Below are 131,445 nucleotides of genomic sequence, written 5' to 3'. Positions count from 1 at the left end.
GACCACGTCTTACCACCTTCACTGCTACCATCCAGGCCAAACCACTATCTTCTATCATGTGGATTTTTGCTGTAACCTCCTAATTGGTCTCACTGTCCACACCCCACCTCCATTCCATCTATTCTCAGTAGAGCAGCCGGAGAGTCTACTCTGAGGTCAGACCAGGTCCGTGTCTGCTCAAACACCTGCAGTGGCCCCTCCTCATATGAAATAAAAGCCAAAGCCTTGTAGGGATCAGCAAGGACCCCCTCTAATTTGGCCTTGGCTACCTTCCTGATCTCAACTTCTTCCACTCCTCCCCTTGCTCCTCTGCCCCAGCCCCCAGCATGTGAGCTGCTCTGTGAGGACTCAGACTCAGGCCCTTCAGTTCTCCTGTGCTACTCGGCTAACACCTGCTTCTAGCCAGCTAAGAGGACTTATTTATTGGAGATCAAGCTTCCCTAGTTTGGGCACTGTTAGCATATGGGCTGGATAATTCTTTGTTGTGGGGGCTGTCCTGTGCATTGTAGGATGTTTAGCAGCATCCCTGGCCTCTACTCACTAGATGCCAGAAGCATACCTCCCCCATTTTGACAACCAAAAATGCCTCACCAGACATTGCCAAATGTCCCCTGGGGAGCAGAATATCCCCCTCCTGGCATTGAGAACCACTGTTCTAGATTATACCTGGTCCCTGGGCTGCGTGAGAAACAGTTAAGCACATAGTTGTTTCATCAGGTAAACTGGATTTGATTGGATATGTCTTCACATATTACCTGTATTCCCTTGGCAAGTCACTTAATCTGACTGTACCTCATTTTGTTCAACTATAAAATGGGAATAACAATAATAACTACCTTATCGGGCTGTTGTGAGGCTTGAGTATGGTCATATTTGGCAAGGGTTTAGTACAGTATCTGACACATAAATCAGGAATATATTATTATAATTCAACGCAAAGCATTGGTGTAAGTAAGTCACCACCAAGTAGTTTTGTCAGCATTTGATTCCAAATAGTGAATTGGTATTTTATTGTTCTCCTTCTTTTGTTTTGTCACTGAACGATTTTGGTGACGGCCTCAGAGCAGTGGGCAGTGATCATGTCCCTGAACTCTGTAGAAATGTCATAAGAATGACTGCCAGACACTGGAATCTCGGTAACTGATGAAGAGGCATGCCTGCAACTGAGATCGATTCAAATACAATTAGTATATTGAATACAACTATGCAACACTGCTGAGAAATAACAAACACTTGTCAAGTAGCTAATTTCACTGCAATGCTTTGAGTCAGCTGGCTGCCTGATTGATCTAATTGATTTACTCCTCCAAATGGCACTGAAAGGAATCAAAGTATCAAATACTCTTGCCTTGTCTTTCAGGCTGGGAGGGGTTCGCTAATCTTGGCCAGACTTCGCTAGTGATGAACACAGAACTGTCCGTGCTAGAGGGGGTTTAGGATAATGGGGTACAGCTTGAGGTGGTACATAGGATTCATTTTCATAAGTTCCCAAAAGCCCCAGACTCGGAGGAAAGAAACCTGGATTCTAGGCCATGCTCTGTCACTCACTGTGTAACCCTAGGCCTGCCATTTTCCCCACCTTTAAAATGAGCAATCTGGGCTAGGATGCAGCTCTTTGGTCTCGCCTATCTATGAAGTACCTCCTCATTCCTGCTCCATGCCCGCTTCTACCTCCCCATGCTCTCTGAAGCAGGCAGTGAAAGAAACTCAAGAATGGAGGGAATGTTCTCTTTGGTGCATTTGAAGGATGCCTGCTGGATTCTCATACCTGCTTTGCTTCCTTCCTAGGTACACAGTTCTGCACACTGGACATCACCAGGAACTTGAGAAGCTGCCCATACACAATGACCCAGAATCCCTGGAATCATGCTTTTGATGATGGACATGGCACACAACTAAGCCATTCATTCCCACTCATGTTTGCATGAACAGGACACCCTGACATCACTCCTGACCCTCATCATCACCAGTGAGGCACGAGGCAGGGGGCACCAAAGGCCCAGGGAACGTACAGAAGGACAGTGCTGGGCAGGAACCAAGGCCAGAGCACAAGAGGCTTTCAGAATTGTGAAGGTACCTCAGGCATCTGCAGATCCAGCTTCCCACTGAATGCAGGATTAGCATCCTTCTACAACATCCCCGGGAGCTGGACAATCTCTGCTTGTATACTTCCGGGGACAGGAGCTCACTGTCTCCTGATACATTTCCTTCTATTGTAGGGAAGCTTTGATTAGAAGGAAGTTCTTTCCTTTGTTGGAACAGAAGTCTTTGGCTACTCCAGCTTCCATCTGGAACCATGCAGTTTGCTCCCTCCGCCCCTTCAAAGCCCTTAGCTATTTGAAGAAAATGATCTGCCCCCCACCTACCTCTTGAAGTACTCTCTCTAAACTAAACATCTCAAATTCCTCTCTACTCTGGCCATCTTTTTGGATATGCTTCAGTTGGTGAATTCATCAAGTCTTTCTTAATGAAATTAGGCTGATGTACATGCCAAGACATCTGTTCAGAAGCGCTGCAGTACTGACAAGATTTTGACTTATACCCTTGTTTATGGCCATTGATCAGTTTTCTTTTCTTGGAGAGAGTCTATGCTTAGGTTTCGGTTTTGAATCCGTTACCAAAAGGCATCTTTATGGCTGGCATTTGATCTGGTGTGTGTGTTTAAAGATGACATTTTCTCATTGGCATATTGGCCACGAGACCATTGGAATGAATCTTGATTCACTTCCCTTCCATGGCAATGGAAAATGAACCTACACGTTTCCAGAGAATGTTGATTGGGAATTGTCTTAAAACTCATATTTTGTGGCAGAAACTAAGTTGCTCCCATGGGCACTTTTTAGGGGCACCTGGTCTCAGTGCTTGGTCTCAGGCAAGGCAGTTCGTTCCCTTGGGCAAAGACATCACCACAATCCAATTTACTGGCTCTCTTGGGAAGCTTCATCAGACCCCTGCCTATGAAGCTCCTGGGGCTACTGTTTTTCCATCCAGACAGTTTTTACCAGCATCTCATTCCCTCCAAACTCCTAAGGAGATGCTTCCCTTTCAATGCCAAAGCCAACACTGTCCCAGTTTCCTAATTTATCTGGCAGTGGCTTATCGTCCCAGGATGAGATTCACAATGAGAACAAAATTTTTCAGCCACCTTTCTTTCAGCTTCTGATAAAATTGCTATTGGAAGGACTTACTGCTGGTCCTTACAGTGAAACAAAGGGAACAGAGAGTGTGGCAGTGGTGGGATACATATGTATCACCCACTACAAGATAAACATGTGACAGAAATGTCAAACCCCATAGAGTTCTCCTCACCCTGATACTTGGTCTGTTGACCCTGCTCTCTTCCTAAGTGGTCCCAGAAGCCACAGCTGCCTCTCCTCACCTGTTTCATTCCTGAGGGCGAAACCCACTAGCCCTCCCTCTTCTCTCTGTCCTTAGATATGGTGAGAAGGGATGAGCAGATCCAACGTAGGACTTGGGGGACCAACTGTCTTGCTTTTAGCATCAAAAGTCCCACATCACAGGAAACTCTTCAGTTCCGGGCAAACTGGGATGGTTGGATACCCTATGATAGGACCATCCCCGTGCTGAGAACAACAGGCCCCCTCACAGTTACATTTCCCTTCTCCACTTTTGCATGAGAAGGGCAGAGATGAGCGAATTTGGAGGTCCAGAGTTCTCCACATGCTGTGTGAACAGTCTCTGTTCTCCAAGGAAAAAGAACTTGTTAGTGAAGGACTAAGGCAGAGATCCTACGAACCAGATTACAGGGAGGAGGAATATGTTTAGTGCAGCAGGTCAACTTTGTTTTATGTCCCCAAAGTTGATAGGATCTACTATTTAATATGTTCATGCATACATATATACATACATAAATACCAGTGGGATTTTTTTCCCTATGAAATGCTTCTCTCCCCAGGAGCTTAACAAGCGTATCTGCTTATGTAAAATATTATTTCTCAGTGGCAGGCCTCCTATATTAAATGGCAGCTTGGATTCAACAGGGATCCACAGATGGCAACAGAGGTGGGAAAACGAGATCCTACCATATCATGGCCCTCTTCCCAACACACGCTCCTGTGTGCCAGCCCATATTGATGTCTGTAGAGGTCACAGCCACTGCAGACCAGGGAAAGGACAGCAACTGTGGGAACAGTAGCCCTGCTATTGCCAAGAAGGTGGTCCCCTTTGCAGAGGAGGCTTCTCTAGCATGCCTTACTCTGTTTGGACCAAGGCTGGAGATGACGTGCGTAATGCATCAGATACCCTCATTGAAGGCTCACAGAACAGGAGCAGATCTGTCCAACCAGCTGCTGGTCTGGCATTACTTAAGCCTGTGACTTCCAGGAGTCCAGGCAATATAGTGTGTGTATGGAAGACTCAGAAGGAGGACACTTAACTGTGCCTGAAGAATGGGCCCTTCTTTTCTGAGAAGGCCAGACTCATCCATGAAGCCTACAGTGTCCAGAAGGAAACGCTCCAGGGGAAGAGGGAGATGTGTGGCCCTAGCCATGGATGCCAGATGGGCCTTGATCAATGGGGCGATGGATGCTGCGATCCGACTGTCCCATGCCTGGGCTTGAAGAGATTCTCCTCTGTTTCCTTTCAACTCACTATCCCAGCAAGAGGACTGTCCAGGAAGGGGCCCTGAAACATCCAGGCCAGCTCTCACCATGAGCAACTAGACAGCAAGAGACAAAAAACAAATTCTTCAACTGACACTCAAGTATGTGCTTGTAGAAAAACCTTTGCTTTCTGAGATTTCCCCTGGTCTCACCAACATTTCCACTCTACGCTGCTAACTTGCCCTGTCCTAAAGTGAATTGCTGTTCAGCTGAGGAATGGGGGGGCTTGGGAGGGGGTGGGGGGTGGGCAGGGGAGGGGACCCCGAGAGGGGCTGGGGGGTGGATATAACTCAATAGCCTTTAATGTTGTCTTTAAGTTGGAACAAAAATGATGTCTTCTTGGTGATGTGCTGTTTGCCCTTTTAGTGTTGTATTTGTTTGGTGAGACGTCAGTGTTGCTCTTTTCTTTTTCCTATTACTCTGCTGTAGTCAAAATCCTTCCTGTAACAGCTGTTTTGGGGGGGTGGGGCAAGACAAAGGCACTTACCTCTTCTAAGGATAATTTGCAGTCCTTTTTACACCCAGTCTAGAAAATTGAGGCCGAATACTTGGTTTGGATTTAAACAAATCAGGAATGGATTCAAACGCCTGAGTTTGTTTAGGCCTTAAGGAGCACTTGCGTCACTTGTCTCACCTACACAATGGGGGTGATCTCCAAGCTTGTAGGATTATTGTGAGCGTTCAAATGCGGGTCATCCAAGGACCATCACCAGGACTTTTACCAAATAGTGTTTTGCCTGCACTGTTATTTACTTAATATTCTTATGTAGATCAAGTTTTCACTTCTATTGATTTATTTTAGAAAGGAAAATTATATCAGTTCCCAAAAAAGAAAATGAGTATGGCTTGCATGGCTTGCCATAAATAGAAAGCAACCACAGAGATAAATAAATGAAATCCAAACAAGGTTATTATGTTCTAACTCAATGCCAGAGCTCAGGCCTTGTCCTCTGCTTCCATGTTTCAAAAGGAAATGAGTGAGTGTTGGAGAGCTAGTAGAGGCCCCCTCCTCCCATCAGGGGATTCTTTCAGCTAGTTGGGAGGGTTGAAAGAGAATTTATAAGAGATGAACTTCCAAACGTCAGGAGTCAGTGATTTAATGCTGTAGCTGTGTTCCCCCGACATCCTTTTGTCATTTCGCATCCCAGCAAAGACAAGTCGCATTCCACACTTTGGGAAACATGGAGATAAGGGAGTGAAATGATGTATATATTTTTTTCTTTTTAATTTATTTTGTTGTTGTTTTTTGGGCATATACACAGCAAAACATACGCAGCAAAACATACACCTATTCAACATGTACATTTCTACATGTACAATTTAGTGACATTGTATTCTTCCAGTTGTGCAACCATCCTCACCCACCTTTTCTGAGTTGTTCCTCTCTAATTAACATAAACTCACTAAGGTTCCTATCTAATGTTTCCAGTTGCTGTTGTTAATTTGATCCCATATAGATAGTTCTTTAAAAAAGCATAATGCTCAAGCAGGCCTTTTTTACTAGTTAAGCTAAACTATTGTTCAATTTGAAGATGACATCAGGGTATATTTTTGGTTTAAGGTTTTAAGGTTATCTCAGGGTGATAGTTTCAGGGGTTCATCCACTTTCCATGGCTCCAGAAAGTCCATGAGAATTAGAGAATTTGAAATTCTATTCTGCATTTCCCCCTTTTGGTCAGGATTCCTCTATGGAATCTTTGATCAAAATGTTCAGTAATGGTAGCAGGGCACCATTCATTTTTCTGATCTCATGGAAAAGAAGGCAGTTGTTCATGGAGGCAATTAGCCACACATTCCATATCCTCCTCCTGTTCCTGACTCTCCTTCTTCCTCTGTTGCTCCAGACGAATAGAGACTAAAGGTTGTGCCCTGGATGGCTGCTTGCAAGCTTTTAAGACCCCAGGCACTATACAGCAAACTAGGAGGTAGAATTGAAGCCTTGAGCACATTACTAGGCCTGTTAACTGGGATGTCCCATGAAACCAAGACCCTAAACTTCCAAACCAAGGAATCAAATCCCATGAGGTGTTTGTACCCAAGCAGCCTCAGCTTCTTCTTTTTTTTTTTTTTTTTGCTATAGTTGTAAATACTACTTATATGTTTAACTACTGCTTTATTTGGTTCAGATTACGTTTCTCCTTCCCTTTAACTCTTCTTTGAGACTACCCAGAACGTATCTTAAAGTTAATAATGATGATGATAATATAAATACAGTGGTAATAATGAGAGCAGCTAACAGTTCAGAAGCTTCTTTCTGCTGTGCACTGTGCTCAATCTTCATGGATTGCCTTGAGAAATCCTCATAAAATCCTTACAAGATGGTACCAGAAATATCCCCATTTTACAAATGAGACAACCTCAGCTGAGAGATCTGGTGACTCGCCCAAGGCCGTAGACATGGGAAGCGTGGATTTGGGATGCAAACCCAGGCAGTCTGATGCTAATGTACACAGTTGTAAACGTGCAACACTGCTTTAGGGGCTCATTTACCCCACAAGCATTCACATGTTGGACCCTGTGGCAGGAGACAACAGTGAACAAATCAGGAGTGGCCCCTTCCCTCGTGTTGCTCAGAATTTCTTCCTCCACTTCAGCTTGGGTGCCGGAGAGGATCTTGGACCCTCCTATTCTAGTCTGAGCTCAGCCAGTCACTTGCTCTATTGTTTTCTTCTGTTTGTTTCCATTTACTGAGCCTCCATTTCCATCTTTAAGTAATAGAGGATTCTGGTAGGTGATTGATCAGTGGCAAAGGCCCTTGTGTGTTGATTTTTCAGTCTTCCCCATAATCAGCAGCCTGGGGGTTTACTGAGCAACCACAACAGACCCTGGGAATCAGATGTGGAGCCCAGAGAGCATTAGTCCTGTATTGTTCAGGCCTTCACTGGGGCTACTCCTCCCAGGAATGGCTCCTGTGGAACTCCATTTGATTTCATTTGGAACCTGGAACACAATTGGATAAGCTGTCATTGATCCCAGTAAGCAGAAACACTCTTTGCTCGCCACTCCAGCACTTTGCAGTTTTCTCTGCATTTTCACAGTAAGACCTCTGAGCTCCTCACGACAGCTTCGGGGGAGGGATTATGAACTTCATTTTATAGAACAGGAAACAGACTTTATCAAAAAAAGTGATTTGTCAAAGGACACAGCTTATATGGGAAAGAAGCCAGGTTCTAAAGTGCTTTCTTCCTATAATTTCTATAAATATACAAATTATACATTTTTGGACTATATAGATTGTGTTACACAAATAATGTATTGATATAATTCATTCCAACAATATGTTGTTAGGTGCCGTGGAGTCAGTTCCGACTCATAACAACCTCATATACAACAGAACAAAACATTTTCCAGTCTTGTGCCACCATCACAATTGTTGCTATGTTTGAGCCCATTGTTGGCAGCCACTGTGTCAATTCATCTCATTGAGGGTCTTCCCTCAATATATATAGATACATCCAAACACCCCAAATTAATCACACTCCCCTCCCCAGCAGGAATTGCTCTTATCACTTGGCTCATTCGAGAACTTTTTCTTTGCTTTTGCAACTGTATACACGTAGAAAAATATGTAGTTTTGTTCTTTTATGTAAATGAGATTATGCCGTATGTAATAATGTGCGACTTGCCTTTTTTCAACAGCAATTTCCTAAACATCATTTCACATCAACACATAGCATTTTCATTCTTTTTAGTTGCTATGTACAATGTCTATATTATGAAATGCATGGATATTGTACAGTTTTCAGGGTTGTTCTAAGTTCTAGCTGCATCTCGTGTCTAAGTGGGGCAGTTGAGGTCTGCACTGGAAAATCAGCAGCCTTTTTTCTGGGACTGTGCTAACTGTGGAGCCGTGGTGGCACAGTGGTTAAGAGCTCAGCTGCTAACCAAAAGATTAGCAGTTTGAACCCACCAGCCACTTCTTGGAAACCCTGTGGGCCAATTCTACTCTGTCTTATAGAGTTGCTATGAGTTGGAATTGACTTGACGGAAACAGGTTTGGTTTTGCTTTTTGGTGCTAACTGTATGAAAGTCAGCTGGAGTGGTTTCAAATTTAAGCAGCAGCAGCAACTCTGACTTGGCAGAGTTCCTGTTGAGGAAGGCCTCTGCTCAGATGCCCCTCGCTTGGCCTCTTCCCTCCTCCATTCCAGAGACTGAGAAACTTCACCTGGGTACACAGGCTGGAGTTAGACTGAGGTTATCCTCCTCCAGCCCTTTCCTAGACGTGTGTCTTTGAGCAAGTCATTTTACCTGCTAAGACCTAGTTTCCTCAACAGGAAAATAAAGACATAATGGCCCTACATACTTTAAAAGTATTACTATAAGGATATATGGAAACCACTTGCTAAACATTTCTGTTTACTGGCTTTCATTCATGGTCTGAGGAACAGAAAGCTATGGAAAGATGAATCTAAATAAATCCTTTCTTTCATAAGGGGAATTATAGTGGAAGCAATACTACCTCCATTTGCCTCCCATTATCTAGTTTACTGAAGGCTTTGATGTACCTCTTCCCATTGGACCATCCCAGCTGCCCTATCAGGTAGATACATTATTTGCTGTTATCATTCTACAGATGAGAAAACTGAGGCTCAAGGGTAGGCGTTGTGATCATCTCCAAGTCACCCAGCAGTTGCTTGGGGGAGTCAGAATCTGAACCCCGGCCTTCTGATTCCAAACGTGAAGTCCCTGTAAGGACTGCAACACCAGCTATCATTTATAGAATTTAGGACCCACACACCTGGCAGCACAAGGAGAGACAATTCCTAGACATCTGACAGTGAAGCATGTCTTGTGGCTTATAAAACACGTGCCAGGTGCTGTACAAGTGGCATGTCACTGAACGGACAAACACAACAACCCAGTTCTCTATGGCAGAGGTAAGCAAACTACAGACTGTGAGCCAAATCCAACCCATGAACTAAGCATAGGTTTTACTTTTTTGAATGGCTGGAAAAAATACTTTGTGACATGTGAAAATTATGTGAAACTCAAGCTTCTGTGTCCAAAAATAAAGTTTTATTGCAACCCAGCCACGCCCATTTGTTTATGTATTGTCTATGGCTGCTTTCAGGGAGCCCTGGTGGCACAGTGGTTAAAGCGCTCAGCTGCTAACTGAAAGGTCGGTGGTTTGAGCCCACAGCCACTCTGCGGGACAAAGATGTGGCAGACTGCTTCCGTAAATATTTACAGCTTTGGAAACCCTATGGTGCAGGGTCACTATGAGTCAGGATTGAGTTGACAGCAGTTAAGTTTGGTTTTGGTTTAAGGCTGCTTTCACACTTCAATAGTAGAGCTGACGGAGAATGCCTGTAGTCTGCAAAACCTAGTTACTATCTGACCCCTATGGGAAAAAAAGTTTGCTGACCCTTGCCGTAGGGCAATTACTGTCCATCCATCATATTGATCTACTATACTAGGCATCTTCCAAGGTTTTTGTTTTTCCCAGTTTGGGCACCCTTAGTGTTTTAGCGCTCTCTGCTGTTCCTCTACTTAATCTAGACAATAAATTAACCCATCAAGTTATAAAGCAGTGGCCTCTTGTGGCTGATCTAAGTATTACCTAGATAATTCAGTGTGGTCACAATGAAAAACCAGGGTTAGATTGGGTTTTGGTTGAGGGTTGGGAATTCCAGGTTATTCTGAAATATCTGGCATACTCTGTAGTTTCTTTCCTGCCACTTAACTACCGGTTCTAACCTGGAGAGTGGAGCACACTCTTCTGGTTAAGGGAGCTTAGCAGAGTTAAAAACCAAGTATTAAAGACATGACAGAATGAAGTCCAGGCAGTCCCCAGATTACGAATGAGTTCCGTTCCTAAATCCGTCCTTAAGTCGAATTTGTACATAAATAAGTCAGAGCAGTTAGGTACGGTTTGTATCTAACATCAGCCAAATGGCTGTCTTAGTATATAGTGTACCTTCCTATGCATAAAAAACATTAAATGCTTCCAGATATGCTAAAACATCTTTAATAATGCAGTGATAATGTTTTGATGCACGTCACATAGTAGCATCCGTTCTTATGAACCACTGTGTATGTACCTCGAATTTTTAATAGGCTTTACGGGGGGTTGGTTTGGACCTGCAGGTTGTATGTAAGTCGGACGTTTGTAACCCAGGACTGCCTCTGCTTAATTGAACTATTCTTCCTAATGTAACAGAAAGAATTTTCAAAGCCTTGGGAAAGAGAACTTCGAAGAAAGACATTGGTTGTCATTCAGAATATTTTAGTGTTATCGAACTTGCCAGCACCCTGGGATTTCTGTGGTCCTTACAAAAGGCAGCCTAGTGAGAATTAAGCACTTGGATACTTGTCCTAGCTGGCCTTAACCAGATCCTGACCATGAGTAAGCAATTTTCTCCCTTAATAAAAAATTTTCTCTAAGGTCGCTTACACCTCAAACACATCATAATGTCTATTTGCAGAAAAACTGTGTAAGGTGGAAATGTTAGAGAAAGGAAGCTCAAATATTTTCCACTAAAACAAGCAATAGAGAAGTGGTAAGACTGCACCCTGTCAAAGGTGGAAAACTTGCGAGACAGAAAAAACAAGGCAGTCCCATCACGTTCTGGCTCTCAGAGGTTTCAAAAAATTCTTTCACGGACCTTCAGTTTAAGTCATTTGCAAGGTCACTCAGCTACCAAGTGGCAAAACCATGACTCAAACTAGGTGTTACTCTCAAAGCTTGTGCTCAACCTCTGAAATTTACTACCCATATACAGTCCTGTGTTGCTCAATGTCCATGATAGTCTGTGAAATAGGATGTTATGTGATTTGGACATGGTGTGAACACTATAAAGTCATGCGCCGCATAACATCCATTTGGGGCAACATCTGCCGGCATACGGCATATACTTTCATCCCCCCATCAAGTTATATGCGGAAATTAGCAGCTTGTTTACAGCATTTGCAACCTCAGGGCTCCTTGGCAGCCTTCTGCCCCAGTACCTGCGTCTCCCATGCTGAGAGGTGCAAGACCAACAAAGGAGGCTGGCAATTGGAATAACAAATGAGACACATGCAAACTCCCTGCCAAGCTACTGTTTAGAGCCACAGGGCACCTCCCAGCATGGGAGGCCCATCAACTTCCAGAGCTGGCCAGCTGGCACTTAGGTGGCAAACACCATAAACGCACTGCTGCTTTTCCCATATAACCTTATGGGATCACTGACATATATGCAGTCAGACGTTGGATGTTGCCCTAACAGACAATATACAGCACATGACCGAGCATATCAGAGCAATTTGTCTCCTCCAGAGACCTGATGACCAGCGATTTTGGGAAATTCTGTTCTCAGTGTTCCATCACTTAAGAGTTGTGAGTTGTACATTTGCAGCCACAGAACTTTAAAAAGAGAGACAGAACTTAAAAAAAAGAGAGCTTTAAAAAAAGGGGAAAGATCAAACTTTAGCTTAACAGGAATCTAGAACTGACTGAACACAACTCTACACATTCCCTTTTGTGACATATTTGCAACCCTTCTTTAAAAACAGGGATTCAGGTTCAAGACAAGAAAAAAGTTTTTAATAAACTTTTATTTTTATATGCAAGTTAAAGCAGATACACAATTGAATGTGGAAATAAATAACTAAATGCTTTGGAAACTTTTGCATTTCCCCCTCAAACTTCATTTTTTTTTTTTTTTTAGCTCATGAGACTTTTTACTTGATTTTAAGAAACATGGCAAGTATAATCCTAAAAAAAAGAAAAATTCACAAATTTGTACAGAAACATATAGCCTTCTCTGACTATAGGGTTTAGTTTGGCGTTTTAATAATAATTTTTTTAAAAAAAGCACACAAGACACACTCGTCAACAGGTTTACTCAAATAGCTTCGCTCAAGAAGGCACAGACTTAAGGGGATGACAGTGATTAAGAATACAGTAAGAGGGGAGTTAGCCAAAAATGATACTTTATGAACTAAGTCGAGAAACATGAACAAAATGAACTCTCTGAAATTATTGGCCTTCATTAAAATGAATTTTTAAATTAAATTGTATAAACATATGATATAAAGTTGGTACTTTAGGAAGCGTCTTCTTTTTGTATAGTTCCTCTATGTACAAATCTCTGTATACAATTTCAATGTTCCTTATACATTTCCTATATACCAAGTTGAGCCAGGGTCTCCAAACTGCATGCCTGAGCCTCTGTGGTGCACTCCTACAGCTGGAGGAGCTTTCTGCAGGAACAGCTAGAAAGTAGGAGGAGCCACTTAAATGTAGTCATCTTCAACTGGCTCTCCATTGACATCGCAATAGTGGATAAAAATTGCCACTACTCGCTGAAATACGCCTTTCTTCATCTGACGCATCTCTGAAATTTCCTCTCCTATTGTTTCCATACAGATGTCTGCAGACAGTTGCCCTTTCCTTCGAGGGGCATAGATGGTGCCTGGGAAATTAGAAAGAAAAGGGGATAAGGTTATCATTATCAGAATCATTTGAAAAAAATCACCCTGATTAAGGTGGTCCCTGATATACGCCTATATAAAATAATCCAGTGCAACGGATGGATGTACACCTCCTCGTGGATAGGTTTCAGCGGAGCTGCCAGGCTAAGACAGACTAAGAAGAAGGACCTGGTGAACTACTTCTGAAAAACCTGGCCAGAGAAAATCTCATGAAATAGTGGAACACTGTCTGACACACTGCTGGAAGATGAGCCCCTCAGGTTGGAAGGCACTCAAAATATGACTGGGGAAGAGTTGCCTCCTCAAAGCAGAGTCAACCTTAATGACATGGATGGAATCAAGCTTCAAGGACCTTCATTTGCTGATGTGGCACAACTCAAAATGACAAGAAACAGCTGCAAACATCCATTAATAATCGGAATGTGGAATGTATGAAGTATGAATCTAGGAAAACTGAAAGTTGTCAAAATGAAATGGAACGCTTGAAGATTGATATCCTAAACATTAGTAAGTTCAAACTGACTGGCGTTGTCTATTTTGAATCAGAAAATCATACGGTCTACTACGCTGGGACTGACAAATTAAAGAGGAATGGCATCCCATTCATTGTCAAAAATAACATTTCAAGATCTACCCTGAAGTACAACACTGTCACCGACAGGAAAACATCCATGTCTACAAAGAAGATCAGTTAATACGACTATTATTCAAATTTACGTACTAATCACTCATGAAAAAGACAAAGAAATTGAAGATTTTTACCAACTTTTGCAGTCATAAATTGACCAAATGCAATCAAGATGTACTGCTAATTACTGGTGATTGGAATGAGAAAGTTGGAAACAAATAAGAATCGGTAATTAGAAAATACAGCATTGATGACAGAAACCATGACAGATTTGCATGACAGAATGTTGGAAGACCAATGACCTATTCACTGGAAATACTTTTTTTCAACAACATAAATGGCAGTTATACACATGGACCTCACTGGATGGAATACACAGGAATCGAATCGACAACATCTGTGGAAACATACTGTGGAGAAGGGCAATATCACCAGTCAGAACAAGGCTAGGGGCTGACTGTGGAACAGACCTTCAATTGCTCATGTTCAAGTTTAAGTTGAAGCTGAAGAAAATTAAAACAAGTCTATGACAGCCAAAGCACAAACTTGTGTATATCCCACCTGGATTTAGACACCATCCCAATAATAGATTTGACGTACTGAACAATAATGACTGAAGACCAGACAAGTTGTGGAATGACATCAAGGACATCATACCTGAAGAAAGCAAAAGGTCATTAAAAAGACAGGAAAGAAAGACAAGGCCAAAATGAATGTCAGAAGAGACTCTGAAACTTGCTCTTGAATGTTGAGTAGCTAAAGTGAATTGGAAGAAATGATGAAGTCAAAGAGCTGAACGGAAGATTTCAAAGGGTGGTTCGAGAAGAAAAAGTAAAGTATTATGATGAAATATGTAAGAAAATCAAAAGGGAAGAACACGTTTGGCATTTCACAAGCTGAAAGAACTGAAGGAAAAATTCAAGCTTCAAGGTGCAATTCTGAAGGATTCTACAAGGAAAATATCGAACAATGCAAAAAGCAGACGGAAGGAGTACAGAGTTACTAGACCAAAAAGAATTGGTCAACGTACAACCATTTCAGGAGGGAGCATATGATCAAGAACCAATGGTATTGAAGGAAGAAGTCCAAGCTGCATTGAAGGTGTCAACGAAAAACAAGCCTCCAGGAATTGACAGGAATACCGATTGATGTGTTTCTGTAAACTGATGCAGTGCTGGAAGCACTCACTTGTTCATGCCAAGAAATTTGGAATGCAGCTACCTGATCAACCAACTGGAAGAGATCCATATACATGCCCATTCCAAAGAAAGATGATTCAATAGAATGTAGAAATTATCAAACAACATCATTTTTTAACATCACAAACAAGGAAAATTTTTCTGAAGATAATTCAAAAACGGTTGTAGAGGTACATCGACATGGAACTGTCAGAAATTCAAGCCAGATTCAGAAGAGGACGTAGAACAAGGGATAGATAACATTGCTGATGTCAGATGGATCTTGGCTGAAAGCAGGGAATACCAGAAAGATGTTTACCTGTGTTTTACTGTCTACACAAAGGCATTCGACTGTGTGGATCGTAACAAATAATGGATAACACTGCAAAGAATGGGAATTCCAGAATAGTCAGTGTGCTCATGTAGAACCTGTACACGTATCAAGAGGCGGCTGTTTGAATAAACAAATGGATATTACATGGTTTAAAAATCTGGAAAGGTATGCATCAGGGCTACATCCTTTCCCCATACTTACTCCATGTGTATGCTGAGCAAATAATCTGAGAAGCTGCATTATATGAGGAAGGTAGTATCAGGACTGGAGAAAGACACATTAATGACCTACAGTATGCAAATGACACAGCGTTGCTTGTTGAAAGTGAAGAGAACTTGAAGCACTTCATGAAGAAGATCAAAGAGTACAGCCTTCAGTATAGATTACACCTCAACATAAAGAAAACAAAAATCCTTACAAGTGGACCAGTAACTAGCATCACGACAAATGGAGAAAAGACTGAAGTTGTCAGGGATTTATTTACTTGGATCCATAATCAAAACCTATGGAAGCAGCAATCAAGAAATCATATGATGTTACTACATTGGGCAAATCTGCTATACAAGACCTCTTTAAAGTGTTAAAAAGCAAAGATGTCACCTTGAGGACTAAGGTGCGCTTGACCCAAGCCATGGTATTTTCAATTGCCTCATATGCATGCAAAAGCTGGACAATGAATAAGGAAGGCCGAAGAAGAACTGATGCCTTTGAATTATGGTGCTGGTGAAGAATAATGAATGTATCATTGACAGCCAGAGGGACAAACAAATCTGTTTTGGAAGTTTAGCCAGAATGCTCCTTAGAAGAGGGGGTGGTGAGATTTTGTCTTATGTACTTTGGACATGTTATCAGGAGGGACCAGTCCCTGGAGAAATACATCATGCTTGGTAAAGTAGAGGGTCAGTGAAAAAGAGGTAGGCCCTCAACTAGATGGACTGACAGTGGCTACCACAACTGGGCTCAAACATAGCAACCACTGTGAGGATGGCAGAGGATTTGGCAGTGTTTCACTCTGTTGTACACAGGATCCCTACGAGTTGGAACTGACTTGACAGTACCTAATAACACCAACAACGGGTGATGTACACCTCATGGGATGGGTCTCTATCAGTTTAGTTATGTACCATGCTGGAGGCTTAAGACAGCATGCATGAATAAAAGTTCCACAGTGAAAATACGACACCAAAGAGGTAAGTCATATACATGTAGTCCATGAAATTCACCTTCTTATAATTTTTTTTTTTTAACTCTGATTACAAAGGGATATTCAAGTATGCTTACACATAGAGAAACTATATTCAAAAGCCCCTTCAAGTTTTCCTGGATATTTCCACAGCTGTATCAATTTTTGTGGTAAATTTCCACTTACCCCCAACAACAAGCAGTTCGTAAGTGACAGAAGAATAGAAGTTAGTATAACTGGGATATGTCTGAAAGTATATAGCTGACAAACTCTTCAATGAAGAGTAACAAACATGCAAACACGCAGGCAATACCAAAATGTAGTAGAAAAATCTGTCTGAAGGATCGTCCCTACCAATCTTCATAGAGTCCTAGTAAATCCACTGTCTACAGTACAAATTTAGAGCTTTTTATGGGGGAAATAAAACAATAACAAAAAGCAAAAAAAAAAAAAATTTTACATGGGCAACCATTTAAAAGCTTCAGTGCTCCTAAACCTCAAATCCTAGATCTAACAAAATAGGATATACTCAAACTTGAGAAAACAAGTCGAGTAAGGTCATAATTACTTTCTTCATCATCTTCAAAATCGTATCGTGCAAAGCTGTTGGGTTCTGCCGCCCGTAGTGACCTCAGCCAAGGGAAGTCAGATATCATGGAATATGGGGCGCCATCCACAACACCTGAAACAAAAAGACAGCTGTAACAGTGCTGCTGGTGCGCAAGTGCTGACAGGGACAAACTTTACAGTATTTTGTAAACAAAGCTTAAATTGTACTTTTATAGCCTCAGGGCTAAAAAAGGTCTGGACCAGGAGATGTAGAATTACAATTCCAGCTCGGCCATTATTTGGTTATAGGATCTCAGTCATTCTTTGCTGCCATTAAGCATATAAACACATACATATCTGAAATATTTATAAGTAAATATATATACTTACACATTTATACGCATGTAGAAGAACAGAGATTGAGTCAACTGCCCTCAAGCCACTTCCAAATCTCAAAAACCAGTGATTTTCAATTTTCTTCTATTTTTCATTTTTAATGCAGGCTCTTATTCAAAGGATGGTAAAGACATATACAACCAGAGCGATATTCATCTGGTCCCTGCTGCCTACACGTAGTCAAATGACCCACTGTTTTGACAAAGTATAAGGTTCCCATTCATATCTTCCCTAAGGCATGTCCCTTCATCTAGTTAATTAACAGCAATCTAGCTTTCCAACCATTTGTAAGTGCTCACCTTCTAATGTATAGATTTCTCTTCCCCAGGGGTACTTGGGGTACTTTTTTAAGTCTTCTTCACTTCGAGTGGCTTCAGGAAAGAATTCATACTTAATAAGCTCTCTGTAGGCAAGAGAAAATTAATAAAAATTACAAAACTGGAAATAATGTTGGGGTGTGAGACGGAAAGGAATGTCAAGATTGTTTCAGGCCCAGATTCTACTGAATATTTCAAACAATATAGTAAATAGCTAACAGAAGTATGATGCACTCCAACTAGAACACAAGTCCAGATGAGTCAAAATTACTTTCTTCAGTCTCTTCAAAATCGTAGGCAAAGAAAGAAAGCTGTTCTCTAAGCAATTATCTTGGGTGTAGGTGCTTAATATAATGTTTATATAAAAAATACATAGAAAGTTCAATTTTCTGATGATCGAAAACATCAGTCTCAAGATCTTTCTCTTGATCTCTTTTCCATGCCTTAAAGTGAAAGAAATGAAGTCAAATGGTCAAACGTACATGTGCATTCTTCTCCATGTGTGAAAAGAAAAAGTTATAACGAAATCTACACGTACATTTTTTAGTTTTAAGTGCTCATCCCCCTCAGTTTTCCACAAATGTTAATTATTATTACGAGCCTGCCTGGGAAGCCCAGACAGAATCATTTCAAAGTAAGGAGTAACTGGGATTTGCTTCTGGTAGTCCTGGCTATGGGAAATGACTTACTGGTTGATGTTTGCTATAGTGTCCATCCAGCTGCGAATGCGCACCTTGTTCCGGACATTGGGAGGGTTACTGAATTCGTGGATAATACAGATGTGATAGGGGTAAGGACCACTGAACAGCTTCTGCTCCAAAGTTAGCGTGTCCACCTGTGGAAGATAAGAGAGAGAGGGCTTTGGACCCAGGAAAAAAAGTGCCTTAGAATTCTATCTCCTAGAGTTTGAACAATCTTTTCATGGGGCTTCAGTTTTAAAATCCTTAGCTAATTTGAAAATCAAATAGTCACGTTCAGCCCTGAACACAGCTTGCCATGTTGGGAGCAAGGCTTAGTAAATTCTCTGTCCGGCAAAATCTGTGATTTGTATCTCACTGTTATATAAATAAATGCCCATTAAATCAGAGAACCCTGATTCAGGCAACTAGTCTCCAGGAATCCACTTCTAGGTCTAAATATTGATTGCATTACTCTCATAAAGGCCAGCTGCTGTTGAGTCTACTCTCACTCATGGAGATCCCATGTGTGTCAGAGTAGAACTGCGCTCCACAGGGTTTTAAATTGCTGATCTTCGGAAGGAGGTCATCAGGCCTTTCTTCTGAGGCGCCGATGGGTGGACTTAAACCCCACTATTTTGGTTAGCAGCTGAGTGTGTTAACCGTTTGCACTACCTAGGGGCTTCTACAGTACCATATACATTCAAGCTGAACTACTGCTCATTCTTTAAAACAGGTAATTATTTTCTTGCTTTCTTATATTTGTCACATTCTTTCTTCTCATGGACTGTCCTCTTCCTTATCTCTAGTTATGAAATTCCACAATGCCATTTTAGTGGCATAAATGTTTATCTCCTTCACAGGATGGCAAACTTTTTGAGAGAAGGATGATGCCATGTGTACTTTTCAGTATGAAACAAATTACAGACACTCAACAAATGATTGGTTGAACTATTTTGGGCCTAGGCTCAAACACAGACTGCAAGGGTTATTTAATACATCCTTTAAACTCCTTTTTGGCATCAAGTTCAGAGCCTGATATATAATGTTTACTCTAAATAATGATAAAAAGAAGAAGAGCAGCAGCTATTACATGACGGCTTGCTATATAACAGTAACTGTTCTAAGTACTTCATATAAATTTATTTAAATGTCACAATAACCCTACAAAAAACCAAACCAAGCCCGCTGCCATCGAGTCAATTCCAACTTATAGCGACCCTATCCAACAGGGTAGAACTGCCCTACAGGATTTCCAAGGAGCATCTGGTAGATTCGAACTGCCGACCTTTTGGTTTGCAGCCGTAGCTCTTAACCACCATGCCACCAGGGTTTCCAAATAACCCTAGGGGTAATAGTATTCTAGTTTTACAGATGAAAAAAAGTATGACAAAAAGGTTTAAGTAATCTACTCCAAGTCAGAGAGCCAAAATTTGAATCAGGCACCTGGGCTCTTAACCACAGGTGACCATTAATGAGTATAGAAACGTGTTGCATTAACAACTGTCCTCATCATGTAACTTGCTAAAAAACCTTACAAAAATCTAGCAGAGATGTATTAATGAAGAAGACCGGGAAGGTAATCTCAGTTGGTTAAAAAAACTCAGCAGAAACTAAAGAATCATGACTATGGGTGAGACAAATGCCAAGTCCCAAAACGATGAAGACTACAGGGAGAAAGAAAAAAAAGGGCAGTGGGGACTCGTCACAACACGATTTATCGTGAGAAGGCACCGAGCTCATTACCTGCTGCATTGGCCGGAGGTATATGATGCGGTTTCTCTCAGGAGGCATCCTTAGTATCTGGTCTAGTACTTGATCCATATTCAGTTTCTTGCATTGTGCATAGTCAAATCGGTTCACAATTGGTGCGTTTTCTACTTTTAAATGTTTCAGTACCCTGCACCTGGTGGCTACAAAATGAAAACAATGGTAAATCCTATTTAAAAAGTTACACAAAATAATACAGCGGTGTATAACCTATCTGGAATCATCTTTAGAGAACTGGCCCAACTTACGTTAACACAAAATACTGCAGTTGTAAATATCTTTCACTTAAGTCAAGTACTATCATAGAGTGCAGGTGATTCAAAAATGTCATGCTGAAGAAGGTGGTCACCCTCATGCTAAAAGAGGCATTAAAGTATCTTTTTCTAAGATTTTACTGTCAAGGAAACCAAAGAAAATAGCTTGCCCAAACATAGGAATTATTAATATTTATTGAAGGGGAAGAATGATAATAACTATTAACTTAAATAATTTTATGGAAAATGGTCAAATAAACCTGGAACAATTCGCATATATTATCTAACACTCAACCACAGGAAATGAGCTGAGTTGATAATTTTAATTCTTACCTCAAGTACAAAAGCAAAATCTTAAAAAAAATTTTTTTGGATATTTTGGCCTAAAACTGTACAGTCTAATATAATAGCCACTAGCTCCCTGTAGCTATCTGAAGTTAATTAAAATTGAACAAAATTAAAAATTCAGTTCTTAGGCACTAGCCACATTTCGAGTGTTCAACAGTCAGATTCTCAGAGAGCTCAGAGTAGAAAAAGGAACAAAAAGCCAACCAGCAGAGTCTGAAGGGTGAGGATGAGATTCTCAGAGCTCAAAGGCAGGAGGCGGAGTGCTGACAGACAGAAAGCTCCTACAGCGCTGCTGTAAGGCCAGGCTGCGACTCCCCTGCTTTTATGGTGGCTGTGCTTTTACAGAGCCCATGCTTTCCATTTTAAAAGGAAATTCCGATAGGGAGTACTAATTTATTACACGTTTTAGAACAAAGACCTCATTGGATGGGTTGGAGAAAAGTACTGCCTCTTCTGGGTAAATAAACATGGGGACTGGAGTCTTCTAGAATTCAGAGGAGAGGTGGTATGTGAACCTCAGTTTGATCTCTCCTTTCTGGGATTCTCCCAGTTTAGGACAAAATGTTGGGTAAGTACTTTTTTATGGTGTTCTTTACTACTAATATAAGTTAAGTTTCAAAGAAAATCCCTTAATATGTTTTCTGAAAAATTCCTTAATATTTTTTGCAATACTAATATAATTAATATTTACTAGGCTTTTACTAGGAGCCCTGGTGGCACAGTGGTTAAAAGCTCGGCTGCTAACCAAAAGGTTGGCAGTTTAAATCCACCAGCCACTCCTTGGAAACCCCACGAAGCAGTTCTACTCTGTCCTATAGAGTCACTATGAGTTGGAACTGACTTGAAGGCACCTAATAACAACAAAGGCTTTTACTGGAAGTCACACCCTCTACTATGTACTTGTGTGTATGTGTGTACATGTGATATAATACATGTGTGTAAAAGCATGTATACACACATATCAATCATTTAACCTTCATAGTAGCTTTATGAGGTAAGGATTATTACATACATTGTACAGATTGAAGAAAATGAACATGGAGAGTATATAACTTGCTTAAGGCAAAGAACAAGTCAGAGCTTCATAGTTTTATATGGATAGATACAAAGGTAGAAAAAAATTACGAAAAGGGAAAAACAAATCATGTACATTATATGTATCTAAAATTTTAAAAGCTCACACAAAAAATACTCTGTATTTGTTCAGAGACAAACATGTATGTAAGTGAAGGCACGAAAGGTAGCTTGGAAAAATCTACATATATGAGTACAGACAGTGGGAGAGATGGGACTGGTAATGAGGGACAAGTGAGGCTGTAAAGAGAAGTAGGATTTGGACTAATGATAACGTGCCATGAACTGAACGCATGACTGATCATCTCAATCACATACAGAGCAGTTAAACACCCAAGGTCCAGTATGTCACTCCTCTCTACAAGACATTCCAGCATCACACAGATAGCAAATGGCAGAGCCAAGATTCAAGCTGAGTCTCTCTCAGTCCAAAGCCCCACCCGTGCTGTTAAGCCACTCTGCCAAATCAGGTAACAATTATCTTTTGGAGGAGACTGGAGCAAAGGCTATTTCAAAAGATGAACTCAGTGTCTGCACACGAACCCTCATAAATACTATGGAGTAGTCATTTGCAAATTACAGCGTAAGAACAGAATTAGAGAGAATGTAACAGAAGGATGCCTTTAAAACAAGAATATAGTAATGTAACTATAGTATTTACAGGTCCTTAATTTTTCAAACTTTTTCATGATGCTCTTCTATTGCACAGGTCCAATACATACCATGGATGAACATCATCTTGGGGCAGTCTTTTAGCACTAGATCTGTGATTCCACAGTTGGTCATAGTGACTCCAACAAGATTTTTGGATTTTAATACAAGGACCTAAAAGCAGTAAAGTTAAAAAGTTCCATGTGAGTGGCTTTTTTTTTTTTTGAACTTATACAAATGTTTTCACCGACACAACTGAGAAGCAGCTGCTACCAATTTCATTTTCTTATGGCAAACAAACTACATAAAGATGGGAAGTACAGTTCCTTTGTATTATGTGAGAACTTGGTCGGTCTAAGAAAGGTAAGTGAAGGTTTTTCGTTGTTCTACCTGTACATGGTCATCCTCAATCACAGGATCACTGGTACTGGTGGACTTATCTGCCGTGCGCTTCCGCTTCAGGGCATGGCGTGGCTTTGCTTTAGCGACCTCTAGAAAAGGCAAGAGGAAAATCTACATCTTAGCCTTGCTTTCTTTGCTTCAGCAGAGCACATTCAGTGGCATATGTACAGACTCCATCAAGGCAACTCCCAAATCTACGACTCAGTTCCTAAAGGCAAATAACCGGACTGCTATTTCCAGCTGACTGTTCTAAAACAAAGGAGCCCTGATGGTGTAGTGGTTAAAGTGCTTGGCTGTGAAACAAAAGGTCGGTGGTTCAAACCCACCAGCCTCTGTGCAGGAGAAAGGTGTGGCAGACTGCTTCTATAAACATTTACAGCCTTGGAAACTGTGTGGGGGAGTTCTACTCTATCCTACAGGGTCACTATGATTTTTGGTCTGGTTCCAAAACAAGATCTTCCTCCATTTTTTCAAACATACCTATATTACACATAAAATCCCTTTTCATACTTGGACCAAACAATGTAACACTCTTTCCTCTAACCTCCCTGCTTCAATCCATACTAAATACTACTGGTGGATTAAACTCACCAACTTTTCTGTAAACAAACAAAACCTTTAAATAAATTATTGCTCACTGCTTAGTGAATATGTGTCAATCTCTGACATTTGGAGCTATGATTTAGTCCCATTCATTCACAACTTTTTTCCATACTGTATCCTACTCACCTCCCACTGCAACATCTCTGTGGCAATTAATCACTCTACCTCCTTCTGACCAGAACACCTTTCCTGACTTCACTTTTTGAAACACTACCCATTCTGTAAGGTCAGCTCAAATGCCACCCGTTCTAACAACCCACACTGAACCCCCAAATATATCATTCTGTAGCTCCCTGTATACTTGTTTTGTCTCTCCATGTAAACTAAAAGCTCTCTGAAGGCAATAACACTGTCTTATTTCATCTTTGTATCAATGTCAGCCACTATCGATGCGGTAAAATAAACATTTATTGAATGAATTGGCACTCAACATTTACTGATTGAATGAACACATCACGAGCACGTAAATGGAGTAACAACAAATATTTACTGAGCGCTTACTGTGTGTCAGGCACTGTTCTAAGGGTTTAACTTGTAATCCCTTTAACCCTTCTAACAGCCCACTGAGATTTATTACTCTCCTCATTTTACAGATTAGAAAACTGAGACACAGAAAGGTAAAATTGCTTGTCAAGAGGTAAGTAGTGGAACCAGGAGTCAAACCCAGGCAATCTGGTGCCAGTCATTATGCTAGAAAATCCTTGATCTTTTATCTGCTAAACCCTGGTTAGTAAGAGCCGTAAGTCACTGACTAGTACTATTCTAAAACACTATAATCTAATTACAAAATACTGTCTTGATGTTATTAGTTCTAAATTCATCTCTAAAACTTAACAAGTACATACATATTTCATTTTAAGAAAAAACACTAAAGTTAATTGTCCTCATTTTTGATACTTGACCATACTATATAAAAAAAATTTTTTTTTTAATACATACTATAATAGCAGAGCATATATTGTGTGAAATGAGGTTGACCTTCATGGATTGTATCCTCACAATATTATATGGATGTTACACACATATATATGTACATAATATATACTACCACTAAATTACAAACATTTCACATGGCAATTCTGTAATCTCACACGATTATAAAGAAAGAGTAAGGAGGTGCAACTACTGCAGACTCCCAAAGCTTTGGGGCTAGGTGGAACTCTAGAGATTCGGTCATGCTTTTCACACACCAGAGCCATTTTCCCCAACATTTGAAATCTTTGTGAAACCCACTACAAAAAAACAATTGAAAACAGCTGCTTTGGTTGAAGCCTAAAGGGAACCCAAGAGTTCTACCCCTCAAACTTCCTCTGAGGCCCCTGAAACCAAGCAAAATCCTGGCATTCCAAAAACATTAAAAAACTATTGATGTGGTCAACCCAGTGAAGGCCTTTTTTCACAGTATTTCTGAAGGAACTTCATTCAAAATTTGATTATCTTCATTAACAAGGACCATTCTAAAGGTAGTGTATTTCATATGATAGCCAAAATTCAGATGCCGGTTACAACTACTCACAGGTATTGGTTCTCTCTGCCAGCAACAAAAGCAAAAACAAAAAAGGTCTGTTTCCATTCCTCCATGTCAAATAAGTCTTTTAATTAGCATCATTCTTTTATGATCCAATTTTCAAACCTCTCCCCTTCCTTTTAATTGGTCAAAATATGGGGCCGAAAAGTTAAGTTTCCTGCTCTACAAAGTGCCTAAATTGATGGTATATATTTTCCAAGAAAAGTTATAAAACAAACTCATACTTTATATGCAGATGGTCTTGAAAAACAAAGGCTTCCCAATGTAAATGGAAAACTGAGTTCTTAATGTTTATTGCTCTCTTTAGGTCTTCCTTTCTGTTTAGGGACAATTCATCTTGTTTAGGGACTTCACATTAGTGATTTCATATATCCGCTAGCATCAACATACCTCATGTGATGGTATCTACCACTTATTAAGTTTGCAATTATTCACAGGGCCCCTTACCATGTGTAAAACATTGTGCTAGAAGCTGGAAACATAATGGCAGACAAGTAGACACTGTCCTGCCACCATGGAGCTCATAGTCTATTAGAAAGATAGACAGTAACACACAGAATTATGACATAGTGTGGTTAATATCAGTTTAGAAGATGCTGCAGAAACAGAGAAAAGCAGACCCAATCCAGTCTTGGGGTGTCAGAGAAAGAGAAAGAGTTTAGTACTTATGAGAACCATAATAATCTTAAATACTATTCTTTGTTAACCCGATTACTTTTTGCGATATTTATATTATAAACAAACAATGAGAAAAAGAATGATTTATGGGTATTTATTCCCGAAATAGGAATTCACAAAACAAATAACTACCTTAGCTTCTAACACGACTTTAATACTACACAAGGCCATAAATACAAAACCAAATAAAAAATTCAAACTTTATTTTGTCTGAAGTGATTAAAAAAATCCAGAACACTCAATCAAGCTTGTATCTTTATGACTTCAGATTCCTTTCCTTAAAACTTTTAAAGCAGAGTGGCCAACAGGTATTGAAAACATGCTAGATTAAAAAATAACATGTTGTAAACCACCCAAATAACTCTTCCCAAAAGAGATCTGAATAATATTAAAATCAGAACTCTGATATTTCCTCCAAAAAAAAAAAAAAAAACGTTATTCAGTGTCCATTATATGGTGGAAACCCTGGCGGCATAGTGGTTAAGAGCTACAGCTGCAGTTCGAATCCACCGGATGCTCCTTGGAAACCATATGGGGCAGTTCTATTCTGTCCTATGGGGTCGCTATGAGTTGAGATCAACTCAATGGCAACCGGTACTGTATGGTATTTTAAAAACATCAGGAATAAACTTAGCTAGCACAAACATATTAACTACATATATTAGAAGTCTCCTCAAATTTAAAAAAAAAAAATAAATCGTAATAGTTGTAATTTACCTAAAAAAGTAAACAGTACTACATAAATGAGATTTTATTTTTTAAATCCAGGGAATTACTTAACCTAAGAAAAAGTGCTACACTTTATTATGATTAGTGAAACAAGTCAGATGGAGCTGATAAAGGGGACAGCAAAACACAAAGCAAAAAAAGTACCTCAAATCCAAATGGTTAATATGGAAAATCTACCAATACATTTAAAAGCCAAACAAAACAAAAACTATGAAACTTTTCGAAGAGTCAAAAAACATAAAATGAGAAACCCAAGAGTCCTTTTGGTCTCAAAAGAAATAGATTCGATACTGTAAAAATGAAAAGTCTCTTTTCAGTTAATTAAATCAATATAATTTCGAACAAAACCCAAGAAGATGTTTTTGGAACTTGACAAAATTTTTAAAAAAGTACATCTGTAAAAATAAATTGTAACTGTATGACTAACCCAGTGCCATCGAATGTATGACTAAAAAAGCTAGGGAAATTCTGAGAAAGAATAGTGAAGGGCGACAGAAGAACAGAATGCCTAGAGGAAAACCTAAGTATATCTAAGAATTTAGGGCATGATAAAAGAGCACTTCAAAGTAATGGCATGAGAATGAAAGTCAATAAATAGCCTAAGACAACTTGGTGACAATCTGGAATGAAAAAATAAAGTTAGCTCCCATAGATTAAAATAAACTCCTACTAATTAAACTAAAATTAAAAAATAAATGACTAAATAAACATATGAAAAGATGTAAACATTTATGTGACCCAGGAAGGCCTCTCGCAGAATAAAAATATAGAAACCAGAAAGGAAAACACAGAGATTTGACTTCACATAAATGAAAAACCATGCAATGAATGATGTCATAAAACATTTAAAATTCAAACTAGGAAAAATATGTTTACAATATGGCAGGACTAGTGTTTGCACTGCATAATGAAATCTTCAAATAATAGCAAATATTTCAATATGAATGTATGCTACTATGACGATTAGCAATGTAATTAATTTAGGTCTCATATTTATCTTATTTTTGTCAGTTTAACTCCACAGGATTCAATCAGCTCTATTTAGTATATAATAAAGCACTGACTGCCATTATTTAGGGGCTGATTTTAAAATTGACGGATACATGGGAAAAAATCAAAATATATTATTATTCACTGACAGGCATTAATGATTTAATGAAAGGCAGGAGAGATTACTTAAAAGTAAGTTCAGAAATATAAGCAGAATTCTGATTAAGAAATGTGCTTATCCTCCCCTTCTGTTGTACATGGGGTCGCTGTGAGTTGGAGCCAACTTGACGGCACCTATCAACAGCCACCACCAACCCGATGCTTTAGTATACATGTTATATATTATTAATGAAATTATATACATGTTTTGAATATATAATAACTAAAATGATTCTCAAACTAATTACTTACCTGCTTAAAAAAAAAAAAAAAAAGCTTATTTCCTGGCAAACCTAACTGGAAACAAAACTAGATTCAGAAAAAATTAGACGCACTGCAGAGGCAGATACGGGAGTAGACCCAGGAAGGTGCACTGAGATAGGAGGCCCCAGCCCCAAGAGCTTCAAGTCCTTACCTTTTTGGCTAAGGTTTAGGACTTCCACTAAGACATGAGTTCCCTAAGTGTGAGAAGGGACCAGAGTTCATCTACCAGGGCTGAGACATTACAATCAGTGTTGTAACTACAGTAAAAATACACAGATACGTAATTTTCTTAAAAGCTGAACTATTTGGGTTTTTCTGGGCTGGATGTTTGACGTTACAATTCCTCCCCCACCCCCAAACCATTGATGGAAACTAATTCAAATATTTACGATCCAAAGAACCCCCAAACAGAATCAATCCGCCAAACCGGCTTTATGAAAGAAAACTTATGGAACAAGCTAATGCCTCTCTTGAGTCCTAGCCTACAGTTGCTAATCCTGGGAGCATGGTCATACCTGACTCAGATACCAGCGGTACATGGGAGAGTCTGCTCCTGGCCCTTGTTAGGGGCCTCCGAGGGTAGTCTTCATTAGACTGCACGTCACAGCTCTCAGGCTGGGAGCTCCCCCTCCTGTCCTCACCTGTAGCCCCAGAGCCACTCCCATTAGTCCTCTCATCATGTGCTGGGCCTGAAGACCCCCCTTGAGGCAGAGTCCTAAAGGAAAAGGCGGATCTCGTACCATCCGGGCCATTCACAACACAGGCTCGGCTGGTTGAAGGACGTTCCTCATCAGAACACCTGCTAGTTCTCCTTTGGGATTCCTGGGGCCTGTGACAGCAGCATCTGGGGCAGACAGAACTCTCTGCATCTCCCTCCTCCATGGCCTCAGAGTCCTCTGACCCACCGGGGGAGCAGACACACTGCCTGGACACATCCACTTCTGTAGGGCTAGGCTCGGAAGAGCCGCTGCTGTTCACCGTCCTTACAAAGTCGGGGCTTTGAGAAGCAGTGCTGTGTGAGCTGGAGTTTCCCACTGTGCTGGCGGTGGAGCTGCTGCAGCTGGGATAAACATCCTTGTTTTTTTTCTTTTCAGGAATATCCCTAGCTGCTTTCATATCGGCTTTGATCTGCTCACTGGTGACCTGACAGCCTTTCTCACAGCTGCTTTCCTCGAGGGGAAACTGCTTCGACTGGCCCATCTGATGGGAGTTGTACCTCTTTCGAAGTGGAGTCTTGCCTTTTCCACTTACTGCTTACAGAAAAAGAAGAATGGCCCGAGGAAAAGAAAAGATTTCAGTATAAATTCTGGACAAAAGGCAAGAGTAAATTCGGAACAGGAAACAATTTCCTAAAATATAACTGTGATCACATCACTCATCTGCTCAAAAATTCTGACTCCCTTGTGCCTACTAGGTTAAAATCCAAGCTCCTTAGCTCAGTTTTCAAGGTTCTCTATGATGCACTTCCAGGCTATCTTTCCATTCCTGTCCCGTCTATACATTCTACACTCTAGCCCAAACTTTCCTCTGACTATCCCCTGCCTTACTACCTCAGGGTCTTTGTTCCCATCTATTCATCAGCCTTGGGTTTCTTCTGTTCAGTCTCTCTGCACCCCAACCCCAAAGCCATTGTAGAGTATGGCCTGTAATAACATTATCTATGTCTTTGACCTGACATTTCAGTCAGACTGAAATTTCCCTAGAGAGAGAGAGAAACATGCTTTATTCATTTTTAACCTCTTACAGCACCTAACACAGTACCTGGGGCACAGTAAGGCTCAATGAATATATAAAGGACTACTTAAATAAAGTTTTATCTGACCAACAAAAGATGTAGTTTCTAAATTCTGAAATTAAACTTTCTAGGAAATGTTAGGTTAGTCTGCCGGTTACACTAAACTTCCTCAACTTCAGTTCCAATGTGGAACACTAAAAGCTCCTTTCAAAGACAGTGTAAAGATACCTGAATTTCTTAAAAGAAAAAACAAAAATTGAGTATCCACTCAACGGTTAGTAAATTATTCCAAGTCTAAAGAACCAAGCTTTCCACACATGGAAGTGTACGTATGTTTCTGATACAGTGTTAAATGCATACCAAACATTTAAACATTTTAAGGAGTAGGGTACCCAGGGAAATAGGACTGGACATTCTTTGTTAAAAGTGGTAAGCATGTGGTTCTGAGAAACAAAAAAGAAGGAAAGATAAGGAAGAAGTATGAACCTAACAGTTAAGAGAATTATAGTTTCTTGGTGAGGCAAATGGCAGAAGGCTGTTGCCTACATTTACAGGGAGGTAAGGGATTATAAAATATACCATAGGACTCCCTCAAACACCAAACTAGTCACCAGTGTTCATTGAACAGTTGTTTTCATTACTCTGGATTACTCAGTAGTCATTCTCTACATGAGGCACAGGCCTCTTGCTTAACCCTGATATCTGATGCCACAACTTCCTAAATCCTCCACTCAACCTTGTTCCTTTTTCCTGAGCCCTCATTCCACACCTTTCTGCTGTACTACACTTGCCTGGGATATGTCCAGATTTCCCTCTCACTTGGGCTACCATCTTTCTCACCTCCTGTCACATTTCATAAGGGACAGGTAAACTGCACCATAAGATGTAGTAGAGACACATTTCACAAAGGCCAAGTGTCACTTCTCACAGTGACTCTCACTAACAGGTCAGAGTAGGACATAATCTCTCACCTGACAATTCCCTGGACTGAACTGACTCTCCAATCTTCTCTTCGCGCTCGGTGTAACGCCGAGCACCATTCTTAGGAATCCAGACTTCTTGAAGTTCTAGACTATCTTCCTCATCATCACTCTCTGAATCATGAACAGTAATTGGGGTTGGTTTTACTACACGCTGAAGACCACTGGGTCCTAAAATAAGAAGCAGAGGACTAACAGTTACTTTCGGCCTAAGAAAGGCTCTCATTCAAAAGTACTGCTTTCCAGGGATCATCAGATTACAGATTCTTTGGCTCTGTGTAGCCACCTTTATCACTCATTGTAACAGAATATGTGCTTGGATGAGATACTGTGAAACCATTCTTTAACTGTGAAGCATTATATAAACATTAACCAGGGTTAATATGACAACTAACTCCATATATTCCTAAAGGCAAATTAAAATAGAACATATGCCATCTCCCTTCAGGAGCTTCCATATCTCAAAAAGTCTCATAAATCAACCTAAAAACAACCAAAATAAGAGTTACTTAAAAATGGGCTAGGTATTTTACCTATTTTGTAAATACATAAACCAAGGCAAAATAGACGAAGATGAACCTTAAAAATATATGGGACTGGAGAGCATCTCTATGCATTCTCAAATTGAGTATAGGTCTACCTTACTGTATGTAGCAGATATGTTCTTAAAAGGTTGGATGCACATTGTATTTTGGATATTTGAGTACTTTTATTTGTGTAAAAAATACTTCTTCTGTTTGGCAGTACACCTTGTAAACCTGGAGTTTTTAGGATCCAATTCTCTCAGAACGAGTGACTAATATTGGCCCCACCAATAAAATCTAAGCTCCAAGGAACCTGGCCTGCCTTCTTCCTGTCAACTGCACAATGCCTGGCACAGAGTAGGCACTCTATAAATATTTGTTGAATAAGTAAGTGACTGCAGATCTAAGACACTTAAAACAAGGGCAGTTAAAGACCCTTTCAGTTGCAAGACAAAGTGGCATTCCAACGGACCGAAGTTAGAATATTTGAGTTCTAACATCACTTCTCTCACTGGCTGAATGGACTTTAGCAAATAACTCAAACTTTTAAAGGAATATTAGCTTCCCCATTTGTAAAATGAAGGGTTATATTAAGTAATCTTTAAAAGCCTTATGATTCTATAGCCTGCCATAAACCACCCAATGGCAGACTAAATCTTGATCCATTTACTAAACCAAGTCAACCCCTCCACTGCCCCATCCCCCATCAAAAAAAGGGGAGGGTACAAGCAAAATATTTAATCAGATCATTTATTTTCCCATCGGCAATTTCATATTTGAGCGTCTTCTTTCTCCCTCTCTACACACACACACACACACACACACAGAGGCCAGCACACAAAGCGCAGTTGTTGCTACAGTTATAACCAAAAACAAATGAGTAAGATATATATGTACATTAACATCGACAATAAATTATAGGCCTCAATAATAAACAGCACACATCATTAGCTGTATAAGCACAAAAACCAATCATTCTCAGTAATGTTACACTTTCTTCATTAGTCAGGCCCTAGTTCTACAGCAGTGAATGTGGAAAGCATCACATTGATTACCTGCTTGTTCTTCATCAGCATCCACAGGAATAACTGCCTGGCTGTGCGCTGGAGTCACATTCCCACTCTCAGCTACCACCTCTCCATCTTCTTGCACCATGTCTTCCATCTCATTCAATGCTTAAACAAAAATAAGCACAGTCAAAGTAGAAACCAGGAAATGGTTAAAAAACCACACTGGCAGGCACCTCTGAGGACTGGCCAGCCAGTGATTACTGGGCCCAGCTTGGAATAACAGCATATAACTACACTTCACTGCAGAGACATTAACAAGAAGTGTCCAACTACTCTACAGAAAAGGAAATCAGAGATGGGAAAAGGTTACTTGGAAGAGAGAAGTCCAGTGCTGTCACATGGAAAGGTAGGGGGAGACACACAGCTGAGAAAAGAAAGCACTGGATTCATCTCTGGGGATATTACCAGGGATGAGGCTCTTTTCCGTCTTTCTCTAAGCTATTAGCTGGAAGGTGGCGAGAGCCAGTGATCAGGAAACTTTGTGATCATCTTATATGCAATGAGTCCTGTAGTCTCTGCCAACTAAACCAGGATGTACTGGGCAGGTAAGCTCAAACTGTACCTTTCTATTCCTACTTTCTAGAGGCTTTGGTTGTCATTTTTTGATTAATGTGTGGCAAAGGTTATGAGCAAATGCACCAAGTAAATTTTTAACATTTTAATACCACTCACATACTTTATCTGTTATCAGTCTTCACTTATTAGTGCCTATCAGTGAATGAGAACATGTGATTTTATTCTTACATTACTGAGAGGATGAGCTCGAAGAACCATTTCAGACTGACAAGCTGCAGTCGACGTACTTATCTTCTTAAATGGTGACTTTCCCAAGGAGACTTGAAATAATTCCTGGTTTTGCTAGCTTTTTACAAGATTAAATCCAAATCTCTCAAATCAGTATTCAAGATACTCAAACCAGTACCTTCTTAGCACTCAAACAACCCTGACTTCTCTCAATTTGAGTCAGGACAAGAGCAATATATCCTTCACATTTACCAGCTAAGCTATAACCCAGAGGGCAGCAGAGACTATGGGTGCCTTGTTCTTCACTAGATCCCCAATGCCTTGGTGCTCAGTAACTATTTGATGTGAAATAAACTATCTGAGTGAAATAAAGACATCTACAAAGGAGAAAACAAGATCCTATTCCTGAAAGAACTAAAGAATCTACTTACGGGGAGAAGACAAACTCATACAATTAAAACCGCCAAGGCAAAATATGATTAAGCCAAAAAGATACCATGCAGAAAAGTGTTAATGGGAATATGCGACATGAGATATGAAATTTCATGGTGACAGTGGGATTTGCCATATACAACTGCTTCTTTTCCTTTTGCTCACTATCTTCTCCTGAATTCTTGCCCAGTTCTTACAGTAAAATACCTACTTTTAGGACCAAAATGAGGATGGAATCTTTCCTAGAAACCTTCCATGATAAAAGCCAATCAATTTTCTTCTTTCATTCAATCCTTATGAACAACTGTGAACAGCAGTTAATAACCGATGTGCATATTAGGCCCTATGCTAAAAGCTTCACATATAGGATCCTATTTATCCATTGCAGTAATAATGAGGGAATTACTACTGCCTCATTTTTGCAATAAGGAAATTCAGGCTTCAAGAGGTAATTTGTACAAGATTACACACCTAGTGCTAAGATTTGACGTGAGGTCTATTTCAAGAGCTATTACACTACAGGAACTATGAATAGATGATAAGTTACAGCCTCCTCTCTCCAAGAGAACACACACATTCTAGCAGGGATATCTAACACAAAGAAACTGGTCAGAATATACTCGCTAAGTGCTAGAACAGTCCAAAAGTATAACAGGAACGTAGACAAGGGAGCAACGAATTCTTCTGTTGGGACAGGCAAGGTTTCATTGAGATGAGGCACCATTCCATGTTTTCATACAAGGAAGTATATTACATTTTTTCAGAGGAGTGAGCAGTCCAGTGATATCAAAGGATAAGTGTTTGTACTGCAATGAGGATGTGAAAGAGAAAATAAGGCTAAAAAAGTGGCCTGGGTCCCAGATTGTGAAAAACCTTGCTAGAGAGCTTAGAATTGTTTCCTACAGGCAGAGGTGAATCACAAGAAGGTTTTTATGCAGGGAATGGCATGAACAGACATACGTTCATATATCTATGTGACAGGATTTCCAAAGCTGATAACAACTGCTTTTAGGCTGACAGAATAACCTGCAGAAATATTTTACTCCCAAAAGTTGTTTTAAACTTCTTTTCTCGTAATCATCCATTCAATTACTTATTAGGCACCAGCTGTAATTTGTGAGTCACTGCTCTAAGTGCTAAGAAACAGTGGTAAATATTCAAGATCTCTATTCTTGTGGCACTTAATGTAGTTTGAGGGGAAAAAAATCTAAAAATTAAAATAGTAAGAAAAACATCAGACAGTAATATCTTATGAACAAAAATAAGAGGGTGATGTGATAGAGAACGAACTGGTGGCTGCTAACGTTAGGGTGGTAAGGGGAGACATCTCTGAGGTTAACATTTAAGCCAAGATCTAAACATCAAGGAGGCACCCATGCAAAGATGGAGAGAGGGTCATTCTAACAAGAGGCGGAGAAGTAGCACAAGATGAGTGCAGCCCAGATCATGTGGGTCTTATAACCTAAATGAAGAAACTAGATTTTATAGTAAGACAGAGGGCAGAGTTTTAAGTAAGGGATCAATGTAAGTAATGTTTTAAAAAGACCACCCTGGGTGCTCAAAGAATTAATTTCAGCTGGCAAGAGAGGAAGTAGAGGACCCAGTAGAAGACTATTAAAACATCCACCCCAAACCTACTAAATCAGAAACTCAGGTGGTAAAACCCAGTAATCTGTTTTACCAAATCGACCAGGTGATTCTGATGCATTTTCAAATTTGAGAACCAATGCTATAATTAAAAGCTACAACGCAATTTCATCTAGTGGGTAATTTAGATTAATGGGGGGAGGCAGGCAATATGGTACTATATTATTAAAAGAATACCTGGGATGTATACTTTAAATTAAGGTTTAGGAAAAAAAAAAAGACTAGTTAAATGATGTATAGGTAAAACTATGTTTTGTGGTTAGTTACTTCAAAAGTAATTACATTAATCTGACAATATGCGTTAACAATTAAAGAACTGTGATTCTGACATAGCAATCTTATGTTAGGCAAAGGTAAATTGTTAAAAGATGTGAAGACCTATTCTTCTGTTTTAGAGTCCTGCAAAATTCGGGTAATGAACTTGTATTTTCAGTTAACAAAACTAGCCCACAATAAAGCATTCTGAATTATAAGACTTTTAGAAGTACAGACCTAAAGAAGATAACGTTGATATTGTGTGCCATGGAGTCAATTTCAATTCACAGTGACCCTACAGGACAGAGCAGAGCTGCCCCATAGGATTTACTAGGCTTTATGGGAGCAGATCTCCAGATCTTTTCTCCTACAGAGCAGCTGCAAGGTTTGGGCCGCAGACCATTCTGTTAGTAGCCCAGGGCTTAACTACTGTGCCAACAAGGCTCCTTAAAGATAATTCCTTCACCAAATTATAAAATGTTGCTAAATGAATATGGCTCTGTAATACAATAGAATGTTTCTGTTGGAATCATATATTATTTTAATAAGAGACAATGCAATTATTACAGTAGTTTATAGCAAAGCCAGTTTATACAAATCAAATGGCTCTCATAATTATACATTGTCTTTCCTTTAAAGGAAAGGAAATGTATAATGTCTTTGTATAATGTGCCCTATAGATTAGTAATTACACACAATTAAGCCCTTGAGTACCTTGCTCACTGGTTAATCTGTCCGATTGTATATATACGCATGTACGTGTATATGTATACATATAGATATCTACATACACAGATATATATGTATGTGTATATATACATATAAACAAATACAAATAAGAGGTCCGTGGAGCCTAATGTTTTGTACCAATCTTCATGACATTTCTCTACAAATGTTGCTACTGCCTGTGATGTCCTCATGCTTCTTCTTGTTGAAGCCATCAATTCTTCAATCTTGGCATTTCTGTATGACTTACTTCTTTGCTTTTCAGCCTTTAATAGCATCTGACGATATCATACTTGCCAATAGTCCTTCTAGGTAACTGCTGATGCTGACTCCTTTTGTGGTGATTACAGCTTCTAAGTCAAAACAGGTTTTTCTAGATCCTGAGCATTTTGGCTTGTATGCAAGTTTTCATCTACTGAAACCATATTTGTAAATAAAATTTTAATAGATTTAAGTTCTGTGGTTTTCTCCTAGAATCAAATGCAGAGTTCTTGCGCATGTTTTAGTTCTTGCTATACCAATACGCGATTTCACAAAGCAAGGCATTCTCCACTCTACTGAGAAGCCTATGGCCACATAACTTTGCAGGAGAGTCCATACAGTCTGTCCAGCACATCAACTCCAACCACAATTAGGTTAATAAGATTTAGGTAGTTCTGCACTGCAGCTATGATAAGTTTCCCACGGATGGTTTGTGTGCTGAGACCTTTATGGTGCCTGTGATCTGCACAATGAACAACGGCACTAGGGACAACGAGGCAAAGAAACAGTACTTGACCTCATTCCTTCTGCTTCACCCCTTGCCCCCACTGGCTCTGCACTTTTGTTTTTTTCTATTTGAGGGGAAGGTATCAGGGGAAAGACTTGGTCATGGTAAGTTTGATATGCCTGAGAGGACCCATGAAAAAAGGAAGAAGTTAGATATAACTGCAATTGCTTCAAAAAGAATAAAGTTAAGACTGGAAATAAAGGTTTGGAATTCATTATTACATAGTTGGTGCTAAAGTCATGAGACTGAATAAGCTTATCTAGAGAAAATGTTTAGGGAGAAAAAAGGAGATTCAGGACAAAAAAGTCAAGAAGGTAGAATAAGCAAATGAAAGTGGGGAGGCATATCCTCTGAGACAGGAGAAAAAACAAGATAATGGTTTCAGAGATGCCAAGAAAAGTATTTCAAGAAGGCAGAAGTGGGCAACAACATCAAATAAGAGTGGAGAAGTGATCAACAGATTTGGTAAAACGGTCACTGGTGACTTTGCTGAGAGTCAAAATGGAGAGTTCTACTGAGAACATGTGAGGTGAGGAGGTGAAGACAACACCTACAGATGATTCTTCAGACCCTATTTTTCATTAATATTGTGTCCAAGAGAGTGGGCAAAAGGGCAACAAAAAGATGGCCAGAAAAGATCCCTTTTCCAGTTCATAAAGGTCAACTGGAACACTTGATAAAAAAAACAATCTCCCTCCATCCTCACTCAACAACAGTGGGGCAGATAGAACCTATGAGCATACGGGTTGACACACAGGAGGCGTCTGGCAAATATTAAAGGAGTAGATAATTACATAACCAAAATCCAGTAGGTCTTTATTAGCTGTGTGCTTAATTTGCTGGGTGGTTGTGTAGAGTAAATGATTAAAGAAATGTGAAAGGTGTCCAATACAGCGTCTGGTACATGGTTAGGGTTCATTCTTTCAGTTTTTGAACATCCAAAAATGGTCTCCACATTCAAGCCAAATGTACCTATCTACTGGTCAGAGAGCTATTAAGAAAGATGCTCCTGTACCTAAATTCTAAAAATTAAGACTCATTTGAGCCTCTAAGGCTATCATTGTACCCTCCCCAGGATATCTATCAGTCCTTTCCATTCTGTAAATACCCTTACAGATATTGTGGACAAGAGGTATCACAAGGATGGCATTGAAACAAGTAAGCAGATAAGGAGATTTCACCCACTCCCTCATTTGCCTTGTCAACTAGCTCCCCTCAATGTGAAAAGCAACAAGTTGAATTAGGAGAAGGGAGAAGGATAAAGTCGAAGAAATGGGATCCAAAGTAAAAATCATTTCTATCGGAGCTCACAAAAGATCTGGGTTACCGTCGGCTGCAAACTGCTGCTCTCCTGGCTGCAGGTCTTGCCGGAAGTCGTTCTCCTCATCTGACTCATCTGGGTGGTGGTGATTGTTGTCGTGGATGTTGGCATTGTTGTTCTGGGCATTGTTATCATTGTCATTATTGGAGTTTTGGTTGCTAACAAGGGCTGAGGAAACGCCAATTCCTGTGCCTGCACTCAGACCAACTCGAGCACAGCCCTAAGGCAAGACCAAACCACATGCTTAAATTAATTTGGGTTCGTATACTACACTTCATTTAAAAATATCCTTCATCTTTACATAAGAACTAACACTTGTATAGCACTTTACATATTTATGAAATGGTTTCATATACACATAAAGGATCTCATTTAAGGCTCACGACACTTCAAGCAAGATAAAGTGTTATCAGCCTTGATTTATATATGAGGAAACTGAGGTGCACAATGGGAAGAGACTTAGCCAACAACAGCACACTGCCAGTAAGTGGTACAGCTGGGACTTGAAACTCAATATTCTGACCTCAAACCCTGAGCTTCTTCCACTATACTACATTGTTTCAACCGTGGAAATGTAACCATTAAGAACTTAATTAGTTGAGGCATTAAATTTCTATTACCATGAGTCTAGATATCTGCTAAGCAGTTTTAAAATAAGATTTTATACAACTGGGCAACCTCAGAATTCCCAGCATATCTAACTGAATAGAAAAAGAGCAGCAAAATAAAACATTTCCAAAATAAATGCCTATTCCTTGTTTAAATTCTGGGTTTCTGATCAGATGTTTAATCTCCCAACTAGCTACTCTAAGTAATAATTTTTGTTTTAGCTGACATGTCCATTCTTACCCTTACCTTATCGTCAGCTTACGGAATTGGAGACAGCTTTCTACTTACTTTTCCCTTTCCCTTCCCTGGGAACCCTTAACACTTACTTAAAGAACAAGAAACCATGTACTGTTACAGTTTTTATGCCTTCACTGAGGCTGGTGGTATAATCCAATTATAATATCGTGACAGCAAATTACTAAAAAAGATCACTTAGGTTGTTTTGTTTTCTTCCTGGAATGTCAAAATTAACAAAAATTCTCTCAAATGTGACTTACCTTGGGTGGTTCACGAAACATCTGGTCCAGTGAAATAAACTCCAGGCTGGGTAACAATTCAATAAACTGGCCAAAGGAGTCCAGCTTCAGTGCGTGGCACCGCACTAGGTTGATGTCAACCAATCGAGTCCATCTTGAGTGGTCTGTCGAAGAAATGACATGGCCGGAGAGAGTTGAAATTATACTTTCCCCATTACTGAGGAATTCTGCTGTAGCTCTTCAAATCCTTATTCTTTAAATAATTTTTCCCCTTATTTCATGGTCTTTAAAACTTGATAAATATGAACTACGATGTTTTCCTTACCTAATTCCACTGTGAGAACTATGTAGATGGCCTGGGAAACATTAAATTGAAATCGAGTCAGCCCTGATTTAAATGTGATCCACTTAACACCCTACATGTCCGTTCAACAGGACACTGGATAAAGAAAGTATGGTATATGCATTTAACAGAACATGGCACAGCTATTTCAAAAGAATGAAGACAAGCTAAATACGTCTGCTGATGGGGAAAGCTCTGCCAACTATATTTAGGGCAAAAACCAAGCTGCAGTAAGATCCTTCTGTATATGTAAATCACTTTGAAATTTTACACATATAGACCATAATATATAAACAATAAGTTGCCCAAAAGAATATGCAAGAAACTGCTGATGGTGGTTACCTTTGAGATGAGGAGACTTTTCATTTTGTACCTTTCTGTACTGTTTGAAATTTTTTATCAAGTGCATGTATTACTTTTATTTTATTTTTTTTAAGTGTTAACAAGAGTTCTGCGTGATGGGATTACAGGCCATTTTTTTTGTTTTCTTCATTATACTCTTCTGTATTTAAGAAAACAAACAAACCAAAAAACCCAATAAATGTTTTTTTTTTTTTGTTAAGTGACCTATGTCTGCTGTACCCTAAAGTTAATACTTTCAGTAACTTTTTGATTCAGATGGTCCAGTGACAGAATTTAATTTCTGGTGGGAACGTGAGACATGGGCCATTTTAATTAATGATCTCGGCAGAGTCCACAGAGCCCTAAAATGGGCTTGGAGACCAACTCTGGGAGGAGAGATGGCATTCCTGTGAGGTGACTCAAACAGCAGAGGAGACTGACTATTCTTCAGGTGCCAGTGAGGGAACTTTGTGTGGTTAAATTGGATGTCCCAGTGAAAACTTCCAGCTCTGAGTCTGTTTGAAGGTTTATATATTTAGGTATTTAAGAGCCTTTAAAGCCACAAATAGTATTACCCTCTCAGAGAGAAAAATTAACTCTACCTCTAAGGAAAAACACCATGTGCAAAAGTCTCACTTCTACAGAGGGGGGACAGGATGTGGAAGGGAGGACTGAATTACTGTCTAGGTTTTCAAGTCAATAGAAAATTCTACCTTAGGTTAATGTTTACTATATCACCTAATTAAAGTTTTTAGATATACATACCTCCTTTGCTCTTTCAGAAGGTGTGCCATTTGGAATGAAACTCAGTGAAAACAACTATAGTATGCTAGGTAACAATTTTTACCCTTATTGTTATGTGACCCAAAATACTACATATAAAGATCAGTGCACTTGAAGCTATAACCTGGATAGTGCAAATATCAAAACAGAGTTCAAAGATACATTGAATATACTTCCAATTTAGTTATCAAAGACTGCCAGAACGTGTATTAACAATCCATATAAAATATTCACATTTTACACTAGGAATGCAATCATAGCACCACACACAGAAAACAAAGACACTTACATTATTTCAATATCAATAAAATATAGCTGTATTTCTAAGTTTACAGTACCTGAGATCCAATTGTATGGGTTATGAAGATGGGGGCAATTGTAAATTGCCAGATATTTGATACAGGAAAAAACCTCATTGACTGCCTTCATCCCTATATCAGTGATGATACCAGGGTTTTCTACCACATCAGCCAAGCCATACTTCACCAGATCTGCATTAGCCATTCTGCCTAGAAAAAGGGATCAATTTCAAAAAATACAAATTCTTTAGTGTTATGGGGCATCACCGATTCTTTATCTTAGCATTCAGTATGATCACTCTGTATAATCTGTCCATCACCAGGTTCAGACTTGGGTATGGCTTTTCGTTATTCTGTAAGTATGGTAGCACTTCTTTTGCAAAATAAAAATTTATATAAAAAGTCAAGGAAGAGCTAACAGGAAAAAATTATTTCCAATTGCTTAGAAAAGAAAAAAACACAAAAGCAAAAATTCATAAAACATGACTGAGGAATACATATCATATTGGTTCACACTTAAGGTGAGGCTTTAGTTTTACCTTTTAAGAAGGAAAAAAAAAAATCTTAAAAATGCAAGTCCCTCTTAATATAAGGATCAAATTTTTGGAGTTTGGTGTGGCCACGTGTAGGGAAGGGTAACCTTGAGGAATTCAGATTGATTTCTGGAGCCCATGGTAAACTCACTCAAACTCACTGCCGTCGAGTCAAATCAAGTCGATTCTGACTCATAGCGACCCTACAGGACAGAGTAGAACTGCCCCACAGTTTCCAAGGAGCACCTGGTGGATTCGAACTGCCGAACTTTTGGTTAGCAGCCACAACACTTTACCTCTACGTCACCAGGGTTTCCCACGGTAAAAAAACACCAAACCGAACCCAGTGCCGTCGAGTCGTTTCCAACTCATAGCGACACTATAGCTGGTAAATACCTACCTATCTCCTGGAAGTTGACCTCTAACTTAAATACATCTTCTCTCACTGTCACTGGGCTTTAGTTCCTACTGTCCTGTCACAAACTAGGGGGGTGGTGCAAGTAAAAGAGGAAGCTCTGGCCTAGACCATTCCAGTGAGACTCACACTCACACCTTGCCTCCTGTCATTTCTCCCATCTTCCTGCCCCTCACTCTTCAAGACGGTTCAGTCTGCTTGACTATGAGCTCCAGCTAACAGGACAAACCCATGTCTTGCATCCAGCCATTTGAGCGCGTTCCTGCGCTCAGGGCTTCCTGATTGCCACACTCTCTCAAAACCCTAAAGACAGCACCTGGAGTTCATTTTTGTTCTTTTTCTCTTTAGACCATAGATCACCTAAAAGCAAAAGCTACCACTTATTGAATGCTTCCTAAGTAGCAGAGATTGTTATAAATGTATACATCACTTTTTTCACAGAATCCTCAGAACCATCCAAGAGAAGTGGAAAATGGCCTTGTCTTCATTTAACAAATGAGAAAACATGGACTTAAAAGAAGTTAACTGACCCAAAGTCACATGATAAATAATGCTCAATTCCATTTCTCTCCAAAGCCCCAGCACTTAAAAGACTACACTATACTGCTTCCAAAGTTTCTAATCAGTTTTTACACCCTTGTTAACTTCCCATGAAATTCTGAGATCATAAATCTCTGTGGATGATTAACTTTTCTCTCAGTACTTATTTCCGGGTCACTGCTTTTTCTCATATACATCATCAGAATCTGAACCCATCTCAAGTCACTCTTCCTGTATTCCTAACACATAGCATCTATTTTTTAGCACACCCATTTCCTCAATATGGCACTGTCACTCTTACTATAAATTCTGAGGGAGATAAGGGTCGTTTTTATTTATTTTGCCAGACCCTTTGTAACAAAAAATGACAAGTTTTATCAGGGATCACCCTTACCTTCTAGAGAGATGTTTCAAAATCTAAAATACTGAGAAGGGAGGGACTAAACGGAAGGGCATGAGCAGTGACTTTTCATTCCTCTCTAGATGATCTGGTTAGAGAGGCCCACTGGCAACTATTCAGAGAAAAAGAATCCTCGAAGTCCTGGAAGGAACACAGGATAGCATATATACGGGAGAAGCCTCACTTCTAGAAATGGACGAACTACTGTGAACTTGAAGAATGGTTTATAAAAAGGTAAAAACTAGAGACTACTAAATATCAAAGAGATACGAAACAAGTTATGGTTAAAAATATAAGACAATTTTAGTCAATAGTTAAAAAGGTAAAGTGCTTCTTATGCTGTCGAAAATGTATGTTCAGGAGACAGAAATACAATACGGAAGTAGCTGGTTATAGAGACAACTCTCAAAGGCAATTCTTCAGTGGACCTAGACGTGGCCACCCTGAAGAAACAAAAAAGGATGTGCCAAGTTTTTAGCACTTGGGAAAAACAAAAGCAAGAGTATAGAAAGAATACCAATTACCAAGTTAATAGTTCTATTTAGTCACTACACAGGTATTGTAGAAACAGAAAATGTTAGCAACCTCAATCAAAACTGCAAAAGCTTAATTTGGAATATATAAGTTTTACATGAAATAACTATCCTAGGTTAGCATTTAAAAATTACTTTGGTGGAAAGCTGATATTTTTCAAAGCTGTAAAAATTAAAGGCCATTCCTATAAATAATTGGCTAGAAAACAATTTGATTTTTTAAAATAATTCTTCACCTATATATTAATAAGACCTACGATAATGAAAATATAAAAAAACAAAACAAAAAAACAACTATTATTGTGACATATATGTTAGAAATGAAAAGGTCAACAGTCATGTCGGTTGTCCTGGACTGCCATGGCAAAAAAGAATTCTTACATTCTGCAATGCAAATTATATCTAAGAAAAAAAGTCATCTGGTGTGATACTGATAGCTCAAGAAAGACTAATTGCAAATTACAAGGGGAAGCAACTGATTCTTGGGACAATAAAAAACATTCTGGTGGTAGGAATTCCTTGCATGTCTGACCAATGCCACAAGGAAAAAAAAATTGAATAATGAATTGACATGCATTCAAGCCCAAAGGAATGAGTTTCTAGCTGTAAATCCATTCTAGAAAATGCTGTGAACAAGCCTTCCAACAGCAATCGTCATTAAATGAATACTGACCATTATGTGCTCACACTATCTGGAAAATCCAGAACCCCCAGCGGGCTTATTATGGAAATGAAGAGCATGGGCAGGGAATGGCACCTCATCTGAGAGGGCCATCAAAAGCTTCAAGAAGTGTGGCAGATCAAATTCAACAAATGGAACCAAGGATGACATTCTGTGGAAAAAAAATGAAGCAGCATGGGAAAGAAACTTGGGCCATAAAGCTGAGACATTACCAAATGCAGAGAAGGATCTTTTGTTGGCAAAAATACAGGTATCTACATATTCTATAATATGCTAAAATCAGAGGGCAACATGGAGGGAAAAAAAAAAAAATCACAGACATTTTAATTTAAAGGTTTCTTTTTCAAGAAGTGAGAGCACCAAAGATTTTAAGTTATCTTACAGTCAGGAAAATAAGGCACATCCCAATTTGGGTCTCAGTTTGTCAAGTGAGTTTCCTACTAGGAACTATTCTAGGAAATAAAATGGAGTAATAAGCCTTACTCTGCAGCAAAAACTCATCTACATATCCCAGATGAAGGGTTTCAAACTGGGGGAACTCCAACTCTGCCATCTTTAGGGCAGAAAAGACACCATCTTTGGTTAGAGAGGGCTGGATCCGAACTTCATGCAACCTATGAACAAAGAAATACATGTCAGAGTAAAACGAAAAGCATCAGAATCAAAGGATCCTCTTAACGTCAGGCTCTGAAAGAAGTCTACAATCTCACTGAAGTTTCACAGATGTCAACGACTTTCCCTCCTTCTATTAAAAAATGTCAGAGATGTTTGCTTTAAAGGAGTCTTTTGCAAAGTGTGGGCACATCTGAAGCAGCACATTGAAGCTACACTAAATAACAATAAATTACATGGTAAGAATCTTATTTCCTTTCCAGTGTTTTCTCAATCAAGATTAAGTCATAGTGAAAATCTGAGTCTGGTGCTGTTATTTCTTTAATATTTATTTTCTAATGCTAGCTATTCATGTCTCATCTTAACAAAGAGTATAGTTCTACAGTAGACAACAATACCTACTTGGTAAAATTTAGAAATACTGTTTTGCTTTCTCTTAATTATATTGGACTATATAATCATATTACGTTCTTCATCAACTTCTATTGGTAGAAAGTAAGAGTTGTTTTTTAATAAGTTAGAACATGGTTAATTCAATTTAAAGAAAATATACAAGTAAAAGAAGAGGTAGACCTTTGATATATAAGAAAGAGAAAATATAGCATAAAGTGATACACAGATATCGTAAAAAGTATAAAGCTGTTACAAGGTCAGAATTTTGGAAAAGCTGATTTAAAGAGCTAATTTCTGAATTACAAATATTATTACTGATAAACTAAAACAATTCAGAAAATAATCCAGAGATTGAAACAATGGTTCCTAAGAAGGCTGTAGACACTGAAGCCTTAGTGACTATTCTGCTGGACTCTCAGGGGCTCCCAGAATAGCTGACTGCTTTTCTCCCTTCCAGAGCTTGCTGGGTCTGCAATTGCTGGGGTTCAATTGGTCCCCAGTTATGACACGAAGGCTACTCACTAAATGATACCCAGATGCTACTTAAATTTAAGAAATTTCATGATTAAACTTCACATACGCCACACAGATTCCCCAATATTTTGTAAAACAAGAAAAAACACATAATTCTAAGACAAAAGACACAATGTGAAGAAGAAACATACCTACGGGCAGCAGTGATAATGAGGTAACCAAGGTCTACTTCAAGAGCGTTTTTGCAAGCTCCCAAAACAATAGTGTGCAAATTTCTAAAACCACCTGATTAAACAGGAAAAGGAGCAAAAAAATAAGAAAAAAAATCATTTCTTTTGCTCCAAGCAATTTTAGTAAGGCATATACACACTTTAGATGGTTATTTGTTTAAAGTAAATCTAAGTTTTGTTTTTCCATTCAAATTAATATCTCAAGATGAATTATAACTAGTATTCATCTCCTAAAAAAACCAATACCGCCATTCTGACAGTATCTGAAAAGACATTCTGGCTACATCTGAGAATGACTCCAAAAGATTTAAACTCTCGAAGTAAGAAGACCAGCACCACTTTACCTTCAACTGATTCTCTTTGCATGTTTATCTAACTTGTATTTGCATACAAAAGAAAAAAGGTAACAGATTATTAATGTACACCACAATAAATTTTCATAGAGTATTAACTCTGCCTGTTTTCAACTTATATAAATAAAATGACACAGTAATTTTGTCTTGCTTCTTTTACTAAACATTCTGAGATTCATCCACGTTGTTGCATGTGGCTGTAGTTTGTTTATCTCACTGCTGTATAGTATTGTATGAATATGCTACATTTTTATTACCTAGTCTATTGCTGATAAGCATTTAGGTTGTTTCCATGTTGGGGCTTTTATGAACAGTGTTGCTCTCAACAATCCTGAACGTATCTTCTGGTGAACATATGATTACATTTCTGTTGAGTTCAAAGCCAGGAATACAGCTGATATATGGATGGCCAATGTCAGCAGATACTGCCAAACTGTGTCCTAAGCAGTTGTATCAGTTTCCACTCTCACCAACAGTATATGGAAGTCCCTGCCCGCTCCATACCCTTGAGTCAGTGTAATCAAGTCTGCTTAAACCAGAATTGACAAAATTTTAAAAAATATAGTGTTTACTCTTCATTATATTTTAATGGTATTGAAAAATAATGTCCATTTGTTACTAAGGCTATGGTACTTGATGCTTTTTCATTAAATTTTGGACAGGTAAAGTTAGATTTTCAGTTTTTAACTATCTAGCTAAACCTCCCTGTACTTTTGTTGCAATGAAGATGATGCTTAACATTTAGAATATCATATATCGTTATCTATAAGGATCTAGAGAGTGAAATATTTTTTCTTTTAAAAATTATTATCTGATGGAAAGGTCAGCATCCAAGTGATAAACACAAAAGCATTTTATATGCTATCAAGTACTAAAAAAAAGTAGACATTGCCATTACTAATACCTGAGTTCTTTTGGAGGCCTAAGAATGTCCAAGTCATAAAACGCTTCTTACTGCCAACGGGTGTCAGAAATCCTTGCTAACATTTCTCTAAGAAATGCCTATGCTCATAGTTACTTACTATCAAATACAACAGAGAAAGTACAATTACTGGCCAGTGTTTTTATAAAAAAAAAAAAAAAAACTCAAGAAAAGCTAAATAAAAGCTTAACAGATTTTTTTTTTAATTGGTTTTTAAAATATTTAATAACTATGGGGAAATGAATACCTGATCTCCAACTGTCTTCAACTACATGTTGGATAAGACCTCCAAGGAAAGGAACTCGAACCATTTCTAAGTGTTCCAAGTTTCGGGCAGAGGCTAAGCCTGTCACTAAAGGGACGTACTTCAAGGAATTTGTGGGACCTAAAAAAATTAAGAAAAAAATCTTCAATTGAACAATATAAATTGCCTTAAAGATGCATTTTCAAGCCAGCAACTTATAAATTCTGTGACTTAAAATGAAAGCCAACTTGTTGGCTTTCTGTGATTTATAATTCTTGTTACAAATCGAAGTGTTTGAGTTAGCCTGTTAACCAAAAAAAAAAACCCCAACTTAAACCCAGTGCCATGTGGTTGATTTCAACCCATAGCAACCCTAGAGGACAGAGTAGAACTGTCCCCATAGGGTTTCCAAGGCTGTAAATCTTTACTAAAGCAGACTGCCACAATCCTTCTCCCGAGAATCGGCTGGTGGGTTTGAACCACTGACTTTCTGATTAGCAGCCAAGTGCTCAACCACTGTACCACCAGGTCTCCTTAGTCTGTTAAGTTACATATCTATTCAGCATAAGGATTTTTCAGTAACACTGGAAAGTTATTTGGTTTTTTTTTTTTTTTTGTAAATTCTCTGAAGTCTCAATAGTTTGAAGCTCAAAACAACTAACGGGAAAAGCCAAGTTGAAAATTTGATCCTTCATTCAACTAAATATCTCAATCATTTAAACAATATCCATATAACCACTGATGTATCTGATACTATGGAGGATCACAAAAGATAAGGTATGGTCCTGTCTATCAAAGACCTTAAAATTTACATGGAGATAAAACTAACATGAATAGTTATTAAAGGAGGAAAGGGCAGAATATAATTGAGTATGGAAATAAGATGTGCTATATTCCACAAAATAAATAAAATTAAGAAATACACACACACACAACTTTTTCCCACCATAACTACGTATCACTACCTGCACAGTTCCTCATGACGAAAGTTCGTAAGCTGATACATAGGAAGTCTTTAAACGGCTGTGGCTTAGTAAGTCTGACCCACTTCATATAAAGATGCCTTAGCATTGGGATACAAGGAATTTCAGGGACATTCACTCCTAAAACACATATACAAAAAAGAAACAAACAAGAAAATCACTAAAAGAATCTGTGTTCTTTGTGTAAGTACAAGAATCTATTTTTCTAATTGACAATTTATCCTTTGTAGAGATTATTGCCACAAATTACCTCATTAAAGTCTAACAAGTTTAATTCATTTAAAATAAGCTTTTTAAGAAAAATTTAAACAAACTATAAAGACTATTATTTTATTAGAAAAAGCACATAGGAAAATGTATTTCTACATTTTATATACATAAATCTTTCTCATACCCTTATAATTCTCCCAGGCCACATTTGCCTAGAAGACTGGAAATAAAAGTAGGTTACCGAAAGCAACCTTGAAGATGTAAAGGGAATACACAAATCTACTATTTTACTACCAATACTCACTGCCCCACCAGTGGGAAAACTAAATTTCTCAGGACAAAATAAGGCTAAATCCACTGCTATCCAGTCGATTCCGACCCATAGTGACCCTGCAGGACAAAGTAGAACTTCTCCATAGGGTTTCCAAGGAGTGTGATTTTGAACTGCCGTCTATTCGGTTATCAACTGAGCTCTTAACCACTGCTACCACCAGGGCTCCAAAGTAAGGCTTAAGAAAAAAAACAAACAAACCTGTTGCCATCATGTTGATTCCGACTCATAGAGACCCTATAGGAGAGGTTAGAACTGCCTCATAGAGTTTCTAAGGGGCGCCTGGTAGATCTGAACTGCCGACCTTTTGGTGTGCAGCCGCAGGACTTAACCACTATGTCACCAGGGTTTCCAAAGTAAGCCTAGCTAGCTTTAAAAACCGTGGTTTTTGGAAGATATAAAGAGCTAGAGCTTGAAGCTGTTCTTAAAAATATACGAATCTTTAGGATTTGTAAATGTAGACGCCAGCACGCATGGCTCTGAGTGAGAAACCCGAGTCATTCATTTTGGTATTTCAAATTAATAGAGGTATCTCACGTTTCTGCTCCATGAGTGGCTCAACACTCGAAATCATGTCACAGAGCACCATATCTGAAAGTGGGGGAGAGAGGGGTCAGTAGATAATGGAGGAAAAAAGAAGACAGATAATCCATAAACTCTAAATGGAAGGAAGCCACTAGAAAAACCTGCCCCCAAGAGTCTGTAGGCTACAGAAAAACCAAGGAATTGACACGAGACTATGAGAGAAATCCAAAGATTCAGGGTGGTGCTTCAGTAGCCAGTTCAGTAGCCTGCTACCAAGGATAACTACAGAACACAAAACTGGCAAACTTAGTGGTTGGTTCTTTAAAAGCTAAGCTCTGCAGAACACTCCTACTCTAACCTGCCCTCCCCAAAAGTGTAGTTAGCTTTGAACTATACACACACATTATATGGCAACAGATAGGAAGAAATGATGGAGATGAGGCCAAAGAAAGAAAAAAAGGGGAAGTGAGGTAAAGACTGAAACTCAAGGTACAGAATTCACAAGGGTAAGCTTAGCATGATAGTGGTAGTACTGATTAGGAAAGGTAATTAGGAAGCCAGGGTAAGAAAGATGCACAGAAGACAGTTATACCCTATTCCCAATCCACATTTTGCCCTAAACCCATTCTATAAAAAGGACATAATTACCGACCCCCTGCAAGCTCATTAATTTCTTAAACACCTTTGTATCGCCATCACAGTAAGAGTGAACTGATGAATGAATCAAATGAACGAATGCATTTCAACAAACCTACCAAGTACTTATATTTGCCATGAATTGTGCTAGGCATCATGGAAAATATACAAAAGCAGTCCTTGACTTCAAATATTATAGAATCCCTTTATTACTTAAAAACCCAATTCCTAACTTGATGTCCAACTCCCTAATCAGAATCACTCCCTGATCTTGTAAATGAAGAGCTGTTAAAGATCTTTACTCTTCTTCCATTAATGTGTACATAGGTCTTATTTAAGATTGACTCCTTATTAACCCTGCTGCCTTTACCTCACCACCTGACCCACACCAGTTTCAGAAACCTCCAATTCTTCAGGGTCATCCCCAATACATGGATTAATTCCTGGAATATAGCAGATACTCAATATGCCTATTTTGAAAGAAACAATATTAAATAGCTAAATATCAAAGGTCAGACCATAGTATAAGAAATCCACTGCCGTCGAGTAGATTCCGACTCATAGCGACCCTATAAGACAGAGTAGAACCGCCCCATAGAGTTTCCAAGCGCATGGCGGATTTGAACTGCCGACCTCTTGGTTAGCAGTCATAGCACTTAACCACTACACCACCAGGGTTTCCAAAGTACAAGAGTACCCCAAAATTCCTTTCAGTAGTCTAAGCAAAAGATGAAAAATTAAATTTAAGAAAATATCTGTTGTTTCTAATCATTCACCTGGGTTGAAATCATTTTGATACACTCTCAAAGAACGTTTAGATGCACAGTGTGACCACTGCAAATAAGTGCCTTTGGAAAAGACCACCCCTCATTTCTCAGGGAAAAAAGATCAGTGGCAGTTTTTCACTGGCTGTGGATTGAAAAACAAGGGAATTTTTCACTTGGAGAAGATAAAGAAAAACTAAAGGACAACTAAGTTTTTTTTAATTTGAGGAGGAAACAGGTTTATTCTATGATGTTCTAGAGCTGTGCTGTATAATAAAGTAGGCATTACCTACAGGTGGCTATTTAAATTTAATTACAGTTTAAAAAAAAAAAAAAATCAGTTCCTCAGTTTTGCTAGCCAACTAACCAAAACCAAAGCAGTTGTGGAGTTGGTTTTGACTCGCGGCAACCCATGTATTGCCAAGTAAGACTCTGCACCACAGGGTTCTCAAGGCTGTGACGTTTTGGAAGTAGACTGCCACCACAGTGGGTGCCATATCAGACAATACAATTTTAAAACATTTGGCAAGTCCTCCTCTAGAGGGCAGAACTAGGACTAACCCCGTTATTGGAGAACAAGGGTAGGATTTTGGTTCATTAAAAAAAAAAAAAAAAGACTTTCAAAACAACCCAAAAAAGTTTGGGTTGTTTTGAAAAGAGAGCAGATTGCTTGTAAAGCAGTTATCATTTTTTTCCAAGGGAAATCTGAGTTTTTATACAAGTCTGACAAGCATTTTTTTTTTTTTTTTGGCATCGCCCATCAACAAAGCCACGTCCAAAATTCTCGTTACTCCTTTTCAGGGAATATTTGGTAGTATTTCAAGGAGTCACGAGTAACCCCAGAAACATATACTCACCCACTAAATGTAAAGTTTGAATTTTGGCTCCTATAGGAATTTTCAGTTTGTTTTCAGGAGGAATTGGGAATGCTCCATTACGATTACGAAATTTCCCCAAAATGTGAACGTGCGGCATGTATGTCCAAATAGACTCTACCAGCTCCAAATGAGATGTCTCCACACCCTAGAAAATAACGCCAAAGCAAGTGAGAAAGGCTTTCAATCCAGCATACAAAGCTGCTATTTCTGTATCATAAGATGCTAAGTAATGCAACTTAAAAAAGTTACGGATAAAATTTGCAATGTAAGCAAACATGTTCTCTTTTACCATTCTTGTGTTTTATTATTTCATCAATCAGTTGATATCAAAACGTTCAATCAAATGCACTCACCACTAAGTTTGGGCACGCCTGCAAAGCTTCGAGGACTCCTGGAATGCTAAAGGCCTCATGGCCCCGCACCCTTCGCCTCTCAAGGTATCTAGGATGAAGGCCATAAAGCTGTTCGACGTCTGGCATCTTCTTCAGCAGTGTTAGAAAACTAGAATCCGTAAAACCTGAGAAGTTCAGAAGTATTTAGAGCCAATTTCATCTTTCTGTCCACCAACATTTATGATGCACTTGTAATTGTTATCAAAAGTGGAAAACGAAAAGGCTTCCTTTTTAAATTTTCATAAGGCTAAAACCACAGCTGAACACTGGTTACAACAGAAAATACATTCCTTTGGTAACAGAGGAAATGTGTCAGAAATACCACTTATCCTGAGTTAGTACTTTCCAGCTGAGGTTTTTAATTTATTGTTTTTAAGGCACAGAATCCTGTCTGCAACTAAGAACACACTTTTAATCCAGACAACTTGGACCTTTTTGATTGGTGGGTAGGGAGGGGCCACCCAGCTGATCAGCACCCAGCCTCCTCTTCTCCTAAAGGGGCTCTTTGGTCTGTGAAACCTCTAAGGCTGAGCTTAAGAAATAAGACACAATTTTCACCTTCAGGAAGTTCACAGTTCTGATCTAATTCCTGTCTCAAACTAAGTTCTTTTATTCTACCTATTTCCTAATAATTATTCTGTCCTGTGTTTAACCATCACTCCCCTGGCCATTTTAGACAATTCATTCTTTTGAAGAGGACAGATGCACATTAGCTAAGAGAATGGCACCAATCCAAACTGACAGGCTGCTGAGCTGATAAGAAGCTAGTTATCTGGGAGGCCAGCTGTGCCCCATAGCAGGAATCAACAAGATGGGAACGGACAGAGGCAGGTTACTTCCACAGCAGAAGCTGCTGGTTAGATAAGTAGATAAGCCCTGAATGGCTTAAAGCTTATATTATTAAAGTTTTCAAAAGCTGTTCTAGTTGTGCAGGGCTAGTGCAGGTGATCTTAACTTTAGAATCACAAAACTAAAGAGTAAGTAGGGACCTCAGAGATTACTCGGTATGGTGCAGTGAATTACTTAATATCACACTTTTAACCATCAATGGTCTTGTAACTCCCACACAATGACTGGATGTGACTATGCAAACAAGGTGCCTGTGGCCCACCATAATCCCTTATTTGTGGGATTAGAAAGCTTGCTAACAATGCAAATAATGTGTATGGAACCCTTTTTAGGGTGGTGGTTGTTGTTAGGTGCTGTCGAGTCGCTTCTGGCTCATAGTGATGTGACCCTATGTACAACAGAACGAACACTGCCCAGTGTATGGAATCCTAACAAGGGGACTGGTCCGTTTTGCCATCCCACTAAGCTTACGAAGAGAGTCAATCCCAGAATAGAAGGTGGACCTCATTACCACCAAGAAAAAGAGCTAGGAGCAGAGCACATCCATTGGACCCAGGGTCTCTGTGCTAAGAACCTCCTAGACCCAGGAGACAGAGAGTTGTAACACCAGAGAGTGCATGAGATGGCAAGAAGCGGCAGCAGCAGAACCAGGAGACAGGTGAGAGATGATGTGGTGGGCTTCCCAGCTCATGAAGTGAGGCTGCTACAGTGGGTGTGCTGACCTACAGAGCAAGAGAGTTGAGTGCCTCCGGCAGCAGGAGGCTTGCTTGCAGCTTGCTTGCAGAGTGGGGTGCCTCCAGGCACCTGGCGGAGACGCTTACCAACCGACAAAGCAAGAGAGCTGAGTGCCTTCAGGCCGAAGCTTACTGGCAGAATTGGGGGTTTCAAGGCACTTATTGGCAGAGCTAAAGAGCTCTGTAACACTTGCTCAAAGAGGGCAGCGACTGGGCCAAGGGGTCAAGAGAGAGGACTGCCTGTAGGCATGGCTGAGGAGCTGTTTGAATTGAAGAACTGTATCCTGAGTCTTCTCTGATATGAAATGTAACCTGTTACTTCCCTAATAGACCCCATAGCTGTGAGTATGGTCTGTGAGTTCTGTGTGGCCACTGCAATGAATTACCGAACCCAGCAGAAGTAGAAAGTGCCGTGGGAGGTATGGTTACTGTTAGAACTGAGACGTGTTAGGCCTCCACCTGTAGAAATCAGCTTTGGGCTGATAGCTGATCTTGATTCTCTCTCCTCTCCCTTGTAAAATTAGACAAGGTCAGACCCACCCTCACCCAACACCACCATTTTTACACTCGGTCTCTACAATTATAACTATTTTTTATAATAAACTTAACTGACTGAGTAATTCAATGTATTAAGCATTTTCTCTTTATTTCTCATTTATCCTCACAACCAAATGAGAAAGGTGTCACCTCATTTACAAATGTCAAAACTGAAGTTCAGGGAAATTAAATACCACCAAGGAGCAGAGTCAGAATTCAAAACAAAGTCTGACCATTCCCAATGTCTATCCTCTTTTGTCGAACATTACACTGCTTCTCACCATAAAATGAGAGCAGTCCTACCCTCTTTACAGAGATGGTGTAAGAATCTAGAAATCACATACAAGTACTACATAATCACTTTAGTTGGCATTACTATATAAGGAATCAGGGTTTAACCTCCAGGCAGGGGAATATGCCAGGGTGACATCAGTGAGTAGGGTTAGTAAGATCTTATTCTAGGCTAGAAACTGTTTGTTCTTGTTTTTTTACATTCCTTGGAGAGACGGGAGGCTTTGGGCTGAAAAATATTTATCACAATTTGAAAGAAGTTGGCAATGTGCAGACAAATTCTCTAATTTGATAAGGGGCAGAGATATTAATTGTAAGATTGCATCACTAGGGTGCTGTGCTACCTTGCCTCTTTATTCACTGCCTTAATCCCATCTCCAGAATTCCTGCTAGAATAACCTCTGCTGAAGCAAATCAAATGTAAGGAACAGTCATTTTCACACTGCCTCATTTTTTCTCTTTCCTGCTAGAGAAGATCACTCTCTGGAATAAAATGAATCCTTTTCCCTTAGGATGGCTTTTAAATATTTGAAGACAATTGTTCTTTGTCTCCCACCAAGCTAAGTTCTAGCCTCGAGTCTTGGCAATGTTTTTCACAAGAAGGTCTACCGCTGATAATTACTTTAGCCAAATAACAGGTTACTGATCACACTTCTGAAGGGATCTAAGCACCCCAAACTGCACAATATTCTAGTATTCCAGAGAAGTCTAACCTCTGCAGAATGGAACAAGACTACTGTCTCCTCAGCCATTTATTTCTATAAAGCTCCCACCCCTCATCGCATTTTCAGTCTCTTAACGTGGACAAGATAGAAGACAAGACCGTTAAAAAAGACAGATTCACACCTGCTGAACAACAATAACTAAGAGAGCACTAATTAAAGGACTGCTGTCAACTGAAAAGAAGCCTAAATGGGCCTTTAATTCTTTCCTTTCAGCTGTGCTCTCCTTAGCTGAAGCCATCAATTTTCTTTTCCAATGGCCTCTTCAACTGAGGTCAATTTGTTCTGGTTCGGCTGCTGTGAGTTCTTCACCTGCAAGACCAGTGTCTTATTTATTTCAGAATCTCCAGGACCTAGTATAAACTAAAAACCAAACCTAGGGCCATCGAGTCGATTCCGACTCATAGCAACCCTAAAGGACGGAGCAGAACTGCCCCATAGAGTTTCCGAGGAGCGCCTAGAGGATCTGAACCGCCGACCCTTTGGTTAGCAGCCATAGCACTTAATCACTACGCCACCAGGGTTTCCAGGACCTAGTATAGGCCTCCTCAAAGTGGTTAAGAAAGGAATGTCTCAGAAGTTCAACTTCTGTGGCCTACTAGAGTAGTTTTACAAAAATAGATAAATATTTGTTTAAGCAAAGGTGCCATTAAGGTAAACAGGAAAATTATGATGGAGCATGTTACCATTCACCAGAAAACCTCCATCATACAGGCTACTTGGTCCAATAATGTTAAGCAAAGGCTCAGTAAGTGTTTTCCAAACATACATTTTTAGAACAGGCTGAAGTACTCTCTTAAGGAGTAAGAAACAAAAAAAGGTAGACCATTAAAACAATAAAGTTTCAGGTGAAATGCATTTTATTAACCTATACCTTTAAGTTCTAATTTATAAAATCACGCCTCCCTACTTACAGGGTGACATTCAATGCCTTTGAATGTTTGATAGGATCATTATTACTACTTTCCAGAAACACTCCTACAAGCTAAATTCACTTACCACTCGGCATGTATTCCCACCACCGCCCTGCACAGAGATCTACAACCCTCACAACTCTCAGATATAGGGTCACTGCTTCCTTTAGCTTCCGGGAAAGACATTCCATACACATGATATCCTGCAGAGGGAGGTACCTTTGTGAGAGAAAGAAACTCATATTTAGCAGTGGGCAAGCACTTCCTCTCACCAATAGGTTTTTTTTTTTTTTTTTTTTCCTTTCTCCAATCTTCTACCCCTCAAACGAAATAAGATCAAGGCACAAAAGATAAAGTTCTTGGTAACACTCACAGGGTTTTAAGGTCAATATACATAAGGTTATACAGGTTTTTACTACCAAGAGTTAAGTAAGCAAATACTCAAGTGCATAAAGTCCAAATAAAAGCAAGTATTGAACTCTCTCCATAAGATGTGATAAAATCTGCTTTTTCCTTTTAAGGTTTCATGGACAAAGAAACTCTAAAGGAAAAAAGTGGGGGGAGGGAAGGGAAAAAAAGAGAATGAAAAAAGAAAATCTCAGTGCATTTCAAAGTACGATTAAGAAAAAAAATGAGAAAGATCAGAGAAGTGATTAATTTGAACATGGCCAATCCTCCTTAATTTTAAAGAATCCATTTCCCCTGGAGGCTAAAAAAAAAATTTCTCTCTCTCCCTCTCTACACCCTCACCTCCAAGAAACTACTACTTTCTCCATTAGCAAATATATATAATTTATAATTTTATATGTACAATTTCTTTTACTAGATTTTTTACCTTTTAAGTCACAAACTGATAGAAGTATTGCATAAGCATTAAGTGAGGAAACTTCATATGAATTACAACTTCCTCTTTTCCAGCCTTCCTTATATCTCTTCCTTCCTGAAACTTTCAACTAACCTCTATTTTTGTTCTCTATTTCCAGTAACACAAATATATTTCGAAAGGTCAGAAAATCTCTTATCTCTCTGTCTTTCACACATAGTACTGTAATGACAAAAGTTAACATATCTGTCATCAGTCAACAAAACTTTCCACAAGCCTAGAAATGTTATATTCTAGGGCAGGGCTGTCCAGTAGCACTTTCTGCCACAAAGCAAATATTCTCTATCTACACCTTCTGCCCTAGACAGTAGCTAGTAGCTACAAATGGCTACTGAGCACTTGAAATAAACTAGGACAACTGAGAAACTAGATTTTAATTTTATTTAATTTCAATGGCTACAATACCAGACGGCGCAGGTCTAGGGTTTAAGGTTTGCTCCTATTTACACATTCCAGGTAGGTGAAAGCCAAGCCAAACAAAACGTTACCTAAAGATATGGCAAAGTACTTCATGTGAAAGTTGATTCATATAGTCCTTTGTTTCATCTGATATTGTTTCCTCCGGGATTTCATTATTCATAAGACACGTTTTAACACTTTTCTTCCGTGGCCCCATTAGTGCGTCGTCTCCAGTATCAAACAGCAAATCTCCTTTTTGTTATTTCAGTTGAAAGCTCCTGAGAGTAAGCAGAGAAGAGAGGACTGAAGCAGCACACCAAACCCAGGTAAAACGATGCTAATTTTAAAATACAGACAGACCAAAACCAACGGAAAAAAACCACACCTGCTGCTGCCGAGTCAGTTCTGACTCGTGGCAACACTGTGTGTTAGAGTAGAACCACTCCACACGGTTTTCTGGGCTGTAACTTTATGGAAGCAGGTCACCAGGCCTTTCTTCCATGGCACCCCTGAGTGTGTTCGAACTGCCAACCTTTAGGTTAGCAGTCGAGTGCAGACCATCTGTGCCACCCAGGGACCTTAGACACGGATAGAGCTAATTACAGCGCTACAGACCACATTCAAATTAAAGATCCAGACCACACTCAATTAAGTCTGAGCCAAAAGACACAGAACAACTTTTTCTTGATAATCAGTAGAGGATACACAAACGCATTATTCAGGAAGAACAGAAATGCAGAGATCAGGAGTCCTGGATTCTTATTTCCACTCTGCTGCTTCCTAGCAAATTCATTTCATTTCTCTCAGGGTCAATTTCTTTATATATAAAGTAAGACTACTAAACTAGGTAGCCTTCTTCCAATTCCAGAAACTTTTAATTCTAGGACTGCTCCTAACACAGTAGACGGTAAAGGGGGAACTCTGGGGTTCTAGTTCGGGATCTGACATGAACTACTTTTACGAACTTGAGTCAACCTTTTAAAATTCTTTGTGCTCCTACCTATAAAGTGAAGGGATTAGACTAACCCAGTGGATCACAAGCACTCTGAATTTTGATAAAAACTATAGACCTTCTCAGGAGTCCCCAGTTGGTGCAAAGAGGTAAGCACTCAGCTGCTAACTGAAAGGTTGGAGGTTTGAGTGCACCCAGAAGCACCTCGGAACAAAGGTCTGGTGATCTACTTCCAAGAAATCATCCATTGAAAACTGTGAAGCAGTTCTACTCTGAAACACATGAGGTTGCCATGAATCGGAATAAACTCAACAGCAACTGGTTCGGTTGGTTTATATACATTCTCAAAAAATAAACACAAATTTTACATGCAATTTCAAGGGAGAACAAACCCATAATTAGCTGGTAAGAAGAAAGGAAAAAAAAAAAAAACAGGATTGCTACGAGTTTGGGGTTATATATGTTTATTCTTTATATACCAGTACAGTGGTTCTCAATCAGGGAAACTTGTGCTCCCACCCTCCTATCCTGGGGACATCTGGCAATGTCTGGAGACATTCTTTTTTTTTTTTAATTTTCATAACGGGGAAGAGTGCTATTGACATCCAGAGGGTAGAGGGCAGGAACGCTGCTAAACATGCCACAATGCACAGGACAGTCCCCCCCACAACAAAGAATTACTGAGCCCAAAATATCAACAGTGGCCAGGCTGAGAAATCATGTATTAGTGTAACTCTGCAAGCATTGTTCCTGTCTACTTAGGATACTTGTTTCTTTAACTTCTGACTGAAAAGACAATTAGCCTAAATTTTAAACAAAAGGTACTAAGTACTATGTTAGTAGTATTTTGAAATATGCACATGAAACATCATGATATAACTGAAATACATATTTCATACATATCTCCACATGGGTATCTCTCACATTCTAATAAAGTTACTTGTTTATATTTATGTACACCACTATATTTTGAGCTTCTTGAGGTTCTATTCTATATCTTATCCTCCTCTAAATACATAGGCACATATGTACAGAGACTGATGCATACTAACACCCCACATATCTTCACTGAATTAAATTATATCACTGGTAATTAAACCTTCTGGACAAAAACAGAAACACACACTATCATGCTGTACATACAGCATTAGTCCCAGGACACGGAATCACAGAAGATTTAGTAGCGTCAAATGACCAATGAAGCAGCCAAATAAACACCATTGATCTTCCCTACTAATGAAACAAAATTGCTAAAAGTGATTATCTTGTGTAAAACACTGGCAGGAGCTAATTTTTCCACAAGACATTTACTTTTGTCCTTCCTTACAGTACTTGTATTTTGGACATTTCACCAAAGGAAGGAAAAGGGAAGCTAAGAACACATACTAGAGCTTAAATATTATTATTATAGAATCTATAAAGGTTTGTTTTCCTGATTTCCTGTGGACCTGCTTTCACCTCTCAATTTGCACAATAATTTACAGCTGTCTATATAGGGTCGCTATGGGTCGGAATCGACTCGACAGCATTGGGTTTTTTTGTATAACAGAATACTGACAAGAAACAGATTAAAAATTGTATGAGACCTCAGAGCTAGTTCTAGAAGCCAGGTGTTTTTCCCATTATGACACAGGGTCCCTAATGACATTTTAGGCTATCTTGAATCACAAATGTGTTTTCTCTAGATTGTCAATCTGAGGAACTACCATACCATTATCACTGTTTTTCTTCTGCAGATAGTATTAACAGCAACATGGCTTGGAGTTCACGTGGATAATTAACAACTAAATGAGATACCTGGAATGGAGGCACAGCTAAAATCTCAACTGTCAAAGAATGGGACAAATAATGCCAGTCTTCCTACTAATGAAAAGTGCAATTTAAAAGCCTATGTGCTCCATCGAGAAAACATTTGCAAATCATGTACCTAATAAAGGACTATATTTTATCTAGATTTTTAAAAAATACAAAAGAACTCTTACAACTGATTAAAAAGATAACCTGGGGGACTTCCAGTTTTCTGTCCAACATGTAAAGAACTTGGAACTCATTACTCCCATCTGTTACAAAAAAAAAGCTGAAAAACTGAAAATCAACACTACGCTGAGATTCATCAGAGGACTAGAATCAAAGAGCAAACCACCATCCTGAAAACTGAAGATATACGCAGAGAAGGAAAATCACAGCTTATCAAAGAAAGTATTGAGGGGCCAGAAACCTCCACGAGACCCATTATCAGGTGGAATATTTAAAGGGTAAATGACTAATTGCTGACGAGAGAGGAGTAACTAGCTTGATAGATTAAAATCTCCTGGAGGCCCAGCCTTGGAGTGAAGGGGGAAACACTTTGGTAAATTTTCCTCCAGGAGCCACAACAGGGTCTTACTCTGAAAATTGAAGAAAAATTCCCTAATAATGCATCCAGTAAGGGGAGAGGAAAAGTAACCATTTTAAAATATAAAAATATATTTTACCAGACCCCAACCAACTTGGAGAAAGGTAAATACCCAACTACTCTCAATTCTACTATTCAAACTGGGAAAAGAGAAATAACCAATTCCAGCCCCCTCTTGCTTTCCTGTCTCCCATAAACCAAAAACCCAATTCATGGCAACCCCATACAGTTTCCAAGGCTGTAAATCTCTGTGCAAGCAGAATGCCATATCTTTCTCCCACAGAGCCACTGGTGGTTTTAAATCTTTTGATTAGCAGTTGATTGCCTTAACAACTCCATCATCAGGGCTCCTTGGTCTCACATAAGGGGTGGAAAAAAAAGAAAGAAAAAAGCTGAGAAGCATTTGTTAAGGTCACACTCAGGGTCACAGGCTCACTAAAAGATTGGGATCTAATCATAAAACCATAGACCATTTCTCCTCTCCCCACATCTTACCATGACATCATTAAGGATCCTGTATAATACCATGGGATTACAGCTAAGAGAACTGAAAGACTCAGGCCCATGGGAGTCTCTAGGGAAACCCCATCTCTAGGAGAGATGAAAACAAGGGCACCAAAGGAAAATTTGGCCTCTTCAATCTACAGCTACTGCAAACAGTAAACAGTCTAACTCTTAGTCAGATAAACCTATAACCTCTTACCAAAGGTCTATTTACCTCAGTGTCCTTTACCCTATACATCACGTCCAGATTTCAACAAAAAATTGCAAGCCATGCTAAAAGACAAAACACTTGCACACACGCACGCGCACATGCGCACGCACACACACACACACAATCTGAAGAGATGGAGCAAGCATCAAAACCGGACGCAGCTATTGCAGAGATTTTGGAATCCTAAAACCAGGAATTTAAAATAATTATGATTAATATGCTAAGGGCTCTGATAAAAAAGGTGGACAGCATGCAAGGACAGATGGGTAATGTTAGCAGAGAAATGGAAACTCTAATAAAGAATCAAAAAGAAATGTCAGAAATAGAAAACACTATAAAACAAAGAATGTCTTTGATGACCATAGTGGTACCAGGACATGACGAAGAAAAAACTGAGCATGAAGACATGTCTATAGAAACTTTCCAATCAGAAATGCAAAGAGAAAATACAGTGGAAAAAAACAAAATAAATGGTACAGGATATCCAAGAACTGTGGGATAACTACAAAAGCTGTAACTTTCATGTAATGGAAATACCAGAAGGAGAAGAGAGAAAGAAACTGAAGAAATATTTGAAGTAATAATGACTAAAAATTTTCCAAAATTATTGACAGACAACAAACCACAGAACCAGGAAGCTCAGAGAACACCAAGCAGGTAAATACCAAAATAATCTACACCTAGGCATATCATATTCAAGCTGCAAAAGATCAAAGAAAAAGGTGAAATCCTGAAAGAAGCCAGGGAGGGGAAAAAACTCTTACCTACTAAAGAAAAAGGATAAGAATTACTTCAACCTCACTTCTGAAACTCTGAAAGCAAGAAGAACATGTGAAATATTTAAAATGTTGAAAGAAAAAACATCACCAGCTTAGAATTCTGTACCAAGCAAAATTACGTCACAAAAGTAAAGCAGAAATACTTTCTCAGACAAAATTTGAAGGAATCTGTTGCCAGTAGACCTGCCTTGCAAGAAATGTTCAAAGAAGTTCTTCAGAGCAAAGGAAAATGATATAGGTCAGAGACATGTTCTACATAAAGAAAAGAGGACTGGTTAAGAATAAAAAATGAAGATAAAATAAGACAATATAACTTCAAAAAAGATTTGAACAGACACAACATATATATGGTAAATAACACGTGAAAAGATGCTCAACATCATTAGTCATAAAACCTCAATAGGAGACTACAATATACCTAGCAGAATGGCTAAAATTAAAAAGACTGAGTATATCAACTGTTGGTAAGGGTTTGAAAAAAATGGCTCTCTCATACATTACTGGTAAGAATGCAAAATGGTATAGTCACTTTGGAAAACAGTTTGGAAGTTTCATAAGAGTAAAACACGTAGTTACCCAAAGACCTATCAATTCCACTTGTGGATATTTACTTGAGAGAAATGAAAATGTATGTCTACACAAAGACGTGAACACCAATGTTTACAGAAGCTTTATTCATAATAGCCAAACATTGGAAACAACTCAAACACCCACCAGCTAGTGAACAGATAAGCAAACTGTGGTAAAGCCATATAATAGAAAATAAAATACAGACAATAACATGGATAACTCTCAAAAGCAATACCCTAAGTGAACCAAACAAGACACAAAAGACTATACAAGAAATTCTAAAAAAGGCAAAACTATAGTGACACAAAATAAGCCAGGGACTTGGGATGGGGAGAGAAGATTTACTGCAAAGGAGCCTGAAGGAAATGCTTCAAATCTATACAACTGCGGTGGCTATGTGACAGTGAATTTCTCAAAACTTATCAAATTGCATACTTAAAAGTTGGTGAATTTTATTATATCTAAATTATACCTCACTAATTTTTTTGAGGCTTATTATAAAAATAAACAAAGTGACAGAAAAAGGAATAAACCACTATACCTTAATATTTGTGTTCGAACATGCACAAGGCAATATATAATTACAGACTTTCTTTCAGATATCTTTTGTTTTGCCTAGCTTTCTTAATCAATGCTTAGGAGTAGCACCTTGATTGACAATTGCCTGGGAATAAATACTTTAATAATGGTGGTCCAGATAACAGTTTATAAAAAATTTTGATCTCCTCAGCATTGGTGGGAAGCCCTGGTGGCACACCAGTTAAGAGCTCAGCTGCTAACCAAAAGTTTGGCAGTTTGACTCCACCAGTCGCTCCTTGGAAACCCTATGCGGCAGTTCTGCTCTGACCTATAAGGCAGCTATGAGTTGGAATTGACTTGACAGCAACAAGTTTGGGTTGTTGTTTTTTTTTTAATTTTTTAGCATTGGTGGCACTGGAAATGGAGATAGCATAAACAACTGGTTTACGGCTGACAAGAATTTCATCCACGTATTCATTTATTCAGACATGCATTCACATACTTGAGTGCCTGTTGTGTGTCCTGAGGCAGAAAGATGTAGCCGCCTGCTTCCGTAAAGATTACAGCCTCGGAAACCCCATGGGGCAGTTCTACTTTGTCCTATAGGGTTGCTATGAGTTGGACTCGACAACAGGGGGTTTGAGGTTGTGTGTTTAGCATTAAGAACAAGAAGGGTTGGCCCCTGTACTTATGGGCTCTGGAGTCAAGTGGAAACAAATAATCGTACCACACAACAGTTCAGAATTATAAATGGAGATAACTACTGTAAAGAAAGGAAAACAGTTCTGAAGCAATATATAACAAGTGAACCTGGCTGGTTTTTCTAAGGAAAAGACTATTTAGATGATATCTGAAGGAAAACCAAGAATTAACAAGGCAAAAAGGGGGCAGAGAAAAAAGGCAAGCATTCCTGGTAATTCCAGCAGCATGTGCAGAGGACGGATTACGGGAAGGAGCTTGGCTCTTTTTAGGTACTGCAACAAAACCAAACAGGTTGGGGTGCAGGGGGCAATGAGAGAAATGGAGCAAGATGAGGCTGAAATTTAAGTAGGACTCTCAATTCTAAACACCGTGCGAAACACTAAAGAGTTTTAAGTGGGGAGTGCACTACACACAAAGAGCTCAGACACCTCAGAGTGGGAGAAAGTCACTGGGCGGGCAAAAGTCAGACAGCACAGGTGTTTTCTGTGCAGACTACATGGCTACGGAGCCCCTTTCTCCTGCAAAGAAGGGAGGAAACTATGGTATACTGTAAGTAAAGATCTAGAATAGGAAACAACACACAAAAAAGAATTCATCCCAGTTTTCCAATTTTCTACCAGTGAGACTGTAAACAAGGCGTTTAGCCTTCCTGAACCTCAGTATCCTCACCTGTAAAACAACCTCCTTCGTTATTATAACGCCAAGTGTAGCTGAGAGAGAGCTCCCATAGGTATGTGTATGTCAAAATCTCCACGTTATTTCTACTAGTGATAAATTCTGAAAATACAATATATTGTTCAAAAGAATTCATTCCATTGATAAAACAGTTTTATTCGATATCTTACCATTAAAAAAATAATAATTTTTTTAAAAAAAGACGTCAAAATTCAACTCGAAAGAGCTAACTACAGCAACTGTTAGGTCAGAAGAGCTGGAAGACAGACGATGGCTGGGTCATTTCTACTTCCCTCCTTTTTCATGAAGTAACATATTCGGTTGAATATGACAGATGATCTGATGGTGCTGCTGTATCTGCGCACCATCGAGTCATGCCTGAGGATGCTGATACATCAAGTCATGCCTGAGGATGCTGAAAAATCGGCAGCTACTATGTCCCCAGTTAAGCTAAAGAGGCAACTAGCTGAAAACTGTGTCCTTCAAGCATCATATTAATGATCAGTGGTAAAATTCTGAAAAATTACCTGGACTCAAATTCAGAGAACTCCAGCGCTGAGCTTAAACTTAATCATGCTGCAGGTCCTGTTTCACATCAATGGATTTCTTAATCCTCTTTATGGACCAAGTTTTCTTCTCCCCACTCCCATCAATTCTAATCCTTTACTATTAAAACCTTCTATAATGGGCTGTATGCTTCTATTTTCTTACAAAGAACTGTCTCAAGAAAAGTCTCACCTGTCCTTGATGATCTGTGACTATCAGTATGAATATGCATTGTATTCTGTGGTGCCTGCTCTGAGAGCCTACTGAAGTAGATGAGATTCCTGGGGCTCCTTCGCTTAAGGAGGGAATGGAGGCAAATGACCACATACGTACATATGTATACACGCTATTTTTCTTCTCTTGTTGAAAGATTATCCGCTGTTATTTCTTGCCACTCTCAGCATGCTTACCGCTTCCTGCACTCCATCCAGATCCCTTACTCTCCTCCCCCACCGACACATCTAATTTGCTGCTTCTAACCAGCTATGACCTGGTAAACCAGGGAAGCCAGGTCTTTATGACTGTGTGTGGATCAGTATCAACAGGCACGTAGTATGGACCTAAACAATTCCACAAAGAGTAGGTACATAAGCTACAGAGTACTGAATTTGTGACATCTATTTTGGCTTCTTGGAAGCTTACTTAAATGTGTCCACAACATTCTGGCCAACAGATTTCTTGATAGAGTTTATACCTGTTGCTCATTAATGTGCATATATGCATTACAGAAAAGTCATACACTCACCTGCTTCTCCCTGTATCGCTGCCCACCTTTGCCTACTTACTCACCACCACTGCCCCCTCACCATCAACACCTCAACATCAATGAATCTTTCCATCTTGACCGTTTCTGAAACTGCCCTAAGGTTATTTTCACTTCCTAGTCACCAAATCCAATCAGCTCTTTTCAGTGCGCCTCATACCTGACCCATCTGTAGCACTGGGCACTGTTGACCACTCCTTTGGAACCTTCTCACCTTTCAACTTATTGTCTTTGGAACCCTATTATCCTTTCAATCTCAAAGTGACATTCTCTTGGTCCTTTTCATTCCTCCATGACAGCTCTTCGGTCTCCTTTGCTAATTCACCCTTGAACATCCTTCTTTCCGAGCAATTGTATCCATTACCAAGACTTCAACTATTAAAAATGCACTAAAAACATAAGATTTCTACCTCCAGCTCCTACCTCTCTTGGACTGATCCTTATTTCTTCATAAGCCTTCACCTCAATATTTTGAATATCCTTCAAAAATATGTCTAAACTGATCTCTCTCCATAATCACCCAGCACTCACCAAAACATACACACACTCCTATTTTCCCTATCGTGATTCACCAATTCCCAAAGTAGAAACCTTGAGCTCATGTTTAATACATCGGAATCCCTCATTTCCCAGTCATATGACTGGCTATTTGTATGAATTTTACCATAATATTGCTCTTGCACCCACTTCCATTTTCAAGCATCTATCAATGCTCATTTGGACTGCTGCAATGACTTCCTAAATGATGTCCACCACTGTATTCCCAGGGCCTAAAACAAAGTGTAGAACACAGCAGGCCCGCAAGAAGCATTTAATAAATGCTTCTTATACCACACTCTGCAAGAGAAAGATGTGGCAGTCTCCTTCCATGAAGATTACACCCTTGGAAACCCTACAGGGCAGCTCTACTCTGGCATATAGGATAACAGAATCAACTCCACAGCAATGGGGAGTTTTTTTTTTGCATACCGTACTTCATACTGGAGCCCTGGTGGCGAAGCAGTTAAGAGCTCAGGCTGCTAACCAAAAGGTCGGCAGTTCGAATCCACCAGCTGCTCTTTGAAAACCCTACAGGGCAGTTCTACTCTGTCCAATAGGGTTGCTATCAGTTGGAATTGACTCAAGGGCAATATGTCTGGTTTTGGTTTTACGTTCCACACTGAAGCCCAAGTTATCTTTCTGTGACTGCATATTAAGTGAAAAAAGAAAGATGTAGAATCTGTCTAAAGTATGATATTATTTCCATACAAGGACAAATAAATGCATGCTTGTACTTGCACAGAACATTTTTGGAAGGATACATGACAAAATATTAACAGTGGTGTCTGAAATGTGAAAACAGAGGTTTATGAAAGTGGGAAAAGGATTTTTATTTTTCACCTCATATTCTCCTTTATTTGAAATTTTTAGACTATGTGTATTTCTTTAAAAAAAAAAAAAATTAAGCCTGCATTCAATACTAGTTTTTAGAGGGTAAAAATCTTTGTAATCTGGTCTCAAACCACTTTTCTAATCTCACCTTCCCATCCTTACCATTTGCCCTCAGGACATTCACTCCAGCTACACAAACAACCTCACCAAACATACACTGATATTTCATTCTTCATATGCTATTACCTCTGGAATGTCTTTCTCTTCACTTTCTTACATAAAAAACTACTAATCTGACTTCAAAAATCTAGCTTAAAAGTTAAGTCTTCTATAAAATCTTCTAACCCATGACGAAATCCATTGCCAATGAGTGGATTCTGACTCATACAGACCCTATAGGACAGAGTAGAACTGCCCCATAGCATTTCTAAGGAGTGGCTGGTGGATTCAAACTCCTGAACTTTTGGTTAGCAGCCGAGTTCTTAACCTTTGCGCTACCAGGGCTCACCCCCTTTTTTGAGCTCCCTGTGGGACTAAACATATGCTTCTACTATAGCAATTTGTGTAGCATTTGACTGGTCATGTCTCCGCCAGGAAAAGGAAAAGAAGCTCGATCTCCTACCTCTAGCTGATAAGTCCGTGTTCATAATAAATCCTCAATGTATGATGTATGAATATCCATCAGTCTTTCCATTACCCCGTATGCAGTGTCAAGGCTGCTGCTAAGAACTGTTTCACACTCTTAGAAGCACTTAGTTTGCTACCATACCACTCAATGACCTCAGCAACAAGCCTACAACCTAGGAAACAATGCAATCAGTTTTTACTCCTGTAAGGATACACACACGATAAGCAGCTATCTAACTACCTGGCAACATGTGAAAGTCTCTACAAGACTATTAACCAGCACAGACCAATCCACCCACAGATTACTGAAATGTTGAGACCAATCCTCCAGCTATCATATTTTAGTATGCACTTCACCTTTAAGAATCCTGACACTAATCCTTCACAGATCCCATGCTCTTGACTCTAACCCTTAAGTAAAAATCTTTCAGCCCTTCTCCCTTCTTTTTCTTCACCAAATCCATATCACTTAATAACTTACACCCTCCTATATCATTCTGCCATTTATTATTCCTTATTCTCTAGCAACGATGTGGTTCTTACATGAATCAGTGATTTAGCACCATCAATATACAACCTACACTGCATTTAAAATAAACAGCCTCCACCTTAAATATCATTGAGTTTATGAAAGTTCACATACTTAGAAATCAGAAAAACATTTACTCACAGAACTAACATTATACAACATCATACAAAGGTCAGGTCTCCAGGAACTCCACAAAAAGTCTATTCAGCTACAGTATGCATTAACACTTATTTTCAATCACATCATATGCATATGAAAGCTGGACAATGAATAAGGAGGACCGAAAAAGAACTGATGCCTTTGAATTATGGTGTTAGCAAAGAATATTGAACATACCATGGACTGCCAAAGAATGCACAAATCTGTCTTAGAAGAAGTACAACCAGAACGCTCCTAAGAGGCAGGGATGGCGAGACTGCGTCTTATGTACTTTGGACATGTTGTCAGGAGGGATCAGTCCCTGGAGAAGGACATCATGCTTGGCAAAGTACAGGGTCAGCAGAAAACAGGAAGGCCCTCAATGAGATGGATTGACACAGCGGCTGCAACAATGAGCTCAAGCCTGACAACGACTGTAAGGATGGCGCAGGACAGGCAGTGTTTCGTTCTGTTGTGCACAGGGTCACTGTGAGTCAGAAACAACTCGAGGGCACCTAACAACAACAACAATGCATTAAAACTAACTCTCCATATGAGTCGGAATCGACTCGATGGCAGTGGGTTTTTTTTTTTTGGTATCAAAGAGTTTAAATTACAAAGGTTACAAAACTGTAGTGAAATTATATTATTTCTTATATCAGGCCTAGAATTAGAGATTTGGTCTTGTAGCTACCTACTTGGCAGGTGGTGTAGTGACCCCCTACTCTCTAAGCCTCTGGTGGGAAAGAAACCTGTGAATATGAACACTGGGGAAAAGATAAGATCTCTATCCTAGATCTAGGGGGTTGACAGTCAGGACCTACAGCCAGCACAAATCCACCAATCCTCTCCAGTTCAAGTATACGACCCAGGAAATGTCTGGGAGATAAAAAGCCCCTTCCCAAGGAACTCATTTATTTTATTCTACCTCCCCTCCCCCCACTCAATCCCTAGAGAGGACAACAAGTCCCTTCAACTAGAGCTGGATTCATCTTCATTTAAGTGAAATAACCAGTTAGGCTATCATGAGCATTTCATTCCAGGTGCTAAGTAACAGGAGCCAGATTTCCCTCGTATGGAAAAAAAAAAAAAACCAGCATGCAATACATGCAAAGTCCGAGGAGTGATGGCACCTCTCTCATGTGTGCACTCTCTCTTAGTTTTCTTTTACTGGACTGAGGGACTAAAACAAGTGAGAAGATAAGAAAACGTTCATGACTAGCTTTCTTTTCTTGCTTTCTTCCCAAACAATGTTTTGTCACTAAACACTCTGCTTTCACTCAAGAAAGCTGACAAGACAGGCATGGTCCAAAACAGGTGCAGGTTAAAAGGGAAAGAGGAAAGGAGGAAAATTTGTTATCAACATCGGAGAAAGACGAGTTGGAGGGGTCCTAACAGAGGAATTATGTAGGGTGAGGGACCCAAAACCCAGTGCCATCGAGTCAATTCCAACTTATAGCGACCCTATAGGACAGAGTACAACTGTCCCATACAGTTTCCAAGGTGAGGGACAGCTGAGTCCAAATATGAGACTGCCTACACATGTGAAGACAATTTTTGCAGCACTAGGTGTTATATCTAGGATTAGCAAGTTTTAGAGGCTCAGGCTCTAAATTTCAAAGAGATGTCATTCTGATAGAATTATAGAATCCTAGAATGTAAAAAGGACAACTCAGAGACTCTATCTAGTCACACAGTTGTTAATTTTTTGTAGGTCACAAACCTATCTGAGAATATGATTAAAACTGCATATCCTCTCACAAGATAAAAACCAAAGAAAGGACACCTAGGCTCATGTACCTAGAATTAGATATGCGATTCCAGGAGGCTCACAGACACACTGAAGCACATCTAGGGATCCCTTACAAATCACTGGTGCCCAGGCTAAGTAGCCCTATCTAAGAATGGCTCCCTCAATTTTCAGATGGACAAATGGAACCAGAAAGGACAAGTCACTTGCCCAACATCACATACTGTCAAAGCTCTGGCTGGGATTCAGACTACCTGCCTCCAAGGCCATTTCTCAGCCTATACTGCACCGGCTATCAAGTCAGCCCTCTGCCACTGCAGCTGTCTCCCTGCATTCCAGTGCTATGCCCCAATGCTTGGAGATGGGCTTACAGATGTTCTGACAGAACTTCCTCTGGCCACATCTCTCCTCACAAATTAGGTTTTGTAGTCCATCTAATTTTAGGCTTTCGCACAGTAGCCTACAGCAGCCTTGGGTAACCTACAGTCATTCTGTGGCTGTCTGTTCAGCAGACATTAGACACAGGAAGCATCATTTTGTCTTGGTGGCCCCCGTGCATTTTAAGTAGTGAGCTTAAGTTGTTTTTTGAGCACTCTTTAAACTAGGGTTCTTCCAAAACACAATTTCTCTTACAGGTGCTCTTCCCATCCTGCCAGTTCAAACCTCCTCCCATCCCAAACAAAATTACACTATCCCCTACTTATTCATTTGGGCTGACCCCAAATTACTCCTCTTTTAACCTTTAACTCTCAGGACCTTTTGGTTAGCAGCCTAAGCTCTTAACCACTCTCAAGACTATCTCCACCTGGTGTGCGAAATGCCAACATTTCCTTGCTTACAGAAATTTCTCTTCTTTCTAACCCTCTATTTCCATCACAAAAGTTTTAACACATTGTTAATAATTCTGACAACTGCTGATACGTATAAAAATCCTATCTCCATCCCTGTACCCTCTAATTCAGTCACAACCAAAAATCTTCCTCTACCTGTTCCATCTTGCCAACATTCTTCTCTATCCCTTGCTTATTCTAGTAATTTACTCCTTTCCATTCATTCTCAGATTACCTAAGGCCCTACTAGGCATGTGTTTGTCCCTTATTAACACACTTCAAAAGACAGAGATAAACCAACTTATCCTGCAACTGGCCAAAACACTTAGGGATCTCTTCATAAAAGTTTAAAAGTTTTCAATCACTTTCTCATTGTGTATCTAATCAATGACAAATCTCTGAGAAAAAAAATCTTTTTTCTTGATTTCTGCTATTTTTCCATTCATTCATCCATCTATCCACTCATTTATTTACTACCTACTAATTTTTTTTTTAAGTGGTAGGTGGCACCCTGGTGGCAAAGTGGTTAAAAACTTGGCTGGTAACCAAAAGGTTGGCAGTTGGAACCTACCAGCTGCTCCTTGGAAACCCTATGGGGCAGTTCCAGTCTGTCCTATACGGTCGCTATCCGTCAGAATCAACTTGACAGCACATAACAACAAAAACAAATGGTAGGGGGAGCCCTGGTGGAATAGTGGCTAAGAGCTTGGCTGCTAACCAAAAAGTGGGCAGTTCAAATTCACCAAATGCTTCCTTGATTTCTTTCCAAACTGTCTTTTTTCACCTCGGAGCAGCTATTCTCCTAACTCACCCAAGGCGGAGCGACTAGCATTTAAAAGCTCAGCTGCTAACCAAAAGTTCAGCAGTTCAAATCTACCAGCTGCTCCTTGGAAACCCTATGGGGCAGTTCTACTCTGTCCTTACGGGGTCGCTAGGAGTTGGAATGGACTCGACGGCAAGGGGTTTTTTCTCACATTATCCACCAAAACCAAGTGCCATCAATTATCACATAGACTATCTTATGTATCTACTGCCTAGGACAGCCTTTTTTGCCTAAAGAAATGCCACACCACATCCATCAAGTTGCTCAGATAAAAACAAACTCAAAAAAACAAAATTACAGTGCTAAAAAAGATGTAAGAAATCATCCAGTTCAACCTCTCATATTGCAAATAAAGAAAGTGAGACACAGGTGAGTCGGCTTGCCCAACACATCACCCAGTAGGGTAGTACCAGTGCTGAAGCAAGGATTCAGGTGTTCAACTCCTGTTCAAATGCAGTTTTATGTCACTATTATCACCTTAACTTCCTGAAATCTAGTTTTTCCTTTTTCTCCTACAGTGTGCCTTAGTTATCATTTCTTTTTACTAATGATAAAGTGTGTACCTCTGGATACATAGTCATTTAAACAAACATACAGATAAGGCTATAGTCTTCACATCTGGAGGACACCAGAATGATAGCATCACAAGTTTTAAAGAGAGGGAAGGAGGCTTAGAGATCATCTAATCCAGTAAATCTCAAAACTGAGAGTTAAAAATCACAAGCACAGCTTTTTCAAACTATATGACTATATAATATGTACCATCTTCCTCCCCCAGAAAACCATGGTCTTATAAAGCCATCATTTTATCCTTCAATTGTGCTGGGGGAATAATGGTGGGGGGGTGGTAAGAACCAGTGATCTAATCCAACATCCTCTTTTGACAAATGAGAAGTCTCAAATCCATAGAGAGGAAGGGATGGGACTAAAGTGAATTAGCTAGTTAACAGCAGCTTTAGGACAAAACCCAAGGTCTCCTGTTTTCCACCGAGGTGTGTTTTACGTTGCTGGTTTAGGTTTATAACACCAAGTCTTCAGCAGAGAACCTCCCACTGCACAGGAACCTTCCTAAATGCCCACCTGCCCTCAGCTGGTCTGCTGTTTGCAAAGAAACACCGCAGACATCTCTTACTGGTCAATTCCCGGCTATGCACGGTTCAGGGAGAATATACTTTTCAGGTCTGTCTCTAAGGAAAGATTCCCCGAAAAGGGAGGTGAGAATCAGGTTTTCAGAACTAGCAGGGGCATCAGAGATATCCAACATTCATTTTACAGATAAGCAAACTGTAGAACAGAGAGGGTAACAGGCCTGGGGCAAGGTCACAAAGTGCGTCTGTGGATAAGGTAAGACTAGAACTCGGAGCTCCTGATCCCCAGGCCTGGCAGCGTCTCAAAGATGTACTCACTGCATCCTGACCAGACATCTTCTTAGTACGCTAACAGGCCTTCTTCGATTTACTGGCCTAAACATTGACTTAACACTAAAATCGTGGAATTGTGATATCTGATGTGGGAGGAAGCCACAAATGCTGTCCAGGCCAAACACCTCATTTCGTTGAGGAAATCGAGGCCCACAGAAGGTTCTATATGCTGGAATCTTGGTCCAAGTTCAGAAAAGATAGCAAACCCTGCAACCAGGGCCTAGAACGCCAAGAACCACAAACCGGACCCCTGCTCTCCCGGGAGCGCTAGGCCCGAAGGGCCCGAGATTGAGGGCCCAGACGGCCGGGAGCCACGGAGCTCCCATCCGGCTGTCTCTACCACGCCGCATGCACCTTGAGCTCTGCTGCCCACCTCCCGGCCGCGGAGCCCGCTCGGTCGCTGCCTCACCTACGCCGGCCTGTCCTCTGTTATTGTTGTTGGGAGGGAGACAGAAACCCGACAGACACTTCCCGCGGCCCCCACCGCGGCGGCGCTTCCGCTTCCGCCGCCGCTGGGGCATTTCCGGAATTTTGTCATCCGGGGTTGGGCCCTGCACCCCGCGTCCATGTTGAGTGTGGTCAGATAGCGTCTTGCCACGGCAGCCATGTTAAGAGTGGTTTTTTTTTTTTTTTTTTAAGTAGTCCTTTCACGTGACAGGGCTGGGTGAAAGCGCGCAGAGTCTGACCGGGCGATAAGCAGTCGGGAGTATGGTTTGATTCTTTGCTGGCTTGGTGCTGTCTGGCATTGGATTAGCCTTTGGGCTTCATGTTTCTCATTTGCAAAATGGATGTGCTCCACTAGAGACTTTTTCAGAGTTCGTTCAAATAAAAACAAATTTGGGGGGAGGGCGGGGGAAGGGAAGCAGTCAAAGATGGTTATGTTCAGTCAGCCTTTCTATATTTTTATGGCATTGTCTGCACAGTATTTTACAGTTTCAAACGTTTTCACATCACTGTCTCCTTATAAGGCGTAGCGGTCAAGTGATAGACTACTAACCAAAAGGTCGCCAGTTCAAATCCGCCAGGTGGTCCTTGGAAACTCTATGGGGCAGTTCTACTCTGTCCTACAGGGTCACTGAGTCGGAATCTGCTCGACGGCAGTGGGTTTTGTTTTTTGGGGGTCTCCTTACAACTCTATCATGTGGGCAAGAATTAATTTTTTGTTTTTTGTTGTTGTTTTTTTTTAATACCCAGTGCCGTTGAGTCGATTCGGACTCATAGTGACCCTATAGGAGAGAGAAGGAAAAAACTTCAGGCAGGATCATTGATTTGCACGGTGTCACACAACTGGACTGAAACACAGACTTTTCACCCTCCAAATCCTGTATTCTTGCTCCTACAAAAATGTAACTAAAATGGGCTGTTAGCTGCCCTAGAGTTGGTTCTGATTCATGGCGGTCCAAAGTACGACAGAGGAAAACGTTGTCCAGTACCGTGCCATCTTCATAAACGTAGTTAAAAAAAAAAAAAAAAAAACGAAGCACAAATAAAATATATAGGGTTTATTGAAGTATATAGAGGTTAACCGTTTGCACACAGGGCAAGCTCTCAGAAAAACGGGAGGGCCCAAGGCGGGGCAGTTCCGATGGAAGTTTCTAAGGAGGAAATGAGACAAGGTAGAAAATTTACTCCTGGCTGATCTTAACATGATTGTTTGAATCACGCCCCCCGCCCCCTTTTCTCTGAGATCAATGGCATCAGGTTACTAGGTGGTCTCTGGCCTAGCCAGCCCCCCATTCATTTGCACACATAAAATAAATAACGGCACATTGTGACCCCAATACTCCCCAGCATGTTTTCTCCTTTTTCAAAACGGGCAACTGAGAGCTTCACATAAATAACGCCATGAAGAACCAGTGTTTTTCTCCTTCCTCTGCCTGCCTCCTCCTTCGCATACCTCTGTTAAAGACTTTGTTTTGACCTAATGTTGATGACTTTGTTCTTTGTTTTAAACTGATGCAAATAACTTTGTTTTGCTCTGTTGGACCACCTATGACTTACAACCCCCACAGGAAAATCACAGCCCAGGTATCTGATATGTATCTCTTTAGCCTGATAAAGAGTCTTTTGTCACAATCCTGTAATGCATAACTCCGGCCAGGCCATCTGCAGACTACAAAGGCACTTCTAACCCTTATAAGACTCTACATAAGCTCTGATGTAAAATTGCTCTTTGGGACTCCATAGAGACAGCCTGTGTTGCTGCCGGGTCCCCGGCGATGTATATATATTAAAAAAAAAATCTCCTGCATAAACTTTCTCACTCCTTCTGACTTGGAGTATGTTTCATTGGCTCAACTGCTCCAGGGCATGGGCCCTAATCAGGTAACAAATTTTTGGAGCCCAATGTGAGGCTCGAATTATTCAGGCCCTGGTTCAGTCTTCCTAAGGACCAAGCCCTGGGAAGGACCTGGGAAGAGAGAAGGTACACCCCTCTCCTCAAATTGTGGAGGTCTCTCAACCTGATGTGGCCCAGAGGTCTGGCGACAGGGGAGGACTCCAGGGCAGCGAGCTCCAGACAGAGGGAGAAAGTTTCTGCTGGCCAAGGTAGGTAAACAGGTGGTAAATCCTCTGTAAAAGCCACAGGGGCGTCGGTTCTCATAGACTCCCTCCAAGTAAGGGTGACTAGGTCCCGTGAGGCTGGAGGAGAGTTTGGTGAGGTTCCCCATTGCTAATGAGTACCCAGGAGGTAAGGTTCTGGCTGAGAGTCCACTAAGAACCGAACTTATTTAGGATGGGATTCTCTAGGAGATGTCTTAATATTTTGCATAATCAAGTGTGGTCTGTAAGTGGTTCTGGAGATTTTGGTACTATTATGAAGCTTGATCTGTTCTGTATTGGAACTAACAAGTGAGATGAAAAGTTGTATGTAAAATGTTTTATAACTTTATGGCATGAAAAAAGGATAAAGCCTCTCTTTTAGCCCCTTTTGTGAGGTGAATGATGATGAGATAAGAGTTGAAGAACCTGAGGAGGTTCTTATTTCCCCACCTGGAAAAACCCCTCCCAAGTGGTATAAAAAGATGAGAATGGGAAGGCACTGAAGGTGGCGGGGCATGGAGGAGGTGGGACAGATATGGTCTCCCCACCGTGTACTAGCTAAAAAAAAAAAAGCAGTGGGGTACAATTCGGCCCAGTTCCCGCTGGAGGGCTTTACCCACTCCAGGAGGTGCCAGTCCCCGCTGCAGAAGGGCCACCTCACATAATGTGAGTCCATAATCTGTTCCTAGTGTCCGAATGCATTTAAAGTCTTTACCAACAGAGATGAGGTAAAAGAGGACGAAAAAAGAAAGGAAAAGACCAGGACGTAAAGAAACAGGCCAATCTACTGGTCGCTGCTCTAAGATCTTCTGGAAGAAGATGACGAGACCAAGGTAAGGATGGGCCCCAACTAAAAGAAAAACCAAAGTACATTTTGCAAAGAGGAGGGACACTAAAAAAAAAAAATGAGTGCTCCAAAAAGAATGGGAAAGGGCCAGGCAAGATTGAAAGTGGGGAGCTTTTTCAAAAAATTACAAAAGAGCGGGAGGAGGGCAGCCAGTAGACTTTTTGGTTGATAGCGAAGTAGCCTTCGTGGTACTCACCCAGAAGCCTAAAGGGACTGCTTCAACCAACAGTACTCAAGTTGTCAGGGTGACTGGAAAAAAGGAGACTAGATCATTTTTGCAGCCAATAGACTGTGAAATAAGAGAAACTAAGCTATCTTGCCAGTTTCTAAACATGCCCAAATGCTCGGTCCCCCTTTTTGTGATGGGATTTCCTCAGTAAAGTACATGCATCGCTTTTGATGAAAAAGGCCTGTCTATGACAATTTTTTTTTTTTTTTATGACAGTACCACCAGCGAAAACCTGCAATGTGCAAGCAGCTCTCAGCACTCACCCAACCAGTGCTATCCCATAGTTCAAAAGGTGGTTGATGGGGCGTGGCCCCGTGGGTTTGGGCCAATGGTGGCCAGGACGAGCTCAGACTGTCCTCCCTGTGACTGTACAGCTGTTACGCAATGTCATGCCTCCTCACATTAAACAAGTTGAGGCTCTCCTGGGGCTGCAGGGACTGACTACTGGATACCTACAGTGAGGACTGTTGCAGGAGTGCCAATCCCTATTCAGCACTCCTCCCAGTGAAGAAGACATTGACTGGTGAGCACCATTTTGTTCAAGATTTGCAGGCTGTTAACAAAGTTGTGAAGACCTTATACCTGGTAGTCCTGAACCTATATGCCCTACTATCAGCCCTTCCACCTTCCAGTACTCATTTTACTGTTTGGATTTAAAAGACTCTTGCTTTTGTATCCTGCTGACTGTGGAGAGCCAGTTAATCTTTTCTTTTGAGTGGGAAGGGGACAAAAGAAAGAAAAAGCTCTGTTAAACTGTGCTACCTCAAAGATTGAAGAACTCTCCACTAATTTTGGAACAGAGCTGGCCAGAGATCTAGAGCGATTACCTCCCTTCAACTAAAAAATAGTCCTACAATATGTGGACCTCATGGTAGGAAACAAGTCTGAGAAAGACTCTTAAAAATACTGTGACTGTCTTAAGCTATTTAGACCCAGCGCCTTTAAGAAAGTTACAAGCTAACCTCTATCAGACTACTCAGGGGGCAGAGAGGGATCCTTTCAAATGGACTCCTGAGTGTCAGTGAGCCTTTTGTGATTTAAAGTCCCAGTTGAGGAAAGCCCCAACCCTGGGGCTGCTGGATTATCAAACATCCTTTGAATTATATAAATAAAAAGGAGTAACTGTTGGTGTATTAACCCAGTTCTTGGGACCATGGAGACACCCTGTCACCCACCTATTTCTCTAAAAATCTAGACACTGTCTCAAGGCTGGCCAGCCTGCCTCTGAACAGTTGCCACAGCTAGCATCATCATACAGGTGGCTGAGAAGTTTACTTTGGGACATAATACTATCGCGTTTATCCTGCACACTGTGACTGTAATATTAAGGCAAAAAGGACATTTGTGGCTCATCTCCGGTCAGCTAACACTACATCAAACCCAGCTTTTGAGAGAAATCAAATTTAACTTCTGTGAAGTGTTCAAAACTAAATATTGGATGAAATATTTACTGGTGTGTGTACATTCTTTTTCAAGATGTGTAGAGACTTTTCCTTGCCAGACCAAAATGGCTAGAGAGAGGTACAACAAGTTTCAACTACCATAAGAATAAAGGAAAACTCCACACAACATGGAGGCCTCAATCTAGTGAAAAAAGTTGAAAGAATGAATCACACCATAAAACGTCATCTTAAAAACTATGCCCTAGGTAGAAGTTTTGCCACTGGCCCTTCTCTGACTCTGTATTGCACCCCAGGGAAAACTTAAAATCAGTGCTTTTCAGATACTTTGTGGGAGACTGTATTGTCTCAACCAACTCTCCCTGCAATCCTCCACCCAGCCCCTAATGTAAAGATGTCTAAATATTTACTTTCCTAACCAGAATTATTTCCCGGTTACATCAGACAGAAGTTCCTTCTCAAGATAGCCATGACCCAGGTGCTCCTCCAAAAGTAGAAGGGCCTCCCACTCATTACAGCCTGAGTGGACTGGACCCTTCACCGCGCCGCTCAGCACTTACACAGTCGTGAAGCTTGCAGGAGTCAAACTGTAGATCATCGTTCCAAGTCAAGCCCTGCCCGGTCTAGTGACAAAAGGAGTAGCCAGAGAGACTTTTGCCCAGGGAACCTTTGTCCCCTTGTTAGAAGATAAAAATTTTTAGATCTATATTGCTAGAGAAGTGTTAAACATTACTGATTTCTCTCTGGACAGAAGGTTGCATGGCAACTCGACCTTTAAGTCCTGTCTGATCGGGGTTTATACTTCCCTAAAGGCGTATATGGGGCAGTTCTACTCTGCCCTATAGGGTCGCTACGACTCCATGGCAGTGGTGGTTAAAGGCTTTAAGAAATTTCACCATTTTTAAACACACAAAGAGCTACAATATTCTGACATTTGTAACTGGGGGCCTGTTACAAGATTCATGAAGAATTTGATTTTCCTTGACTGCCAGCTTTTACCTGGCTAAAAACCTTATTTATTAGTGAAATTAGATTGATTGTTCTAGGCCTGTTAATCTGTTACTGTCTCCAATTAATCCATATATGTGGGATGACATTCTCTGTCCTGAGTTGAACTGTCTGATAAATGGCTCAAACCTGTTGGAGCCAGAAGGCCCAATCCTGTCACCTGAAACACTCTGATCTATATAGGTTGAAACTTGAGATAGGTGAATATGGTCACCCAAGTTTCAAAGGGGGGAATATGTGACCCCCAATACCCCCCAGCATATTTTCTCCTTTTTCAAAATGGGCAACTGAGAGCTTCACAGAACTAACGCCATGAAGAACCTGTGTTTTTCTCCTTCCTCTGCCTGCCCCCTCCTTCACATACCTCTGTTAAAGACTTTGTTTTGACCTAATGTTGATGACTTTGTTCTTTGTTTGAAACTGATGCAAACAACTTTGTTTTGTTCTGTTGGGCCACCTATGATTTAAAACCCCCACAGGAAAATCACAGCCCAGGTATCTGATATGTATCTCTTTATTCTGATAGAGTCTTCTGTCACAATCCTGTAACGCATAACTCCAGCCAGGCCACCTGTGGGCCACAAAGGCACTTCTAACCCTTGTAAAACCAAAAAAAAAAAAAAAAAAAAAACCCAAACCCAGTGCCATGGAGTCAATTCCAACTCATAGCAACCCTTGTAAGATTCTATGTAAGCTCTGATGTGAAATTGCTCTTTGGGACTCCATAGAGACAGCCTGTGTTGCTGCCAGGTCTCCGGTGATGTATGCATCTCCTAAATAAACTTTCTCACTCCTTCTGACTTGGAGTATGTTTCATTGGTTTGATTGCTCCATGGCACAGACCATAATCAGGTAACAACATCGACCACTCAGGATTTCCAAGGGTTTAGAAATAAGGACAAAGACTACTATTTGATAAAATTGAATAGTTCACACAAAAGGTACTCTTTAGCACAATTTCTGTGCAACAAAATAAGGTGGGGAGGGGGAACCTTGCAACTTCCTGGTCTCTGTGTCTCCACATTATTTCTTTTTGTCTTTGGGTACATTCCACAAGGTCAGTGACTTCCATGAAATTCCCTATGCGCTCAGAGCACTCTGTCCATTTGTGCCTTAATTTCTCTATAAGAGTGTGCTTGAGTCCATCTTTGTGGCTATTGTGTATTTTGAGTGCCTTCCAACGTGGGGGGAGGGGCTCACCTAGCACTCTCTCTGTTTTTGCTATTTATTGCTGCAAAACAAACCACCCCAAAACTTAGTGGCTTAAAACAACCATCTATGATCTGTCCTGATTATATAGGTTGATTAAGCTCAGCTGGACAGTTCTGACTTGGGGTCTCTTAGGCATTTGCAGTCAGATGTAGGCTGGGGCTACAGGCATCTACAGGCTCAATGGATGCTACTTTGACGCTTGAGGCTGGCTGCCCTCTAGGGAGGAACCCTGGTGGCACAGTGGTTAAGCGCTCAGCTGCCAACCAGAAGTTCAGCAGTTGAAACCCATTAGCCACTCTGCAGGAGAAAGATGTGTCAGTCAGCTCTCCTAAAGATTACAGCCTTGAAAACCCTATGGAGGCAGTTCCACTCTGTCCTATGGGGTCACTAAGAGAATCTTCTGGATAGTAATGGATTTTATAGGTATGGGTCCTCTAAGGGCTCAGTTGGAGCTATCCATCAGCCTACATATGGCCTCTCCCTCTGGTTTGGGTTTCTCACAGCATGCCATGTGGGTTCTCAAAGGAAGCATCTAGAGACACAACAGTGCAGACAGTGAGCTCTTTCAAGCAATAAGCAGTACAGGAGGAAGCTGCAAGGGCTTCTTATGACCTAACCTCTGAAGTCCTAGAAGTTACTTTCATCATATTCTGTTGCTCAAGCAAGCCACTAAGCCAGCCGAGATTCAAGGGGAGGAGAATAAGACTCCACCTCTTAATTGAAGGAGCAGCCAGGAATCTGTGGCCATCTTTAATCTACCACACGGCCTCGTTTATTTTTTGTGAGGTAATATTTACAGTCCACTTAGAAGGTGCCTGGCACGAAATAAACACTCCGCAAAGATTAACTGTTATTATTTGATTGCTCAAAGTCCTCTTATCCTTCCTGCTTCTCCACTGCTTCCAGGGAGTTGAAGTGCAAGCACTGAATTCTGAGTAAATAATATTTCTTAAATTCACTTTCAAATCATCCTGTTTTCCCAAGTTACTTAAGTAAATCTTATGGAAGGATATTGTATGTGGATATTTACATAGAGAATTGCAGTGTCTAAATGAAACGCACGGTGGTAGATTAAGCCAAAAAATAAAAACCTGCATCAGGGGTTTTTGCAAACGTGAACTCTGTGCAAACAACATGGGATTTATTTGCATCTCATTTTTTAATTTGAACCAAACTGCACAAGATCAAGGCTATGTGACAAGAAAGAAAAGGATGAAATTTAGGCAACTCAACATGCTTATTGTGTTTTCCCTCTCCCTGCTTATGCTTCACATATTTTAGCCTGATCTTTTCAGGGAAGGGAGTAAAGAAGTTACTTTTTAGAAAAGAAAGTAGTTTGAAATGACAAGAACTGGACTAATCATTACCCCTTCAGTCAGCCAACGTTTACGAAACATTGTGTGAGAGCTGGGAATATGTTAGGTCCCAGTGCTGCAGGGATGACTAGAAAACAGTCTGTGCCCTCGGAGACTCCATAGGCTGCCAGGGAGACATCATAAACAGCACATGGAGTGAAGTGTCCGGAGGCCCAGCAGCACAGAGCAGAGGCACATAGACAAAGAGGCACTCACATATAGAGGCACTCCACGTAGCTGCGCTTGAAATAATTGCAAACACCTTGTTTGGAGCTTGCCTCCCCACCTCCCCTACTCCCTCACTGCCCCATCCCCCACCGCGATGGGCTTCTGGGTCATTACTTCTCCATTGGTTCTCTCTGTGTCATCATCCTGGCTCTAGCCTCTCCCTCTAATTCTCTTCTTTAATTCTCGTTCTAATTGTTTTGCTCTTGGTTTTGCATTCTTTTAGTCATGATGTCACTCTACCAGTGATTTTAAATATATCATCAGATTTAATCCTTACTGTCATGGACTGAATTACGTCCCCCAAATATGCGTATCGACTTGGTTAGGCCATGATTCCCAGTATTGTGTGGTTGTCCTCCATTTTGTGATTGTAATTTTATGTTGAGAGGATTAGGGTGAGATTGTAACACCACCCTTGCTCAGGTTACCTCCCTGATCCAAGGTAAAGGGACTTTCCCTGGGGTGTAGCCTGCACTACCTTTTATCTCTTGAGGGATAAAAGGAAAGGGAAGCAAGCAAAGCATTGGGTACCTCATACTGAGACAGACAAGAGATCAGGCTGGCTATAATTAAAAGGCCTTTGGCCCAGTATTCTTGGAATCTGAACCTAAGTGCAGACCACCATATAACTTTTATTGCCAGCACCCAAGAACTACTTGTGATCAACAAACTAGGTGCTCAGACAAGATAAGGGGCTACATTCCAAGGCCCTATGTACTTGACAAACTATAATTAAATAACCTCTGATTCAGTATTCTTGGAATGTAAACCTAAGTGCAGACCACCATATAACTTTTACTACTGGCACTAGTGGACTATTTGAGACTAAGAAATTAGGTGCTTAGACAAGATAAGGGGCCACATTTCCTATCCTTACATGCCTGACCAGCTATAAATTACTGATAACTCTCCTGAGTTGTTTTTCAAGTCCCCCACCAGCTATAGAGCACGTGCAGTAAAAATTAAGGTAACCTATGAATGACCTTCCACATGAGATAATCATGAACGAAGATCCCTTGCTGAGACTGGGACCAAGAACCAGAGACATCACACATGCACAACATCCCAGAATAAGTCCTGTTCCACATCCCAGCAGCCTTTGTGACAGACTCCATCTTAGTTCCAGCAACCTCTGCGAGGAAATCCATCTTGAATTCCAACTGCGTGCACATTTGATTTTCATAATCCCTCCCTCCTCCTGAAAATCTCCACCTATCTAATGAGTAAAGATAATGCCTTTTTATAAGCCCTAAGAAATCCTTCGTTCAGAGAGAGACTGGAGGCTAGTATAAGTGAAAACCCCTCTCCATCTCTCCCTCGCGAGCCTTTTCCTAATAAACCTTTGTTCGCGTGGAATCTCTGAGCCTATCCTTAGTCAGAAGAAGGTAAGAAGCTAAGCAGCGCTTAGTCCCGAGCTGGGAAGGCTTGCTCTGTAACAATACCACCAAGAAAGCAGCACTGGAGCAGAGCACGTCCTTTGGACCGGGGGTCTCGGCGCCTGAGAAGCTCCTCGACCAGCGGAAGATCGATAATGGGGAATCTTTCTCCAGAGCCAACAGAGAGAAGGCCGTCCCCTGGAAATGACACTCTGAATTTGAACTTTAACCTACTAGACTGTGAGGCATTAAATTTCTCTTTGTTGGAGCCATCTACTTGTGGTATTTCTGTTATAGCAGCACTAGATGACTAAGACACTTAGGTACCCCATAAGGTTAAGAATTTCTAACTTTGCTTTACAGGTGGGTAAAACCAAAAAGAATTTCATTTTACTTGGATCCACAATCAACACCCATGGAAGCAGAAGTCAAGAAATCAAATGATTCACTGCATTGGGCAAATCTGCAAAAGACCCCTTTAAAGTGTTCAAAGATGTCACTTTAAGGACTAAGGTGCACCTGACCCAAGCCATGGTGTTTTCAATTGCCTCATATAATGCCTGCGAAAGCTGGGCAATTAATAAAGAAGACCAAAGGATTGATGCTTTGAATTGTGGTATTAGTGAAGAATACAGGATGTACCATGGGCTGCCAGAAGAAGGTACAAATCCGTTTTAGAAGAAGTACAGCCAGAAAACTCCTTAGGAGCAAGAATGGCAAGTCATGTCTCACATACTTTGGACATACTGTCCAAAGAGGAAGACCCTCAAGGAGGTAGACTGACACAGTGGCTGCAACAATGGGCTCAAGAATAACAACGATTGTGAGGATGGCGCAGGGCCATCCTTTTGTCCTGTTGTACATAGGGTTGCTGTGAGTTGGCACCTAACAACAAACCCAAGAAACCAAACCAGTTGCTGTCAAGTCAGTTCTGACTCCTGGAAACCCCGTGTCAGAACAGAACTGTGCTCCATAGGGCTGTCAACGGCTGTGACACTTCAGAAGCAGGTCACCAGGGTCTTCTTCCAAGGCACCTCTGAAGGGATTCAAACTGCCAATTTTTTCGTTAGTAGCTGAGCACTTAACTGTTCACACTAGCCAGGGACTCCTGAACAAGTGAGCAGAGGTCAAATATTTACAGGTTCGGAGAGGTTAAGTATTTTGCTAAAGGTTACGCAGGTAGTAAATCGCAGTGAATTATTGTCAAACTCTAAGGATAAATACAAATTTAAAAAATGATCAGTTTTACTTAGTGCGATAAGTGAAAGAGAACCCATTCTTTCCTTCTTCTTCTAAAAATAAGGAAGATAAATGCCAAATGCAGTATCAGAAACACGTCAATTCGTCCAGGTAGAAGCAACAAAAATCCAATGGAAATCTAGCTTAAGCCAAACAAGAAATGTGTAGATTCATAAAATGAGTACAATGAGGAGGATATAGGGTGAGTCGTCAAGCCCCTGGGTAGCAGAAACCTCTACTAACAAAAAGATTGGTGATTGAAATCCAGCCAGAGGTAACAGGGAGAAAGTCCTGGCGACCTACGTTTGAAAAATCAGTCATTGAAAACTCCATGGAGCACATTTCTACTCTGACACGTACGGGGTTGCTGTGAGTCAGGATCAACACAACAGCAACCGGTTTAGTTTTTGGTTAGTTGTTGTTGTTATTAGCTGCTGTTGAGTTAGTTTTGACTCATAGCGACCCTGTATCCAACAGAATGAAACACTGCCCAGTCCTGTACCATCCTCACAATCTTGGCTATGTTTGAGCCCATTGTTGCAGGGACTGTGTCAATCCATTTCCTTGAGGGTCTTCCTCTTTTTTGATGACCCTCTACTTTACCAAACATGATGTCCTTTTCAGGGACTGGTCCCTCCTGACAACACATCCAAAGTATATGAGATGAAGTCTCACCACCCTGGCTTCTAAAGAAGCATTCTGGCTGTACTTCTTCCAAGAGAGATTTGTTCCTTCTTCTGGCAGTCCATGGTATATTCAATATTCTTCATTAACACCGCAGTTCAAAGCATCAATTCTCCTTTGGTCTTCCTTATTCATTGTCCAGCCTTCCCATGCATGGGAGGTGCCTGAAAATACTATGGTGTGAGTCAGGCACAGCTTAGTACTCAAAGTGACATCTTTGCTTTTGAACACCTAAAAAAGGCCTTTTGCAGATTCGCCCAATGCAATGCGTCTTTTGTTTTTCTGACTACTGCTTCTTTGAACGTTGATTGTAGATCCAAGTAAAATGAAATCCTTGACAACTTCAGTCTTTTCTCCATTTATCGTGATGTTACTTATCGGTCCAGTTGTAAGGATTTTTGTTTTCTTTATGTTAAGTTGTAATCCAAACTAAAGGCTGTAGTCTTTGATCTTTGTCAGTAAGTGCTTCAGGTCCTCTTCTCTTTCAGCAAGCAAGGTTGTGTCATCCACATAAAGCAAGTTGTTAATGAGTCTTCCTCCAATCCTGATGCCCCATTTTTCTTCATATAGTCCAGCTTCTTGGGTTATTTGCTCAGCATACAGGTTAAATAAGTACAGTGAAAGGATACAAACCTGACGCACACATGTCCTGATTTTAAACCATGCGGTATCCCCTTGTTCTGTTCATACAACTGCCTCTTGGTCTATGGATAGATTCCTCAAAAGCACAATTAAGTGTTCTGGAATTCCTGTTCTTCACAATGTTATCCATTATTTGTTATGATTCACACAGTTGAATGTCTTCGCATATCCAATGAAACACAAACATCTTTCTGGTATTTTCTGCTTTCAGCCAAGCTCCGTCTGACATCAGCAATGATATCCCCCATTACGTGTCCCCTTCTGAATCCGGCTTGAATTTCTGCCAGTTCAATGTCGATGTACTGCAACAACCATTTTTGAACTATGTTCAGCAAAATTTTACTTGGATGTGATATTAACACTATTGTCCGAAAATTTCTGCATTCTTTTGGGTCACCTTTCTTTGGAATGGGCACGGTTTTGGGTTAGAGTGAGTCTTAATTCAGGCACAGATGTATCCATAGACTCAAACAGTATCAGGAGTCTCCCTCTCCATCTCTGCCCTCTGCTGGTCTCTGAATTTCATTAAATGCTGATTTCATCAAATGCTGATTTCATCATTTGCCTTACAGACTCCATCCACATGATGAAAAAAAAGGACTGTTACCAGTCCAGTCATGTGTTTTTAAGGCCCACGATTCAAAAGCAAAAGGGTGAGGGGTAAGCAGGAAGAAATTCTGAGTCCCAGCCTGTGCCTTAACACAAAATAATAACATTGGTGTGATTTCATACTCATTTCTGTGCTTAATTTCAATCTTTAAGTAGTTAAAAAAAAAGATACTTAGCCTCCTAAGAAATTGTTCAGTTTGTCATATCTGTGAACCACAGTTGCACATTGCTTGGGGGAATGTTTGTCTGGGCCTCAGAATACTCTTGAGGCCCTGGTGCCTCTGGGTAGAACTTTCTCTGTTACCCCAAACATTCAGGTAAAATCTCACACGTACCACAGTGGTGAGGAGTGAGGCAGAAATACCAGAAAGTGAGGTGAAGGACTGATCGAGAATTCTGCGAAATTAGGGATACGATGCAAGTAGCAACCATGAGAACATAAATGCCCTGGGATCCTCAGAAATTGGGGGACACCATGGTTAAGTGCTACGGCTGCTAACCAAAAGGTCGTCAGTTCGAATCCGCCAGGCACTCCTTGGAAACTCTATGGGGCAGTTCTACTCTGTCCTGTAGGGTCACCATGAGTCGGAATCGACTCAATGGCAGTGGTGGTGGGTTAGACTTACCATGGGTTGTGAAATGCAAGGTCAATTCATTTTGTTTAAGTATTAAAGGATGTGCCCCCGACAGCTGGGATATTTGGGTGACGTTTCCTTGTTTTCCACCTTGACAGTAAAGTGTTTCTTCTTTTGAGACCGTCATAGGTTATTATGATACAAATAGACAAAATGTTTAAGTGAAGCTGTTGTTGCTGTAGTTACCATTGAGGTGATTGCAACTCATGGCAAACCCTTGTGTGCAGAGTAGAACTGCTCCACAGGGTTTTCAAGACTGTGACCTTTCCAGAAACAGATCACCAGGCCTGTCTTCTGGGGAGCCTGTGGGTGATTTGAACTGCCAACCTCTGGGCTCTTAGTCCAGAGCTTAACTGTTTGTGCCACCTAGGGACTCACAATAGCGGGAGATTTAGCTTAGAGCAGGCTTAAAGATGAGATCCATTTGTTGTTTATGTTGGGCCTGCTTTCATTCCTTTCTGGCAATAATGTCTCAATATTCCTTTGGGAAATAATTCTTGATTCTCTTCTTTTCCATGTAGTAGGGCTACTCTGAGCTACTGCAGTGCCCTGTAATTCAGTCCATTTCAATATGGGTTGAGCATGCTTGTAGTTATAACAACTGATTCAGGGATGGTTCTCTTATCCTAACTGGTGCAAAAAGCCTTGAACCATTTGTAAAAGTGTTGGAAAAGAAAAGCTGTCTCTTCTTCTGAAATTCTAATTCTAGAGCTGCCAAGGACTATCACTGGGATAGAGGTCAGTTAGGGAGAGCCTGCCTGAGAATGAAGACAACATAAAGGAAAACAATGGATGCATCTGAGAGATGAAGAGAGAAATTTCTGGCAACTTTTTTGGAGACTCTGAAGGCAGCCAGACCTGAATCAAAGACCCCATACAAATACCACAAAGTCCTCCCCACCCCCCTTTTTATTTCTTTAGTGCCTTGGAGTTGAGTTTTCCATAAAAACTGGTGAGTGCTGACCAATAACCAAACTGAACCCTTTGCTGTTGAGTGAATTCCAACCCATAATGGCCCTATAGGACAGAATAGAACTGCCCCATGTAGTTCCCAAGGAATGCCTGCTGGATTCGAACTGCCAAAACCCTCAGTTAAAAGCTATAGCACTTAACCACTATGCCTCCAGGGTTTCCAATAGTGAAGGTGAAAAGCAGAGAGAATTATTTTTCTGAGAATGTTCAACACACCACATGAGATTTACCCACTAGAGGGTGTAGTTTACTCACATACTAAGACCAAGCATTGCTCAGAGAGGCAATGATAGTAGGTTTTTACATTCAAAGAGACCTGTTGAGAAGATACAGGGTCATAGCCACAGGGCTCACATCCATGGTAGGACCCCTGTCTTAGGTGGGCTGGAAGATCAGTCAGATGACCAAGGCATGGCTACAGGCATAGGAAATCAAATAGGAATTCACGTGCCCGGTGGAGACCATCTCAGGAATCATGGTTTCTAAATCTTCAAAAAAGAAAAGTAAGGGCAAGAACTGCAGATAGATTTTGTCTTCCATGACAAATCTGATTGGCAGGGCCTACCTGAATTGCTATGTTGAGAAAGATTTTGAGGCCACAATTTGCTCAGTGGAAATGTACCTTGACTGATTAGTGATGTCTAACACGGGGATGGAGAGAAGCAGGAAAGTTGGATGTGATAGGTATTTGCCATCTATGTGCGTAGTGTTTATCATTGGGAGCACTAGAGATACTTTTGTTGGGTCATCTTTTCACCGTGTGGGATTGTCCCGTGCATTGCAGAGCCTTAGCCCACTGAATGCTAGTAGTACCACTCCAATCATTATGACAAGCAAAAGTCAGGTCCCCCCACATTTTAAATGCCTCTTATGTGGACAGTACTGCTCCACTTGAAAATCACAGGGTTAGACCAAGAATGTCTTGGCTTGTATTTACATGAGTATTGAACTAGAGCTTAGATTCTTCAAGCTAAGGAAAAAAATGAATTTTTCCCCCTGAATCCTGAGACCAGATTAAGTTTGCCATCAATAAAATAATTTCTACCCTTGTGGTTTAAGTCTCCAAGAATCATCTATTTTCATATTCTACATGTCCCTATCAATGCCCCTGGAGAGTGAAGGGGAAAAAAGTGGGAGGGGGGTTTGAGCAACACAGATAATAATATTGCCACTTTAAAATTTAGCATCTGTCAGTGTCCTCCAGCCAAAGACCACCAGGAACATACCTGTAGTTGAAGAAGCTGAGTTTATCACTCATTACAGCAGGGGAGAATGCACATCATGGGAACCGTGGGCATCTCGGTAACAAGATGTTATAAAAGATTTATTGTAGGATTTAGGCTTGTTACTTGTGACTTGAGGGAAGGCTTAAGGAAGAGGAACTTTGCTGTGAGTTGGATACCATAAGGAAGTGGGGTTAATTCTGTGATTGGATATCTTAACAGATCTTATTTAGAAGGAGGAAAGACTAGCCCAAGGTTAAAGTTATAACTGGTAGAGAAGCAGTAGTCACTCTTATTAGTCTAGGTAGGGGCACATTTAATACTTGGAGGCTTGGACAATGTTCATGCTTTGCCTGTGCTCAGATACGGTATGGAGTGGTCTTGTTTTTGTCTTGATCCATCATAGTCACACAGTGGCCTTGTCAGATGTGGATGTTACTTGAAATTGTCTCTATCGAACAGGAGAACACTAAGATCTAGCTGTGAGTACTAGGCCAACCTGTAGCAATACCAAGGTAGGTTCCTGGATGACATGGGTTGTTGATTTCTCACATTTTATCACATTGCTTAACAGTTTTCTTGCTCTGTCATTGGATTGTAATTTGCACAAGAACACAAACCTGATCTGATTACTAATGAGTACCCAGAGTCTAGCAAACGGCATGTGATAAGTACTTAAACACTATTTACTGAATGAATGAATTGTCCAATTAGCTTATTAGGTGAGTTTCCCAATGTCAGGAATTACCTCCTATTCAGGTCTATACTTCCAGAACCAAATAGTTCTGTCACATCTCTTTCAATATTTCTCAAGTTAAAGAGGCATTTTCCATAGGATATGATTTATTAAGAAACGATAAGAAATAATGTACTATAATGAATTTCCCTTTGTGAATAAAATACAATGCTTAATTCAAGTAGCTTCACTCCAGAGGAACAAAGACAAATCACTTCATGGCCGAGATTCAGTGGATGTCCTTTCTGCATTTTCCAAGGTATTGAATTTCAAGAGTGTATTCCAAAGCTCTAAGAGAAATTGATATAAATATTAAGAGATCATTTGTATGAAGTATATTCTTTTTTCCTTCTAGTCTAGTTGTTATATAACAGGGATTTTGAGGGAAAAGTGGCCATGATTTACAAACCTCTGGCTTACATACAACAAACACATAGTACAAAGACTTGCTTCTCTTTTCACTATTCCCTTCTACTCTGGTGATCCCTTTTGTAACCATGGTGAAAAATTATTGAGCTTTTAACAACTTGTAAATTCAGAAGTAGAGAAAAGAGAAAAGCTAAGCAGCTTAAAATAGATATTGCTTGAGAAGAATGGCACAGATACGGCTGACTTACCTGAAAATCTTTGCTTGAAACTTCTCTCAGCTCTGTTACAATGGCTGATAACCCACTAATTCAAGATACATACAATGAATAAGCTTCATGTACATTTCAAATCCTTCCAATAGGGATTATAAAATACCAGACATTCACATCTTTGATGAAGTTTTGATCTGATTGCTTTCTTTCCCCAACTCCTGGATGAGGTTTATTGTACCCTTGGAAAGATTTTTGTTGGGGGAGGAACAAAGATAATTCTAAAGCATTAACTTCTTCAGATATCAAGCAAGCTCTGGGGGAAGAACGTATTGTGGTCTTTGGGATTCAGGAGTCCACCAGGAGTCTAGAGCGTGATGGAAGTAGTAGATAGGCCCAGAGAGTATGATGGGAAGAAGTGAAAGACACACTTCAACTATTATAAAATATTCTGTAGCGTCAGCTTGGTGGTCAGAAAAGGGAGGGGAAACTCTTTCTACCTATCATACAACCAGATCTTAGGATGTCAGTTGATCTGCTTCACAAGTTAAATGAGTCTCAGGGTCTAGGCAATATAGCATCATAGTTAAGAGCTCAGAAATTAGACCTTGGTTTGAGTTCTGGGTTTTTCACTAATTGACTGCTGTCAAATTGGTTTGATTACATAGCTGCTTAAACCTCAAAGTTCTCATCTGTAAAACGTGATAATAACAATTCCATCCCATAAAGGTGATAATAACAATTTCTCACCTACTAGGAGGACTAGTTGAGATGATATGAATAAAGAACTTAGTATACGGCATGACATATGATATGTACTCAACAAATAGTATGCTGCTGATGACTTCTGGTTGGTCATGGGACCCAACATCATTTCCATGGAAAATTTTCTATTAAATTCTAAAGAGTTGTGTTACGCTGTTTTGTAACGCAGCTTGTTCTTAAGACAGGGACTATCTGTGTTGGGAAGACATTTAATTTCTGTCTTGGTTTATGAGACAATCTTATGCCAAAGTCCATAGAGTAAATGTATGTGATAAATATGACTGACTTGAGGTTGATCGAATAACTGTGGGGCATGGTAGAGTCACGAGCTTTGGTGATAGCAGGCTCAAGTTTAAATACTGGCTCAATGACTAGCTGAGTGACCCTGAGAAAATCTTTTCACTTCTCAGAGCCTGAATTAACTCATCTGTAAAAAGGCTGTAATTATGGATAGCTACTGAGATAAACTCTTTTGAGGCACAATATGAATGTTCTCTACGAATTGCAAATGGGAAGAATTTCTTATTATTGGTGGAAAGGACCACAATTGTCAAGAAGAAGATAAACACAGGAGTGTGGAAAATATAAGTGAAAATATTTGTCTTTTTCAGCAGAAAAGTGATAACAGCAAGGCAATTACAGGTATGCCCCAGCTTACAATGTATGTGCATTACACCAAATAGTACTTATGAGCGTCTTTTTTTTTTTTTGCACCTTATCATTAGTGATATGTAGTACAAACAATATTGCAGTGCATAATTTGCTGCTATTATCATTCTCAGATGTTCCCTTGCAGGTGTTCAGTGTTATGGTTTCCTGTTCAAAACATTGCCATATAGCAGGCTATGGCAATAATAATGAAAACTTGAAAAAAAAAAAAAGAGGTATTTCAGTCATTGGAATGGAACTCCGGGTACTACCTGTATTATATTTTATGCTAAATCTTTATCAATGGACTTATTACCTATTTCCTGGAAAGGAGGTCTTTTTTGTTGTTGTTTTTATTTAACAATAACCGCATAGAGACTGCTGTGAAATATTTTTCATCTTCTGTAAATATTTCCTATTTGACATTGACAAGACTTTGAAGTTTTTTTTTTTTTAGTCTATAAAAAGAGAATCATAATCTCCTCCTTTGAAGTGCAGGATTGGTACGGTGCTCATAGGGGCTCTGTTCTGAAAAGTGCTTTCTAAACTGTAGCAGGCTTATGATAATATATTCTTTGTAGTAACTGCTTGAGAGTAATAGCATATTTTTGTTTTTTGGGTTTTTTGGTTGTTGTTGTCATTGTTTGTTTTGCTTTCCCTACACAAAGCACAGCAGCATCATGTCTAGAACTTACAAGGTATGTATTAGATATCCATGGGACAAATGGGTAAATAGAAGAAATTGATTTAAAAAATTTCTAGAGCTGTCCAAGTAGAAGATTCTAATCATAAGCGATATCTTGATAGTTAAGCTTATGGGATCTGGGAGTCAGAATTCTAAACTTGTTTCTTGGTTTCATTCTTTATAAACTCTGATATCTTAGATAAGTCCCTAAATCTCTTTAAGCTTCAGTTTCATCATCTATAAAATACACGTAAAACAATACCTATTTTATAGGATTGTTTCGCCTATTGAATATTTCCTGTGCAATACCTAGCACAATGCCTCATACGTAATAAGTACTAAATAAAAGAGTTGTATTTATAAATGTTTAAAAGATCCCCAGTCTTGAGCTCTCTTTAATATATTTTCCTGTATATATGCATATATATGTGTGTCATTATTCATAGTAGCCAAAAAAAATAGAAAGAACTCAAATATCAAATAATCAATGAATTGAGAAACAAAATCTTGCATATCCACAAAATGGAATAGTATTCAGTCACAGGAAACCCTGGTAGTATAGTGGTTAAGTGCTACAGCTGCTAACCAAAGAGTCAGGAGTTCAAATCTGCCAGGCGCTCCTTGGAAACTCTATGGGGCAGTTCTATTCTGTCCTGCAGGGTCACTATGAGTTGGAATCGACTCAATGGCACTGGGTTTGGTTTTTTTTTTTGGATTCAGTCATATAAAAGAATAAAGCACTGATACATGCTACAACATAGATAGCCTGTTGCCGTCGAGTCAGTTCAAACTCATAGTGATCCTACAGAACAGAGTAGAATTGTCCCATAGAGTTTCCAAGGAGCACCTGGTGGATTCAAACTGCTGATCTTTTGGTTAACAGATGTAGCTCTTAACCACTACGCCACCGGGGTTTCCACAACATAGACAGACCTTGAAAAAATTGTGCTAAGTGAAAGAAGCCAGTAACACATTGTATGATTTCAGTTAGATGAAATGCCTAGAATAGGCAAATCCACAGAAACAGCATATTAGTGGTTTCATGTATTAGTGGTTTCTAACAGGGGGAATGTAACAGTAAGTATGGCTTTCTTTCTGGGGTGTTAAAATGTCCTGAAATTAGATAGTGGTTATGGTTTCACAACTCTAAGAACCACTGAATTTTAAACTTTAAAAGAGTGAATTAATTATTCCTTCTGTTACTTTAAAAAATTCCTAAAAATAAGTCTTAACACTGAGAAGTTATTTTTCATTTCCCTGAAATCTTGTGATCTCAGAGAATAAGGCAATAAGTAGATTTGAAGAGAGGACGGAAGATTGAGAGCTAATAATACATTTGGGAGGAGTACCAATCATGTGTATTGTTACTCTCAGGAATTTCAGTGTGCGTGCTGAATTATAATATGACCACCATTTTGGAGGCCTATGAAAGGAGATTTTGAGATCGTCTGGAACATATGAATGTACTGGTTGAGGACAGCTCTAGTAGTGGTTATATGGTCTAGTGAAAGAGTCAGTAAATGTGGAAGGAACACTAGGCCAGAGGCATATTTTAAGTGTGACAGGTAGGGCATGTGCCCTGGGTGTGCTTTACTTGGGGTAAGGGGAGCCTATAGGCAGTTTCTATTGACCATCGCAATTTCCGACACTAGTTGTGAGAGATCATTTAGCAATTTAAAACTAATTTCCATAGGCGCTATTTTCCATAGATACTAGGCCGCTAAGTGCTGGGTATGCAGGCATATTGGTGGTAAACAAACAAACAAAAAAGACCAAATCGGTTGCCGTGGAGTCATTCCCACTCATAGTGATCCCATAGGACGGGGTAGAACTGCTCCATAGAGTTTCCAAGGAATACCTGGCAGACTTGAACTAATAACCTTTTGGTTAGCAGCTGTAGTCCTTAATCACTATGCCACCAGCGTTTCCATATTGGTGGTAGAGTGATCAATTTACCTATAATTGCTGTCATTTTAGCACTCCAAGACTTGAGTGCCAGGAAACCCCTCAGTCCTGGGCAAACCAGTTGGTCCCCCAGTTGGTAGCAAAATGATGATGACCCTGATGGCTATTATTTGGCGCAGTGGTTAAGAACTGGGCTGCTTCCCAAAAGGTCGGCAGTTCGCATCTACCAACTGCTCCTTAGAAACCCTATAGGGCACTTCTACTCTGTCCTATAGGGTTCCTATGAGTTGGAATTGACCCAATGGCAACAGGATTGGTTTTTTAGTGGGATACTGTGTAGCAGGCATTATGTTAAGCCCTCTTAATGAATTATCTTCTTCAACCCTCAAAACCGACTTCTGAGTAGTAACTTAGGTTAAGGTACCTCTTCTAGGTCATATAGTACCAATAGCAGCGCTGAGATGTCAATCTCAGTCTATAGATCCAGAGTGTTAGCTCTTAACCATGCACTCTATTCTGAGAGATTGAAGCAATACAACAAGTGACAAGATTTAAAAAAAAAAAAAAATTACCTATCAAGAGTGCTTTAAGTTTACAAGTGCTTTTTATACCACTCTTACATTTTCTTTTCCAAAGATACCTTTGGCTCACTCATTTACCAAGTACTTACTGGGTGCTTATAGGTTGTCAGGCACTGTTGAAAAACCAAAAACCAAACCCGTTGCCATCAAGCTGATTCCAACTCATAGCGACCCTACAGGAGCTAGAAATAAATTATGAAACAAGCCTGCATTCTCACTTCATGGCGCTTACTTGAGTTACAATAAGGGCTACAAAGGAAACAGAAGGTGGCTTGCATGGAGAATATCAGGGGTGACTATTTTAGATAGAATGGTCAGGAAGGGCATCACTAAGGAAGAGAGATTTAGGCTGAGATCCAGATGGTAGTAAAGAACTGATCCTTTTGAAGTGTGGAGAAAAACATTATTGTTGGAAGGAACAGCTTGCCTAAAGTTTCCTGTTCCAGGAAAGAGCTTCATATGTTAGAGAAACATCAGAAAAAAAGAGCCACTGTGGTTGGAGCATATTTAGCAGTAAATATAATCTCAAGTTTGTAGATAAGGAGTTGAGCTTTGGCGGCTTATGTGACTTTCCAATACCACTTAAGAAGAAGGACAACTCAACCCAAGGTCTTCTAAGTCTACGTCCTGAATCCTGAGACTTATTGCTTGAGTCTTATCCTGAAAGGGTGATGGTTCTATGGCTATGATTTTCAAATATTTTAGGCACAGGACCTTTTTTCCACTTAAAATCTTGCATAAACCTATTCCCATCCAGTTGATTTTGACTCACAGCGACCCTGTAGAACAGAGTAGAGCTGCCCCACAGGGTTTCCAAGGCTGTAAATCTTTACCGAAACAGATCACCACATCTTTATTCTGCCCAGCGGCTGGTGGATTTGGACTGCCGACCTATTGGTTGGCAACTCAGTGCTTAACAACTGTGCCACCAGGGCTTCTTATATTCAAAACAGCTAAAGGGAGGCTTCTCTGCTGAAGTTGGCTGTGGGATCCTGCGTTTCAGTTGTTTATCCTCTGTCCCTGCCACCCCGTCGGTTCAGCAAGAGGGACTGTCAACGCTTACCTAAGCAACGGAAACAAGGCCATTTTGCTTTCGAGCTGAAACTCTTATGACATTATTTTTAGTGTACAGAATAACATCTTGAGGAGTTCACACACATTTTGCAAAATAGGTAGAAGTGCTACCAGTCAGCTACACTTTAGATTCTCAGAAAAGGGTTCTGTTTTTGGTTACGTGTTTCCACTTACATGTTAGCGTAGCAGTACACGCAGGAATTGGAATATGTGACGTTATTGGAGGCACATATTGGGCTGGTCCTTATGGAACATATATGTTTCTGGGATTTCTTACTTTGATAGAAACTGCACGTATTTTCCTAAAACAAAATTCACAGGTCAAACCGTCTGCCCAGCAATGGTCTGTTACTAAATTCTAATATAAATGTTCAGGTGTTTTCTTTTGCTCAGAGAGGCGATAATGATAAAAGATGTCTTCTTTTAAATCTTAATTATAAAAATTACATCATCTTAGGTTCAGCAATCAGAGCCTTTGGGGTTTCCACCTTGAAGGGTAAGTGAGGCCACCAGGTCCAGACATATGGCTGTGTAATGTAAAGTTGTGTAATGGAAGGGTCAGGGGCATTCTGAGAAATGGTAAAAATGACCATAAGTACTGTCTTGGTGTTTGCCCCTGGAGTCATTTTCGTTCATAAAAAAAAACCCTTACTCTATGGGGTAAAATTGGCATACCCTGTGTAGGCCCCATTCTCAATGTGGCTGTAGTTCAACGTCCTTTGAGGGTTAGGAGGCTGGGATGCTGAAGGAAGTAGCTGCTAGGTTTATATTTTCCCGACACTTCTCAATCTATTTTGCTTCCCTCAATACTACCAGAGCTAAGGTAAGCTGGCCTTAGGGGGTCCAGAGTGACAGGATAACTTGTCTCCAGGTAGAGCTGGGGCTTTAGAAAGTTTATGAGTACCATGTAATGAGAAGCTTAGAAATAAATTGCTACAATCTCCTATTCCAATTGTTCAGATCACAGTATAACATATCTAGTATTTGTTGTTGTTAGTTGCCTTTGAGTCATTTCCAATTCATGGCAAGCCCTCTTGTGCAAAGTAGAACTTCTCCATAAAGTTTTTAAGGCTATGACCTTTTGGAAGCTGATTGCCAGGGCTGTCTTCTAACGCACCCCTGGGTGGGTTTGAACCACCAACCTTTAGGCTAGTAGTCGAGCGCTTCCCTGTTTATATCACACAGGGACCTATGTCTAGTTTATCAGGCTATTATTCTAACTACAAACTTCAATGGCTCCCCATTGCTTATAGCAATGTTTTCCAGACTTCAGTGATTTGGTTCATGATTTCTTCCATATTCATGTGTCACTTTTCTTTAAATTGGCTTGCTCTTTAAACTTGACTACCCACTTTAGATTTGTCCTGAATATGAATATTCATGAAATATTGCATTTGAAGTTATAATTGCATTTTTTTCTAAAACAGATTAAAGAAAAGACATTGTAATGAATGACATCCATTGGCATATCACCTAAAATCATCACTAATACTACTAAAAGGTAATTCATTCACTTTTTTTTAAATATCTTTTATCTCCTCTTTTAATGATTAATGCTATGTGGTAAGTTTGGGAAGGCTTTACCAAAGAATTGACGATTCATGGTTCTTAAAAGATGAATACCCCAAAACAAACCAAACCTGTTGCCACTGAGTTGATTCTGACTCATAGCGACCATATAGAACAGAGTAGAACTGCCCCACAGTGTTTCTAAAGGAGTGTGGCTGGTGGATTTGAACTGCCAACCTTTTGGTTAGCAACTGAGCTCCTAGCCACTATGCCACCAGGGCTCTAAAAGATGAATAGGACTTTTAAAATTGGATGTGAGTATTGGAAGCAGGATAATTTCATTAGAGAGAATTTTTCCAATGGCACAACGCTGGCATAGCATGTACCCCGATACGATATAAGTTAACCAGAATCTGTGGGGAGAGATGGGAAGGTCTCCCTATAGGTAGAAAGGGGCTGGCTTAAGGAGAGTATTGCAAAGCATGCAAAGAAGTCTATCCTGAAGGCACCAGGGGCCACTGTTTTAAGCAGAGAGGTGTCGCCATCAGATTTACATTTTAGAAAGTCCATTCTCTTGGTGTGGAAAATAATTATAGTAGGAGTTGGCCAACTTTCCCTATAAAGAGCCAGGTAGTAAATAGACTTTTTGGCTTGTGGTCTCTGTTACAACTACTCACATCTGTCGTTAACGGCTGAAAGCAGCCACTGACAATATGTAAACAAACTAGCATGGCCATTTTTCAATAAACTTAGCTTTCAAAAAAAGATGGCAGGCTGGATTTGGCCCACATGCCATAGTTTCTCAAGCCCTGAATCAAAAGATGGCAGGCTGGATTTGGCCCACATGCCATAGTTTCTCAACCCCTGGATCAGAGGGAAATAAGACTAACTACAAGGAGACCATCAGATGGCTATTGCAACAACATAGGCTAGAAGTCAAAAGGACTTGATCCAAGGTAAAAGCAATGAAGTTGGAGAGTAGAGAGAAAAAAAAAAACTCCAAAATTAGAAGCTTTAATTGCCAGTGGTATATAGGAGCATGAGGGAGTATTAAGAGATAGGGGTGACTCCTGGCCTCTTTTCAGAATCTAGTTTGACAGAAATTTAAATTGAACGGTATTCAAGCACCATTATTGTAGATCACAAATGGTCAATATTGGCAGTTTCTCGTGACTTAATATGGTTCAACCTAATAGAAATACTATAAGCCTAAGATTGGAAAACATGGTGAAAGTAATCATTCCTACGCAGGAAGTGGCAAGCTTACCTCAGGCAAAAAGTCACCAAAAATATCTGAAACAAAATGTGTAGAAAAGAGAATCAAATAAAACAATGCAATATTGAGATAGGAATAGCTAATTGGCCCGTTAGATATCCAGCACCCTGTGCTGTCGAGTTGATTCCGACTCATAGGGACCCTATAGGACAGAGTAGAACTGCCCCTTAGAGTTTCCAAGGAGCGCCTGGGGGATTCGAACTGCCGACCCTTTGGTTAGCAGCCACAGCACTTAATCACTATACCACCAGGGTTTCTGGTCCATTAGATAATCACAGACAAAAAAATAATTATGAAAATCATAGGAAAACAAATGGCTCCTTCTTACAGGGCTTTTCTGGCCATGCCTGATTCCCAAATAGGATTTCTTTCCTCAAGCCTGGGACACTTAATGCTCTACCAGGGAACTCAGACTTGGCCCATTCCTAGGTTTAATGTTGACTTTTTTTTTAGGCAGGAGGGATTTAAACCCAAGCTTTATCCTCTGGGATTTAGCATAATCACTCACTGTTGTGCTGGCTCAGACATTGTTTAGACCGCATTCAGGTAAGTGTCGAGTTCTTGACAATCATCCTGGCCGTCTGCTAACCAAAATCTTAGATACTGTCTGCCTTGTTGTTATTAGGTGCCGTCAGCTTTGTTCCTACACATAGCCAGTCTATGTACAAAGGAATGAAACACTGCCCAGTCCTGCGCTGTCCTCACAATCGTTGCTATGTTTGAGCCCATTGTTGTAGTTACGGGTACAGTCTATCTCATTGAGGGCCTTCCTCTTTTTTGCTGACCCTCTAACTCTACCAAGCCTATGTCCTTCCCTAGGGACTAGTCCCTCCTGATAACATGCCCAAAATGCATGAGAGGAAGTCTTGCCACCCTCACTTCCAAGGAGCATTGTGGCTGTACTTCTTCCAAGACAGATTTGTTCACTCTTCTGACAGTTCATGGAATATTTAATATTCTTCACCAACACCGTAATTCAAGGCATCAGTTCTTCTTCAGTCTTCTTTATTAATTGTCCAGCTTTTGTATGCATAGGAGGTAATAAAAATACTGTGTCTTGGATCAGGTGCACCTTAGTCCTCAAGGTGACATCTTTGCTTTTTAACACTTTAAAGAAGGCTCTTGCAGCAGATTCGCCCAATGCTACACATCATTTGATTTCCTGACTGCTGTTTCCGTGGGTGTTGGTTGTGGATCCAAGCAAAATGAAGTCCTTGGCAACTTCAATGTTTTCTCCGTTTATCATGATGTTTATCACGATGGTCAAGTTGTGAGGGTTTTTTTCTTTATGTTGAGGTGTACTCCATACTGAAGGCTATGGCCTTTGATATTCAGCAGTAAGTTCTTCATGTATTCTTTGCTTTTAGTGAGCAAGATTGTGTCATCTGTGTAATGCAGGTTGTTAAGGAGTCTTCCTCCAATCTTTTTTTTTTTTTGCATTTTATTTTATTTATTTATTTTTTAATTTTTATTGTGCTTGAAGTGAAAGTTTACAAATCAAGTCAGTCTCTCATACAAAAATGTATATACCTTGCTATATACTCCTTGTTGCTCTCCCCGTAGTAAGACAGCACACTCCTTCCCTCCACTCTCTATTTTTGTGTCCATTTGGCCAGCTTCTGACCCTCTCTGCTTTCTCATCTCCAATCCAGAGAAAGCTGCCCACATAGACTCATGGGTCTACTTGATCCAATAAACTAATAAACTTACTCTTCACCAGTATCATTTTCTATCCCATAGCCCAGTCCAATCTGCGTTTAAAGGGTTGGCTTTGGGAGTGGTTCCTGTCTTGGGCTAACAGAAGGTCTGGGGGCCATGACTTCTGCGGTCCTTCTAGTCTCAGCCAGACCATTAAGTCTGGTCTTTTCATGAGAATTTGAGGTCTGCATCCCACTGCTCTCCTGATCCCTCAGGGATTCTCTGTTGTGTTCCCTGTCAAGGCAGTCATCGGTTGTAGCTGGGCACCATCTAGTTCTTGTGGTCTCAGGCTGATGTAGTCATGTTTTATGTGGTCCTTTCTTTCTCTTGGGCTCATAATAACCTTGAGGCTTTGGTGTTCTTCATTCTCCTTTGCTCCCGGTTGGTTGAGACCAACTGATGCATTTAAGACCCCAGATGCCCTTTCCAAAGTGGGATGCAGAATGTTTTCTTAATAGATTTTATTATGCCAATTGACCTAGATGTCCCCTGAAACCATGGTCCCCAAACCCAGCTGCTATGCTGCTATGCTGGCCTTTGAGGTGTTCGGTTTTTTCAGGAAACTTTTTTGCTTTTGTCCAGTTATGCTGACCTCTCCTGTATCGTGTGTTGTCTTTCCCTTCACTTAAAATAGTTATCTACTATCTAATTAGTGAACCCCCCCTCCCTCCCATCCTCCCCACTGTCATAACCATCAAAGAATATTTTTTTCTCTGTTTAAACTATTTCTTGAGTTCTTATACTAGTGGTCTTATACACTATTTGTCCTTTTGCAACTGACTTATTTCACTCAGCATAATGCCTTCCAGATTCCTCCATGTTATGAAATGCTTCACAGATTCATCACTGTTCTTTATTGCTGCATAGTATTCCATTGTGTGAAGATACCATAATTTATCTGTCCATCCATCCATTGATGGCCACCTTGGTTGCTTCCATCTTTTTGCTATTGTAAACAGTGCTGCAACAAACATGGGTGTGCATATATCTGTTCGTGTAAAGGCTCTTATTTCTCTAGGATATATTCCAAGGAGTGGGATTGCTGGATCGTATGGTAGTTCTATTTCTAGTTTTTTAAGGAAGTGCCAAATCGATTTCCAAAGTGGTTGTACCGTGTTACATTCCCACCAACAGTGTATAAGTGTTCCAGTCTCTCCACAACCTCACCAACATTTATTATTTTGTGTTTTTTGGATTAATGCCAGCCTTGTTGGAATGAGATGGAATCTTATTGTAGTTTTGATTTGCATTTCGCTAATGGCTAATGATCATGAGCATTTCCTCATGTATCTGTTACTTACCTGAAAGTTTTCTTTAGTGAAGTGTCTGTTCATATCTTTTGCCCATTTTTTAATTGGGTTATTTGCCTTTTTGTAGTTGAGTTTTTGCTGTATCATGCAGATTTTAGAGATCAGGTGTTGATTGGAAATGTCATAGCTAAAAACTTTTTCCCAGTATGTAGGTAATCTTTTTACTCTTTTGGTGAAGTCTTTAGATGAGCATAGGTGTTTGATTTTTAGGAGCCCCCAGTTATCTAGTTTCACTTCTGCATTGTTGGTAATGTTTTGTATACTGTTTATTCCATGTATTAGGGCTCCTAATGTTGTCCCTATTTTTTCTTTCATGATCTTTATCATTTTAGATTTTATATTTAGGCCTTTGATCATTTTGAGTTATTATTTGTGCATAGCGTGAGGTATGGGTCTTGCTTCGTTTTTTTGCAGATGGATATCCAGTTATGGTAGCACCATTTGTTAAAGAGACTGTCTTTTCCCCATTTAACTGACTTTGGGCCTTTGTGAAATATTAGCTTCTCATATGTGGATGGATTTATGTCTGGATTCTCAATTCTGATCCATTGGTCTATGTATCTGTTGTCGTGCCAGTACCAGGCTCTTTTGACTACTGTGGCAGAATAATAGGTTCTAAAATCAGGTAGAGTGAGGCCTCCAACTTTGTTTTTCTTTTTCAGTAATGCTTTACTTATCCGGGGCCTCTTTCCCTTCCATATGAAGTTGGTGATTTCTATCTCCATCTCAAAAAATGTTGTTGGAATTTGAATTGGAATTGCATTGTATGTATAGATGGCTTTTGGGAGAATAGACATTTTTACAATGTTAAGTCTTCCTACCCATGAGCAGTAGTGTCTTGTAGTTTTCTTTGAATAGGTCTTCTACATCCCTGGTAAGATTTTGTCTTCTTGGGGACTACTGTAAATGGTATTGATTTGGTGATTTCCTCTTCAATGTTCTTTTTGTTGCTATAGAGGAATCCAACTGATTTTTGTATGTTTATCTTGTATCCTGATACTCTGCTGAACTCTTCTATTAGTTTCAGTAGTTTTCTTGAGGATTCTTTAGGGTTTTCTGTAGATAAGATCACGTCATCTGCAAATACAGATACTTTTACTTCTTCCTTACCAATCTGGATGCCCTTTATTTCTTTATCTAGACTAATTGCTATGGCTAGGACCTCCACCACAATGTTGAATAAGAGTGGTGATAAAGGGCATCCTTGTCTGGTTCCCAATCTCAAGGGGAATGCTTTCAGACTCTCTCCATTTAGGATGATGTTGGCTGTTGGCTTTGTATAAATGCCCTTTATTATGTTGAGGAATTTTCCTTCTATTCCTATTTTGCTGAGAGTTTTTATCATGAATGGGTATTGAGCTTTGTCAAATGCCTTTTCCGCATCAATTGATAAAATCATGTGGTTCTTGTGTTTTGCTTTAGTTACTTGATGGATTACATTGATTGTTTTTCTAATGTTGAACTATCCCTGCATAGCTGGTATGAATCCCACTTGGTCATGGTGAATTATTTTTTTTTTTGAAATGTTGTTGAATTCTATTGGCTACAATTTTGTTGAGGATTTTTGTATCTAAGTTCATGATGGATATAGGTCTGTAATTTTCTTTTTTTGTGGTGTCTTTACCTGGTTTTGGTATCAGGGATATGCTGGCTTCATAGAATGAGTTTGGGAGTATTCTGTCCTTTTCTATGCTCTGAAATACCTTTAGTAGTGGTGATGTTAACTCTTTTCTGAAAGTTTGGTAGAACTCACCAGTGAAGCCTTCTGGGGCAGGGTTTTTTTTGTTGGAAGGTTTTGAACGACCTTTTCAATCTGTTTTTTTTTTTTCAATCTCTTCTTTTGTTATGGGTTTATTTAGTTGTTCTACCTCTGTTTGTGTTAGTTTAGGTAGGTAGTGTGTTTCTAGGAATTCACACATTTCTTCTAGGTTTTCAAATTTGTTAAGAGTACAATTTTTCTTAGTAATCTGACATGATCCTTTTAATTTCATTCTGGTCCGTTGTGATATTGCCCATCTCATTTCTTATTCTAGTTATTTGTTTCCCCTCCTGCTTTTCTTTTGTCAGTTTGGCCAATGGTTTAACAATTTTGTTGATTTTTTCAAAGAATTAGCTTTTGGTCTTGTTAATTCTTTCAATTGTTTTTCTGTTTTCTATTTCATTTAGTTCTGTTCTAATTTTTATTATTTGCTTTCCTCTGGTGCTTGAGGGTTTCTTTTGTTGCTCTCTTTCTATTCAAGTTGTAGGGATAATTCTTTGATTTTGGCCCCTTCTTCTTTTTGTGTGTGTGCATTTATTGATAAAAATTGACCTCTGAGCACTGCTTTCACTGTGTCCCAAAGGTTCTGATAGGAAGTGTTTTCATTCTCATTGGATTCTATGAATTTCTTTATTCCATTCTCAATGTCTTTTATAACCGGGCCTTTTTGAGCAGGGTATTGTTCAGTTTCCAAGTGTTTGATTTCTTTTCCCTGCTTTTTCTGTTATTGATTTCTACTTTTATGGCCTCATGGTCAGAGAAGATGCTTTGTAATATTTCCATGTTTTGGATTCTGCTAAGGCTTGCTTTATGGCCTAATATGTGGTCTACTCTAGTGAATGTTCCATGTGCACTGGAATAGAAAGTATACTTGGCAGCCGTTGGATGGTATGCTCTGTATATGTCTATGAGGTCAAATTCGTTGATTGTGCATTAAGATCTTCCATGTCTTTATTGAGCTTCTTTCTGGATGTCCTATCCTTCACCAAAAGTGATATGTTGAAGTCTCCTACTATAATTGTGGCGCTCTCTCTCTCATTTTTCAGTGCTGATAGAGTTTGTTTTATCTATCTTGCAGCACTGTCATTGGGTGCATAAATATTTAATATGGTTATATCCTCCTGGTATATTGTTCCTTTAATCATTATATAGAGTCCTTCCTTATCCTTTGTGGTAGATTTAACTTTAAAGTCTATTTTCTCAGAAATTAATAATGCCACTCCTGCTCTTTTTTAATTGTTGTTTGCTTGATATGTTTTCTTCCATTCCTTGAGTTTTAGTTTGTTTGTGTCTCGAAGGTGTGTCTCTTGAAGACAGCATATTTTTTTCTTGTATTTTATTTTGATAGTAGGATTGTTAGTTTCTTTTGTGGTTACCCTAATTTTTGCCCTTATATTTCTAAGTTTAAACCTGACCTTTATTTCTTTATATTGCCGTGTCTTACTCTGCATATGAAAGATCTATGACTACATTTCTTAGTCCCTCTTTATAGGTTTAGTGTTGTCTTCTCTTACGTAATGACATCGCTATTTCCCTGTTTTGAGCGGTTTTTTATCTGGATCTATTTTTGTGATTTCCCTCTCTGGGTTGACATCTGATTGCTCTTTCCAGTGTTCTAATTTTGGGTTGATATCTGATATTGTTGATTTTCTAACCAGAGAACTCCTTTTTGCATTTCTTGTAGTTTTGGTTTGGTTTTTATGAATTCCCTAAAATTCTGTGTGTCTGGAAATGTCCTCATTTCACCTTCATGTTTGAAAGCCCTGAGTGGAGCCACCAGTCCTTAAGCCTCTGATGTGGGTAGGTAAGTACCCTGTTTAGTAGGCAAGGCAGTGTCAAGCACGAAACACACACCTCTCCACAACACAGCTGAAACAGTTGCAGTCTGCCAACAAGGGCCTATTCAACTGAAATAGGTCCACACAGGTCCATACAGGGAGAAAAGTATTCAAAGCCCATGGACCATTTGTGCCTGGACAGGAGTCGCTTCTGTCCTGAGCTCCCCAGGTTAGTGGATCTGGAAGGTTATCTTTTCCCCCAGGTATGAATTTATTCCTTCTCCAAGGCTGGGAGAATGGCTCAGAGCACTCAGCAGAACCTATCTCAGGCCTAGGGAAATCAACAGCCACTGAAGCCGGCTTGGGGGCTGGGGGCGCAGCATAATACATGCAAGTATGTAGCTTTTGCCTAGAGTGCCATTCTTCTCTGGTTCTGGAGGTGTGAGTATGCTGTGTGGCTGGCTGTTTTTCCCTGAGGAAACTGTGGCCTAACACTACACCAACCCACTGCAGTCGCTCCCAGGAATGGTGCCTGAGGGATTCCAGCAATTCAGGTCTGGCAACTCTTCGCCACTTCTGAACCGTCTCTCCCTCCCCCTGCCACTCAGCCCATTTTCTAACTTTGCCTTTGATGTTCAGGGCTCCTAGCTTGTCATAAATATAGTCATCTCACTTGTTTTTTTGGGCCTTTGTTGTAAGAGGGATTACTGGAAGTGCATGACTACTCCACCATCTTGGCCCCACCCTAAATTCTCTTCCTTCAATCTTGATGCTGCGTTCTTCTACATATAATCCAACTTCTCAGATTACTTGCTGAGCATACGGATTGATAAGTACGGTGAAAGAATACAACGCTGACACACCCCTTTCTGATTTTAAACCACATAGTATCCCCTTGTTCTGTTTGAACAACTGCCTCTTTTTCTATGTACGGTTTCTGCGTGAGCACAATGAAGTGTTCTGGAATTCCCATTCTTCACAATTTTATCCATAATTTGTTACAATTCGCAGATTTGAATGCCTTTGCGTAGCCAATGAAACACAGGTATTCTCTGTTTTCAGCCAAGATTCAGCCCTCATTCCAGGTCCTCTTCTCAATCCTGCCTGCCTTAGTTTCTGATGATTTCCCATTCTTGGATATACCTTTTTCCCAAACCCAAGTTGGAATCTACTTGATGGCAATGGGACCTGCTTGGAGGAAAACGTCTTCTTTTGTTTGAGATCTCTCAGCTGCAGCTGAGCCTCTTCCTTGCCACTTCTCCACTCCCTACACACACATCCTCACCTCTGACCTGCATCATTCAATAGGCAGATTGAGTTCCACATCACTGGGCTCCCTTGTTGGGGTCATTTTGCTAGAGCTAATCATGATGGGCTGGGTCCTCTCTTGAGATTTGATATTATCTGTTTGTGCTCTAATTGTACATAAAAAAAAAAATTTTTTTTTTTTTTTACATACACCATGTCAAAAACTGGCATTACTTTTGCAGTGTGTGTTCATAGAAACAGGAAAAAGAGAGGTGGGAAAGAATTAGGAAGAGGGGGGAGAGCTGAAATTGATTATCAACTCAGAGGACCAAATTATTCATCAAGCGTACACGAAACCTCTTACAGATCATCTCTCAAAATATCTTGGGCCCAAACCTGTCTATGGCAGAGGTATTGGAATAGCAAAAAAATAGATTTAACCACTATTCATTCTAGCTAACATAATTAATTCTTCATCTCTAAAAGAAGGTCAGGGTTTCAAAAATTCCTACATCTAGAAAACAGGTATTAATGGCTTGTTCCCTCCCAGGAGGATCAAATGTTAGCTCCCTCCCCAAGGTTCTTTGACAAATCCTTACATGAGAAATAGCCAATAGCCAAGATAACCATGAAGAAAATTTTCATCTTTTCCATAATGAACAGTGTGATTCATCCACCTGAGTTCCTTCGGTCAAGAGTTCCTAGAAAATACCCCAAAGCTCAGTTCTCTTGCTGATCAGAGGGCTGTGGCCCCATTATGAGAATCTCCGGCTCTATTGTGATGTCACTACACGAATGATCTATTTACATGTGACCCCAAAGTTACCAGGTCACCGAAGACCAAGAAGACTTCCAAGGGAATATATTTAATTCTTAAGAGGTGATACGGTTCATGGCATGATGGCGTGATTTAACATTTTTTGTCATTATTATTTTTAATGATTATTATTCAGTCTCATAGAAGTACATTCGTTTTTTTTAACTGGCAAAAGGAAACCAATGTGAAAAAGATTAACTTAGAATGTGTATTTCTGTGGCACTTTTTCAAAGTTCACATGTCTGCCTTCTGGTCTATCAACTGCAAGCTTTTGACTCAGTAGGTCCAGAGTGCAACTTAAATGTATATATACCAGAAGAAATTCTGATTCACTTCTTTAAATGAGAATTAATGAAATAGGGGGACCACAATTGAACATTAAAGGGATAATTATCTAGATCCTTTCCTCCCTTACTCTCTAAAGGCAATTGTTCTGTTTTATTAGAGCAATTTCATTATTTCTTGTTATTGTCATACCCATTCCTACCTTTCTAGCCATACCACCGACAATCTCACATTTAACATAAAGCACACTGAAGAAATAACTGGGGGGTGTCCATGGAATCGCAATTCCATTGTGTATGATTTCTGTTATAATACCTGACTATGTGTAGTAGGGAAGGGCCTGGAGATCCTATAAAAGGGTGTTATGACCAGGTGTAATAGGGGTCAGTTCATGTTACTACAAAAACAAAGACATGAGAAAATCAGACCAAACAATTGAGGAAAGAAGTCTGATTTAAAAAACAAGTTCAGTTCTCAGATTTCCCAGGACATTAGCTTCTTCTCAGTGCTGAGATTTGAACAATAGTGAGAGACAACTATCTTTGAAAAGACTCTTCTTTCTGTAAAGTGAAGTAAAAAGAAAATTGAATCAAGAGGCTTAGGTTCTCACTTTCTCTCTGCTAGTACCTAACAGAGCAAGTAAATCCTATCCCATTTTAGGGTTTCAGTTTCCCACCTGTGATATAAAAAGCTTTCCTAGAGGGCCCTGTTGTTGTCGTTAGTTGCTATTGGGTGGATTCGAATTCATGGTGACCCTGGTTGTAACCTCTCAGAAACAGATTGCCAGGCCTGTCTCCTGAGACATCTTTGGATGGATTCGAACCATCAAACTTTTGGTTAGTATTTGAATGTTTAACGATTTGTGCTACCCAGAGACACCTAGAGGACCTGAAGGGTTCTTTTTTCAAATTCTAAGGCAGAATGTCCATACCATTTGGGAAAATATTCTCCAGTCAGACAACAAAGGACCTGAATACTAAGTCTTATGAATGGGCAAAGACCTGGATCATTTACCATGAAGAAGTAAAGATTCAGGAAAATGTGAGAATGTCCCTATGCTTCTTGCAAGTAGAAGAAGATGGAAATCTCATTTTCTGTCCCTCCAAACAGAGGATAAGACTAATAATAGCTAACATTTACATTTATTTCTCACAATTCTTTCAGTAAGTACTATTCATATTTTCATTCCACAGTTGAGAAAATCGACACAGAAAGTATTAGGAAATTCCCTCAATGCCATAGAGATTGTAAGTATTATCAGTTGAATTAAAACCTGTGAAATCTGACTCGAGACCTGACCAACTTAATAACTATATTATTTAGCATCTTGACTCAGTATGAAAAGTTCATTGGAGACAAGGACTGTCCTATTCATCTTTGCATCTTGGGCTCCTGGCCTAGTGCCTGGCACATTTTATACATCAATAAATGTTGGTGAGAAGATGAAGCAAACAATTTTCTGAATACTCAAGCTGCTTAACGATGGAATAGAACACCTAACGTAGGCTTTTATTTACCATCTTCAGGGCTATCCAGGTATAACCAAAAGTAAAATGATGATCTCTCAGAGATCTGGAAGAAGAGCGCTCTATGGATGGAGAGTTGAAGGAGAAGCTCTGAGATTCTGTGTTTCAATGATTTCTTGATGAAGTCATAAAAATGCATTTTCAAAATGTTCTCTAGCAAACCGTATACCCATCCATCTGCGAGATGACAATGTCCTAGAATTCTTTGGGCAGAAGATAGTCAGGGGACTGCTGTTGCCTGGTGCAGGGGTCAGGACAGTGGTAGAAGGGAGATAGTCAGTAAAGACAGATGCAAAGAGAAGGACAAAGTACAGTTTTCATGGCACTAACGTGGCCCAGGGCAGTGAGGTAAAGTCAAGAGAGGTGACATGGAGTCAATAGAGGTGACCTAGTAGTGTCAGCCAAGCCCACTCTACATGATTATATTCAAGCAAGAGATTCCGTGTTGATTATGAAATGATCTCTTAGTGATTCAAAATGGCAGAAACATTCTAGAAATATTTGCTAAACTGTGAGAGGGCTTCATTTTAGAAAAGACAGCTTATAGCCAAAAAGTAGAATTGGGGATCCTGGACGTCAAACTCCTCAGGAAGATTCCTTTATGCTGCCAGCTGAGGTTTTAAAATACTTAAGCCCAGGAGAATTTTTTCAGACTCAAAGCCGTCACAAATGTATATTCTCCTTTATGTAATAATTTATAACAAGAAGATTTTAATGTCTTATAGGGTCCAAAATAATTAGCATTACGAAAATACTACTGTCGTTCCTGTAGCACTTAATGATTTTCCGAGCACATTCTAATAACAATAACAACAACAGCAATAGCTACAATAACAATTGCACTTTATTAAATATCTATATGTTCTGGGCACTTTCTTTCCATATGTTATCTGTCAAACCTTATAATAGATTTTCAAGGTAGGCATCGTTGGTACTATCCTTAGACCTGTGTAAGAGGGGCCCCTTAGCCCTGGCTTCTAAGTTTTAAAGGGCCTCCTTCTGACTCTCCTTTAGCTGTGCCTCTCTCCCTACACGGCTTGTTGTTAGGGGCTGTCAAGCCTACTCTGACTCTTGGTAACCGTACGCACATTTGGGAACCATTGTGAGCCATAGAGTTTTCGTTGGCTGATTTTTTGGAAGTAGAGCACCCGCTGGCCCCCAGGCCTTTTTTCCTAGTCTGTCTTAGCCTGGAAGCTTTGCTGAGATCTTTTCAACATCATAGCAACATGGAAGCCTTCACCAACAGACAGGTAGTGGCTAAGTTTGAGGTGCAGGTGTACTAACTGTACTAAAAAAAGGGCAAGGTAGGAAAATCCCACCCTCATTACTAACTGTGTGGTAAGGATCAGCATGAATCCCATTCCCATCTAGAAGTGGACCCAGGCTTTTCTTTCCCACATCTACATTCCTCGTTGCCAGCGACATCCATGACACTTCCTGTCTCTGACCCTAACCACCCAGGGTTAGGTCAGACCTCATCCCTGGCCACCTGAACCAGGTCAAAACACACAAGTTAGAAAGTCTCTATCCTTCATCTACTACCTGTGCAGCTTTTCTCTGTCACCCAGTTTTCACAAGTTGACTTCCTACACTGTCTATCTCTGAATTAGCCACCCTGAGCTAAATCACAGTCTCACTGCACCTTGTGGGTTCATTAATTCTCTAAATGGCTCACAATATTCACAGAGACTATTACCTATACTTATAGTTACCCATCTATTATAACCAGAAAGGATACAAACAAAGAGACACATCAGAAGCAGTCTGGGACAGACACTAGCATGAGGCCTCCATTCTCCACAGGGATGTGCCACCCTCTCCTGCGCATGAACGTTCTCGCCAATCCAGGTAGCCCAACTGCTTCTGTCTTCAAGACCTCTTATAAAATGCATATGCATGATTGGTGCCTCACAGCATATCCATCATCTATTGAGTCAATAAATATGAATGACTGATTGCATCATGCCCAGTCCCTTCCTGAGCTTAGTTGTCAGTGTGGAATTGGGGCTCCCAATTAATTTGTACATGTTTAGGTATTGCCTAGCTGTTTTAGAAAAGCAAAGATCTCTTAATTGCTGGGGAATTGTGAGGGCTATCATTCAGGACCCCCACCCATTTGTCAGTATGTGGAAGCTTGTGTGTTGCTGTAATGCTGAAAGCTATGCCACCAGTATTCAAATACTATCAGGATGACCCATGGAGGACAGGTTTCAGCTGAGCTTCCAGACTAAGACAGACTACAAAGAGGGACCCGGTGGTCTACTTCTGAAAAGAATTAGGCAGAGAAAACCTTATGAATAGCAGTGGAACATTGTCTGATATAGTGCCAGAATGAGCCCCCTCAGCTTGGAAGGCACTCAAACTACTACTGGAGAAGAACTGCCTCCTCAAAGTAAAGTAGACCTTAATGACACAGATGAGTCAAGCTTTTGGGACATTCATTTGCTGATGTGGCATGACTGAAAATGAGAAAAAGTAGCTGCAAACATCCATTAATAATTGGAACCTGGATGTATGAATTATGAATCTAGGAAAATTGGAAATTGTCAAAAATGAAATGGAATACATAAAGATTGATATCTTAGGCATTAGTGAGCTGACATGGACTGGTAATGGTCATTTTGAATTGGACAATCATATGGTCTACTCTGCTGGGAATGACAACTTGAAGAGGAGTGGTATTGCATACATTGCCAAAAAGAACATTCCAAGATCTACCCTGAAGTACAATGCTTTCAGTGATAGGATAATATCCATACACCTACAAGGAAGATCAATTAATAGGATTATTATTCACATTTACACACCAACCACTAAGGCCAAAGACGAAGAAAGTGAAGATTTTACCAACTTCTGCCATCTGAAACTGATCGAACATGCAATCAGGATGATAATTACTGGTGATAGGAATGTGAAAGTTGGAAACAAAAAAGAAGGATCAGTAGTTGGAAAATACAGTCTTGGTGACAGAAATGATGCCGGGGGTCCCATGATTGGATTTTGCAAGACCGACAACTTCGTCATTGCAAATACCATTTTTCACCAGCATAAACAGTGACTACACACATGGACCTCTCCAGATGGAATACACAGGAATCAAATCAATTACGTCTGTGGAAAGGGACATTGGGAAAGCTCAATAGCATCAGTCAGAACACGGAGAGGGGTCAACTGCAGATCAGACCATCTATTACTCATATGCAATTTCAAGTTGAAGAGGAAGAAAATTAGAACAAGTCCATGAGAGCTAAAGTACGACCGTGAGTATATCCCACCTGGATTTAGAGGTCATCTCAAGAATAGATTTGACACATTAACACTAATGGCAGAAGACCAGACGAGTTGTGGAATGGCATCAAGGACATCACACATGAAGAAAGCAAGAGGTCATTGAAAAGATAGGAAAGAAAGAAAAGACCAAGATGAATGTCAGAGGAGACTCTGAAACTTGCTCTCGAAAGTCGAGCAGCTAAAGCAAAAGGAAGAAATGATGAAGTAAAAGAACTGAACAGAAGGTTTCAAAGGGCGACTCGAGAAGACAAAGTAAATTGTTATAATGACATGTGCAAAGAGCTGGAAATAGAAAACCAAACGATAATAGTGCACTTGACATTTCTCAAACTGAAAGAACTGAAGAAAAAATTCAAGCCTTGAGTTGCAATAGTGAGGGATCCTATGGGGAAAATATTAAAGGACACAGGAAGCGTCAAAAGAAGATGGAAGGAATATACACAGACATTATCAAAAAAAAAAACAAAAAACTGGTCAATGTTCAGCCATTTCAAGAGATAGCATATGATCAGGAACAGATGGTACTGAAGGAAGATATCCAAGCTGTACTGAAGGTTTTGGTGAAAAATAAGTCTCCAGGAATTGATGGAATACCAATTGAGATGTTTCAACAAATGGATGCAGTGCTAGAAGTGCTCACTCATCTATACCAAGAAATTTGGAAGACAGCCACCTGGCTAACTGACTGGAAGAGATCCATATTTATGCCTATTCCCAAGAAACGTGATCCAACCAAATGTGGAAATTGTCAAACAATGTCATTAATATCACATGTAAGCAAAATTTTGCTGAAGATCATTCAAAAGTGACTGCAGCAGTATATCCACAGGGAACTGCCAGAAATTCAAGCCAGATTTAGAAGAGAATATGGAACCAGGGATATCAGATGGATCCTGGCAGAAAGCAGAGAGTACCAGAAAGATGTTTACCTGTATTTTATTGACTATGTTGGAAACCCTTGTGGCGTAGTGGTTAAGTTCTACAGCTGCTAACCAAAAGGTGAGCAGTTCAAATCCACCAGGCGCTCCTTGGAAACTCTATGGGGCAGTTCTACTCTGACCTATAGGGTCGCTATGAGTCAGAACCGACTCGACAGCACCTGATAACAATCTTTCAGGAACAAATACAGGTGACAAATGGATTACTTTTTCCCACACTGGGGGACCTGAATGGAAAGCAAAAATTCTAACAGTGAACCACCACTGCTCCTCACCCCCTTGTATTGCTCAAAAAACCCAAACTAAACCCACTGTCTTGGAGTCAATTTGACCCTATAGGACAGAGTAGAACTGTCCCATAGAGTTTCCAAGGAACACCTGGCAGATTTGAGCTGCTGACCTTTTTGATTAGCAGCTATAGCACTTAACCACTACTCCACCAGGGTTTCCATTGCTAGGAGCTTGTAAATCAAGGATACCTGTCTCTCCATATCACCATCCAAGTTAGTAATCCTTTTCTGAACCAAACCCTGAAACCCTGAACACTTGAATTTCCTTCCAAAGTAGCCATGTGCCTGTTTTCAGGGCCTATAGAAACTTATTCCTCAGGTTCATTACCCCAGTGCAGACTGTGTTGCTGGTATGCACATCATTAGCCCAAAGAGTGACCTAGCAGAGATTGTTTGCAGTAGTTTGGACGAATCTTAGACATGCAGGCTTTGGCATCCATGTCCAGGCCTCATTAGGCATGACAGAACTTGGATGAGTATAGGAGATCGATTGCAGGCCAGGACAGGGGGCTGATGCCCTAGGACCAGCTTTGTCCATTCTACTATATTGCAGTGAGGAACTCTAAGGAACCTGAGAATTGTAAATTTCAACCTGTACTTTCATGTTGCAATGAAGCCATATTTGCCAAAATAAGAATTTTTATTTAAAAATTTGTTAGCTGTAAGTTTTAAATAGTTGAGCTGAATACCTTTTAGACATACAATAAATGGGTTTTTATTTCAATTTTTGTCCTATGCTTTGCGAATGCTAGGGGTGAGCCTGGGTATTACCCCCAGTAAAAAATGTGTTAGCCTCTCTGAGCTGAAAAGTGACTTGCTTATGATCATACGATGAGGCTGAATTTGCCAAGAATGCTTGTGTCCTTTCCGCCATGCCGTGTTTCCTTTCACATAGATTCTAACTTGATCCTCGCTTCAACCAGATGACATGGGGGTTACTTCCATTTCCATTTTTGTCAACTGATGAGGACACTTTGACTCAGATAGTTGAAATGACTGGCTTAAGGTGCTGTGGTATAGCCAGCTCTTCAGCTCATTTATTTTAACTCCAAATGACTGACTTTTACGAAGGCTGAGAGTTCAGATTGGTAGTAAGTATTGCCATATGTTGTGTTTAGATGAGCAGTCATGTGATGGGAATATTTTCTAAGAAAGATTAGCTTGGAAAACAGAAGACAGAGGACGAGCTGTGTAAGTTATTTAAAATCTCTGATAATTTGTTATGGGGAAGAGGAAATGGACTTGGTCCAAGTAGATGCTAAAAGGTGAAACTGGAATCCATGGGCAGAAGCTGAAGGGAGAGATTTGGATTTAACACGAGGAAGCATTCACAAACCATTAGAAACCTTCAGTTTTTGTCTATATCAATGTCTATATTGATATAGGTGTCCAAAACAGCCCTGGTGGCATAGTGATTAAGTGCTAACCGAAAGGTCAGCAGTTTGAACTTACTAGCCGCTCCATGGGAGAAAGACATGGCAGTCTGCTTTTGTAAAGTTTACAGCCTTGGAAACCTTACAGGGGCAGTTCTACTTGTCCTATAGGGTTGCTATGAGTTGAAATCAACTTGACGATGATGGATGTGGGTAGAGGAATCCAAGAAGACACTAGTAGGGATGTTGTAAAGAAGATTTCTGAATTAGTTGTGTGCATACCTAGATGTTCTCCTAGGTCCTTACTACAAATCCAAAATTCTAAGTCATGAGATGGTCTTCAGTCTGAGACCACCTGTGGGGTAAGTAGAAAAATCATAGCAGCTTCAGGGCTGGGTGGAAGCCTTAGGTTTGCTCCTCCCTTCTTCATCTCACTCTGTGCCTGGTAGGATTAGTGGTGTGGACTTTATCAAAGGGCTTCTTGCCCTCTAGCTACTACTTGTTGATTCAGCCAATGGGAAGTCCAGGCAGAATTCTGATCATGGAAGGGAGGCTGCCACCCTGCAGGATTTCCACAGGCTGCTTTCCCCTCAGTGTTTCAGGTCTTGTCAAGTCATCTCTCCATATAGGTCTTGCTCTTTCTTGGTTCCTTGCTATTGCCTCTTTAGTTCTAGGGATGATAATGGTATGACTAACCACTTCTGCTGTTACTAACCCTGAGTTATCAGCCTATGCCCTGTGATTTCTTAATGTCATGTTCACACTTTAGTAAATAGTCTCCCATTAAACTCTCCTCCAAGTACACAATCTGAATATGTCATTTGGTTTCCTGACTAATGCAGTATGCTTTTCTAACCTGAGGTAACCGCATTCTTCTGGTATGGAGAAATCTTGACTGCCGCTCAATGAAGACAACCTCAGAGCAGTCTCCCCAGTCCTAAAAGGAGGGTACAAAGCCCTAGTAATATTGGAGAAGAAAGAGAAAGCTTAAGGAATGAGATGACTCACCAAAATCTTGTGGTTGCTGCATTTAAATACATAGGCAAGAATTCTTCGGAAAGGTTTCCCAATTAGAATGGCATTATACCTCTGATGCAGCCACAACAGGTTTCCCCCATTCTCAAGCTTGGCCACTGTCTTAACTGGTGTCCTGGTTAAGCGTGAGGGTTCTAGAGTCTGACTCCTTTAAGTAAAATGCTGGCTGTGTCACTTGCTGGTTCTGTGACTTTGGAAAAATCACCTCTCCAAGTTTCATTTTTCTCATATAAAAATTAGAATAATAATAGCATATGCCTCCTAGAGTTGCTATAAAATTAAATATTTAGTATATTAAAAGGTTTTGCATGCACAGTGCCTGGAAAATGGTAAGAAGGAAATAATATTAGCTATAATTTTTCTGGGGGAACATAAGCAGTGCTCAATAAATATGGAATGGACAAATGAATGGTATATTTTTAAATGCTTATAATTTTGTGTCTGTCATAGATAACAAGGTGAATCAATGTTGATTTCTGCTCAATAAAGTAGGAATAATCTATTGACTCAAACAAGTCAATAATGGGCTTTTTATATCTTTCAACAAATGAATTATAGATCAAAACAGAGGCTAGTAATATCCCATTGTATGCATATACTACATATTGTTTACTCATTCATCTGTTGATGGGTATTTGAGTTGTTTTCACATTTTGGCTATTGTTAATAATGCTGCAATGAACTTTAATGTACATGTGTTTGTCCATGATATGCCATGACATGGAAAAATGCTGAGTAAAATAAGTCAATCGTAAAAGGGCAAATATTACATGATCTCAGTAATATGAAGTACGTAGAAAAAGTATAGAGATCAGCATAAAGAAAACAAAAATCCTCACAGCTGGAATGATAAGCAACATCATGATGAACAGAGAAAATATTGAAGTAGTCAAGGATTTCATTTTACTTGAATCTGCAATCAATGCCCATGGAAGCAGCGGTCAGGAAATCAGATGACATACTGCATTGGGAAAATCTGCTGCAAAAGACTTCTAAGTTTTGAAAAGCACAGATGTCACTTTGAGGACTAAGGTGCACCTAACCTAAGCCATGATGTTTTCAATTGCTTCATATGCATGGGAAAGCTGGATGATGAATAAGGAAAACCAAAGGAGAATCGATGACTTTGAATAAGGAAACCAAAGAAGCACTGACATCTTTGAATAGGAACGATCAAAGAAGAACTGATGCTTTTGATTTCTGGTATTGAAGAAGAATATTGAATATACCATGGACTGTCAGAATAATGAAAAAATCTGTCTTGGAAGAAGTACAACCAGACTGCTCCTTAGTAACAAGGATGGTGAGACTACGTTTTACGTGTTTTGGACGTGTTATCAGGAGGGACCAGTTCCTGCAGAAGGACATCATCCTTGGTGGATGGTCAGCAAAGAAGAGAAAGATCCTCAATGAGATGGATTGACACAGTGGCTGCAACAATGGGCTCAAGCATAACAAAGATTGTGAGGATGGCACAGGACAGGGCAGTGTTCCTTTCTGTTGTACATAGGGTAGCTATGAGTAGGAACTGACTTGATGGCACCTAACAACAGCAACATAGAGATCAGCGGTTAATAGTGGTTATGGGGTGGGGGGGGGGAGGGAGAGGTAAAAGGAGGAACTATTGTTTAGGAAGCATTGAGTTCTTGTTTATGGGATAAAAAAATTGGTAAAGGATATTGGTAATGGTTGCACAACTGCTTGATGTAATTGATCTCATTGAATTGTGTATGTGAAAAATGTTGAATTGGCAAATGTGATGCTACCTATATTTTTACAATAAGAAAAAAGCTAAGAAAGAAAGGAAAAACAGAGGCTAGATAAGGATCTCCTAAACAAAGGCTTGATAATGACCCCCTCACAAGGATCTCAAAGACGCTTTCTTTCATACTTAGAAAGTTGGGTTAGATGAGCTTGATGGTCCCATCCAACCATGAGGCTATATGACTCAGTGATTTCTTGAGGTGTGGAGAAAAATGCATTATAATAACAAAACAGAATTACTCAACTATGAGATGAAAGGATTCCAAAATTTCCTAGACATAGGTTCACAGTTCAGATGCTAAAGGTGAATGGAAGTGCTAAGACCATGAGAAGCTCTTGCTCCCATGATGCTAAAAGTGGACAATGGCAATAAGGTTGAGGCGAGAGAAGTGACCTGCATTTTCAGCCTAGCCCGTCTGGGGTTTGCATTATATCCTGTCCATATGTGTCACCTCCATTAAGAAATGGCTACTCCTCAGAACAGGACCCTGAAACAGGTTTAATGACTCAATGAATCATAGGAAATTTTTTTTGGTGAAAGATGATTACATAACGTGACCCAAATTAATGATACTTTACCCTTGTTTGGTGCATAAAATATCCCTAATGTTTTCACATACAGTATGTCATTTGATTCACACAAGTCTGAGGTGGACATTACTATTATCTCCATTTTGTAGAGGAGGAAATCCTTAAATTTCTTGTCCAAGATCTGATTTCCAGCAATGTCTGAAATAAGTCTCAAAAACAGCTTCCTGTCTCAGTGCTCATTTTCTGTAATAGTGCCTGATGAAGTGATTGGTATGGGATCAGCACCCGCCGTCTTGTCCCTTTACCCAGACCCCCTTCAGCTGGAAGCCTGCCAGATCAGGGTCCAGGGTAGTCCAAGAAGAAGCTGAAGGAATATCTCTTAGGAATTTTGTAAAGGCAATTCCTACATTGAGTGTGAGGTTTGTAGCCATCAATGTTTTATATTTTTTAACAGTAATAAAGTACTTATTGAATGCTTATTAGTACCATAAATATTACAGTTATCATGTACTAACTCATTTAATCCTTGCAAAAACTCTATGAAGTGTGCGCAAACAAAATTTGTACTTAACTGATAAAGAAGGAAGTTGAGCCAGAGAAACTAATAAGTTACTCAAGTTCACATAGCAAACTGGGACATCTTACTATAAACCAAAAAAAAAAGAAAAAGAGGAGCTTACTTGAATTGAAGTGAGAGTAGTGGACTCTGACTTGCTGGACCCCCCCACCCCCCACCCCCCACAATTATGCTACTGAGGCAACCCCAGGGAATTCCTGGAGTTTCTTAGAACACCAGCTGAGGAATATTGGTCTTTGTAACTGGTTCTTCAATTCTAGTGCCTGGTTCAGATGAGAATTTTGGCCATTCCAAGGCAAAATGAGAAAAATAAGAACTCTAAAAACCATTTAGTAACAACAATGGTACAAAGTTACAACCGTTCTTTCTTGAAAACTGCTGTCATACATTATAAAATATTTCCCTTTCTCCTTTTTTAATCATGACATGTCTTTTAGAAAATAATTACAGAAGTAGATGATAAATTTTGTTAGTGTCTTTATAAAACAAAATGGGAAATCCTGTATTAGTCTATCAATAGTTAATTTTTTGTATGTTAATGTTACTATAGTAGGTTGAATGTTGACCTCCCCCCTCTAAAAAAAGATGTGGCCACACTCTAAACCCCAGAAACTGTGAATGTGACCTCGTCTGGAAAAAGAGTCTCTGAAGATATAATTAAGTTAAAGATCTTAAGGCAAGAATATGCTGAACTAGGGTGGGCCCTGAATCCAATGACTACTGTCCTTATAAGAGACACGCAGAAGACGGACACATATGGAGGAGAAGAGATGGCCACGTGAAGACAAAAGTAGAGATTGGAGTCGTGCAGCTACAAGCCAAGGAACACCTGGAGCCACCAAAAAAGGAAAGAGGCAAGGAAGGATTCTTGCCTAGAGTCTTTGGAGATGTTTGACCCTACTGACATCATGATTTCAAACTGCTGGCTCTAGAACTGTGAGAGAATAAATTTCTTCTGTTTTAAGCCACCAGGTTTGTGCTAATTTGTCATGGCAGCCCTAAGAAACTAATTTAGTTACTGTTTGTACCTCTTGTTTTAGGGAGGTGTTGAGTAGAAGAAGGAGTTGGGGAAGAAGTAGAAAAAGAAAAAAGGTAGGAGCAAAATGGTAACACTCTTATGGTAGAACATCAAGCAAGATGGAATCCAAAATTGTATCTGCGATATTTACCGTCAATATGTGGAAATAGTATCTATATATGGTTAAGGGCTAAAATGAATAGAAGGTTTCTTAAGACTGTGGGTAATATTTGCCTTAGATTTCATTGGTGATTTTACTTTATTTTGCAATAAATAATTATAAAAAAAGGAGTTAAATTGGTCTGTGATATACAAAACTCTATAAATCAGTGATTCAATCTATGAGGTCTCTTATTTGACCAAAAATTTCTGTGAGAAGATGCTGTTGATTCCTTAAGGCTTTGCTTTTCATGGAAACTTTCAGAGAGAAAGTGGAAGTATTCAGGGCTATTGAACAAGGCAATGCGCTGCTCCAGTTGGTGTCAGTCACACTTTTCTCTGTAAAAAAAAAAAGCAAACCCATTGCCACTGAGTCGATTCCAACTCACAGGACAGGGTAGAACTGTTCCGTAGGGTTTCCAAGGAGCGGCTGGTGGATTTGAATTGCCGACCTTTTGGTTAGCAGCCGTAGCTCTTAACCACTGCACTACCAGGGCTCCTTTCTCTGTAAAGACAGACCTAATGTGGGCCAGATACTGGTCTATTTAGGGCTATTTTAGAAGAAGAGTAAGTTCTTGTCCTTGATGAAAAAAAAAGCCTCCAAGAGGACACTAGATTTTGAAGAAGGAAGAGGATGCCTTAAAGGCAAATGTATTGATGCTTTTCACTTACCAAATCTTCCCAGATTCAGGACCAATTTATATAGAAAACACCTCCCTTTCTCTTTGTCCTCCTTTTTATATTTTGTCATATACCATACATGTGGAAGAGTGTATGTAATACCTACATACAATTTAAGTAATAATAAGACAAACACTCATACGTCTCTAACCCTGTTTAAGAAATAGAACATGAGTTATATCTTTGAGACTTTTTGTATGCCCCTTCCCTTACTCCCATTCTTTACTGCTACTCAGGGTGCCAGCTCCCTCTTCTTCTCCCCAAGTCCCAACCCCATCTTCCTGTCCTCCAGCAAGGACACTCATGAAACCACAGAACCTAGAAACGTTTCTCCATCTGTGGAGGAATTACACTGGTTTCCTGTTCTCCGTCCTTTGCTAAATAATAGTGATTCGTTATTTTCAGGCAATGCAGAAATCTGTGTGAGATTCTTTGCGCCATTAAGATACTGAATACATGGCTGTAATGGTTTGAATACATTCCACTTAGAGTTTGTTTTGATATTTTTTCACCTGAAAGTTTAAAATTAAACACACATACACATACATACATACTTATGTATGTATATATGTGTAAATATGTAGAAGTTACATATATGTGCATATATGTATACATATATATGCATATATATATGTATAAATGTCCATGTGTGTATATGCGTCTATATCTACAGGTGTATCTCCTACTGTATATTAGGCAGTAGAGAAGTAAATGTCCATTTTGGACTCAAAGATGAACAAGACCCAAAAGACCCAATCCCCTGCTATCAGGGGGCCTCAAAACCAGAAGATACGTATTTTTTTTTCCTTTTTCACTAAAAATGAGGATAATTTAAAAAATGCTATAGAGGCTCTGATGGAGGTCGTGTATTTTCATTTCACTGTAGTCAAATTACTTTGCTGACTTCCATGACTATAACAGTGACGATCTGCTCTATTAGAAGGCTCATAGTGCTGTATCTCAGGACAAGGCAGGGGAAGTGTGCTGTTCGTAATAGGTTTGGGATAGGGAAAAGATGAGAAGGAGCCAGAACCTAAACTAGAATCACTTACTGTGCTTTTACTATGCTTAAGGAATAGAATTAGGACAACTAGAAATTTTGTTATTATTTTTTAAATCTACCATTTATTATTTGCAAATTTTATTTGCTTATTTGGTTTCAATGTGCTAGGCACAATATTCTACACTGTATATACACTGGTTCACGTAATCCTTCCAGCAAATCTGTAAGGGACTGCTCTTGTCCCCATTTCAGAGTATAGGAACTGAAACTCAGAGATAAGCTACTTGCCCAAGGTTACTCAGAACTGGCAAACTTAGATTTGGCCCCGGCACTCTCTATCTCCAAGCCCCTGATCTTAACCATTATATTTTACAGCCTTCACAACTACTTTCAGTCTAACAGGGAAACAAGTTCATATCTAAAGGGTGTGGCAGCAAACAGGTAACATGTAGGCCTCATAGGTAAATAAGAACTAACCAAAGCCTAAATAAGCAGCCAAAACAGAGGAAGGGAGACCAGGGAGACAAGTGCCACAAAAGAAGTCAACCAATATTTTTGGGTGTCTGCCACTGGATGCCATTTCTAGAAGTGGCAAAATGGAGCGGAGGAGAGAAGCAAGGAACAAAACCTAGAGGTATAAAGGTACCAAAGTGGTGGGCTTGTGGATGACCCAGGCAGGGGCCTCAGGGTAGGGAAACTACAGTCACCAGATCAGAGATCTCAGGTACATGTAGAATGAAGTTCAGGAAGTGGGCATAAGACAGGGAGCAAAGGCCCTGAGATTGCAGGGTGCCTGTTTGAGAAATAGTGAGGAGACTGCTGTGGTTAAAGGAGAAACAAGTAGAAGAGAAATAGACTACACTATCAGGGAGGTGATACGGGGTTGAGTGAGGAACCTAGAGACTTAGAAAGACGAGGAACAAAAAAAAAAAAAAAAAGGAACAAAGGGGCCCCCAAATCTGCAAAGAAACAAGAAATGGGCTAGGGCACAGAAACAAAGCCATTCCCCAGCACAATGGGGCAGGGTATCTAAAAATAGCCTGCAAACTTCTTTAAAGTTGCCTTTCAGAAGCAGCTGGAGAAAACCAGGCCCAAGGACATGCGTAGAACATCCACCAGTGACCACCGTGTGACCTTCCACCAGGGGCAGTGAGGGGCTACAGCCCCAGCTGGGGAATTGAACCTGGGGAGCGAGAGACTGTGCAGGCACGACACCCCAAAATAAGTCCTGCTATGAAACCCAGAGACCTCCAGGACAGAAGCCATCTTGGAAAGCTGCTGCGTGCACACTGTAGTTAACATATCCCCGCCTGAGTCTATGCATAAATATAAATCTTTTCCCCGCCCAAGAACTTTTAAGTACTCAGGCCGGTCTTTTGTTTTGTGAGACCGGTGTATACATTGCTCTAGGCCCTCCTCGTCTCCCCTTGCAAGCCTCTTCAACAAAGCTTTGCTTGTGTGGAAAATTACGTGCCTTACCTGCTCATTCTTGACCAGTGAGAGGCAAGAACCTTGTTCCAGTAACAGGTACACGAATAGACTGAAACACACAAGTCAGCCTTACCCTTTCATGAGTCACTTAGGGTTTGGCTGGACTGGGCTTGCTTGTTTTAACGTCTGAGCCTATTTGCCAGTGCTAAACGCTGCATGTCTGGGGGAAGAGGGCCTAGGAGTCTGGCAACAGTGACTAATAGGAAAGTTTTCTGAACTCCCCAGAAGCATCTTTCAGAACTCTAGTAGTCTTTGCCCTGCATATAAGCAGGAGTTCATAAAAAGCTTGATTTTATACTGAAACAATTTGACTGTTATTTTTGGATTCAGGGTCCCTTTTCTTAAGGAATTCTGACAAGTTTTTTTAAGATGTGTCCATGTGGGTGCATTTTGTTAAGGAATATACAGTAAAACCTGTGAAAGCCAGAACCTATGTAGGGTGGAAACCTGTCTGAGAAGGAAAACTCAAATATTTTTCACTAAAATGAGTGGTAGGAAAGTGGTCAGACTGTATTGTGTCAAAGGCAGAACACTTGAAAAACCCTGAAAAACAAGGCAGTCCTGCCGAGTTCCAGCTTTCACAGGTTTCACTGTATTTATAAACTGGCTTCCATTTCCTTGATCTGTACTCTTATTGCTAATTAACATTCCAAAGTCATTACTTTAGCTTAACTTTGTTCTCTGAGAGAGACATGAATTGCCTGCTCCACCAAGAACAGGTTATCGGGTGTAGTAATGCCTACTTTGCTTAAACATGAGAAAGGTAATTAAAAATTAAACACAGTAAGATTTCTTAGAAGTTGAGTAAGCTTCAGTTCTAAAAGACAAGTGTTGGCAATGTATTAAACTGTTTATATCTTAGTTAATGTGTTCATTTAAAAAAATTTTACAGCGACCTTCATGCTACAAATGACAAGGATTTTACAAGGTGGTATTGAAAGAGATGAATTTAGAGGACAAGAATATAACGAGAACTTTTAGGTTGTGGGGTGTGTATGTTACCACCATGTTAGTCACTCCTCCACAGTCTCTAGAGGAGTCTCCATTGCTCTTATATTTTGTGTGTCTATGGATTCTTTTTATGGGAACTTGAAGCGTTCAGAGTTTGGGTTGGTGTAGACTGCAAACAGAGGCTGCATTTGCTAATGTAGGAGTAGGATCAAAAGTTGACATCTGGCTTCGAGTAGCCTGGAATAAGACACCATAGTTTCCTTGCTTACCTGTTCAAAGAAGTCAAATTCAATTAAATTTAATTCAGCCAACTCTTAGAGCATTAACTGAACTCCTATTACATGGCAGCTATCAGTTCATAATATAGAAAACTAAAACCTGTTGCCTTTGAGTTGATTCCAACTCATAGCGGCCCAATAGGACAGAGTAGAACCCTACTGCCCTGTAGGGTTTCCAAGGCTGTACTCTTTACAAAAACCAGACTGCCACGCCTTTCTCCCTTGGAAAGGCTGGTGAGTTCAAACCACTGACCTTTTGGTTAGCAGCCCAGTGCTTAACCACTGTACCAACAGGGGTCCCTTCATAATACAGCAGAGGAGATAAATGGTTAAAGAGCTAATGAGATTATAATGTGATAGATGCTAATCTTGGAGGACCAATTAATTACACAGGAGAAACTTTTTAGAGAAAATGACATTAGGGTTAGATCAATGATGAATGAAAATCAGTGAGACAGAAAGTGAGAAAGGGAATTGTGAGAAGGACCAGCATGTGCAGAAGTGCAGCGTGCATGGGAGGTTCTAAGAATGGTGATCAGTCTGGGACAAGGTGCGGAATGGAGAGAGAGCTCACTGTGTTGGACAGCCTTGGTCCCTGAATCTCTCTGGGCTTTGCGAGACTAGAACACAGCTCAGAAGGGCTCGGCTCTATTTTCTTTTTCTTTCTCTTTGCAGAGAACATAAAATTAGATTTCCTATGTCTTATGCTTGTATGGAAACCTTGGTGGTGTAGGGATTAAGTGTTATGACTGCTAACCAAGACTTGGTCAGCAGTTCGAATCGGCCAGGTGCTCCTTGGAAACTCTATAGGGCAGCTCTACTCTGTACCATGGGGTTGCTATCAGTCGGAATGAACTCAACTGCAGTGGGTTTGGGCATGCATGCATAATGTAACTCCATTATAATACAAAGGAAATGTTGCTTAATTTTCAACTCAATTTTTGAAAACATTTATATAGTATAAGGTCTATGCAAGATGTTGTTCCAAGCATGGAAAATTCCCCCTAGAGTATAAACTCAAAGAGGACACAGACCAAATCTTATCTGTTCACTATTCTCCCAAACCTAACACAGACACTGACCCAAAGTAGGCATTAATAGATGCTTGTTGATTGAATGGATGCACAAATGTATTACAAAATTAGCAACACACACTCTATGCTCTCTAAGTAACACATTATCTAATAGTAGGGTAAGTGTCAGACCCCAGACCTGAAATCAAAACAAAAATATGGATGACGTCAACGAATCCATGAGAAGTTGTACTACTTTATGGGCCACATTTTACCAGCCATGTTTTACAAACAGGCCTTTTGGTAAGGAAACAATCAGAGATCAGGCCCAATCCAGGGCTGACTTTCAATATTTTAAACTCAAGAGACATAAAGAAAAATTACATTTCCTGAGTCTTGTGCCTGACATCTCCCTCGTTATCTGTTCATGTTTCAGGAATACACAGAAATTAAGTAACACCCATAGGGTATTTTTCTAGCCTGGGTAAGAAGAAGGCAGAAGCTTTAGGGCATTTGATTTTCTGGTTCCCACTACTGGTCTTAATTGACAATTTCTTCTTCCAAGTCCACCGCAAGGTGGCCTATTTGCCACCACTGAAAAATAAAGCAAATCTAAAAGATTCCACTCCCAAACAAAATGATTCAGACATATATTGCAGGTAGGTCTAATTTATTTGACAATCAAATCAAGACATGATAGGACAAGATTACTCAATGTGGCATAGATACGGAAGGAGAAATGTGGCATGTGTCTGTCCTGATAGGTTCATTAAAGATATTTCAGAATTTCCAAATAGATTCAACACCTTCCAAAATGTGCAAATTTAAGTTTCCCATTAGTTTTCCTGTGGAGAGAAAATAGCATCAAATAAGAAACTCGGAGACGATATGCATTTCATTCAAACTTCACCAGAAAACATATCTGAGTCTCTGCAATAACTGACATTTTTCAAAGGAGTGATGGCAATTTAAGATTTTAACAACTGATGTTTGGTTGTAAAATGTTGCATTATTTATTATTTTAATGATTCTTTTAAGAGACATACACTTAGAAACCCTTTTTTCGTAACAGATTTTAATTTCTTTTTTATTCAGAAAGAACTAGAACAATTTGCCATGTATACTAGGTGCTTGTTTCTTTTCACTTATTTATTTATTATTGTGCTTTAGAGGAAGGTTTACAGAACAAACTGGCTTCTCATTAAACAATTAGTACACATATTGTTTTGTGACATTGGTTAACAACCCCACGAACTGTCAAGACTCTCCCTTCTTGCCTTTGGGTTTCCTCTTACCAGCTTTCCTGTCCTTTCCTGCATTCTTATCCTTGCCCCTGGGTTGGTGTGTCCCTTTAGTCTCGTTTTGTTTTATGGGCCTGTCTAATCTTTGGCTGAAGGGTGAACCTCAGGAGTGACTTCATTAGTGAGCTAGAATGGTGTCTGTGACGCGTATTCTTGGGGCTAGATGCTTGTTTTTATTCATGAATATTCTGAAAATACTTAAAGGCAACTACATGCTTCTGTACATTCTAGTATATTCTTCATCATTTTATGTTTTTTGACCAGATGCTAATGTATCTTTGAGATTACTACTTTGTAACCTTTAAATTACTTTTATCTATTACATTTTTTAAATTTAAATTTTACTATAGCTTAAATATGTATTTTGTTGATAAATCATACTCTGAAATAGAACAAGGTCTTCAGGTTCTTCAGATTTTTTTTTCTTTTGTACCAATCATTCGGGCTGCTAATATATCAACACTTATTTTCTGAAGTAAAACAACAAACATGGCTCATTCTAACAGATGTGGACTGTCATGCCTAGGAGAGGGGCATTCCTCGTCCCTGGAAATAATCAAACATGGATTTTAGACCACCTGGTGACTTGTTGTATAGAGATAGTTTAAACAATAGATTAGTAAGAGAAAGTTGAACTCCACGATCCTTAATTTTCCTCTCGACTTGGAGATTCTGAGATTCTCTGATTCACTCTTATGGCCAGAATACGTAGGAATAAAATGAGAGCAGGTACACCCAAATGTTATAAACTGGGAAAATTCTATTCCGTAGAATCAATGTGTAATGATGCACATATTTCTTATGCCCAAATCACTTCTTTCAATTGCGGTACATTTGTCTTCACACGTAATTACACCCGAAGTCCGGAAAAGGAAACATAGCAATACTTACACAACTTCATCACAGAAGACGCAATCATTCCCATAAGTGTGGCCATCCGAGCCGCAAATTGGGGCATATACTTGATAACAAGCTCTCTCTTCTCCTTTTGGTAACTTTTTATAATGGCTGCAATCAACCTGAAAAAAATGCTAAAAACCTTCAACTTTCTCAACCAAATCTTTATTTCAGGATTTGGGATGTACCAATCAAGCTTGGAGGACTGTCATTTTATGTTTTTGTATTTTGATTGTCCTCATCTAACCCCTTTAAGATATATCAAGTGTAAAGGGTTTTTATGTCAGGTATAAAATCATGAGTCATACACTTCTTTATGGTAGCTGGTTACAAAATCAGAATTTATTCTAAAACAGGGTCCTTTCTACTGTACTCGTTGATACATCAGTTGTCAACACACGCAATGTGCTCACAAGTGCAGCCACTCTCACAGGATGTGTGATCAATTTTCTGTATGAATTTTCCCTCTCTCTCTCTAACTCAAAATGTACTATCTGAATGCAAGTGTGAAATATGTTATAGGAAAAGAAAATAGCTACTATAATTATGGAGCCCTGGTGTCACAATGGTTAAGTGCTCAGCTGCTACCTGAAAGGTCAGCATTCAAACCCAGCAACCGCTCCGCGGGAGAAAGATGTGCCAGTCTTCCATAAAGATTACAGCCTTGGAAACCCTATTGGGCAGTTGTACTCTGTTCTGTAGGGTTGCTATGAGGCAGAATTGACTTGATGGCAATGGGTAGTGTAATTATAAGAACTCGTAAATCATTGGCAACATTTGTGGATAATCGTTTGTAACAAATTATACACTACAGAACTCATATAGACAGATTAGTGTATCTTAACATTGTGGTTAAGAACCACTGTTCAAAATTCCTGAAGCAAATCCCAGGTGGTAAGCTGCCTATGGGAGCAGGTAAACTACTACCAAAAAAATGGATTTTCTGGGGTTTTCATCTATGAGCATAACAAAGAGTGTGGACAATAAAGTCAAACACATCTGAATTCAAACCTGACTGTATGACCTTGGGAAAATTATTTTACCTGTCTAAGTCTTGGTGTCTTTTATATGCAAAATAAAGGTAATAACAATTAGATCATAAGGTTGAAGTGAAAAGTACAGGAGAACACATATAGAAGATGTGTGTACAATTCACAGGATAGTACCCGGTATAGAAAATACTGAATAAATGACCTTTTGCCTTCAAGGCGATACTGGCTCTTAGCAGCCCTCTAAGACAAAACAGAACTGGCCCATAGGGTTTCAAGGAACAGCAGGTGGATTCCAACTGCTGACCTTTTTGTTAGCAGCTGAGCTCTTAACCACTCTGCCACCAGGGTTATGAATAAATATTAGCTATTATTTTTTGCCCTTGGTTTTATTTCCAGGTCTATACAAGCTCCAGTTTTACATAAAAGGCAGAGTTTCCAGCTCTTTTCATCCCAGAGCTCTAGGCATAATGTTTGACTGAGTATTGAATAGCTCCACTCAGATAGCTAGAAATACGCTCAAATTTAAAGTTGACCACGTTATCTCCTCTAGATATGTTCCTTTAAGTAAGTCGTTCTTTCAGCTACTGTATTACACATACCTTCTAAGTTCTGGGGCTGAGCTGAGTCCTGGCAATGCAAAATTTAGTATATATTTGTAGGAGGACCATGGAGACTATCAGAGCAGAATGGCTTGCAGTGCCCCTTGATAATTATATTCCATCATGATTTCACTTCCCCTCCTCGCCTGTTCAAACCTGAGTCCCAGCCTTTATGTCATACTCACAGTATAACCAGGAAACTACCAAATACTGGGCATTCATTAACCATTTTCATTCTCACACAGGTACTAAATCACGAAGAATGGCTTGAACTCAAGTCTGTCAGACTCCAAAATTTATATTCTTAACGCAATTATTTTCTTCAATAGAAAATACAGAAGACTCAAAAAGGTGAAGGAAATTGCCCAGACTCTAGAGTCACATAGATAACAGCCCTTTAGCTACCAAATTAAAACAAAAAAAATTTTTTTTTTGGTAGCGTGTTTTTTAATATTAGAATGCATGCTTACTAATTGAGCATGTTTAAATTTTTGCTTGGTAATATGGATGTTGAGAAATATGATCTGGTAATGCAAGCCACTAGTAAGGCATACCACCCATCTGTGGTATGGCAATATACCAATAAGAATTTAAAAATAGAGAATTTATTGCGGACACCCTTTCATTAGGTTGCATGGGGAAACTCTGGGTTTCCACATAAAAAATTGGACACAGAAAAACAGGGCTCCCGAACTACCTCACAGGAAAGCCATATTTATGCTTGTAAACCTTATCTCACAGAAATAAAGGAAAAAAAGACAAAAATTTACAAAAACTAACACATCCAGGAAGCATCACCTAACAGAATGCTCACTCTAAGTAACAGTAAGGCTCCAACTCGGGTCTGTTGAGCTTCACGCGTTTCAAAAGGGACCCACCCTGACACTAAAAGCACTAGAATCTGAATAACAGACTACCTAGGAAGTTCACAGGCATAAAAAGTGATTGGTATACCATTAAACCAATAGTAAAGGAACTAAAGGGATAAGTAGCAGAGCTTGGCCTAAAACCCAAATTGCTTGACTGCTGGTTTAAAGTGTTTACTATCACACCTAGATTTTCTTGGAAATAGCCATTATATTAACTCGGAGTCATGAAGAAAAAGTAAATTAAGATCTTCATTCTCTAAGGTAGAGAACAACGATGAGTAGAACCCATTTAAAAATTATAAGAATCATGACTTGTCCTTATTGAGCTTTCCCATACTATGTGCTAGGTACTCTGCTAAGCACTTTTCAAACATCAGAACTTTAAGCCTCATAACAATTCCATTAAGTAGGTGCGGTTACCCAGGACCACACCATCACAGAGCTAGAATTCAAACCCAGGGTTTTATAAGCTCAATGGAAGGTGTCTAACCACTTTGTTCTACCACCTCTCTTTCAGAAAGATCTGTCTATATTTTTTGAGATAAAACCAGTTTTGCTACTTCAAAAATAATCTTTGAATATATAAAAATGTATTTAGATAGCAGTGACTTGAAAGACTAGATAGGAACTGTAGGGGGCAGTGAATTTATGTTAACGGGGGAGGAAGAGCTCAGAAAATGAGGGTGAGAACGGTTACACAGCTGAAAGTTTGTGATCAATGTCACTAA

The 131,445-nt window shown here is 39.9% G+C and overlaps 2 protein-coding genes across 12 annotated transcripts in view; both read right to left on the bottom strand.

Annotated features, from left to right (window-relative positions):
- Nucleotides 1–12,253: 12,253 nt before the first annotated feature.
- On the bottom strand, nt 12,254–73,815 carry FBXO38 (F-box protein 38). Of its 11 annotated transcripts, none has more exons than XM_064277940.1 (23): nt 73,698–73,815; nt 57,273–57,461; nt 55,987–56,120; nt 51,816–51,979; nt 51,442–51,607; nt 49,197–49,250; nt 48,101–48,238; nt 47,139–47,276; nt 45,578–45,671; nt 44,391–44,521; nt 40,844–41,014; nt 39,059–39,201; nt 37,959–38,172; nt 32,044–32,163; nt 30,456–30,635; nt 28,265–28,999; nt 22,787–22,887; nt 22,468–22,570; nt 20,046–20,212; nt 18,312–18,457; nt 17,605–17,708; nt 16,929–17,042; nt 12,254–13,018 (listed from the first exon to the last, which is right to left on the bottom strand). In XM_064277940.1, the coding sequence occupies exons 2-23, from the start codon at nt 57,398–57,400 to the stop codon at nt 12,840–12,842; spliced, it is 3,624 nt and encodes a 1,207-aa protein (XP_064134010.1). In that variant the 5' UTR covers nt 57,401–57,461; nt 73,698–73,815; the 3' UTR covers nt 12,254–12,839. The 11 variants fall into 11 exon arrangements, with proteins under 11 accessions (XP_064134010.1, XP_064134032.1, XP_064134021.1 ...); XM_064277962.1 differs by having other exon boundaries at nt 28,490–28,999; XM_064277951.1 differs by lacking the exon at nt 73,698–73,815 and adding an exon at nt 73,662–73,683.
- A 52,905-nt stretch (nt 73,816–126,720) lies between these two features.
- The window catches only part of LOC111751179 (serine protease inhibitor Kazal-type 9-like), a 5,828-nt gene continuing 1,103 nt past the window's right edge, over nt 126,721–131,445 (bottom strand). Inside the window, exons 3-4 of the mRNA XM_023550420.2 lie at nt 128,252–128,379; nt 126,721–126,904 (exon numbers count right to left, since the gene is read on the bottom strand). Of these exons, the coding sequence (XP_023406188.2) occupies nt 126,859–126,904; nt 128,252–128,379 (174 nt within the window). The 3' untranslated portion in view covers nt 126,721–126,858. The remainder of the gene's footprint in view (nt 126,905–128,251; nt 128,380–131,445) is intronic.

This window comes from Loxodonta africana, chromosome 2, assembly GCF_030014295.1.
Source record: "Loxodonta africana isolate mLoxAfr1 chromosome 2, mLoxAfr1.hap2, whole genome shotgun sequence".
In the NCBI taxonomy this organism is placed as follows: Eukaryota; Metazoa; Chordata; class Mammalia; order Proboscidea; family Elephantidae; genus Loxodonta; species Loxodonta africana.
This window is presented reverse-complemented; position numbering and strand designations above follow the sequence as displayed.

Bases quoted from the DNA above. Each gene is read 5' to 3' on its own strand.
- FBXO38 (XM_064277940.1), bottom strand. From the start codon at position 57,400: ATGGGGCCACGGAAGAAAAGTGTTAAAACGTGTCTTATGAATAATGAA. The intron at 56,121-57,272 runs GTAACGTTTTGT...TCTCTCACAAAG, and splicing joins GTACTTTGCCATATCTTTAG to GTACCTCCCTCTGCAGGATA. The intron at 51,608-51,815 runs GTGAGTGCATTT...GTTATTTTCTAG, and splicing joins AGGCGTGCCCAAACTTAGTG to GGTGTGGAGACATCTCATTT.